The sequence below is a fragment of the Manis pentadactyla genome, chromosome 4, assembly GCF_030020395.1.
Source record: "Manis pentadactyla isolate mManPen7 chromosome 4, mManPen7.hap1, whole genome shotgun sequence".
Taxonomy (NCBI): Eukaryota; Metazoa; Chordata; class Mammalia; order Pholidota; family Manidae; genus Manis; species Manis pentadactyla.
Genome location: NC_080022.1, coordinates 24,765,454 through 24,908,992, shown reverse-complemented (window position 1 = coordinate 24,908,992; position 143,539 = coordinate 24,765,454). Strand labels below are relative to the sequence as shown.

The window sequence follows — 143,539 nt, the reverse complement described above, 5'->3', positions numbered from 1 at the left end:
ATCATTAATTATTTTGATTTTTCAGACTGCCCCTGATTTGGCCAGTGGGAGCCTCTTCAAGTTAGTTCCTGGGTCCTTCTGACGTGCCCTCATCATTCCTTTGAGCATTTCCTTACTGTCTGGTGTGTACCAATATGTGTATGTATACAGTCTGTGTTTCTGTACCAATATGTGCGTGAGTCCAGGAGTATGGCCTAGAGGACCCCAGAGGAAGTGTTGGGAACCACCTGGGGGCCCCTGTCTGAGGTCTTGCCAAGAATACTGGAGCAGGAGAGAGCAAACCTGAGATCTACTTTCAGTTCCCCATGGGCGTGAGTTTGCTGCCATTGTTCTGTCCAGTTATAATCACTGCCATATATAATACTTTACTGTTAATAGTATTTGATTAAATAGTACAGCAGATACAGATTTGGGGATGGGGCTGGTGCCACATGGCTCACAATGGTTCTCCTGAAGCTAACTCACTGTATCTGTGTTCCTTATGCCCCCAACCAACACACACCATTTGGAAAGCTACTCCTCCTGTTCACATCTGCTCAGACTGCCATAACAGAACACCACAGACTGGGTGGTTTAAACAGCAGAAATTAATTTTCTCATGTTCTAGAGGTGAGAGGTCCAACGTCAAGGTGCTGGAAGGGTTGGTTTCTGTAAAGGACTCTCTCCTGAGCTTGCAGACTGCACCTTCACAGTGTCTTCACATGGCCTTTTCTCTGGGCAAGGACATGGACACAGAGAGAAAATTCTGGCGTCTGTCTCTTCCTCTTCTTATAATGACCCCAGTCCTATGGGATTAGGGCCCCATCCTTATGACCTTGTTTAATCTTAATTATCTTCTTAAAGGCCTCTCTCAAATACAATGATATTGGGGGTTAGAATTTCAACATATGAAGTTAAGGGGGACACAATTTAGTTCCATGACACCTCCTTACATTCTGGCTGTATATATATATATATATATATATATATATATATATATATATATATATATATATATATATGACCCTGCCTTCCTGGCTGCATTGATTGGCTGAGGGACAAGCACCTGACCTAAGCTTGGCCAATCATATCCCTCACTCCCCTCAGCTATGAAGATTGGTTCAACCACAGGGCACATGCCTTATGTTGACTTTCCAAGGGAAGTCATTTTTCATTTAGAGTAGAGGTCCCAAACTTTTATTCTTAATAAAAGGCTGGATAGTAAATATTTTCACTTTGGAGTGGAAAGGGGCTATGGTCTCCCTCACAAATATCAATTCTGTGCTAAACTCTGCCCTTGCAGTTTAAAGCAGCCAAAGATGATACATAAAGGAATGGTCCTGGCTGGATTTAGCCTGTGGCAGGCAGGATTTTAGTGAGCCTGATCAACAGCATAGAATAATTGATAAAATGTAAGCTCTTAATGCAGCTCACCATTTAAATCCTGGTCTTATCACCTCTTAGCTATTCAATAAACTGTGTATTAATTAACATATTGGTGTCTCAGTCTCTGTAAAATATAGACAAAAAAGTAATTTTGTATTAATTGGGCTAGACAATGCTTGCTGCTATAATAAATCACCCCCCTATCTGAGTGGCTTAGCACAACAATAAGTGATTTCTTATGGGTCACTGTACTCCACTGTTGATGGTCAGAGGCAGGCACAGTTAGTCCCAGTTCTGTTCTGTGAAGCATTCAGAGACCCACCCTCATTCTACCATATAGTTCCACCATCTTTAATGCAGGGCGACAAGGTTGCCCTGTCCTCAGCCCACTGGCAGGTTAAAGAAAGAGAGAGCGCTGAGAAAGAGTATTTGCTCTTAACCACCTTGGACCACAGGTCATGTCTATTCACATTCCATTGGCAAGAACTAGTCATATGGCCCCCCTTAGATGCAAGGGGACTGGAAAATGTAGTTCACTTGTTGGTCCAAGAAGAGGAGATGGATTTGATGAGCATCCAGCCAGTTCCTGCCATGAACTATACATTATCATGAGGACTGAGTTAGTGAATACTGTAAAGACTTAGGACACCGGCTGGATCTTCTAAGCCCTCAAAAAATATTGCTATGATTATAACAGAAGCTGGAGGGAAAAGGGAGAGTGCTCTTTTCCTTTTTGGCAGTAGAGCTATAGTGATGCCCTCCCAGAGCAGCCTGCCACTATGGCTCCTATGAGTGGGGAAGCGTTAGCTTAAAGAAGAGATGCTAACTCACAAAAAGAGGAGACTAGGGGAGAGACAGGCCAGAGAGACAATCCTTTCTGATTGTTCTAAAGTACCTGCTGCGATCAAAACTGTCCTCTTTTCTTGATAGGTCTGCAATTAATAACACCAATAATAGTAGCTAACATTTATTGAGGTCCTATTACGTGCCAGATGCTTTGCTGAGCCCTAATAGACATTAACAGTTTTTAGACTCGAACCACAACCCATGGCAAGGTCATAAAATCATTTGAAGAAGTCGGTACCAATGTTTTTTAATAAACAAAATGGACTAGACTAAGTCAGAACCAGAACTAGACTAAACTACAACAGAAAATATCAGCATGTATCACACATAGTAAAGGCAAATATTGCTTTATGGACTTTGTTTTATATTGTGTGTATGCCGGGTCATGATATAAAGTAGCTTTCTTACTACTATGGGTTGTAGTCCCTGCCCTAATTCAGTGACCCTTCTCAGCAACCCAGTGAAGGAGGCATTATTATAAACAAATGGGGAAATGGTGACCGCACTCGTCATAGGCTGTACAGTTAGGAAGGGACACAGTCGCATCTGTACACCCACGGTTTGGCTCCTGTGTCCCATTCTAAAATCTACCCTAATAGCCTCTTAATGAATCAGTAAATTCCCTTGTCACTTGATATTCTTCAGGTTGGTTTCTGTGCTGTGCAAACCTAAAGTCCTACCCAAAGGGAGCACGGAGGAGAGCGTGGGGGCAGGGCATGGGCTGTGGAGCAAGGGGGCGAGGTCTTAGACGCGTCTCAGCCTGGACCTGCCCAGAGACCTTCAACAGAGCACCTCGCCTCCTGGGAATGAAGATGGCAACAATGTCTCCTTCAGAGACTTTTGCCAGGAAGAAGTGACATGACCTAGGGAAGCACCAATCCTGGGTCTTGCTGTAATGAGGGGTGTGCACGGGCAGACACAGCCCTGAGCAGAGCAGGGAGAGATTAAGCAGCCAGCCAGGGGAGCGGTGACCAGGCAGAGCAGGCGCCAAGGGGCCTCCAAGGCCAGACGAAGAGTGTGGATGGATTCCATCAGCCAGGCAGAGTCCTGTGAGGTTCCAGAGGGGCCAAGTGGGAAGTTCCCTAGTGTCCTAAGGCAGACACAGGCATTTCCTGTGAATTTAATTTGAAAAATACACAGCATGGTACCTCCATCACAGGTGGCTTAACAGAGGAAAATGGAGTCAAGTATCTCAAACCTGTGACTCAAGACTGGGAGGAAATGAGGAAGCCCAAATGTCTGACCTTGGCTGAGGCGTCCGCCTTTCCCAGGGCTGCACTGCAGGCTCCCTGCAGAGCAGGAAGCCAGGAGCCACTCCAGAGGGCAGGCAGCTGTGAGGCCTCCTCTGGGAAACCACCCTTTGATCTCCCCAGCAGCTGAGGGGTCCACTTCCTGCATCTCATAATGCCGCCCCGGAAGGAACCTCAGAGGTCAGGGAGCCCAACCCCATTGAACAGGCAGGGCCAGTGGAGTCCTGAGAGGTGCAGGCCTTGGTCAAGGTCACACAGGGAGCCAGTGGGCAAGTGGGGAGCAGCATCCGATCCAGCCACGGTGCTCACCCAGTGCTGTAGCAATGCTCTATGCACCTCCCGCTTCCTCTGCCTCTGTGGGAAGCATGCAGGAGGGCCTGCTCTTTCCGATCTCTCTGCTGTAGGGGTTCCATTTCCTGTCAAAGCTGAGTAAGTTCAAAGGCCCCTGGAGTGGTTGGGGAGGAGGGTCTGCACACACAGGGTAGGGAGTGGGTCTTTAAATCACAAAGACTACTTTGTCCTTTGAGATTTTAAGTGGACAGAAGCCAATTTCCTAACATCCTTTCTTCTGATGTGGCCCTTGGCAAAAATTATAACATGGGGCAGGAGTAAGGAAACTTAAGGTATTTGAGCCCCTACTATATGCTGGGCTCTGTGCCAGGCAAATCATTCATAGACATAACAGTCTTTCATGGTAGGGATTGGTTTCCTCATTTTACAGAGAGAATTGCAACTCAGTGAGGTGAAGTAACTTACTCGAGGTCACCCAGCTAGGATTTGAGCCAAAGCTTGTCTGATTCAAGAGCTTTCACAGTGTGTGGCTTCAGGCCACATCGATGCCCACGGGACCGTGTTCTGAGTAATCAGCGTTCCACCTCTGTATTAGTCAAGGTTCTGCAGAGGAACAGAAGTAATTTATTAGAAAGATAGATGATAGATGATAGATAGAAAGATAGATAGATAGATTGATTGATTGATTGATAGATTGATAGATAAGGTAGGTATTATAAGGAGTTGGCTCATTATGGGATTATGGGGGCTGAGAAGTGCCACAGTTTGCAGGAAAACAGGTATTATAGTTCCAGTCCCAACCCAAAGGTCTGAAATCCAGGAGAGCCAATGTGTCAGTCCCAGTCTGAGGGCAGGAGACCAAGGTTCCAGTTTGAGCGTTCAGACAGACAGCAAATTCACCTGGGGGGAAGGGGGCAACAACCTGCTTCACTCTGTCTACAATTCAAATGCTCATCTCTTCCAGAACCACCCACACAGACACACCCAGAAATAATGTTCAACTAGATATTTGGGCATCCTGTGGCCCAGACACAAAATTAACCATGACAACTGCTCCATTCATTTATTCAGCAAACACTTGCTGAATGTCTGGTAGGTGCCAAGTGCTTTGGGTACAGAGATAATAAAAATAGACAAGACTATTGAATATTTGCAATGTGCCAGGCACTATTCTAAGTATTTTTCATGAATGAACACATTTAATCCCCACAACAATCATGCAAGGTAGATTCTATTAAATATCCCCATCTCATGGGGAATGAAATTGAGGCAGAGAGAGAGGACAGATGTGCCATAGCCCCATAGGCTGGCAGTGACGGAGCTGGCACTCAAATTCTGGTGCCAGAGCCCATGCCTTTAACCTTGCACCACATTGCCATGTTAAACCTCCAGAAACTCAAAGTGTCGTGGAAACACAGACATAACTCCAGGCGATTATAATAACCTGTGAGAAGGGTGTGCAGGGGAAGGGCAGACCAAAGCCAGCATGGGTGATCAGTAAAGGCTTCTGAGAGGATGTGACAGCAGAGAGTGAAGAGTCAGTCAGAAAGGAAATAGCTTGTTCCAGGCAGAGGGTGCCACATGTGCAAAGGGCACAGGGCAACTAAAGGAAGCTCAGTACGGCAAGAGCATGGAGTGAGATAGGAAGTGTGGAATGATTAGATTGGAAGCTGAAGATATGGAAAGTCCCAAGCATCCCAAGGGCACTGCATGCCATAGTGATAAGTTTGGGTTTTATTCTGTGGCCAATGGAGAGCCTAGCCGTTTGGCCCTGGACAAGTCACTTTATCTGATTGCACTTCAATTTCCTTATCAGTAAATTGGGTGTAAAAGAACCTACTTTATATGCCTGTAGTTACTGAATGGAAGAAATTAGATAATTCATTTGTAGCAGGAACCTCACAAATGTTAGTTTCCAGTCTCCCCTCACCCCCAAATAAGGATCAAAATGCACACATACGGCCAAATTACTAGACAAATACCACAGGACCAGGAGCTCCCTGTGTGCCAGGCTTTGAGCAGCAAGGAACAGAAGCTCCAACTAAATATGGTTTAAGTCATATAGGCGTTCATTTTCTTACAGGACATGGGAGAGAGGTTCTAGAGTTTGAAAATTCAGTGGCTCACTGATTTCTTCAAAGATATTGGCAGTGTCTTACCTCATAGTCACAAAATGACTGCAGCAGTTCTTGTCATCATCCCCAGACATGACATGTTCAGTGAAGGAGGCATTTCCTCCTACACATCTTTAAAGGAAGAAACCTTTATTGGAAGCCTCCCCATCAGACTTCCCCTGAGGTCCCATTGTCCAGGATTACATCACATGATTTTTGATTAAACATACTGGCAAGGAAATATAATCACCGTGATTGGCTTGGGTCTATCATGATTCATACCCAGGACTGAGGATAGGTTTATTCCCTGAGTGCTTGGCCTCAAGGTGGCAGGACCCGAATAAAACAGGCCTTTCCAGCAAGTAAAAAGAGGAGATGGATTTGGCCAAACCATTAACATTATCTGTGACTCCAAGGACCTGGGTCCAAGCTCTAGGCAATAAAGATAATTCCATTCCTCACCTGCTTGGGTCCAGGTGCTGAGATCATTCTGTGACCCCTGAGGTCAGGACTGGCTGAGTCCAGTGCTCCAAGTTTTAAAAACTACCTCAATGGGGCTGAGGGAGCTGGGGTGTGTATACTGTGCCCCCTGAGTCTGGCTCAGTGCCTCTGGCAAAATCCATCATCCACTCATCAATCCGTAAGTATGAACTGGGCACCTACCTTGCGGTGGGGATGAACAAGGTGCAAAACTCAGTATGGGCCCTGCCTTTACAGAGCTTACTCCTTAGCTGGAGGGATAATCAAATAACCACCCAAGTGTGTGTAAAGTGAGCACCATAATCAGTCGTGGACTGACAGGTACTTTATGCTATGAGAAGAAATAACGGGAGGACCTAACCTGGGAGGGAAGTCAAGGACTCTGGATTCAGCTGGTGTCATTTCGCAAGCTCAGGCTCAGCCACCTACTGGCTGTGTGACTTTTAAAGGCAATTTGCTCAACGTCTCTATGCCTTGGTCTTCATTGAGAAACAGCAAAAACAGTGGTAACTGTACCCTGGGAAAACTAAGTGACATAATGGGGCATACTCAACCGTCATGCAATAACCAAGAAACATCATATCAAAAGTCCAATAGTATAGCACATTGGTTGAGACTTCTGGCTTGAGCCATATTGTTGTGTCTGAAGCCCAGCTCTGCCTCCTTCCAGCTCTGTGACATTGAGCAGTTGCCTTGGTTTACCCGTCAGTAAAATGGAGCCAATAACAGAGTTGTTGAAAAGATTAACCAGATCATGTATATAACTCTTAGCACAGGGCCTGACACACAGTGAGCTTAACAAATGTTAATGAAGGTTGTATATTATATGTTGTCGTTTTGAAATTATCATAAAAACAAATGGAGAAACATGGTTAGATTAGGGATTTGCAGACTGGGGATAGCAATCGTTTTTCTTGCTGATATTTTAATAATAAAGGTGTTTGTCATAGCAATATGGGTACAGCTATGAATGTTAAACATCCCTGAGCATCCCTGAGTTTGATTACATCTAGATTTTCCTCCAGAGCACTGGACTTCTTAATTCTGTCACCAGCAGGACCAGCAGTAACATACCTTGAGAAGCAACCATTGTCTGGATAAACAAAGCAAGACCCAGCCAGCAGCCCTGGGAGCCACAGATCCCAGCTGCTTGCAGCGTGCAGTGGCGTATAATCCATCGCAAGCTGCAGAATGCAAATTGTGTTCCCTAATTGATCCATCAAGCTCCACACTGTTCAGGTTATGAAAACTGGCACTGTGGGAGGAATGCCTGCGCATGCAAACACTTAGCACTCGGCCCCACAGAGTTTGGGGAACACCAACTATTGTTTTTAATATCACGTATCCTCCAGATGGTGGGAACATCGGACTCATGAAAGCTGGAGTGAGCCATCTCCAGCTCTGCTTTCTTTTCCCTTTATAAAACCACGAGGACTCAGGTTTTTGTGTTAAGTTATAACCACACCTACTCCATAGGATGGTGGTGAGGATTACATGAATTAGCACATGCAACGTGTTTGGAATGGTGCCTGGTACAACCTAAGCACTCAGAAACCACAAGAGCAGCAACAATAATAATAGTGAACACATTGAGCATTTACCAGGTTCATTTTCCAGATTTAATCCTTATACCCTACCAATAAGGTAGGTATTGATATCATTTCCAATTTACAGGTGAGGAAACTGAGTGATAGAAAGGCTGAATAACATTCTTGAAATTACACAGTGAATTTAATCATTAGCTGCTTTGCTTATAGGTTTTTTCAAAGTAGAACATTCATCTGAAGAGTCAGTAGAAGAACAGCTGTATGTAGAAAACATAACAGCCTGTGCATAGACAGGAGGACCTGGAGGAAAACGCTTCAAATGTAAACAGTGCTTATCTCTCAATGATAGTAGGAATATGGGGTGGGGTTTTTCTCCTCTTTTTCCATTGATCTGTGTCTTCTAAGTTTTCCATCAGCAATATGTACTACTTTTATATTAGGGAAATCATCAAAATTAATGTTTTAAATGGCTTTGGTGAGAGCCTAGATGGATGGGGACAGCAGAGCGAGGGACACTGGTTAATAGACAAGGGCAAGAGTCAAGGGGAGAGAAGGCGAGGTCTGAACCCAGGCCTTAACCCAGGGATTGTAAAGGAGGCAATGGGTACAGGCAAGAACAGAAATGACTTTGTGACTCATTGGACAAAGGTGAGGGATCCGATCCTTCATTCCTCAGATAACTGCTAAAGTGCCTACTAGTTTCTGGGAGCTGTTCTGGGAACCAGGGCTGCACAAGACAGATAAATCCCTAAGCCTCATGGAGCTTCCATTCAACTGAGAGAAGACATAATAAACAAGTCAACACAGGAGGAGTCAGGTGTTGAGTGTTATGGAGAAAGGCAAAGCCAGGTGCAGGAACAAAGAGTGCCAGGGTGGGGCAGAGGGCAGCAAAGGGAGTCTTCTCTGGAAGGAGATGAGAGGAGGGGCTCTGTGTGCATCTTGAGGAAAACCATTTCTTACACTGAGTACAGCACCCACAAAGGCTTTGTGACAAGAGTATCTTGGGTGTCATGGAAGAGCAAGGAGGCCAGGGTGGCTGGGAAGAGGCATAGAAGGAAACAGCAGTGGGGGATGAGATGAGAGAGGCAGGGGTCCCAGTGAAGTCAGCCCTTGGACTCTTACTCTGCGTGAGATGGGGAGCCAACGGAGATTCCAAGCAGGGGAGTGACAGGCTTCGCCTTTGTTTTAAAAGGATTGCTGAGACTGTGTGTGGAAAACTGACCTGGGCAAAGCTGGAAGTGGGGGGCCAGTTAGGTCGGCCTGTGCAATAACCCAAAAGAGAGATGATGGTGGCTTCAGGGTAATAGAGTCTCACTGGATTCCGAATGTTGTTTGAATAGCACCAACAGCAAGAGAAGTCAAGAATAATTCCAAAACCTGTGGCCCATGCAGCTGGAAGAAAGGAGTCGATATTTCCTGAGGAGGGGAAGGCTGCCTGAGAACCAGATTTGTGAAGACAAACCAGGAGTTGGCGTTGGATATGCTGAGTTTGAGATGCCTTTCAAGTGCCATGTGGAGAAGTCAAGTAGACAGGTGGACATGCTGGAAAGAAGTTCAGAGGAGGGGTCAGGGCTGGAGACAAAAATTTAGGAGTTATCAATATGCAGATGATATTTAAAGCCCAAGCACTGCATGAGAAGGTCCAGGAGTGAGTACAGAAAGACAGTGATTCCTGGGTTTTCAGGCCTGGGTTCCAGGAAGGACAGTCTTCCTTCTTCAGAGATGGAGCACATAAGTGCAGGAGCTGGTTTTGAAGGGAAGATGACGTGTTCACTCGTGGACACACTGAGTCTGAGGCGCTGTAGGATGTGACAGAGGGGCAGGACGTGACCTGGAAGGTAGTCCAGTCTAGAAGCCATGAGCTCAGGAGAGAGAGCTGGGCAAGAGACGGAGACAGTGGGTAACTGAGGTCCCGGCAAATCTATGCAAGAGAAATGCAAATCTATACAAACCTGAGCCCTTTTCCCAACTCCTAGAGTCGGGGCAAACAGGTGTCAGTACAGGTGTTCCAGGGATTAAAACAGGAATTTGAACCTGCAGGTGAAACCTGCAACCATACATTATGTGAGGGGCACGCCCTCAGAGAAGAACTGGGTGAGAGGAAAAGGAAGGCCCTGCCCTTCCCGGGTCTGAGCCCCTTCTGCCCCTCCGGCACACCGGCACAGGGGACTGGAGAGAGGGAGTCGGGTGAACAGAGTGGGCATCGTAGAGCCGGGAGCAGGAAAATTACTCTCTGGTTATCAATTGCAGCATAACAACCATCCCAACTTGGTAGTATAAAAACACATTTTTATTATGCTAACACATTCTGGGGTCAAGAATTTGGACAGGGCAGAGCAGGAATGGTTTATTCCTGCTCCCTGATGTCTAGGGCCTTGACTGGGGACACCCCTGAGTCTGGGGACTGGAATCATCTGGAGGCTCCACTCATATCTGGCTCCTGGCTTAATTGGCTGAAAACTGGGTTTAACTGGGAATGTCACCTGGAGGGCTTACATGGGGCTTCTCACAGCATGGCAGTTGGGTTCTGAAAGGGAATGTCCCAAGAACCATTGTCTAGGGAAAGCCAGGCAGAATCTTCTAAAAGATGTAGCCTCAGAAGTCACATGTTGTCCCTTCTGTCATACTCTACTCGTCAAAGCTGTCACAAACCCACTCAGATTCAAGGGGAGGGAACATAGACCCAGCTTCCCATAGGAGGACTTTTCAAATAATCTGCAGCCAATTTTTTTTTTTAGTAACAGTTTTACTGTTTCACATATCATATGATTCACTCATTTAAAATGTAGTTTTTCGTATATTCACAGAGTTGTGCAACCATCACCACAATCAATTTTAGAACATTTTCATCACCCCAAAAAGAAGCCCCATACCCTTTAGTCATCACTGTCTGCCCAACCCCTGACAAACACTGACCTTTCTGTCTCTATAGATTTGCTTTGCTTTTTCTAGACATTTCATATAAATGGAATCATGCATGTTTCTTTTGTGACTGGCTTCTTTTCTTTAACATATTGTTTTCCAGGATCATCCATATTGAAGCATGTGTCAGAACTTCAGTCCTTTTTATGACCGAGTAATATTTCATTGTATGGGTATATCATAGTTTGCTTATCCATTCAATTGATGAACATTTGGATTGCTTCTACCTTAAAAAGAAGTACAGAAAATGAAACCATCCCCCTTTTGCAAGATGTTTTTAAGTCTTCTTGTGCAACTGCTGACTGTGATAAAATGTGAAAGTGGAAAGCAAATTGATGTCAACATTGAGCTAACACTGGAGAAACCTTGCCTCTGGATGATTTCTTATGCAGTATAATAAATACCCTTATTCTTTAAGGCACTTGCAGTTGGATTTCCTGTAACTTGCAACTGAAAACATCCGTACTTAAACACAAACCAGTTTCTATCTATCTGTCTATCTCTCTCTCTCATCTACTTCCAGAGAGGTTTGGGCTTATCTTACAATAAAAGTCACAGGGGAAAATCAGAACAAGGGTAAACAAAGGAATTTATGAATGCAAGGAGACTTCTGTTTCCGACATCATGACATACTATATACCCCTAATGACCCTCCTGTTATAAACAGCTAGAGTTATTTTAAATATATATTTTGAAATGAATCAGTTACAGTGATCAGTTTACATTTATTTATGTCAAGGGAGACAAAAAATACAATTTTAAATGAATAAAGCATATAATATGTCAGAAAGTAATCATGTATAGAGAAAAAGAATTCAGGGAAGAGTTATCAGGAGTAAGTGGATTAAGGTTTTAAATAAAATGTTCAAGAATAGGCCTCATTGAAATGGTCATATTTGAGAAAGTGATGAGGACAATAGGCATAAGGATATCTAAGAGAAAGATGAACCAAGTAGAGGAAACAGCCAGCAAAGAGCCAATGGTGTGAAGAAACTTGGAATATACAAAATAACAAAAAAGCCAGTATGATTGGAACTAAATAAGTGAAGGAAGAGAAGATGAGGTCATAGTAGTAATGGATACAGAATTCTAGATTGATAGCTTTTTTTCTTTCAGCAATTTGAGATTATCATTCATTCCATTGTCTTCTGGTTTCCTTGGTTTCTGTGCAGAAGTCTGTTTCAGTCCTATCTTATATTAATTGGAGAGACTGTGTCTTTTTTATGCCTTTAATATTTCTCTTTGTTTTTGGTTTTCAGAAGTTTTGCTATTATGTGTCTGAATTCGGCTTTCTTTGTATTCATTCTATCTGGGGTTCATAGTGTTCATGCAGCCTATGACTTGATGTCTTTCTTTGATTTGGAAATTCTCAACCATCATCTCTTCAAATATTTCATCTGTCCTATTTTCTCTTTCTTTTCACTCTGAAATGCCAATTACACATAATATAGATATTTTCACTGTGTTTCATATGTCTTTTAAATTCTTCTCATACTTTTTCACCCTTTGGTCTCTCTTCACTTTGGCCTAGATGTTTTATTTTAGCCTATTTCCAGTCCACTAGTTCTCTCTTTAGCTGCATCTAATCTGGTGTCAAACCCACTTACTGAGTTCCCAATTTCAATTTTTCTATTTTTAAATTATAGAATTTATATTTAATAGTTGTAAGCTTTCAGTTCTTTGCTGAAATTCCCCATTTTTTCATTTACTTTGTTGAGCATATCAATACTATTATTGAAGTCTGAAAATGCAAAAAGCTGGATCTCCTGTGGGTCTCTTGATTTTTTCTTTTCCTTTCTTTTCTTTTTTTGATGAATTTATGTCTCTTTGTATGTTTGGTAACTTTTGATTAAATTTTGACATTGTGTATGAAAATGTAGATAATTTGAAGCTCTGGGTCATGTTCTCTTCCTCAAGAAAGGATATATTTTTACTTCTTACAGGTGGTAGTGGCATATCACCTTAATGTAATCAGGGGGTTAAGCTGATCTAAAGCTGGTCTTCAGTGTTAATGATGGCTAGTCTATTTCTGATTGACCCAAAATTATAAGCTGCGAAAAGCTCTATGAAAGAGGTAAATAGAGTGACAGAAGAGAGTAATTTGGGATGGGAGTGAGAGGTAGATGCTGCCTTAGCGAGGACAGATGCAATTTTCAAAGAGATGACAATTGAGGCCCAATCTGAATGATGAGAACCAAGAAGCCATGTGAATATGTAGATTATTTCAGACAGAGGAAGCAGCAAATACAAGTGCCCTGAGATAGAAATAAGCTTGACAGCTTTGCAGAATAGAAATAAGATAGGATGACATCACAAGGTAGATAAGAATTAGATATTAGAAGCCCTGGCAAAGAGTAAGATTTCATTCCAAGTATACTGGAAAATTGTTGAAGAGTTTTATGCAAAAGAGTGACTTGATCTGGTTCATTTATTTGAAAGAATACTCTGACTGCTATGTGGAGAAATAATTATGGGGAGGACAAAATTGAAGCAGAAAGACCTTGATAACACTACTTGCAGTAATCTGGGTGAGAGATGATGATGTCTTGGACTGGAGTGGCAGCTCAAATGAGGACAAATCGATGAATTTGAGGCATATTTTGAAGAATTTATAGGGCTTGTTGCTGGTATTGAGGGGCAGGCATGGTTTGAGCAATTGGGTGGATGGTGGAGCTATATACCAAGATGGAGAAGTATGGGGAAGGCATAGGTTGGAGGATAAAAGTTGAGTTCCATTTTGAAGCCATTTGCATGCTACGCAAGTAAAATTAATTCAATATATTTTGGTTATAAGTATCAAAATGGTTTAAACAAAAATGGAAAATTGTTGGCTAACTCTCTTGGGAAAGATAGCCTCAGGGATAGCTGGATCCAGGCACTCTGTCATCAGAACACATACACTGTCTCTCTTTCTTTCTGTCCTCCTCCCCACCTCTTTTTGTCCTCTCCCCTCCCCCTCCCCCGTCCTCCTCCTTTGTGGGATGATTTAAGCCTGGAGGGACTGCAGCCATGTGCTTCTCACTGAGAAAACTGCCTACACAGGAGAAAGCCAGCCAACCATCCACAGCCAGTGCTCCTATCACTGCATTCTACTGTCCCATCACTGATGCTGTGGGAGATTACCTATTTATCCCTCTAAGAACAAACTGGACACCCCTTTAGGGTAAGGACCAGGTCTTACTCCCTCTGAATCCTCAGCTTAGTGAAATGAAAAGTGAATCAGCTTTGGAGTCAGACACCTGAATTCCACTGGGCTCTGACATACAGTAGCTATGTGACCTTGATCAAGTCACTTAACCTCTCTGAGGCTTATTTTTCCTCATTTATAAACTAGTGACTAGAAATATATATTTGGGCAGGTTATGAGGATTAAATAAGATCTTGAAGAAAAATGACTTGTACAGTCAGGTACTCTGTGCTTTGATAAATGAGGATATAACAAAGGCTGTATCACCCCCTTGGGTTTGATCTCAGAGAAATGGGTGGGGAGGTGTGAAGCTGGAATGGAGCCTGGCAGTAGGGAGGAAAGCCAACATGGGGCAGGGGGCAGGGATGCCTGATGCTCACTGAGCAGTTTCCTTAGCCAGCCCCACCCCAAACCTGGCCTCAGCCCAAGACTGCATTGTGGAGGCCCTCCCCAGGTTCCCACCCACAGCCAGGACAGGCCCTAGCCTGTACCCCACTCCTCTGCCTGCAGCTGGGGTTTACTACAGCCACATACATTCCTGAAGGATTGATAAGATTCCAGAAGCCTCGCCCACCACCCACTGCCCACCATAGGCTAGAGAGGAGGGGAGCACCAGGACACCCCTCTCCACACAGAAGGGGCTGACTGCCAGCGACCACCCCCATGTTCACATGCCCTGTCCCTTTTCACAGAACCACAGACAGCACAGCATTAAGGATCCCAAAGAGCCTCCAGCACCTCCTTCAGCTGACCCTAGCCCTGCCATTCCGGGGGCACCCACCAAGCACCAACCAGCTTCATTCTTTTCCTCCCCGTGAAGCCCACATATTTAAAAAATGTGCTCAGCATCCTTTGACATTAGGGAAATTGTGCCTGGGGTGACCTAACAGTGGATGAATGGACCCATCGGCCTCTGGGCATCTTCACCTTGATTCTGGGTGCTGGGGACCCCAGGCAGCAAACCACTGGCCTTGGGTGCAGGACACAATCCACCATGACTGTTGGGGAAGCAGGGAGGGAGACAAGGAGGGGAGTCCTTAGCCTCTGGGGGCAAACAGGGCTTTTCCCTGACTTCCGAACTCCTCAGTGTGACCTGGAGCAAGTGGTTTAACCTCTCTGAGCTTCCATGACTTCATCTGTAGAATGGAGATTAACAGTAAAGTAAGGGAGATTAAATAAAATAATGCTTGTGAAGAGTTTAGCAAGAGGCTGGGCATATAGCAAGCAATCTAAAAATGAAGCTCTTATCACCATGATCATTAATGTAAACAAAGGAATCAAATCTATAATCCTGCCTTAGCCCGGGACCAGGTTGGTTATTGAAGAAAGCTCAGAAGCCCTTCCCCATTGTGGAATCCCAGGACCTCGCTACTGCTCACCTCCCAACCCTCCCTCCCACTGAAGCCCACAACCCGGGGGTCTGGCCCAGCCCTCTCCTTTTGCTCACTGCCCTCCCCAGCTGCTGGCTCTGATGATTCATCCCACCTCCAGGCTATAGTCATGCCCATCAGAAACCCATTTTTCCAGTTTCCCTTCCTAAGCCAGGGCCTCTTGGGCTCTGCCTTGGTCCTGGCATAAGGAAGGGGTAGGGGACCCTGCGTGGAAGAAATGGTCTCCCCCTTGTTCCCTGCTCCAGACTTGGGACCTAGGGAGAGTTGGGGAAGCAAGGGAGGGAGACTGGGGAGAGAACAAGGAAGGAGACAACCCTCTCTCTTAGCCTGAGTCAGATCTAGAGCAACTCTGCTTCCTGCATAGGGCTGGACTCCAATTCAAGGGGTGGGGTAGGGAGGATGGGGGAGGTCAGGCTCGAGCCATGATTTCCCACTGCTGGATGGGTCCTGGAAGTCTGTCTAGAACCTCAAACATAGCACAGGGCGTACAGAACCTCTCTGCTGTACTCCTTTGGCCAGCGGTCCATGCAGTTCCTCAGTCAGAAAACCTGGGAGCCCCCACTCCACCCCTCCTCTAGCCAGCGCACATCACAGTCGCCAGCTGCTGGCCTTTTCTGCCCATCTCCCACCGCTCCCTCCTACCCACAAGCCTTTCTGCATGCCCTGGTGTGGGTCCTCATCAGCTCTCCACCCCCTCAGTCTTTTCTCTTGCAATCCCCCTCCATACAGCCAGCCCAAGGGGGAGCTTCATTAGACACCAAAATGACACGCATAAAAGACGGGCTTGGAAAGGAGCAAGCCCAGCTGTGAGAGCCAGGCCAGTGCTTCTTTCTGGTCAGCCAATGAGTGAATGGAGGCCAGGGGTTGGAGAATGGGCTGAGTGGGCCCCAGCACAGAGCTCACAGTCACTGAGCACCTACAATGCCAGCCACACCATTCCTTCGTTCACTTCCCCTGTGAAGGGGTTATCACTGGATCCATTTTTACAGATGAGGAAACTGTAGGGAGGTCATGAAAACTGCACCCAACCTACAGCCAGGAGGTGACAGATTTGGACTTCGAACACCAGTCTCACTTCAGAACCCCATTCTCTTCACTGTTCAACTGTCTCTAGAGACCAGGTGAAAATAATTCTGTGTTGGGAGCCCTCAGTGGACCAAGGGGTTCCTTAGATGCTCTCTTGAAGGATCTTTGTGGGTGGGTGGGTGTCCAGCTCCTGGTAGGCCTGTGTCCTGCAGAAGGTGAATCTTGCCCACTGCTGCCCTCCATTGACCAGAGACAGAACTGCTGCAGTCTCTTGGGAATCTTGATTTCACAGGCGATCAAACTGCCCAACTCCAGGGGCCTTGAGAAATGAGGTGGTCTGAAATTACATCTCTAATATACAAAGAGTTTTTAAAAAGCAATAAACAAATAAACATTTCCAACAGAACAGTAGATGAGGGATATAAACAGGCCATTTCACAAAAGAAAATACCCAAATAGCAGATCAACCTCACAAAAACCAAAAAAAAAAAAAGAAAATATAAGCAATAAGATATGCTAACCCTTTAGATTAGAATTTTATAATACCCTCTCCTAGAGATAGTGTTGAGAAATGGGTACTCATATCATAGGTGAAAATGAGAATTGAAACTCACTTTTTAGAGGATAGTAGGGCAACGTACATGAAATATTTTAATGTTCACATTTTTGGTCCCATGATTCCAAAATTCTGGAAATTTAATCCTAAAAATGAAGAAGACTATATGTCCAAAAATGTTTGTCACAGCAGTGTTTATGATTTATTCATTTATAGAGGAAAGTAAGGAACCACTAAAAATAGAGGTAACTAGGGTTTATACATTTATGTAAATAGTATATTTGTATGTGAATCTGTAAACAAAATTAATTTTTAAATGACAAAGTAAATTTTTTTACATAAATATCCATGACATATCATTGAATGAGAAACTTATATTGCAACTCAGTTAAAATACTATGATCCCATTTACACAAACTGTGTGAAGACCAGTGCCAAAATCTTAACAGAGGCTACCTTGCTATAATAGGATTGCACCTGAATTTTATTTTCTCCTTTATACTTCTCTTATGGTTTAACTTTTTAACAATGAGCCCATATTACTTTGATAACGAGAACAAAAAAGCTGTTTTCATCTTGAGGAAGAAAAGCAATCGGAGGGTCTTGCTTCCCCAAGTGGTGGAGCCCAGTGGGGGGGGATGGCTGGAGACCCTATCGGGAGGGTATGCTAGTGGGCTGGAGCATTAAGGCAGTCACAGAGAGCTGGGCTGGGGCTGCTGGCCCATTGTGAAGTAGTCTGGAGCTAGTCCTGGGTGGCCAGAGGTGGGAGGGCTGCCCATCTAACACCCTCACTTTGAGGCAGGAGTGATGGGTTAGATGGTGGGGGCCACGTCACTGACGGCTTTGAATGAGGGCAATGGGAAACCACAGAAAGCTTTTCCAAGAGGGTCACCACATGGTCAGAGGAGTGGTTTTGAAGCACCCCTTGAAGGCAGGGGAGAGAATGAGTTACTGAGGCAGTACTGGAGGCAGAGAGAGTGGTGAGGAGGCCACCCACAAGCCCCTACAACTCAGCTTCCTGGTCGGCACCAGTGATGAGCCCTTCAGGACAAAGATAGTCCCAGGGGGCTGTGACTCCCAAGCTCAGAGAGGAGGAGACTGAGCTGAGGAGAACTGTTCTCATAGCAAATTGGTGGCATCATCTTGTCTGTGGGAACATGTTTAAAAACGACCTAACGTCTAACCTTCAGATTCGCCTCATGAAGTGAAAACCCTGAGGAAAGAGCCCTGGCCTCGGGTCTGAAGGCCTGGGTTCTGGCGCCTGACTCAGTGTGGGCCCACTGTGGAACCCTGGCAGAGTCCTTTGCCCTCTGAAACACCATCTAATTCACCACTCCTGCCTCAAAGTGAGGGTGTCAGATGAGCAGCCCTCCCAACCTCCACTTGCAGGCTCCTGCCCATCCCCTCCAGCCCCTTCCCTGAGGTCACATCCTATGTACTGACTGGCATGTCTTTTTGCCTCCCTATACACTTGCTCACGCAGCCTCTTCTAGCTATCACCACGGTCCTGCCTTCTCTGGGTAGGCACCTTCCGCTCATTCTTAAAAACCACCTTAAATAAATGTCCCTTTCTCCAGGAGGCCTTCCATGACTCCCATAGGAATTTTTAAAGGGACTTGTTAAGATTATTCCTACCTGCTTTCCTGTGACTTCAATTACTACATACTTAATCTTTGCTTCATTTTTCTTATTTCACATCTTCTTTCGAAAGGAGGTTTTAAAATTACCTCTTCTTTGTTCTCTCAGCTAGCTTGGAAGTTAAGTATATATAATGCACACTTAAGATCCAGAATTAAGTAAAAATCCCTCACCTTCTTTCTACCAATCAATAAAAAAATCAGGTGTTTTCCATCCGTCTTATAATAAGTATCATTATTACTGTGTAACCATTATTTTTTTAGATTCACCAACACATTTGCCAGTTTCTTTGTTCACCATTTCCTCCTGCTTCCCAGACTTATGGGGAAAATCCTTCTGGGTTTTTTTTCTAACAGCTTTATTGAGGTATAATCAGCATTTTTAAAACCACACATATTTAAAGTGAACAGTTTGGGTAAGTTTTGATATATAGACACACCTGTGAAATCATCACCACCAAGATAACAAACATCGCCCCCAAAAGTTTCCTTGTGACTCACTGTAATTTCTCCTTCCCTCCACTGCCCTCTACCCCACCCCATCCTCAGGCAACCACGGACAACCTTCCTGTCACTATAGATTCGTTTGATTTTCTAGGATTTTATATGAATGGAAGCATACACTAGGGACTCTTTTTTGTCTGTCTTCTTTCACTCAGCGTAATTATTACAAGATTCAGCTGTGTTGTTGGTATATAGAAATAGTTTATTCTTTTTGATATGCCACAATTTTGTTTATCCATTTACCTGTCGATTTGAGACACTTGAGTTATTTCCAGTTTGGGCTGTTATAAATAAAGCAGCAATGAACATTTATTGCACAAATCTTTATATAGCAAATGCTTTCATTTCTCTTCAATACCTACGGGTGGAATGGCTGGGTAGATGTATGTTTAACTTTTTAAGAAATTGATAAATTATTTTCCAAAATGTCAAATGTACATTTGACATTTCCATCAGCAATATAGGAAAGGTTTAGTTGTTTCACATCCTCACCAACACTTTGTGTAGTCTTAGATGTTGTAATAGGTGCACAGTAATATCTTATTGAGGTTTTAATTTGCATCTTAATTAATGATAACTAGCAATGTCAAACATCTTTTTATGTACTTATTTGACATCCATATATATTCTTTGGTGAAGCATGCAAATCTTTTGCCCATTTGCAGGGAGCTGTGTGATTTTTTATTATTGAGTTTTCAGAAATCTTTATATTCTGGATACAAGTTCTTTATTAGGTATGTGATTTGCAAATGTTTTCTCCCAGTCTGTGGCTTATCTTTTCATTTTTGTAACAGTTTCTGTCAAAAAATAGATTTTTCTTAATCTTGATGAAATCCAATTTAGCAAATTTTCTTATGTCCAATTTTTTATTTCACTGGTGTACCCAAGAAATCTTTGCCTAACCCAATGCCCACAAAGAATTTCTTCTATATTTTCTTCTAGAAGTTCTATAGCTTTATATTGTGCATTTAAGCTCATGATTCATTTTGAGTCTTATTTCTGTTTTTGTTTTTTGCCTATGGACATCTGACTGTTCCAGTATTATTTTTTGAAAAGATTATATTTCTCAATTGAACTGCTTTCACATCTTTCCAAAAATCAGTTGACTAAGTTCCGGACTAATTCACTGGAATCTCTATCTGTCCCATTGATCTATCTGTCTATCTTTAAACCAATACCACATTGTCTTGCTTGCTATAGCTTTATAACAAGTCTTGAAGTCAGAAAGTATAAGTCCTTCAACTTCTCTCTTCATTTTCGAAGTTGATTTTGCCATTTTAGGTCCTCAGTACTTTTGCACAAATTTTGAATTAGCTTGTCAGTTTCTACACATACATACAAAGCTGCTAGGATTTTCATTAGGATTCTGTTGAATCTATAGATGTATTTTTGGGAGAATTATCCTATCAATATTGAGTCCTCTAATCTAAGGGCAGGGTTTATCTTCCCATTCATTTAGGTCTTCTTTAATTCCTCTTAGCTATGCTTTGTAGTGTTCAGAGTGCAGGTCTCACGCATCTTTGATCAGATCCATCCCTAAGTATCTCATCTATTTTATGCTATTGCAAATTATTTTTTTATTTTAATTTTTGATTATTTGTTGCTGTATATAGAAATACAATTGATTCTTGGATATTAATCTTGTATCAAACCTTAATTCACTTATTAGTTCCAGGAGCACTGGCTCCAATACAATGTGGAATAAAGGGGCTGGGTGCATCCTGGCTTTGATTCTGACCTTAGGGGAAAGCATTCAGTCATTCTCCATGAAGTATGATATACATTGTAGATTTTTCAAAAATGGCCTTTATCGAGTGGAGGCACTTCCCTACTATTCTTAGTGCATTAAGAGTTTTAATCAAGAATGGATGTCAGCTTTTGTGAATTGTTCCTTCTGCATATATTAATATGGTCATATGGCTTTTCTTTCTCAGTCTATTAATATGGTGAATTATATTGATTACATTCCTTGTGTATTATCCTTTTGACCATGATGTAGTATCCTTTTTATATGCTGCTGAATTCAACTTGCTGGCCTCATACAATGAATTGGGTAGTACCCCCTCCTCTTTGATTTTTATGGAAGATTTTGTGTAGAAATTTGTATTATTTCTTTCTTATACCTTTGAAAGAGTTCTTTAGTAAAAACATCTGGTCCTAGAGCTTTCTTTGTGGAAAGAAACTACAAAAAAAAGAAACTTCTTTAAAACTACAAATTGAGTTTATTTAATATCTATTGAGTTAATCAGGTATTTCTTCTTGAGTGAACTCTGGTAGTTTGTATCTTTCAAGAAATTTGTCCATTTTATTTAAGTTATCAAATTTAGGTTGGCAAACTTTTCTTTCAGTACTTTAAGGATCTTTGAAGATCCACTGTTTTCTAACTTGCATGTTTTTAATACAATATCTGCTGTCATCATTGTCATCATTCTTTGTTCCTCTGTATGCAGTGTATCTTCCTCTGGCTGCTTTTAAGATTTTCTCTTTCTCACTTGTTTTAAGCACTTAGATTAAGATGTGCCTTAGTATATTTTTCTTTATGTTTCTTACATTTGTGGTTTATTAAGTGTCTTGGATCTGTGAGTTTATAGTTTTCATCAGATTTGGAAATTTTCCAGACACTTCTTCAAATGTTTTTCTGTTCCTCCCTCCCACCTCTCCCTCAGGGACTCCACATACACACACATATATTAGGCTGCTTTAAGTTATCCCACACATCACTTATGACAGTCTTTTTCCCTTCTATGTTTTATTTTGGATAGTTTCTACTGCTATATCTTCAAGTTCACCAATCTTTTCTTTTGCAACATCAAAACTGCCATTAATCCCATTCAGTATATTTTTCATCTCAAACCATTGTAATTTGCATCTCTAGAAGTTTGATTTGTGTCTCTTTTATATCTTCCATGACTCTATTTAACATGTTTAATCTTTCTTCTAACTTCTTGAATAAATGAAATTTGGTTATAATACCTGTTTTAATGTCTTTGTTTCCTAATTCTATCATGTGTTATTTGTGGGTCCATTCTGATTGCTTTTTCTCTTCCTTATATGTAGTATTTTCCTACTTCTTTACATGCCTGGTAATTGTTTACTAGATGACAGATATTGTGAATTTTACCTTGTTGGGTGCTGGATAATTTTTTGTATCCCTATAAATATTCCTTAGTTTTGTTCTGAATGTGGTTAAATTGCTTGAAAATAGTTTGATCCTTTCAGGTCTCACTTTTAAGCTTTTTTGGCAGGACCAGAGTAGCATCGAATCTATAGATCACTTCCCTGTTATTGAGGCAAAACCCTGTTGAGTACTCTACCCAATGCCCCAAGAATAATATTTTCCACTCTAGCTGGTTGGAATGGCACTCTTCCTGGAGATATATGTGAACTCTGGGAATTTTTCCATCTAATCCTCCTGGGAGAGTCTTTCCCCAGCCTTGGGTCATGTCCTCATATGCATGCATTGTTTGGGACTCAGTACTCCACAGTTCTCCCCTCTTGGGTACTTTGTCCTGCAAACTCTAGTTTCTTTGACCTCTTTGGACTCCCACCCCTGTCACCTAATCTCAGACAGACCTTCATCGTCTGCCTTGGTTTCCCCACCCTTCACTGTGCTCTGGAACTCTCTAGATGGTAGGCGAGCAATCGTTCATTTCCATTCTCTCACAGATCACGGCCCTTTATTGCCTGACATGCAATGCCTTGGAACCACTGTTTCATATATTTTGTCCAGTTTTTTAGTTCTTCCAGGTATAACAGGAGGGTAAGTCTGGTTCTCATTATTCCATGTTGGCTGGAAAAGAAGTCATTTCCTTCAGAGTTAAGTTTTCTTCTTGCTGAAGTTCATCCTTCATAAATTCTTTGAATAAAATCTGAGATAAGATTGCCTTATCTCTATATATATCTGAAATTTTCTTTATTTCGCATTCATCCTTAGATGCTGGCTCTCTGAATATAGGATTGTAATAGTTTTTCTGATCACTCGGAAGCTATTATTCCATTAGCATCTATTCTTACAGATGGAAATTGGCTTCAGGCAGAATGTCATTCATTTGTGGATAATCTGTTTCCTTTCTGGTAGCTTTTCAGATTTCCTTCTTTATTGTTTTCCAATTTCTCTTCAACATGTCTAGGAATGGACTTTTTAAATCTTACTCAGAACTAAGTGTTTTTCATTTTAGGGGCTCATTTTTCTTTATGTATGAAAAATTCTCTGCCATCATTTCTTCAAATACTGTCTCTTATCTACTTCCCCTTCTAGAACTACTATTAGGTAAATGTTGGAACTTCTCATTTTCTCTACTATGACTCTTAATTTATCTTTCATATTTTCCATTTCTCTATACTATTAGCTAATAGGTACTGAGCACTTACTATGTGCTGTTAGAGATGTAACCCATTGATAAGAACTATAAACTCATTTAATCCTAATAGCAACACCATGAGGTAGGTACTAGTATATCTCCATTTTATAGGTGAGAAAACTGAGCACAAAGAGCTTTAAAGACATTCCTGACACCTTATACTTAGTAAGTAGCAGAACTGAAATTTAATCCCAGGTTAGGTGGCTTCAGAGCCCATGCACTCCACTAATATTCCATACTGTTCCTCATAATTTCATTTTTCTGTGCTGTTTAGTGTGCTGTATTCTAGCTGGTTTCTTCAGATCAATTTGAGTTTATTAATTCTCCAGCCTGTTTCCAGTCTACTTTTCAAAACATCTATTGAGTTTGCTCTGTTTCTGTTTGGTTCTTTTTTCTTAAGTTCCTCTTCTTGCCTTAAGCCTCCTAATTGTATCTCTTTTTAAACTTTCTTACATTAAAGTCATTCAGATTATTCTATTTTCCCAATTTTTGGTGTGCACACCACGCGGATCTTGCTTCAATAAAAAAAAAAAAACGTCATTCAGCCACAAGGAGCACAGTTAGCTGACAACCGCAAGCTGTTAGTGCCTTCAGGATCTGCCTCGGCTTTTGAGTTGAGCCCATGTTTGTCCTTGGCAGTCCCCCCTAAGCAATGACTGATTATGAATGAGGTACTAGAGTCTTGCCATTTCTGCTCAACGTGGAATTCTCTAATGGGCACGATTTGCTCTGTAATTGCCCACTGGGTTAAACAAGACTGTTAGGTCTGTGTTGCATCTGAGGCTCTCCCTGCCCAGTCTTGCTTCCTCGCCTTCTGTCGTCCTTCACAGGCATCACTGCTGAATTAACCTTGTACTCCTAGCTCCATCCCTACATGTGTGTCCCTTCAGCATGTAAAATCATCTGGGTTGTTCCATCTCCTGACTTTATCTCCTAGAAGTCTTTCTCTTCTCATACTTTGTAATGTTTTTCTAGAGGGAGCAGTTTTCTACAGAAGTCCGATTTGCCTTAGTTTGTGGAGGAGCACCCTGGGTAGTTTCACAAGAAGTTCCATTAGTTTAACCCGTTCCAAGACTAATTTTATTTTCGTTTCTTGGCTAAGGTTTCCCCCAACCACCACCACCATTGTATATTGTTAATACACACTCAATCGTCGCACCCACACTAATGTGGGCTGTGATTACAATTACTCCCAGGTGGCCCTTTTCCACTTACAGCTTTTGAGCTCAGCCCTGTATTTTAAAATACATTTGTTATACTTTATACATCATTTCTATTTACAGGAGGAGATGAAAGGGGCTTCTGTCCTCACTATAGTTCTCCATACGCCAAAAGAAAATCCAAGAACATTAAATATACATATTCTGTTTACTGTGTTTCCATATGATTGGTTTCCTTGATCATCCAATGTTTTTAACTTCTTATTTTGAAGTAATTACAGTTTCTCAGGAAGTTTCAGAGAAGTCTCATGTACCCTTCACACTTTCCACCTATCAGGAATCTGTGTTTTAAGCAAGTAATCAGATGACTCAGATGTGAATGCAGATTGTTAGCCACCCTTTCCTTGGACCTTTCCTGCCAAGTGCCAGCTGCTAGCGTCCGCGCCTAACCAACAACTCTCAGAGCTGGTTCATAGACACCCCAGCTCCCTCAGCCCTCACGTGGGTTATTTGAGGCACATGTTTTGTACCACATCCTAGAGTTTCCCTGATGGATTAAGCCTTGATAACCAACTGTGGTGGCTGGATTAGAGAATCAACTCTTCTTGGCTGTCTTCCTTTCTTTTACTACTTCCCACTTCTCCACCAGTGTAACTGACACTTTCCAAATAAGCTAATTTAACTCAAGTCTATGTCATGGGATCTCCCAAACTAAATCAGCTTGTACTAGAAGTGGTGTTAAGAAATAGATCGTTAGGATAGAGTCCTAGAATTGGATCGCTTGCCAGTCAGTGGCAGCAAGATCCCATTGACGGTAGCCCCTGACACGTGGCAGAAGCCCCGTTATAAGAACTGCCACTCGGAGTGAATTGGGAGCTAGGCTACAAGTGTAAGGGGATCTAATGGTTTGTACCGCCTCTCCAGCCTTTGAGAGATGTGATGCGGAGGCAGTGGTAATTAAAAGAACTGGTGGAGTTTGTTGGCTGTTGTTAAGGACCACTGATGTGATGAAAGAAGAAAATGATAGCCTTAAACCAGCCAATTACCAATCTAGGGCATGGCATAAAAGCCAGAAAATCTTTACGACAGAATTTTTAAATCTAATTTCCTGTGGCTGGAAGAAAGATAGGACTGAAAACCATCCCATGACCCAGTGATGAGAGTGACAGAAGCATTCCAGCTCCCTTTGCTAGAGGATGGCAGGCTGCTCCTTGCCTAGAGACGGTGCAGAGGCCTCACCTAAGGCAGGTACCTTGCTAGCGGACACTTGCCTTTTTCAACACCTGCTCCTTCTTCCTCTTGTATCTTGCAGGCCAATCACTAGGGTTAAGTCTCAGCATGGCACCATTGAGGAAGTACTGCCTCTGCTTAGACAAACAGAATTTTTATAAGAAGAACTGCGAGATCTGGCTAATAGGCACCAGCAGAAATCTGGAGAACATGTGAATGGATTATGAGGGTGTTGAGTTGGGAGGGGAAGTGGAATTTAGGGCTAGATTAGGGAAGAGTTTGTTGATATGGAGACCCCCTCCTGGGCCTCTGGATTTCTTATTGTAACAAGGGTGCTTGGAGCTGGGATGGCTCCTTAAAACTTGGGAGAAAAGAATGATCTGGGTCCAATCAGGAGACAGACAGAAACCACAGCACTAATTTAAATAGAGAGATTCTCATGTAAAGCATTAAGTAGGTATAATGTTATTAGCTAGACGACTGAAAAGGTAAAAAGAGAGAGCACTAAGTTACCGCAAAGGTAGCCATTCCAGGAGCAGACGCCATGCCCGGGCTGGTGAAATAAAGCAAGAGGATGCAATTACTAAACTTGAAAAGCTTAGAGGAGAGATTCTAATAAACTGAAATTCAGACCTCTGAGGAGGGACCCCACAGTGCTGGAAACTGGTGCTACACTGCAAACTGGATTCAGCTGCTGCTACGGGAAGCACTGCTGATGCCAAGGTGAAGAAGCTTTGCTAGGGCGATGCTCCCAGGGACAAGAAGTCAATAGGGAGCGGCAAGTACCTCCTTCCTGCTCCAGCCTGGCCCACTCCCTCCTGCACTCGTCATTGGCAGGGCGTAACACAAAGCAACCGGCGATGCTGAAATGCGATTTTCTGAGTCCCGGCTCCAGCACTAAACAGCAGGTTATAGAAGGGTGAGTTCAGCGCTCAGACGCAGTAGCTTAACAACAACAGAAAGAACAGCTACAATAAGTGATGTAGAAATGCATGAACTGCCAGAACTAGTAGTAGTCAAGCAGTTCAGAGGGGTAGGCCCACCAGAAGAAATGTATTAACTAAAACCAGAAGACCCTCCAACTGATATGTTCCCAGTACGTTCCTTCCACTGAAGCAATAAGAAATGAGCTTGTGAAGGGGGTGCTGGCATCATGGGGCAGCTGGGTGGTCCTTTCTAAGGTAAGGGGGCAGTAGGGGAAGCTGCTGTGCAATGGGACCCCCTAGTGCTTCTTAATGGTGACAATAGGGTTTCAGCACAGCAGAGGCCAGGTGGATGGAGCATTTGCCAAAGGGCAGGGATCTGGGGAATAGCAAACAGACCTTGGAATTCCTAACGGCTAGATCGGTGGGCAACCAACAACGGTATGACCGACTAATGTAACCAAAACATACCAGAGCATGTGATCTGAAGGCTGATGTGAGCCATCACAATGGAAAATTGCTAGCCCTCACCCGTTTTCCACGCTTAAGCTAGTCCTTATGCCCAGAGTCCATGGTTCAAAGGAAGACTGGGACAGGACCACGTAATACCATGGTAAGTAAATGTAGGATTGAGTACCCCACTCTTTCCCCAAAGGGACTCATGGCCGTTTAACCACAGTAACTGTACACTGGAGAGTGAAGACTATCCGAATGTTTCTCTGGTTTTTGGATACAGGGTCTGAGCTAACATTGGTAGTCGGGCAACCAAAATGCCACTGTCACCCTCCTGTTAAAACAGGAATATATGGGCAGGATGACAAATGGAGCCTTGAACAAAGCCCGTCTCACAGTGTGTCCCCTGGGTCTGCAGACCCTCCTTTGATCATTTCCCCATCCCTGAATGCTTAATTAGGATGAATAAACAGCCATTGGAAGAAACATCACATTGGCTTCTTAATCTGTACAGAAAGATCCATAATGGTAGGAAGGCCAGTGGAAGCATCTGAAATTGCATACACACCCCCCAGACAAGATAGTCAATTAGAAGTACTTCCACCCTCTGTGGTGACTGGCAGAGATTAGCACTGCCCTCAAAGATTAAAAGATTTAAAGGATGCAGAAGAGGTTGTCCCCATGGTACTCCTATTTAATTCACCAGACTAACCACCGCAGAAATAAAAATCAAAGCAAAACAAACCAGACAGCTCATGGTTGGTGATGGGGTCCTACTACGGACGTAACTAAGCAGTAGCCCCGCCTGCAGTTTCTGAGCCAGATGTGGTGTCGTTACTAAAACAGACCAAGATAACCTCTGGCACGTGGTATGCAGCAGCTGTTCTGGCAAATGTGTTTTCCTTTTTTTTCCCCCCAGTCATTTTCAGGAAGGAAGATGGGAAGGAATCACATTGACTTGGAGTGACAGCAGTATACATTCATATTCTTGTCCCCGGGCTACCACGACTTGCTCACTCTGTCACCATGGAGTACCTTTCATCCCTCTGAACCTCTTGCTGGTTCTGAAGGAACCAGTTCTGAGGGTCACCATGTTGATGGGATCGTGTTAATCAGACCCAGGAGGGAGGAAATGCCAAGTGCTCTGGATGCCATATGCACAAGAGGCTGGGATCTGACGCAATAGTGAAAGTTTTAGGAGTTTAGTGATCTAGGGCATGCAGAGACATCCCCTCCAAAGTAATGCACAAGCAATTATACCGTGTGTCTCTTGGCCCCAAGAAAGAGTAAACCTCTGGAGTTTGGAGGCTGTGTATTTCTCATGTGGGAATACTGCTCCAATAAAAGTATTCATGGTAGTAAGGACACACATGGAGCCTTTTGTGAGCCCCAGTGGGAGGTTTCAGTGCAGATCCCTAGGAATCCAGAGTGAAGGTATGCTTTCTGCTGCAGGAAACTGTTCAATATTTGAAAACTAACACCTGATGTTCTACTGTGCTCTGAGACTGAGCAACCGACCACGGGAGACCGTGTGGCCAGAGCTTCCCACTGTCGGTTGTGTACTGTCAGACCTACCAAGGACAGAAAGGGGGCATTCGAGATCAGGCCTGCACAGGACCAGAGGTCCACAAATAAATTACACGAGCAGGCCAGACCCCATGTTATCAGCCCTATTTGCACTGGAGCCTCACCCTCTGCCTACACCCATTGACTCACAGAGGATTCCTATGACCAGCCGCAGAGGAGGAAAAGCTTGGGCCTGGTTTATAGACAGGTTAGCACAATAGGTTGGTAGGAAACACACACAAAAAATATGCTTTGTGGCACTACAGCCCCATGGGGGGTATCCTGCAGGGTAGTGGAAAGGGGAAATTCTCCCAGGAGGCAGAAGTGCACGTAGTACATTATGTCCTCAACTTGGTTGAGAAGGAGTGGCCTGAGGAAAGGATTCCTGTGCAGTGGTGAATGGTTCGGCTGATGAATCGGGACCCTGTAAAGGGCAAGGCTGGCAAACTGGAGTTAAGGAAGTCTGGGGAAGAAGCTGGTACATTGGCCTCTGAGGGAAGATTCCAGATGTATGGATCTCTGTCTCATTGTGTTATCTACCAGAGTGCCATGGCAGAGAAGGCATTGAACACCAGATAGATAAAATGATTCATTGAATTGAAATGAGCCATCCTCTCACCTCTGCTCCCTCAGTGGGCCATGAACCAAGCAGCCATGCTGGCAAGGATGGAGACCATGCATGGCCCAAGGCCAGGGCTCCCTCTCACCAAAGCTGATCTAGATATTATTACTCCTAAGTGTCCAGTCGGTCAGAGCAGACTCATGCCAAGCTCTTGATATGGTACCAACCCTAAGAAGAGCACCCAGCCACACTGGTGACAGGTTGATTACAATGAACCCAACCATCCCAGAAGAGCCATGATTCTTCTATGACTTTGTGGATTGACATAGGTTTGCCTTCTCAATCCACAACATCTATCTGGGGGTCAGAGTGTCTAGTTTATCACTGTGGGATTCCCCCATAACATGATCATGGAGAAAATGGGCACAAGACTGTATTATCCACTGATCCTACTACACACCGAGTTGATCAAAAGCTGCCATCCTGAGAAAATGTTGGAATAATCACTTACAAATATAACTAAGGTATCAGCTTGAAGACAGGGCTGAGATGCTGTCCTTAAGATGTATTTATATACCTTGGCCCAATAGCTATGATATATGTGTTGCATCCCTGATCAGTAGAATATACAAGTCTGGGAACCAAGGAAGTGACCCATCTCACCTTTATTTTCAGTGACCTGCTTGGTAGGTTTGTGCTTCCTAGCCCTAAACCCTTAGGCTCTATTAGACTAGAGTTCCTGATTCCCACAGAGTAGAGGAAGAATACTTCTACCAGAAAACACAGTAATGGCTTTACTAAAACTAAAATTATATCTGGTCCTGGCAACTTGACCTCCTCATGAGAGTAGACCCGCAAGCAAAGAAAGGAGTTACTGAACTGACAGGGGCAAGTGACCCCCACTGGCCAGGAGAAGGGCCTCTAGAGCAGGTGGTAGAGAAGGAAGATGAGGAGTATCAGCTCGTCGCAGGACCAGCCACTGCGGTGGTGACCACAGCTTATTCCACCAGCTCCCCTATTTCCTCTTTTGTCGTATTTTTTAAAATAAATTCTGACTGGCCACCACCTTGAAGTAGTAGTAGCAGGAGGTTAAACACTGTGGTGAGCAAGTTGATCTGAGCAGGGGTGGACTGTGCCTACGCTGTCCTTGCCCTGCCCTGAGCCCTCAAACCTGTCAGCGTGCACCGAGACTTACTATTCCAGCATTTGCATTATGGTCAGGGATCCTCTTCCCAGAGCTGCATAAAGCTGACGGCACACATCGCAGGTCACAGTGCCAGGGAACAGCCTCAGTGCTCAAAGATGGGCTGTACATGCCAGCTCCTTCGCCCTTCAGGCAGGGTCATTCTGAGGCATATGTTTCGCACCATTTCCTAAAGTTTCCTGGCAGAAGAGAGCTTCTTTGCCCCCTGTGCTCTGTACAGCCTTCTGGGGATGCCTTCCCTCCCGTGTCTCACTTTCCCACTTCCTTAATAGTGTTACTTACACTTCCCAAATAAACTATTTTCACTCCAGTCCTTATCTCAAGGTCAGCTCTTAGAAGAACTCATGCTAAGACACATGTGGTTCAAGGACCATGCTTTAAGAAGCAATGATTTAAGGAGTGAACTCATTTCTATTTTTAAAATGTCTCTTCCCTCTCCCTCTCCCTCTGCCTCTCTCCTACCTCCTCCTCTCCCTTGTGTGTGTGTGTGTGTGTGTATACACATGTGAATGTGCTCAAGCGTATATGACAGGTGAAAAGGTCTGCAAGGATATAAACCAAGTATTAACAATAGTTCTTTGTGGGTGGTGTAATCATGAATAGTTCAAATTTCCTTTTAATTTTTCTCTGTATTTTGTTTTTCTGCAGCAGCAACTGTGTATTAGCAGCTATCTTTAATTGGCAATTAGGAGATGATTAGTGAGTTCAGTGGAGTGGTGGGGCACAGAGCCAGGCTGCCACAGTTGATGAATGGCAGGGAAGAGGGTACAGACAATTCTTTCAGGAGGCTGGGCTAGAGCAAGGCAAGAAATGAGGTGGTAGCTAAAGGCGGGGGAGCTGTAGAGTGCTGTTTTAAGAGAAACTTGAGCAAGTTTATAGGCTGAGGGAAAATAACCAATGCCCAGGAAGGAGACAAAAATACAGAGAGGAGAGGGGAAACCTGAAGGAGCTGGGTCCCAGGGCAGGCCTGGGGGGAATTAGACGAGGGCCCAGGTGGAGGAATTAGGTGTGAACAGAAGGCACACTTCATCCTCAGACTACAGGGAAGGAGGGAAGGATGAATGGAGGTATATATGCATTGACTTCATCCATTTGTTTATTTTATACTTTGCCTCATTTCACAAAGGACTTGAGGTATTTCCATAGCTAAGTTGAAGGGGACTGGAATTTGACAAGTTCCCCCAGAGGGAGCTTTACTCTCTCCATGGAGTGGGAGGCAAGGTCCCCACTGAGAAAGGAATAGGGGTGTGTCCAAGGGACTTGAGGAGACAGGCAAAGGTTTGGAATGCTGGGGAAGGGACCGAGAAAGGGGGCGCAGACCACTGGATGGAGCTGAGGGTCCAGATTTGGCCCAGCTCCAAGCTGCTCAACTGTGGAATCTTCTCCAGCAGCTTGGGGTGGAGAAGCCTGTGCCTCTTACTTGTTCTGGCTTTAGGCAAATCTCTTTACCCCTCTGATCTGAAGTTTCGTCAATGGCAAATGGGCAGAAAAAACTCAAGGCAGGAGGGCTATTGTGAAGATTAAATAAAACAAGGGGCATTATGCCCCTAGCACAATGCCTAGCACACAGGAGTGGCTCCATCGATGCTCATTCCCTGCCCCACCCCTCCTCCCCTTTGAGCAGGACTGAGCTGCACTACCTGGATGGAAGGATGTGGGTGTTGTATTGTGGATGCTGTTAACCACACAATTCTAAATACTGTCGACTTATTATTACACTAGTTGTGTTCTACAAAGTTGCTGCAAAGACTGAAATAGGGAATACTGAACCATTGCCCTCTGAGGACATATAGTGTTAGGTATCCTGCGAGCCTCTGGCCATGTTTTCATCAACCAGTCAATACATAACTTCCTTTTTTACACATTTCTGTTTAAATACAATTTATTTAATATAAGCTGTTGGTTCACTAACACTGAACTCACAGCTAACAGCACTCTCACACCTAACAAAGCTCGTTAAAGACATGTATCTTCTCCCTGAGGCCCATCACAGGCTTCCTGCACTTAGCAACACCAGCCAGCACTTCAGTGTTATGCGTGGTCAAGGGAGGGGACACATTTAAACAGCAAAACCACCAACAGAAAGCACCAACAAGCAGGGGGGATCTCGCTCCCCAAATTCAAGCTCTACTACAAAGCCACAGTAATCAAGACAATTTAGTACTGGCACAAGAACAGACCCACAGACCAGTGGAACAGGAGTCCAGATATTAACCCAAACATATATATATAATCAATTAATATACCATAAAGGAGCCATGGATATACAATGGGGAAATGACAGCTTCTTCAACAGCTGGTGTTGGCAAAACTGGACAGCTACATGCAAGAGAATGAAACTGGATCACTGTCTAACTCCATACACAAAAGTAAATTCGAAATGCATCAAAGACCTGAATGTAAGTTATGAAACCATAAAACTCTTAGAAAAAAACATAGGCAAAAATCTCTCGGACATAAACATGAGCAACTTCTTCATGAACATATCTCCCCAGGCAAGGAAAACAAAAGCAAAAATGAACAAGTGGGACTATATCAAGCTGAAAAGCTTCTGTACAGCAAAGGACACCATCAATAGAACAAAAAGACATCCTATAGTATGTGATGACAGATCTGATAAAGGGTTGATATCCAAAATATATAAAGAGATCACACACCTCAACAAACAAAAAGCAAATAATCCAATTAAAAAATGGGCACAGAATCTGAACAGACAGTTCTCCAAGAAGAAATTCAGATGGCCAACAGACCCATGAAAAGATGCTCCACATCCCTAATCATCAGAGAAATGCAAATTAAAACCACAATGAGATATCATCTCACACCAGTTAGGATGGCCACCATCGAAAAGACAAGCAACAACAAATGTTGGCAAGGTTGTGGAGAAAGGGGAACCCTCCTACCCTGCTGGTGGGAATGTAAATTAGTTCAACCATTGTGGAAAGCAGTATGGAGGTTCCTCAAAAAACTCAAAATAGAAATACCATTTGACCCAGGAATTCCACTCCTAGGAATTTACCCTAAGAATGCAGCTGCCCAGTTTGAAAAAGACAGATGCACCCCTATGTTTATTCCAGCACTATTTACAATAGCCAAGAAATGGAAGCAACCTAAGTGTCCATCAGTAGATGAATGGATAAAGAAGATGTGGTACATATACACAATGGAATATTATTCAGCCATAAGAAGAAAACAAATCCTACCATTCACGACAACATGGATGGAGCTGGAGGGTATTAAGCTCAGTGAAGTAAGCCAGGAGGAAAAAGACAAGTGTCAAATGATTTCACTCATCTGTGGAGCATAAGAACAAAGGAAAAAACTGAAGGAACAAAACAGCAGCAGACTCACAGAACCTAAGAATGGACTAACAGTTACCAAAGGGAAAGGGACTGGTGAGGTTGGGTGGGAAGCAAGGGATAAAGGGAAAAAAGGGGCATTACTATTAGCACACATAGTGGGGGGGGGCATGGGGAGGGCTGTACAACACAAAGAAGACAAGTAGTGATTCTACAGCACTGTCCATGCTGATGGACAGTGACTGTAATGGGGTATGTGGGGGGGACTTGATGATGGGGGAGTCTAGTAAACATAATGTTGCTCATGTAATTGTAGATTAAAGATACCAAAATAAAAGAAAAAAGAAAAACAGAAAAAAGTTCCAGTAAAAAATTTAAAAAATAAAATACACACACACACACACACACAAAAAAAAAAAAAAAAAAAAAAAGAAAGCACCAACAAAAAACGTGGCCCCAAATAGATCACAAAAAGGACACTTGCTCACGGTATGAGAGATGAAACAAGAAAGCTGAGCATTGCCTTGTTCAGCCTCAGCTGGGAATGTGTGCACCAGAGCAAAGGGAAATTTCCCCACTCTGTGCATGCATGTGTTCACAGATGACCTTGAGAGCAACTCAAGTATCGATTTGGGGGTTACAACTAAATTTTAGGAGTAGGCAGATTTGCAAATATGGAATCCATGAATAATGAGAACTGACTGTGTCTTTATTTTTTCTGATTATAAAATTAAATATTAAACAAATAAATAAGTAAAAACAGAGCTATACATACAATGAAAAAGTTAAAGCTATGCCCCCTAACCCCAATCCTAGCTCATAGATAAACACAGTTAGAATTGCTCTAGGGGTCTAGAGATTTTTGCTATGCAAGTAATGTCTGTGCACAGATGCATGACTATGTATGTCTGTGTCTGTATGTATTTTGTTTAGGTCTTCCTTTTTTTTTTCAATATCTCTTGAATAGATTTCCCCCAAAAAAATACTGATGATATTTTTTACAGTATGAATGGAAGCAGATGGCATACACTGCAGTCAGGATCTCCAAACCTTAGGTCAAGACCTCTCAACCACATCAGGTTAGGGAAACAGATCCAGAAAGATGACTTGCCAAACTTAAATACAACCAACAGTCTGAGTGAGTGCAGGGCTCTGCATCTTAACTGAGATGGAGTAAGATCAGAAGAACAGCTCAAAGGGTAAAAACACTAAAGGCTAGAAAGGTCAAAGAGACTGAGACTCTCAGCCAGAGAAAACCATCTTCTTTACACTTGGGAAGATATTGGAGCAAGATAGTAAAAGGAACTCGGCTCCTGGAAGGATTTAGACAATAGCATAAAACACTACCCGAGCCCCTTCTAAGACAGCGGTACAATGCATGGAGTAGGCTAAACTGCAGCAAGAAAAACACCCCAAAAACAACAGCTCTTAGAAAATGGAAATTTATTTCTCACTCTCTAGTCCACGTTGGTGGGTGGCTCCCCTCCAAGTAGTCTTTCCGGAACCAGTTTCCTTCCATGTCTTTGCTATGCTAGCCCCTTTGAAGGACTATTGAAGCTGGGGCCCAGCACATCTATGTTCCAACTCAAAGCAGGAGGAAGTGGAACATGGAAGCACAAAAGCCCAATGCTTTAAGAATTATTTCTATTCACATGCTTGGAAAGGACTTAGTCGCAAAGCACACTCAGCCGCAAGAGCAGGTGAAAACTGCAGTCTCTACCACACCATTTCCCTGAGAACTGTATTGCCATAGAAAAGTAGGATGGGTTTTGGTGGACAACTAACAAATTTCATCACATCTCCTTTCTCTGAGCCTCAACATCTTCTTCTATAAAGTGGGGTAATAATATCTAGTAGTTAAGATTGTTATGAGGCTCAGACCTAATCAATTAAGTGAGAATGCTCAATAAAGTGAGAGAGTGCTCAGTAAACTGTGCTTGACTTATTTTGTTTTGTTTTGTTTTGATTTTTCATTGTTTTCCTTCTGGACTGCATGCTCCTTAGTAGGAAGGGGCCATAGTTCATTCCATCCCTTAGCACAAGTCCTGCCCAGAGTCAGTATCAGTAAATGCCTTAAGGACTATTTCTCATTTCATTCTCCTGCAAAGGACTTAGTTACAAAGCCACACTCAGCTGCAGGAGCAGCTGGGAAGTGGAGTCTCTAGCAGACCAGCCACTGTGTTGCTGTAGAAGAGGAGGGTTGATCACATGTTGAATAAATGAAGCCTATTTCTTCCATCATCAAGCTTGGTTTCATTGCACTACAAATGCTTCAATAATTTAGATCCTGCCCTCTTTACAATATATATATATATATAATATAGGGATGCATTTCATTTGGGATTCTTTTGGTTGCCAAGTGACAGCACACTGCTATTAAACTTGCTTAAGCAATAAAATGGACCATCTCATATAACCAACAGCCTAGGCTCTGTGTCAGAGCACCAGCATTTTCCCCAGGATTCTTGCAGCTTCAATCACATGTTGGCTGCATCCTCAGGCTGGCAGCAAGATGGCTGTTGCAATTCCAAGCGTCACCACCAAATACATCCACTCTCAGCAAAGGTGGCAGACTTTTTTTAAAGGGAGAGACCCTTTGGAAAAATTACTTCCCAACCATGGGCTTCCCCTCTGGTTTTTCAGGCCAGACCTGCATCACATGTCTGAGCCCAAACCATCACTGGCAAGAGAAACACAACCACCACGATGGACTTGGATCAAACGGGACTTAATTCTGGAGATGGGCTGGGGTCAGCCTTCCCTTGGTTACACGGGTAAGGGGGCCGGCCACCTGAACAAATCAGGCCTCTGACTCCAAAGGAAAAGTTAGGACTGGCTGTTGAATAAGCTACCAACTTGTTTCTGTCAGTGACGGAAACACAGGACCAGTTAATGATGATACAATGAAGGACAAGTAGCAGAGGAGTAAACTTTGTTTCATAAATCGTACCTCAATAAACTTTAACACCAGTGAAGACATTTCCGGAGGAGGCAGAAACTGGGAGCCATGCTCAATGCCTCTTTCTCTCTCAGCATCATATCCAATCCATTACAAATTCCAGAGTGTCTATACTTTCAATACCCTGGCCTTTTCTCCTTACCCACTGTCATGACCCCCGTTCAGGTCTCCTGCAGGCACTGTGACAAGTGACGCAGCTGGTGCCCAGTCTCTCTTCCTGCAATCCATATCTTTGCTGCTGTTACTCACCTTTACTGTGTGCCAAGCCGTGCACATATGCAGGCACATCAGAACGGGTCCCTACCTTCACTTTGCTCATGGTATAGTGAGCATTTACTTGACTCCTTATAACCCACATCGCCTCAGGTCATTCCCTTGCTTGAAAGCCCCAGGCCTTCAGGAAATCCTTTGCCATGACCCTCAACACCCTCCTCTACTTGCCTTCCCCACTACACCCTCTACTTGCCTTCCCCACTACACCCTCAACAGTACAGAACTACTTGCACTTCCCCCAAATGCATCCTCCCCTTTCACACCTCTATGCTTTTGCACAGGCTTGCTGACTCCTCTGCCTAGAAATCCCTTATTCCCTCTCCATCTGGCATACAAGACAAGGTGTCCTTTACTTTCTCCCTCTCTCCGGTTCCCCTCTCCTCCCACCCACACAAATAAATACAGCACTCCACAAACGTTTGCAGAATGGAAGCAACTTCTTGGGTCAGACATTAGCCAGGCCAGGGCTTTCCAGAGTTTTTCCCCAAGTATTAAGAAAGTGAAGAGGAAATGGGACCCTAGAGTTTGGGAGTGTGACGGTCTTGAACTTGCTCTAAGCAAGCAGGGCATTTCTCGAGTTTTATTTTTACATCTTATGCAAAAGTTTATTCTATGTACATTATATGACATATCCTTGTTTACATAAAAAATTCAATTTTTCCCAAATCTTCAAACTGATGATAAAGATGCTCCTTGTTTTTTCGTTATCCTCTTAAATGAACTGTTCTCCGCCCCGCTGCAGGGACCCTAAGCGAGACCTGGATGTTGTTCCATGTGCAGATCCTGAAGGAACAGCTGGGTTTCTCTCCCCAGGGATGAGAATGGTGGGCAGGGGAGGGGTCCTCCGGCTGGAGGTCTGGCCCCGCCCCTCCTCTCCCCCGCCCGCCGCGGGGGCGGAGTTGCTTGGGCCCCGCCCGCGGGGGCGGGGAGGGAGCCAAGGCCGCCGGCAGCTCGCGCTCGGCTGGTTCCGGGTTGAGAAGCGGCGCTCGGACTGGAGCAGTGGCTGCTGAAACAGCGCGGGTAAGGCCCACACCGGGCCGAGTGTTGGGGCAGGGACCCGGCAGCGGAGCATGCTTACACCCCTCCTCTCTTCTGCCAGGCACAGCCGCGATACGGCGCCTCCTGACTTCCCTCTCAGAATTCCCCATCCCCAGCTTCTCCCCCTCCCCCCATTGCACCCATCCCGGGATTTCGGCCCCCCTAAGGCCTCCACACCCCCACCCGGATCCCCTTCTCCGAGGACCCATCCCTTCACACTGCCCCTTCTCTACAGCCTCCTTGCCTGGAGCGCCTTCCCTCAGACACCCGCGGCCCCTCCCTCCAGCACCCATCGCTCCGGATCACCCACTACCTCGAGACCACCTTCCTGGGCTCGCATCCCGAGTAGTCTCTACCTCGCACCCTCTCCTCGCGTTGCCCCCCTGCAAGAGAGCCCCCTCTTCCCTCTCCTGAAGCTCCTACTCCAACCTCTCCCGGCCTGATTGCCGCACCCACCCCTCGGTGCTGCCCCCGACAGCGCCGCGCTCTCAGCCGCCCCCCGGCCCCTGCATCTCGAGCCCCACTCTCCGCTGCCCCCGGCTCCATGGCGTGCAGCCTCAAGGACGAGCTGCTCTGTTCCATCTGCCTGAGCATCTACCAGGACCCGGTGAGCCTGGGCTGCGAGCACTACTTCTGCCGCCGCTGCATCACCGAGCACTGGGTGCGGCAGGAGGCGCAGGGCGCCCGCGACTGCCCAGAGTGCCGGCGCACGTTCGCCGAGCCCGCGCTCGCGCCCAGCCTCAAGCTGGCCAACATCGTGGAGCGCTACAGCGCCTTCCCGCTGGATGCCATCCTCAACGCGCGCCGCGCCGCGCGACCCTGCCAGGCACACGACAAGGTCAAGCTCTTCTGCCTCACGGACCGCGCGCTGCTCTGCTTCTTCTGCGATGAGCCCGCGCTGCACGAGCAGCACCAGGTCACCGGCATCGACGATGCCTTCGAGGAGTTGCAGGTGAGCTGCCGGACCGGCCGGGGGCGGCCCCGGGGGCAGGGCCAGGGTTGGACCGTGGGCAGGGCCCGGTCAGGATTGTCACCGGGCGGGGGCGTTGGGAGGGTCAGGGCCCTATCAGAATTAGGATGGGGCGGGGTCTCGGCGAGGATGTCGGGGTGGAGTGTTGGGGGCGGAGCGTTGGGCCGTGTAACCAGCGGGGTCTGAGACCTGAACGTGGGCTGGGGTGATCACCACTGGAGTGGGACGGTGAGGACAAATGAAATAAGAGCTGGGCCAGGTACCGACCGGGGCAGGGTTGGGGACGCGGCTGAGTCAGAGTTGGGCAAGAGCAGTGCCACTCTTAGGGGTCGTGGGGGCTAGGCCTGGAGACAAGCCCCACATAAGAATGGTTCAGGACAGAGTTGGGGACAAAGACACAGATGTGGATGGGAACACAGTCAAGGCTAGACAGGGGGTGGGGCCGCCCTCCGAGGATGGGTCTGGACTGTAAGAGTACCTGAGAGGGCATGATGGGGCGGGGCTCAATCAGGTGTACATCAGGGCCTAGTGGGCAGGACTAGGGCTAGATTGCACTGAGCAGATTAGGATTAAAATTTTCTAAGAAAGGGTCTAAATTAAGGTCAACAAACTGCTGAGTGGGTAGGTTTAGGTGCCAAGGGCTAGGCAAAAGAGTGTAAGGGATTTATAGCTGGGATCAGGTCCAGATACTATAAGAACCATTTTGTTGACCCAGAGTAGAGGCCAGGTTAAGAGTAGCAACAGGACTTCAAGACTCAAGATTTGGAGAATAAGGTCCTGCTTTGAGAAAGGGTAGGGAGTGGACCTCCAGGAGTCTCCAGGGGCCTTTGATGACCTCCTTGGCTCTGTCACCCACAGCAGGACCTTTGAGGACTAAGTGAAAGAGTACACACAGGGTAACCTGAGCATAGTCAGCTATGGACTATAATTGGTCTCCCTTAAACCTTCTCATCTCCACTGACCAACTCCTATTCAACTCTCAAAGCCCTGCTCAAATGTCTTTTCTATGTAAGCCTTCCCCAAACTCCACTGGCCAAAAAAATAGCATTAGAGCTGCATTTCGCCAAATGTTCTCTGTTAATAAGTATGATGTTTTAAAAAATAGTGTTGCAAGATTAGCTATATTTGAGAAATACAATATATTCTCTATACCCTCCTTGGAAGATTCTTGGTGTACATTGGCATATTAAAGGCTTGGAGAAGAAACCTTGTAGCAAAGAAACCCATTTTGCTGTGATTAATAAAATGGTTCCCAAGCTTATTTGAGCCTGGAATCTTTTCCTCAAGCTACACCATTTAAATCCAGCAGCTCTGGGATACCAGTCTAGCTCACAGTTCCCCAATAGTAGGAACAATCTTTTATTCATCATATTTATAATCCCAGAGCTCAACACAAGGCTTGACCCAGAGTACAAATCAGCAAAGGTTGAATGAATAACCTACACTGACCATGGGCTGGCCCAGAATGTGGAGCTTTTGGAAGCAGAGGTTGTTGACTCAAACATTTTATGAAAAATGCAGTGGGCTAATTTGGAAGGTAGTGAGCTCTCTGGCCCTCAAGATGCTTAAGCAGGAGCTAAATAACTACTTTCCCTTATGTAGGGGGTTACCCCCCTCCTTATACACAAGTCTTGATGAGTCAGCCTGCACCTTGCAGATGCCCATGGAGGTGAGCATTGGCCTCAGGAGAAATGGTCTTATGTTTACCATCACCCCCTCCCTGTCCCTTTCACCCCTAAACCATGACTGACTCCCCTTCTGGTCTGGCTTATTGAGGATGGAGAGCAAGGGTTGAGGGTACTGGGAGCTTGCACAAGGCTGGCATTGGCCCTCCACGCCCAGAGCCCCTTGTGCCAAGCACTGTTATCCCCATCTCCCTGTTTGTTAAGTCACATAAACAGGGAGGAAAGAACCTTTGACTGGGCTCAAGTTGTGAGAGTTTAAAGGGACTCTCTCTGCAACCATGTGCCCAACCTCTTTGTTATACAGATGTGGACACTGAGGCCCAGAGAGGTGATGTGACTTACCCTCTGCCAGACAATGAGAGCCGGGCTAGAAAGCACACCTGACCCCGGCCAGATTCCTCCTCCCTTTCTGCTCACCCCCTCCTCTCCCTGTCTGACTTTTTAGATAGAGAGGCCTCTGCCTTCTGAGCCTTGGTTCCCTTATCTGCAATCAGATATTATTGGAAATCAGGATTATTTTGCAGTCTATTCCATGTCCTGGAGAATGCAGGAGAAATTGAAGATACACGTTTTCCAAACATTATTGAAACACTTTCATTCTTGGGTGAAAAGAATAACGGGACTGCCACTTACTCACTCTCTAGTATATGGTCCTGAACTGACACACTTGGGTTCCAAACCTTCTTTCAGCCCTGTCTGTGTAACTCAGCAAGTCACTTCATAGAAGCCTTTATGCTGTCTTCTGTAAACTGGGGTCAGAATGATTCTTTCCTACCAGGATTTTCATGAGGCTGACCTGAGATAAACCTGCTATGCGAGATGCCTGGTACATGGTAGGGGCTGGGTGAGCATGCACGGCCATCCTTTCTCCTTCTACCGGTGAGATCTGATGTGCCCAGCTAAGTGAATGCCCAGACCAACCTTTATTGCCTAAGAAGCAGTCCTGGCTTGAGTGCCTCCTTTGGTCTTGGCAAGAAGGTGGCAGAGAAACATGCCTCCCGACTGGAGAGGTAAGCTCCTGGGTAAAGTTCAAGCCACTCCCCACCCCTATGTGGCTCTCTCTCTCCTTGGGGGAAGGCAGGGCTCATTAACTATTTATGTACTGGGAATGAAGCTGAACCTGCCTGTCACACCTTCTCCCCTCCCAGCTGCTGGCGGTTCAGTCCCTAGGGCCCCGGGAGCCTGGGCTTGGGCCCTCTTCTGGAGAATAACAGACTCAGAGTTGGCAGGGCCTTGGAGATCTGGTGTAACCTTCGCTTGACAGATGGGGAAATGGCAGAGGTGGAGGGAGAGGGCCTTACCAAAGGCATCAAGGCCAGAGGAGGTTATGCCTGGACCCAGCTGGGTAGTCTCCTAGCCTAGCAGGTGACCTGGAGTTTTTACACGTTTATTACAAATCCTAAAGTCAGCAGAGCAGAAACGTTAAGAGCTCTGGTTTTGTATTCAGGCAGCTCCAGTCCTAGCTCTACCATTTTCTGGCTGTGTGACCTTAGGAAAGTCACTTACCATCTCTGAGCCCCAGTCTCTCATAGACAGCATGGGAGTAACAGGGTTGGGGTAAATAAGATGGCATTTACAAGAACTTAGTACTGCATCTGGCACATAGTGAGCCCTCAATAAATGACAGCTCTTGTATGTTACATCATGTTTTACACTATTGACATTTGGGGCCAAATAAGTCTTTGTTGTGCCAGGCCATCTGTACTTGTAAAATGTTTAGCAGCATTTCTGGCCTCTACCCACTAGATGCCAGTACCACCACCACCACACCCCAAGCTGTGACAACCAAAAATGTCTCCAGACTTCATCAAATGTCCCCTGGGATGAAAATCACCCCCCTGTTGAAAATGCTAGCCTAGAGAAAGAAGTCCTACTCAGTCCTCCAGTCTCAACTCAAATATCACCTCCTCCATGAAGCTGTACCTGACCTGCCGAGCAGAATTGCGTTGTACTCCAGGTTCCAGTACTGGCGTCAGATCCTGGCATCATCATGGATGAGCTGTGTGTCCTTGGTCAGGTCACTTCACTTCTCTAAGCCTCCACCTGCACATCTATAACATAGGGATAATATGACCTTCCTGGGAAGGATGTTATAAGGGTTAGAGGTGCTATGTCTAAAGTACCTGGTATGATGCCTGGCCCAGTCGTACACCACAATTTTTAAATATCTTTAGTTTTTCTGATTGTAAAATTAACATAATAAAAAGAGCGATATAATGTAAAAGTTAAAGTTCCCCCAGAATTCCACCCCATAGAAAACCATGGTTAGGATTGTTTTTTAGTTATACGGAATTTTTGTTGTGTAAATAGCATGTGAGCATGTGTGTATGCACATGCCTTCCCTTTTTTTTCATTGCTGAGCACTGGACCACAGAGCAAAGTTCGGGGAGGGAGCCCCATCTCAGAAGCTTTGGGGTTTCTCGGCCAATACTTATTGAGTCACACTAAGCACTTTTCCTGTGTGACTTCATTCAATCTTCAGAACAGCCTGCCAAGTGAGTACCGTGATTCACTCCTTTTACAGATAAGGAAATACAGGCTCAGAGGAATTCAGTGACTTGTTCAGTCACCCAGCTGGTAAATGGCAGGGACAGGATTATAAGCTAGTCTGCGTGGGCCACTCATAGCCTCCAAGCTGCTCCCAAAGGCGGGTCATTATCTCCCCCAACCCTGCCTGTCTTTGTATTTCAAGTACTCAGGACAGGGTCAGGCTAAGGACACAGTCTGTCTGTGCCAGCTGATGCACCGAGGGCAGGTGGCTAGATGTCATCTTGGACAGGCATGGCATTTGGCTCTCTGGCCATCTCAGCTTCCTAATCTCCAGAGAAGGGATCGGATTCAGTCCCAGCCACCCTCTCCAGGCCTCATGTGACCACTGGAGCCTCTCCCAAGTCCTCCTTCATGCCAAGGGAGATAGCAGCGGATCAGTCTTGGATGGGAGCCCTGACAAGCGGGGCACAGTGATCCAGAGATGCTGAGGCAGCCACACGGGGCAAGAGCAGGGTTAGGGGACTGGGTTTGAATCCTGCCTCTTGCTTTTTCCAGCTTTGCCTTCTCTGCATCCTTTCCCAATCTGTGAAATGGGAGTAAGAATGAGACTGTTCACTTAGTATGTGAAGGAGAGAGTGTTACTGCCTATTCATAGAGCCACTTTATTTTGTATAGTGGACAGGGAGGCAGCTAGGTTGTCTGTGTCCCAGGGAAGTAGCCTCTGCTGTTACTTCTTCCAGGAGAGGGCAGGATATATGTGCAAACAGCAGCCTCCATGGGGGCAAGGCTGGTCGGGAGTCAAACCCGCACGGCTGGGTGTTGGCACCTCCACTTCCCTCTTCACAGGTGTCTGCAGACAGCCAGGAATGCCCTGTTCCTCTAGGACACCTTGGCTATGTACAGACCACAGTGTAGAAATTAAGAACTGAAGGTGGGGGCCCCAGGATACTTTACACAAAGAAAAGGATCAGGTAGAGAGTGACAAGAGTAGACATAATAACTCCAAAAAAACACTAGCCCAAGTTTTGGGGGCACTAGCTGTGTGTCAGGTGCAGTCACAGGCACTGAGTCCTCACCACGGCCCTTTTCCCTTTGCCTACTCCTTGAGCTAGGTTCAGCACCATTCACAGATGAAGGCACTGAGGCTGGGAGGTTCAGTAGCTCGCCTGAGATCATACTGCAAGTAGAAGGCAGAGCTAAGATTCAGACTGAGGTCCGTCTGGCTGGGAACTCACCCTCCTTACCAATACCCTAACTGCCTCAGGGAGCATCTGAATAGGGCGGGGCCTCAGAAACCACACAGTCTCACTTTATAGGTGGGGAAACTGACTTGCCCGAGGCTGGTCAAGGGCCCAGCTCCGCAGACCCTTAGTCCAGTGGTCTTTTTACCGTATCATTTACCTTCTGGATCGTGAGCTCTTCTTGGATCCTTGGGGTGGGTGTGGAGGATTTAGAGGTGGGTTTCATCTTGGATTCAGGGATTCATTCGATAATTTCTTCAGTCGATATTCGTGCTGCAGCTGCTGAGGGCCAGACCCTGTGGTAGGCCCAGGAAAGAGCCCATTGAGCCCTGGCCCTGCTGTGGTTCTGGAGGACAGGTGTGTCCCAGGCTCCTCTGCTGTAACTGAGAATCGCCCAGGCCTCCCTGAGCTGACAGTTGAGCTGGGTCCTGAGGGCAGACAGAGGGCATTATGGACAGAGGGAGAAACACATCCACAGCCACCATCACTTGGGCGTAGAGTGCCAGGGGCCGGAGTTAGTGCTTCGGCCAGCACTCTCTCACTTATTACCTCACAGCAGCCCTATGAAGTGGGCCCCATTGACCTATTTTACAAATGAGGAAACTGAGGTTCAGACACTGTGTCTAAGGCCACACAACCAACAAGTGTCATCAAAGCTGGAATGCAGACTCAGTTTGTGGGAGTCTGATCCGGGTACCAGCATGGAGGTGAGCAGGTGGTTTGTTGTGGCTGGAGGGGAGGGTGTACAGGAAGAGGCGAGAATGGGAGGGTGAGGCTCAACCAGCACAGAGGGGCCTTGAATACACCACCCCCCACCCCAAGAAGCTTGGACTTGACCTGAAGATGCTGGGGAGCCAGGAACAAGTTTGAGCAGGCCAGCAGCGCCCAGCCAGGTCTGCGTTAAGGGGCAGAGCACAGGTTGGAGGGTGGGGAAAGCCTGGACAGCGGGGTTCAGCCAGGAGATGTTGCCAAAGACTGAGGCTCAGAGTGGATAGGGATTGGCAGGGCTCAAAGAGAAGCTACAGAACAGCGTGGGGTCTGCTGGGAGGAGCCAGAGCATCAGGGTTCTAGGTGTGAAGAGGGATCGGGGGAAAGGAGAAAGGAGAGTCAGTTGCCCATGTGAAGATTCTGGTGTCCTTGGGTCAGAGAGGGATGAGTGAGCCGTAGCAGCACAGAGAAGCAGGAGGGCCTGAGCACCTGCTATGTGCCAACAGCACCATGCTGCACCCTGTCATCAATGTCATCTCATTCAATCTTGCCACAGCCCCAGGAGTGGCTCTGCATCCCTGATTTACAAATTAGGCTCTGAGAGGAGAAGAAGTGGTCTGCCCAAGGTCATGCATCTGAGATTGCAGCGCAGGTTTTCCTGATGCCAGAGTCCATGCTGCCTCCACTGGGCAGCACAGCTTGGCAAGAGCAGTGAGAAGGGTCCCTCCCCAAAGCCAGCGGGGAGTGGCGTACGGCAGCAGCTTTGTCCTCAGGGCTGGGATAGGGGTGGCCTTGCAGGACAGGAGGTCTGGCTGTGGGAGCATGTGAGCCCTGGCTGGCTGTCCTGCCCCCCAGCTCCTGCCCCTTTCCTGGCCTCTCCAAACCTGTGGGAGCCCAGAGCCTCTCAGCTGACACATTTTCATAATTGTGTGCTCAGCTTTGCCCCAGCCCTGACTCTGCCCCTCCCCAGAGGAAGGGGCACAGAGCTGTGGCTCTGCCCTCTCAGGTGCCTTCCTGGTCCCCTCTACCTGCCCTGCCCCAATTCTGATGGCACCTACAGAGTCCAGATCCCCAGGCTGACCTTCAAGGCCTCCTCCACCCCCTGCCCTCACTCCACCTAGCCCCACTGGCCTTTGCAGCTTGGGACTCCACCCACCTGACACATACCTGACTCCCACCATCCCCAACTGCCCCCCACTTCCTGCACACACCAGGTGTGCCCCTGCCCACAGCCAACTAGTCTATCCACCTGGAAGGCTCTGGCCACACCCCGGAGACTTGAAGGAGCCCCACCTACCTACCCATCTTCCCTGTCCTTCCATCAGAAATGAACCCTCTCCTGGAAGCGTCCCCACCTCTGCGTCCCTATTTCACATATAATTGTACTTATTATGATTATAATGACAACAACTAAGAGTGAGCACATCCCCATGCATCCTGTCAGGCTGCACATTAAGTGATCTAATCGTCACAGCAACTGCAGAGCAGGTGCGGTCATTAGCTGCACTTTACAGATTTGGAAGCTGAGGTAGAGGGAGGGTGTCACAAACACAGCCAGGTGGAGGTGGCTGGATTGGCTCCTAGGCAGTCCCTCCACATTTATCCTGCTCTCCTGTGCAGTCTGCCTATTCACATTTCTGCCTCCACGACTAACTGAACTCCTTAAGGGCAACTGTGCAGCCCCAAAGGGGCTGACACTGGTGGCCGTGGGGACCCAGACACAACTGCTGTATTGAATGGAGTGGGACCAAAGTGGCCGAGTGGTTTCCATCACGGCTTTGGAGCCCCACCTCTGCCTCTAGCCAGCAAGCTGCCTCTCCTCTCTGAGCCTCTCTTTCCCTCACAGTGAGCTGCAGGTGATCGTGAGGTCATTGTGAGCTTGGGTGACATGACCCTGTGAAATTCAGTCCCAAACCACACCACCTCCAGACCTCCTGGTTCTGAGCCTCCGTCATCACCGGTTCCCTTCCTCCTGATTAGCTCTATCACTTACGAGTTTATCAGCTTCCTATTTCCTGTCTGACCTCTGCTGGAAGTAAATTTCCTGATTAGTTCTCCTTTGTCAAGTTGTGTGGTCCTGGACCAGTCAGTCCCTTTTGTTGGACCCCATTTTCCTGTTCTAGAAATCCAGAAGGTTGGACCAGATGGTTCTCAGGGCCGCTTCCTGCTCTGGCATGAGGGAGAAGGGAGGGGCCTGGCCACAGTGAAGAGTGCGGACACGGGGTAGTGACTGGGGAGCGTCATGTAGAACCCAGTGATCGCTCCGTCTCCCAACCTCCCAGTGAATGCCCATCTCTCCCCTATGAGGCTAAGTACTCTGTATCTCCCGAGGCTCATGGTATTATTATCCCCGTTTCACAGATGAGGGACTGGGCACAGACATGTTTGGGCACATGTCCAGTGTCACACTGCTAGTGGGTGGCAGAGCCAGCCTCCTAACCTAGGTTTGGTCCCAGGCCTGGCAGGGTACCCCATGGCGGGGGGAGACAGTGCTGTGCAGAGCCCAGGGCAGGAGTAGGAGGCAGACTGAGCTCTGTCTCCCCTTCCCTGTGGGCTCCAGTGTTTGGTTTTCATAAGTTAGTTGTTCCCTCAGGCTCTGGAGCCTACCTGGGCAGAGCTGCTTGCCTGTGGCCCCCTTTTCTCCTCCCACCCTTTCAGAAGTGAGCTCTGACCCAGCCTCTTCCCTGGGCAGATGCCTTCTGCAAACTCTTAGCGAGATCCCTGTGTGCCCAGCCCCGACCTGACTACTGAGAGTCTGAAAATCTCTCAGGCACAGCCCCTGCCCTAAAAGCCCATGACCTCATGGGGACAAATGACGAGTAATCTTGAAATTAAAATGCAGTGTGTGCCATAATGGTGCAAGCGAAAGGCATTGAACATAGAGTCTGAGGATGGTATGGAGGACTTGGGATATGGATTTTCAGTGGAGATGACCTTTGATTTAGGTCTTAAGAGATAAGTGTGAGTCTAATAAGTGGAGAAAAACGAGGGTGAGCGTTCCAGACAGAAGGAATAGCATGTGCGAGGGCCCGGAGGGGAGCGCTACAAGACGGTCAGTGTGTCTAGAGCAGTACTGTCCAGTAGAACCTTCTGGGATGATGGAAGTGACCCACATCCGCAGTGTCTGACAGTAGCCACTGGTCACATGTGGCTATGGAGAACTGCACAAGCCAGTGCAATTGGTGCAACTGAGGAACTGAATTGCCATTGTATTTGATTTTAATTCATTTTAATTTAAAGAGTGGCTAGTGGCTACCCTGGTGGACAGTGCAGGTCTAGACCAAGAGATGAGGCTAGGGAAGAAGTCTGGGGCCAGGAGTGAAGGGCCTCGAATGCCATGCTCAGGCTTTGTGCCTTTCTTCCCAGACACAGCAATCCTGCAGATCCTTTCCACAGATCTGTCCTGTAGCACAATCACTCCAGCTGCTCTGAGGGGCACTTGGAGAATACAGGGGCAGGGAGGAACCTGGGGTCACAGTCCAGAAAAGAAGTGACAAAAACTGAATGAACTGGGGCAGTAGGTGTACAGAAGGGAGAACAAATTCCAGGGCAAATTTGATTGGGTTGATGGCAGTGTCAGGGATGACTCCCAGATTTCTGGCTTGGATGGCAGTAGGAGGTGGGAGTACCCTTGACTGAGATAGGGAACATGGGAGGAGGAACAGGTTGGGGGTCCCCTAACACTATTCCAGCATTCACTGTGATGTTCATGTTCATGTCCTTGCCTTTCCCCCAATTCGTCTGCACCCTCCTGAGGCATCATGGGGGGGGCACTTGTCCCTCAGCCCTCTCCCTGTTGCTGATCCAGCACCACTGGGACCCAGGAAGCCTCAGCACATGTTTGTGGGATGGGTAAATGAGTGGCTGTTGCTCCTGGGGCCCAGGAGGAAGGGGCATGCCTGCTCTCCCTGTTCCCTAGCCCTGAAAGCGGGAAGGAATTTGTCCCAGTCCCTCAGGTGCCCTCAGCAATGTGAAGAATGTGGCCTGCAGGGCAGTTTTCTCAGGGAATCTGAAGAGCTGCCCCAAGGGTTGGTTCTTATGTGGACCCTGAGGACCACCAAGGGGGAGGATTGCAGTCCTCAGCCCATCTTCTCAAACACCTGCTTCTCAGCTGGACTATGTCCCAAGCTGGACAAACCCAAGTCCAGCAGGGAGGCCCAAGGTGCAGCCATTCTGCACTTGGGGGAATGAGAAATGCCTGCCGCAGCAACTCAGATACACATGAATCCATTAGGAATGACTTCTAGCTGTTAGTAATAGAGACCTGATGAAAGGAGCTGAAATTAGATGGGGGCATATTTCTCTCTCATGTACAAGTCCATAGGAAAGGACCTGGGCAGTGGTGTGCTAGAGCCAGCTTGCACCAATTCTTGAGAGTTGATTGTGCAAATCTCTCCCCAGCTTCATGTCCAGTGACCTCATGCTGATAGCTTGAAATCAACTTTAGTGGAAGCATTTACACCAGGGAAATTGGCAAACACTATAAACTGGGGCCTTTTTTTTTGGAGGGCCAGCTTCCTCGCACATCACTGAGTGCTGCGATGGTGTGATGGCGTGGCTCCCCCACCAGTCATCAGGCATCCAGGAGCCGTCTTCCTCCTACTCTCTGGTTTCAGCTTGTGACTTCCCTCTTTACAACTGCCAGTGGTCTGAGATGTCTCCAGAGTTCCAACCACTGTGTGTGTATCAGCTCTTGGCTCCCACAATGCAGGCTGTTCCCATTCTCCTATCTGACTCTTATTTTCATGGCTGGCTCCTCCTTATCCTTCAGCTGTCATCTCAGGTGTTACCTCCTCAGAGAAGCCTTCCCTGATCACCCTACTTAAACTTACCCTCTATTTCACACTGCTTTATTTTCTCTAAAGCACAGACCATAATCAGTGATTATCTGGCTCTTTTTTTATTTCCCTTGTTTGTTATCTATTTTCCCCACCAGACTAAAAGATCCCCATGGGCATGGACTGGGTCTGCCTTGTCCTCTGCTATATATCCCCAGTGTCTCAGTAGTGCCTGGTACATAGTGGTTGTTCAATAAATATTTGTGAAATGAATAAGGGATAGTAAGAACAGAATTTTGTCTTCAGCATTCTTCCCTTAGCATGTCATCACGACCATTTTTCTGTTACTAGCTAGTCTGTGAGATTAGCTGGACTTGATGTTTAGTGAGGGCCCTCCCTGTTCTGACAAGATGAATGAGTGTGTAGGAGGTGAGTGTGAACAGGAAGTCAGCTCCCTGGCATCACTCACAGCCCAGACTGAGTGGGGAACCCAGGTCCTGCTCAGAGGCTGTTGCCGTGGAAATTCATTCACGAAGCAAACGTCCTTGTGCCCCATCTCAGTGCCAGGCTGTTGATGTTTGTAGAGGACATAGGGCCCATACTGGTGAACTCGTGGGCTATGGTGGGGATGGAGGAGCGGCAGACAGGAGAACAACTAGCGATGAGACAGGCACTAAGCGAAATGCCCAGTAAGCAAAAACAGGTGGACTCAGTGCTGGGGGGTGTCCACCTGCACAATGCATTTATTCATTTGACAAAGAATCATCAAGACCCCACTGTGTGCTCGGCACTCTTCTAAGCGCTGAGTTCAGAACAGCAAAGAAGCCAGATAGGATTCCTGTCCTCTTGATGCTCACGTTCTAGTGGAGGAGACGAGCAATAAACACACAATCAAATAAATGAGCAAGATCATCAGAGACAGCCGATGGTGCAGGAAGACTGTGAAACAAGATGTGTGACAGAGTGTAAGGGATGGTACTGTACAAGCAACACCTGTCTGAGGAGTCAGCGTCAGAGTTGATACATTTATGACACAAAGGAATCATGGGGAGACAGTGAAGTGGACCAGCCAGAGGAAGCAGCAAGTGCAAAGTGGTGAGGCTGAAAGGAGCTCAGAGCGACGGGGGAACAGAAGGCCACGTTGGCTGGATGGACCTGGGGTGAGAAGGATGTGGAGACAGGGTGGGGCAAGGGTCTGGTGCAAAATTGAAACATGTGCCTAAAAACTTAGTAATCAAGATGAATAATATTTGATGCAATTTTTTAAAATAAAAATTCATGCAACCTATCCATGATGAACAAAATATTAAATTTTTAAACAAAGCAAGATCGCTATCAGTGTTAGACTATGCCATGCTGGAATCTGAGGCAAAGGAAAAATCAGTACTACTGATCCTGTCCTTATTTAAAATTGTAATATCTACCATGGATTTCTGTTGTTGTTCATGGGTATCACCACTGTAGATAAACATATCCTCTGGTGTTAAGGTCATGGTCACCAGAACCAGACTGCCTGAGTTCCAGTTCTGGCTTTATCCTCATTTGCTTAACTGTATGCTTTTGGTCCAGTTTCTTAACCTCCCTGTACCAATTTCTCACATTGGAAAATGGGGGTCATAACAGTGCTTACCTCGGGGTTATTAAGAGGACTAAATGACTTAATATAAGCAAAGGGCTAAAAACAGTGTGCCTAGCTCCCTGGAAGCACCCAGAGAATGTTGGCAGTGGGCAGTGGTACAGCCTTGGTTCCGCTGGGAGGATTCTAAACGAGGAGTCCCGACTGGCAAATCAGGTTGGGGCAGGACGTATGTGGAGGTGGATTGGAGACAGGGAGGCGGGAGCTCCTAGGACTGCCAGAGAGGAGGCTGTTGAAAAACTCCAGGTGAAAGATGGAAAAATTGTAACAGACTCTGAGATATTTAGGCTCTTGGTTGTTGAACTGCGACGGGTGGAGGGTGCTAGGCAAGATGGGGGCAGCGCTAGCATTGGTCAGGCCTGGTCCCTGCATCACCGAGGACCACCTAAGCTGGGTCTGGCCCGTCTCACCGTCCCGGCCTTGTGTGCTTCCAGAGGGAGCTGAAGGAGCAGCTTCAGGCCCTTCAGGACAGCGAGCGGGAGCACACGGAGGCGCTGCAGCTGCTCAAGCGACAGCTGGCAGAGACCAAGGTGAGCCTGTCGGGGGGCGGGGCTTAGATGGGCGGGGCCTCGTGGGGCAAGGGGTGGGGCCTCGGTCCTGCTGTTGGGGCGGGTCTTCGAGGGGCCAAACGTGACGTAGGAGAAGCTGGGCTGTCGGGGTAGAGCCCAGACTGGGGCTTCTGAGAAGGTAAATGGGGTGGGATATCCTCCATGAAGTGACTGAGGGCAAGGATTTGAGCTGGTGCCTGGGTTAAGGGTGGAGCCCTTTCTCTCTCCTTTGGACGGAAGTTGAGGTGGAACTAGGGACCTTTGGGGAAACCTGGGGTCCTGTAGGGCTAGGAGAATGTACCTGTCCTCTGTTTCCTCTCTCATTATTAAACATCCCCATTGCCAGAGGAGCCAACCCTCAGCATGTTCCCTGGAAGCCCTCCTGATTTGTGGCCCAGCCCTGGTGTTCTTTCCCCTCTTAAACTCAGACCATAGGGATATGGATTCAGAAAAGTAGAGCCAAACCCTGTAGTCTTTGGCTACAGTAGTTTGAAAAGAAAAGACCTTTTTCATGACCTATGAGGAAAACTGTAGATTCTGATCAAGCCAGTAAATTGCATACTTTTCTGGGCCACCAATCTTCCCATCTGTCCAGTGAGGACTCTGCCAGGCTCCTTCCAGCCCTGACGTTCTGCATCCTAGCACACTTCCAAGGGGCTCCCTCCAAGTTCCCTCCGTAGGGGACCCAGGCCCAGCTGCCAAGCTATAGGGTGATTTCAGTCGGGCTCCACTCATTAGCAGGGGTGCCACAGCCAGCAGCAGCTGGAGCAGAGCCTTCAGAATGCTCTAGGCCTCCAGAGGTCACCCTGCGGCTGGGAGAAGCCATGGAGATCCAGATCTGTGCCCCACAGCCTGGCCACCAACCCGTGTGGGGTCTCAGGGATGTCATGACAAACATTCGTTCAGAGAACATTCTAGAGTGCCTCTGGCAGGACCCTCAGCAGACAACAAATGAGAAACAGTCACGGGACTCTGGCCTGTTTGCCCCCCACAACCTCAGTCTCCCCATCTGTCTGGTCCTTCTGCACCTCTCAGGTGAATAGAAGCAAATGAAAGCCTCTATCTGGATCAGAAGGGAATATTATGGTCTGTTTCTTCCTCAGCATTCTCTTCTTCTCTCCACCCCATTGTTTTTCTCCACTGATCTCTTCCTCCCCTGCTTTCCTGTCCATCTGTCTACCTCTGGGGGGTCCTGTGGGGCCACCTCCCCCTCCAGTTCCCTCAGCCCTGCTTCCTGTCTGGACTGGGGTGTTTATACAAGAAATGCCTATGCAGGCTTTGGAGGTCATATTTCACCTGGTGCCTGGCTTGCTTTCCTACAGCGCCTGCCCCTCCAGTGGCCCGGCCTGAGGGCCTGTCTGATCTCCCTCCCCAGACCTAGTGTTTTCCTTGGTCGGCCCTGACCAAGTGACGTATTCTTGGCAGGGTTTTTCTGAAATGGCCCAGCTTCTCTGAGTCCTAGTGTATTGCCAGGGATGTGGTGGGCTGGGGTAGGGGCTGCTGTCCCAGCCACAGCACCAAAGGGATTGGAGTGGGGTGGGGGTGGCACTGCCATGGAAGTAACTAGAGTAAACAGGACATGCCAGTTGAGCTGAACCTTTCTCTGCGCTGGAAACTGCTATTCATTGTCTCCCAAATCCACAGTGTCACCTCCCTGACAGCTGGACTCCCCAGAGCCTAGCACAGTGCCTCCCACCCAATAAATAGCTGAAGAACAAATGAGTTGGGAGAAAACAGCTTTTGAGGTAGGAACTGTTATCTCCATTTTATCAGCAAGGAAACTGAAGCACAGAGAGGCTGAGGGACCACCCTGAGGCCCCACAGCTAGTAGGAGGCTAACTGGGAGCTTACTGTCCAATTCTGTCAGAGCCCAGTTAGTGCCCAGCCTAGCCTCTCACTGGCATGTCCTCAGCAAGATCTATAACTCGGTGGTCAGCAAGCCAGATAGGATCCATCAGGAGGGGTCATACTCACAGCATCTGGGATGACTGTAATTCTGATGTCCCACTTTGAGCTCCCTGCCTCTCCCACTTTTCCTACCCACCCACCCTAGAAAGGAGATAGTGTCTGCACCCACCTCTGCAGGACAGCTCCAGTCAAGACCCTCCTTAACCTCCTTCACCTCTTACATGGGTCCTGGCTGCCAGTCTTGTGCCTGGCCCTGCATGGGCACAGGGAGTGCAGACTGAGGAAAATGTCATTAACACCCAGGTGGGGTTCATCCACTAGCCTGAAGCCATGTAAAATGTGGGACAGTGAGTTAAAAGTAGTTACAAAATTCTCTGGAAGCTACTTAACTGCCTGAAAAAGTTAGGGAAAGTGTCGCAGAAGAGGTAGCTTTCAAACTGGGTCTTGCAGGCTAAGTAGGTGTTTGCCAGTTGAATAAAGGGTTTACTGGGGGCAGGGTCTGTTCTAGGCAGGTGGAATTACAATGCAACGGCACCGAAGGGGTGAGCTGAGATGAGAATTTTGCATTTTACTAGACATCAAGGAACCAAGAAAGGTTTGTTTGCAAGGGATCAGCTCTGACCCAGTTTGCACATTAGAAGAGTCACTCTGGCGGTGAGTTTGTTTGCAAAGACACAGACTTGACGTGTGGACCCAGTGAGTTGGAGCCTATGGCATCCCAGGGGTATGTGTGGAAGAGACAGGTAGAAAGATGAATGTCGCACTTGGGACATGCAAGATCATCGATAAGGACTTGTGAGCCAAACTCAAAGCAATAGGAGTCAAAGAGGAGGGAGGACACACAGAGTGTGGAAGGAGTGGCCTGGACAAGCCCTGAGGAACATCGGTGGCAGAGAGGGAGCAGCTGTAGAGCTGGGAGGCAAACCAGAACCGTCAGTTAGCAGAGGTGGCCAGGGGACCAAGCGCTGCTGCGGAGTGGTCGGGAGGAGCCAGCGGGGGGTGGCCCTGGGATATGGGGGGGTCTTACGAAGGCAGGGAAGACCATCTTCCCACCTGTGACCTGTTGCTGCAGGAGCCTCAGCCCACCCTGGGTGAGGGGCTGGGGAGGCCACAGGCAACCTGCTGTTCATCCCCAGCCTCTCCCCCAGCCTCTTTGTCTGCCTGCCTGGCGCTCTGGGTGGGCATGCGCAGGGAGCTTGGTCAGCTGCCAGCAGCTCTTCCTGCAGGCCAGCAGCCCAGCCACTGAAGGGGGGGAACCAGCCCTAATTGAGCCTTTGTTGAGCCTCCCACAGAGTCCTGGGCACTGAACACAGCGGGGTCTCTGACTCTGTGAACCCCCAGCCAGAATCCCACAAAGTAAAATTGCAGAGGCAGGCCCCACACATGGATGGGGCCTGGCTGCACTTCCACACCCCATGTTGTCCTGACTCCCTATTCCCGGGCTTGTTCCCTGTGCTGCCAGTGGACATCCTGCCCATTCTTCAGGCCCCAGTCCAGAAGCCATCTCTCAATGAAGACTTCTAGGACAAGCCTGTTAGAATTGATCTCTTTTAATAGCCAGGCTCTTTCTCTGCACCTGGAATAACGCCATGCACTTTGTGAAATTTGCCCATTCAATCTTCACCATAACCCTTAATGTAGTTGTGTTACCTATGCACAGATAAAAAGACTAAGGTTCAGAGATACTAAGCAGCTTGAGGCTGTCCCAGCTAGAGACCCAGAGCTATAGGATTCTTACCCAGGCTGCTAGGCACTGAAGCCTATGCCTTTCACCACTCAGCCCCCTCTTGGGTCTGGCAGTGCCCACAGGAGCAGAGAGAACCCTGCAAGACTACACTTCCCTTCTGTGATAATGGCTTTAGCCTCCAGCTCTTGTTCCTTGGCCAGGGGGTTTCAGGGCTGGCAAGACAGGGTGAGTGACTGCTAAGGTTTGCCCCACACTGCAGTTTATAAAGCTGCCTGACATCTCCTTGTGATCTTTGCCTGAGCCCATGAGTGATGTCTTTTTAAATAAAGACTTCACTGTATCCCAGACTGAACTCAGCAACTGCTCTCTGCCCGCCACCTCCCCTAGCTTCCCCAACCCTCCCACCCCCAAGGCAGAATCTGGGATCACCCTCATATCTTTCTCCCCTGTGCCCCTATACCCAGCCCATCACCGGGGCTAAAGAGGCTCCCTCCATGTGTCTTTCAAGCCGTGTCCCTCTGCTGCTTCTCTAGTTCAAGCCTCATTGTCTCGCCAGACCATTTCATTATGTTCCTAACAGGCACATAGAATTATTTGCTGTCCCTGGCCATGCCTGTCCTCTCATACCATCTTGCTTTTGCATGTGACATCCCCCCACGAAGTGGGCCCTTTCTCTCCCCTCCCTCTGGGCAAGGCTCTGGATTTCCTCCTCTGCCCAGGGACATAAGCCCTGATGACTGTCCCCACAGTCTTCCACCAAAAGCCTGCGGACCACCATCGGTGAAGCCTTCGAGCGACTGCACCGGCTTCTGCGAGAGCGGCAGAAAGCCATGCTGGAGGAGCTGGAGGCGGACACCGCCCGCACACTGACTGACATTGAGCAGAAAGTGCAGCGCTACAGCCAGCAGCTGCGCAAGGTGCAGGAGGGGACCCAGATCCTGCAGGAGCGGCTGGCCGAAACTGACCGGCACTCCTTCCTGGCTGGGGTGGCCTCGCTGTCTGAGCGGTAAGTGCCTGCCTGCTGGAGGCCCTCCTCAGCCCATGCACGGTGGTGGGAATGGAGGCAGACATGGTGGTTAACAGAGAACTCTTTCGTTCCCATCTTCATCAAACATTTACAGGACATCTGCTGTGTGCCACAGCCTGGGCTAAAGGCTTTATGTATTTATATTATATATACAATACTTGAAATTATATATTATTTGTGTTAAATCATTATATTGCAAATACATGTTATTTACAATAGCATTAATATTACATATAATAAATAATATTTATTATATTATAACCCTACTAGGCCCCTTGGATAATTACCACTGCCATCCCCATTTCACACATGTAGAAACTGAGGCCCAGAAAAGCTAGGTCAATGGCCAAGACTGCTCAGCCAGGATCCAAGCATGGGTCTCTCTCGTCCCACAGTACCTTTAATAATAGTAATGCTTAATTATTGATTTGTTGATGATCATTACTGATAGCCATTATGAGGTATTCGGTGTTTACCATAAGCCAAGCACTGTGCTAAGCATTTTCCATATGTTATGCCATGTAATCCTCACAGCAAGCCTGGAAGACGGGTGCTGTCATAGAATCCATTATAAAGATGAGGAAACTGAGGCCAGTAGCTAAAGGGGTAGGCAGTGGCACAAGCAGGCACTTGAATCTGGGCCCAGCAGACTTGATGCACATGACTTTGCCCTGAAGGTGGCTGTAGGGACCCCAGCATTGGGACAGAAATCCAGCCCTGAAGCAGCCTGCTCCTCTGCTCTCCTTCCAGGCTCAAAGGGAAAATCCATGAGACCAATCTGACCTATGAAGACTTCCCGACCTCCAAGTACACAGGCCCCCTGCAGTACACCATCTGGAAGTCCCTGTTCCAAGACATCCACCCAGGTAAGCCCTTTCCTGATGCTCACTAAGAGGGCCCAGGAAGAGGCAAGGGTTGTTATGGGCAGGAGCTGGGGACACATATCCCAGCCCAGCCCCCTGCCCTACGCACAGCCTGGGGGCCAAACGAAGGGATGGGAAGGGTGCCTTGCTAAGCACCTGCTGTGTTCCAGGACCTGTGCTAGGCATCTGTACAATCACTCAGCTCAGAGTGTCCTCATACAGCCATGAGGGGGGTTCTGTTAGTATACACATCGTCTAGATGAAGACAGAGGTGCTAGATCATTCATTCATCCACTCTCTGCATACGGTACATATCAAACACCTACCACATATCAGGCTCTATTCTAGGTGCTGGAAACACACACACAAAAAAATAGGCAAAAATCCTGCCCTCATGGATCTTACATCCTAGGGTGCAAGAGAGAAAGCAAACAAGAGTAAACAAGTAAAACCCATAGTTTCTTAGACAATGATAATAGGGAAGGGGGCTGGGTAAACTGAGGTAGGATAGAGATTTTAGATAGGGGATCCAGTCAGAAGACCTCACTGAAAGGAGACAGGGGAGTAAAGGCCTAAAGGAAGGAGAGTGAGCCATGTTGATATCTGGGGAAGAAACATTCCTGGCAGCGGGAATGGCAAGTGCAAAGGCCCTGCAGCAGGAGCAAGCCTGGCATGTTCAGGAACAGGAAGGAGGCTAGTGAGGCTGGAGTGGAATGAGAAGGAGAGTAGAGGTGAGGCAGTCAGGAGCAGCAGTGGTCAGACCGTGAGAGCCTGGAGGCCAGTGTGAGAACTTTACATTTCGTGCTGAGGAAGATGGGAGCTGCGGGAGGGCTTGGAGCAGTGCAGTGACATGAGCCTAAGTTTGTAAAGTGTCCCTCTGGCTGCTGGGCTGAGAACAGAATGATGTGGGTGAAGGGTAGGAGGCCACTGCAGCAATCCAGCTGAGAGATGACGCTGGCTTGGAGCAGGGCCTTGGCAGAAGAGGTGGTGAGAAGTGATCGGATTGAGGGCAGACTTTGAAGGGAGAGTAAACAGGATTTGCTGAGGAACTGGATCTCAGGAAGGAGAAAGAAAACAGGGAAGACAACACTGATTTTGGCCAAGGTGACTGGAAGGATGGAGTCATAAGCACGTAAGGTTCACAGTGCTGAGTAGATGTCCAAGAGCTGACATGGAGAAGGCAGTTGGAGCGACAAGTCTGCACTGCTGGAGAATGGTCAGGGCTGGCCACATCAACGTGTGGATGGGATTTAATGAGCCTGGATGAGATGGCCGGGGAAGTGAGGGTAGACAGGAGAGAGAGAGAGGGCCACACTAATATTCAGAGCCCTGGGGCCCTCCCGGAAGTTAGGAACAGGATGGAGACCCAGCCAAGGAGATAGAGGAGGAGCAGCCAGAGGCATGTGAGGGAGGTGGGTATGTCCTGGCAGCCAAGGGCAGAGAGTGCTTCCAGGAGGAGAGAGCGAGGAATGGTGACAACGGCTGCTCAGCCGAGTGGACGAGAACCCAGAACTGATGGTTCTGCAGGCCCAGCAACAGGTCTCTGGCAGCCCTGACAGGAGCTGCTTTTGTGGAGCAATAAGGCTACAGCCCCACTGGAGGAGAGAATGGGAGGAGAGGAAGTGAAGACAATGCTCTCAAGGAGTTTTACTTAAGGGAAAGAGGGAGATTGAGGCAGCAGCCATCTGTTTAAGACTTCTGTGGGGTGATGGGAAAGACCAGCAGAAGAGGGCAGAACTAAGGATGGAGGAGGGAAAGAGTTGCTAGCAGGCCAGCCAGGAGCAGCATCTGCTTCTCTCTCTGCTGGGAGCCCAGACGCCCCATCTTTGGGACCCAGAGAAGGCAGAATAAATGAGCCCTGTGAGGAAGGGCAGTGGTCGGAGCTCTTGGGAATTCTCTTCTGATGGCCTCACCTTTCCCAGTAAGAGGGAGCAAGGTCATCAGCTGGGATGAGAGGTGAGTGGATATAATAGGAGGTTTGCCAAGAGAGGGGACAGCCTGAACAAGTTTCTAGGTGAGTTAGTAAAGCCTGGGACTGGGAAACCAATGCCTTCCTGAAATCACACAACTCACATGGGCATCAGATTTAAGCCTGCTTAGTCTGGCAGGAAGCCTGTGTGCTCCTGAGTCAGGCATAATGTCCTTTAGAGGTGAGAGAGGATATGGAAGGGAATTCTTCCCAAGAGGTAGGCCCTGTTATTAGCATCATTTTTTCAAATGAGGAGCCTGAGGTACAAAGTTGTTAGGATCTTGACCATGGTCACAAGCTGTAAATGGTACAGCCATGATTTAAACCAGGTCTGTCAGACCCCAAAGCCTATGCCCTTACCTACTAAGCTACCCAGGCATTCTCTAGCCTCATACCAACCCAGGAAGCTTTCTGGGGAGACTGAGGCTCACCGATTTCCCAGGGTCAGTAATCAGAGCTCTTTCCACCTGTCCAGATTCAGTCTTACCATCTTACCAAACATTGGAAGTCCCTCAGGGTACTTTCAGGGGTCAGGGGAGACAGACTGGCAAACAGACCCCATGAGGAGGCAAAGGCTATGACAAGGGACTTACACAGCACTGTGGGGGCCCTGAGGGGCCCAGAGAAGCACCAAACAGGGAATGTTTGAATGAAGCAGGCTCCTCCACTCAGGGAAGGGTAGGTGCCTGGAGGTGCCTCTGGACAGCCCCGGTTTGGGGACCTGCATAGGCAAAGGCAGTGGGGAGGGGAGGGCATGAATGATCCCGGATGTTCAGGATTGGGCCTTCTGGCAGGGATGGATTGGGGCTGAGGACCATCACTAAGGGTGTGAATGCTGGACAGAGATGGGGTTCCCCTGTAGGTGACTGAGGCCTCATTTGATATATCATTACTAATTGCAAGAAGTGAAGGGACACTTCCTAGTACTCTTAAACCTGGATCTGTGCCCTTGCTGACAAAGGGGGCAGTAGCTGGGGAAGGGCCAATTTTCCAGCAGACCGGGTGGGGCTCTGGGCTGTCCTTCTGGGGTGGAGGCCTCTGTGTGCTCCCAGCCTTGGAGGGACCTCCACACTGGGACCCAGCAGGGTGAGAGTCATGCTTGGGCGAAGCAGCATAACTCAAGGAGACAGGAAGCACGTCCAAGGGTCCTGCTCCCCTCTCAGCCGCTGATCCAGGGAAGCCTCTCAGGCAGATGGTCTCAGGAGCTCTATTTGTCTCAGCTGCCACCTGCTGCATCCCTGTCACAGCTCAGAGAGGCAACCCAAGCATGTCAGCCTGACAGTCAAGGCCCTATCTGGCCTTGCCATTCTCCCCTCCACATCACACTCAGCCACACTGAACCATCTTCAGGTTTTAAGTGAGCCATTTTCTCCCTCTTGCACTTTTACACATGCTGTCCCTTTGCCTAGAGTCCTCTACACAAACTTCAATCTTTGATGACTAACTCCTACTTTCCTTCACATCTTAAACACCTCCTCTGGGAAGCCTTCCTGGATTTCCCAGGTAGCCTTGGCTTTCCTGGTCTCACTGTTTTGTCAGTGTCTGTGTGGTTGTCTCACTAAACCGTGAGTTCCGAGGGGCCAGGGATGCAGTGTGACTCATATATCCCCAGCAGTCAGGACAGTAAATGTTTGTTGAAGAATGACTCCTAGTTTCAGTTCTGCTATCACAATAGTGCCATGAAGTAGGTGTTCAATAAATATTTTTGAATGAAGGAACTTGCCATGCATCCTTGGACAAAGCACGTCTTCTGAGCCTCAGTTTCCTCCTCTGTAAAACAGGGATGCTGGTGTTCCCTTCTTGATTCCCTCACAAGTGATCAAGTGAATGTGGGACCTTGCTGACTGCCCCGGAGCAGTGTTTCTCAACCTCAGCACTATTGACATTGGGGCTGGATAATTCCTTGTTGTGCAGGGCTGTCCTGCATATGGTAGATGCTTAGCAGCATTCCTGGTCTCTACCCAGCTAGATGCCACACACACCTCCGACCTCAGTTGTGACAACCAAAAATGTCTCCAGATGTTGCCCAATGTCCCCTGTGAGGCAAGTCACCCCAGTTGAGAACCGCTGCCCCAGAGAAAGCTACCTGTGAGAGAGGGGCTGATGGAGCATTAGTGTGTGCCCTGAACATCCACCAAGGACAGGGCCCTGGGAGTTCAGAGAACAGTGACCTAGTTACCAAGCCACTGCCTTTGTCTGTGGGGCCTGTGAAGTCACTCTGGCCCTTCTGCCAGCACCAAGGCCCTTCACATCCAGATGGGAGGGGCAGATGCCCCTAAGGACCTAGCCCATGAATTCTAGCAGCTTCCTACTTGCCCCCTTTCTGGCTCAGGCTTCCTATTATGTCACTTGAGAACTCCATCCAGCACCTGTCACTCCCCTGCTCTGGAACCTCCACTCTCCACTCTGCCCTGCCCCCTGTCCTCCTCTTCAGCTGACACTGAAAACCTTCCTCCAACTGCCTGACCTGATTGTCCCAGCTCCCAGGCACAAACTCCCTCCCCAGCCAGGTGGCCATTGTCTTGAGGACACCAGACACTGCTCCCCTTGCTCCTGCCACCTCCCTTTTCTGGGCTGCCCTCTCCTCCCTGCTGCTTACCTGAATTCAATCATTTGGGGTTCCAGCATGTTCACTGCCTAGCTGTGTGACCCAGGGCAAACTGCTGCCCTCTCTGAGCCTGTTTCCTCATCTGTAAAACAGGGATGGGGAAAGTGAGTAGGTGTAAGAATTAAGTGAAACCACTTATTTGTAATAATAATCCTGGAACTTAGTAAGTTCTTGATACCTGTTTGTTATTATCATGATTCATCAAATGGTTCCTTAGTCTTGCAGAACAGGCTTTCTAGGGCCACTTAGAGGATAGAACATGACATGAAAAGACCTTATTTCCAGTTCCACCTCAAGTGGAAACTTGAGCAAGCCCCTTAACTCAGAGAAGTCTTCTTGGAGCCTCAGTTTCCTCTTCTGAAAAATGGGTACCATAATTTGTGCTTCTGGGGCTTCTGTGGTATTCCCATGAGCTACCTGTGAACATGTTTTTCAAATGCCAACACTGTGACGCTGATGGCCTAAGTAAGTGGGAGGCCTGAAGGACCAGATTTTTTAAAGGCTTGGCCAGAGGAAATTGCTGATGGTATCTCCTGTTCTAGAAGGCCCCTGAATGCTGGAAGCAACTGTTCTTGAAAACAAAAAAGCATAAGCCACTCACTGCCAGGTGATGGCACCGGGCAGTGCAGTTTCTCTGCAATTTGGGCCACTATAGTGTGTGGTTGATGATGGTCAGGAGACATTTCCTAGGGCCTCCATAGTCCCTGATCATTCCTGAATGCTTTTTGACCTTGGGTCTCAGAGAGGTTCATATGGACAGAGAACACACTTGGGGCCTCAGCACCTGCTTTTTGTTTTTATAAAACAATGTCACAAGTCCCAGAAAAGAGCTCTGGCCTGTAAAATAGTGAACTTCCAGGTACTGGGTTTGTTTCTCTGGGTCTGTCACCTTTCCTGAGACTAAAGGATGGGTGGAGGGATTTCCAGCCCCTACACAGGACTGGCTTCTTACAGAGAGAAAAAGTGTTGCCATTCCCCCCTTCTGGGTCTTTCTCTGGTCTGAAGGCTGTTACTCCTACCAGCCTGCGCCTCAGCGAGGTTAGAAGGAACCCTAGAAGACAAGTGCTGGATGGAGTTTTCAGGTGACTCTGTTTATGATAAGGTGGGGAGGGCTTGGAAACGGACCTCTGCCTCTTCGGGGTGTAAAAGCCGTGTATAGGTCAGACCACGCCCTCTGCCTAATAAGATCAAACTCTGCCTGCCAATCAGTCCTGCCTCCTGTTACCAGGCCCCGCCCCCTGTCCCGCCTCTACTTCCACCACTGCCCAATGAGCTGCAGGCCCCGCCCCTAGGCCTAATGTGGGCGGGCCCTGCACTCAACGGGTCCGTTGGCCTTCAAGCTCTAGCGTCCACGCCCCGGAGCTGGCTCTCAGTGCTGTCCGCTCATGCAGCTTGTCTCTGTGGCCCAGTCCCAGAACCACTAAGAGCCCCCTTGGCTGCCTCCTAAGATAGCCTCCCCACTCCAGAGGGGCACCGGAAGTGGCCCATATTATACTAGATACGCTTAAATCTGGGGCTGATAACCTCATGCCTGTGTGCCAGTCTCTCCCCCGTCCTTCTGTCCTGAGCCGCAGTTTCTGCCTGTTTTCATCTCCTCAAACCATCCTGGGCACCTCAGATATAAAGCCCAGATTCCCACATGGCCCTCAGAACTGCTGCTGCCCACTCCTCAGCACTGTACCTGCTCTGCCCCTCTGCTACAGACGTCCTAGGGTGTCCCACATTATATGGCCTGTAGGAGTGGTCCCATCTGTGTCTGATTAGATTCTTCTCTCCCTAGCTTCCCTACTACACACACTTCCTACTACATTAGGGTAGTTCAGTGACTGGCTGTTTCCTGTGGGGGCAGGTGCCATTATTGAGACATTTTATTTCTGTGTGTGTACGCAGCCCACAGAGGTGACTGAAGTAAGGGTAATGCTCCTGACAAGTGTAATCACGCCCCTCCTCCACCAGATAAGGAAAGCAGCAGAAAGCTGGACAAAGAAGTCCTTCCTTTGCCCTGAGGATCCGGGGCAGGACTCCTTGTCCCCACCTTTCCTAACTCCATCTTGTTCTGGCCTAGAAATGGCCTTGCAGGCTAAGGAGGGCCACTTCCAAGTTCCACCTACTCTGCCTGGGCATCAACTCCCTCAAGGAGGAAAGAGTAAACAGAGGGTTCAACAAGAGTTTATGAGACTCCGAGAGCCGGACCTGCTAAGCCAGTGTAGCCAGTCCAGAGCCAGATGACCCAGCCAGTGATGCCTGCCCCAAGAACATTACAAGCAAGGTCGGTTCGATTTGGTGAGCCTTTCTGGGAAATTTCCCATGCCAGGCCTTGCACTGGGCACTGGTGTACATAACCTCAAGTATATATATAGACACATATACACACATACACATATACACATGCACACACACATATACTCTGACTATAAGATGAAGGAAAATATAATAAAATATTATGTATGTCATATGCAGATGTTCACTCACAACTATACTGGAAAATACACTGGAAGTAGTTAGGTGCTCACACCATAGGTAAAAATCCCATTGTGTCTCCAGTGCCATCCAAAACAGGCAGGTTATATGGGTCGGTGACATTGTTCTTAGAAGAAGCATTTCCCAAAACGTGAACCATTCTCAGTGGAGTTTCAATCAAAATAAATTCAGTCTTCTCTTAATTTACACAGCATCCCAAAATACTCAAAGGTATATAAAACTACACAAAAATTATTTCATGTTTATATATTAAATGGGGTTAAGCTGTAGTTTCAGATCATTACAAAAAAGATTTTTCATCCACATGAATGCCCAATGGAACATATGAGAATTATTGGTGGGACAGCCCTGTGCATTTAATTCGGGGCATTTAGCATCCCTGGACCCCCATCTACTGAGAAAACCAAAACACCCCTATAGATTTCCAAGTCACCCCCTAGGGTGATTACCAGCAGCTGGATAATCTTCAAGCTCCCTCCTAGCCCTGAAATTCCCTAATTCTGGACCTCATTCTGGTTTATTCAACAAACTCTTGTTGAGCGCCCACTACATGCCTTGCCCCAGGCAGTTAACAAGCAGTCATAGCTCCTGCTCCTCTGCAAATAAACGTAAGTCTGAAAGAACCTTAGTCATCACCCTGCCATTTTACAGAGGAGGGAGCTGAGACCCAGACAGGACAGGCTTGTATTCAGCATCACACAGCTTCTTGGGGACCAACCAGAACCCGGCCCTCAGGGAGGCACCGCAGAGTGCAGTCTTCTCTCCACTCATCCTCCCTCCTTCCTCCATCCCCTGCAGTGCCAGCCGCCCTGACCCTGGACCCAGGCACTGCCCATCAGCGCCTGATCCTGTCTGACGACTGCACCATCGTGGCCTATGGCAACCTGCACCCACAGCCTCTGCAGGACTCGCCCAAGCGCTTTGACGTGGAGGTGTCAGTGCTGGGCTCCGAGGCCTTCAGCAGCGGCGTCCACTACTGGGAGGTGGTGGTGGCCGAGAAGACCCAGTGGGTGATCGGGCTGGCACACGAGGCCGCAAGCCGCAAAGGCAGCATCCAGATCCAACCCAGCCGCGGCTTTTACTGCATCGTGATGCATGACGGCAACCAGTACAGTGCCTGCACCGAGCCCTGGACGCGGCTCAACGTCCGCGGCAAGCTTGACAAGGTGGGCGTCTTCCTGGACTACGACCAAGGCCTGCTCATCTTCTATAACGCCGACGACATGTCCTGGCTCTATACCTTCCGCGAGAAGTTTCCCGGCAAGCTGTGCTCCTACTTCAGCCCCGGGCAGAGCCATGCAAACGGCAAGAACGTGCAGCCCTTGCGGATCAACACCGTCCGCATTTAGCGCGGCGGCGGAGGGAGACAGCAGGCGCTGGGCCACGGTCACCAGCAAGAGCCCTGCCCTGGGGAAGGGAGGCGGGGCTCCGGCCCAGCTTGGCAGCCCTGGGGTGCCGGGCGGTTGTTTACCCTGCAGCCTCCATTTCCGTCAGTAAAATGGAGGCTGTGCTCCATGATTCCTAAACTCTCTAACAGCATTGATGTTCTGTAACTCTGACCTTGACGGGAGTGCAGCTTTGGTCCAAGGATGTGACACAGCTACTCCTCAGGGCAGCCCATGCCCAACCCTTATCCCCATCCTCTCAGGGACAGGGGACTTCCTCCCTTTGTCTCCCTCCTGCCCGCACGCCCGATCTCAGGATGTGTCAGAGTGTTGCCAGCAGGTGGCAGCAGCGAAGATACACAGAACTCATGCTCCCAGGCCTGATGCCCTGACCCGGCTAGTGATGGGCCCTTTTACCCTTGACCCCAGCCCACAGTGGACACAGGCAGTAGCTGGTCCTAGGGTTGCCGAAGAACCACCCTCCTCTTCTACCTCCGAACCAAGAGCTTTACAGTTCCTGCTCTTCCCACTTAACCTGCAGGCAGAGATGGTGCTATGGCCTGCGGAAGGCACCCAGTAATTGAGCCCACGTTAGTCCCTGGGCCACCACCTTCCTGCCCACAGGTCTAATGACAGGATGATGGCACTCACCGAGCCCACTAGCCTAAAGGCAGCTGCGGGACAGCATCGCTGGATGATGGAGGTTCCTGGAGCTTGGGAAGGGGCCAGCCAGGCCTGTGACCAGACTAGGCTGTGAGGAGCCACTGTTTTAGCCCTAAGGACCTGAGCGGTGGGACATGCTGTTGGCTGGCACCTCTCATCAGACTTGGCATTCATCTCAGGATCATGTTGCAGAAAACAAGAGCTGCTTTTAGCTAGTTTAATTAGACAGGATTTATTACTAGACCCCCAGTGGCTTTATAAAACCATTGGAAGGGCTGGAGATGCAGACTATTCGCTGAATTTCCAGGAACAACTCCCAGACGACAGATTCATATGGTCTCTCCTGCCCAGGAATGCTTTGGGAAGCCACTGAATCAGGCAGCCGCTGACGACTGTTTCCTGTGCTACCATCCGAGCCAGCAAATGGACATCCCGAGACCTGCCTCTCTCCCACTCAGTTCAGTTCCCAAATCCAAATCGCTATAAGGGATTTTATTTGGGGAAACTTAGATGAGATCCAGAACCTTGGTTACAAGAGGTCCTGGGAAATGTAGTTTTCTCTGTAGCCTCAGCCACATCAAAAGGCCAACCAGAAGGAAGAAAGAATGGATGTTGAACATCCATCCATGGTTTTTGCCACAAGTCTTTGGCTTTGAAGCAGCAGAACCTCCGTGGCTGTGTGCATGCTCAGGGGCCGGAGCCAAGGGGTAGGCCTGCAGGACCAAGCAAAAATGTCTCTCCAGCCTTAGCTTTTCTTTCTAGTCCTGAGTCCTAGATTCTGAACTTGGGGTCTCTGCCCATACCCATCCCAAAGGAGCCAGACTAATTGAACTCAGCAGCTCCCATCTCACAATTGCTGCATACCAGGCCTCCCTTGGGCAGGAGGAATCCTCAGCTCTCACCCCATCCATTCATCTACCAGAATCTGGGCCACTCCAACAGTATTTTTATTTTAAATATTGCCCATTTTGTGAGTTATGATGAATTTGTATTAAATTAAAGTTACAGGGTGTCAGTGGTCAGTTCCATTTATTTTGACAAACAAAAAAGCCCATCTATTCTGTCCAAGGCAATGTACATACATTAGCATGGCTAATCCACAAAGCAACCCTAATAGGTAGATAGTATTATGTCCATTTTACATAGGTAGAAAAATGAGGTTCAGAGAAAGGACATGACTTACCTACAGTCCCGTATCCCAAAGTAGTAAGTGATGGGGGCTTGGATTAGAATAAAGCCAGCACTCACATCCCAACTTATTAGCCTGGAAGACTCAGTCTTTGCTTGGAGGAGGGGGTGGTGGTAGCCTTAGGAGCAGAGAGCTCATGAGACATTGGCAAGAGCCTGGTCTCTTGTATTTCACAGAACTGGCTTGAATCCAGGCTCCATCACCACATGACTTTATAAAGAGATGACTTAACCTCTCTGGTTCTGTTTTCCCACATGGAAAGTAGGGATAATAACACCATTCTAATGATTTATTGCTAAGCTACAAAGTACAGTGCACTTAGGGAGGCCCTGCCTCTCACTCCAGCTGCCTCTCAGAGTCAGTGCCTGGAACTGTGTGTTTTCTGAACCTCTGGGCTGGCTCTGACCACAAGAGGTCTATCTTCCTCCTTATGCCTTGTGTGGGGTGTGGGACCACCTAGGCCAGGTAAGTCCCCAGGTCCGCTGTGTAGAACGAGGTCCAGCCCACCACTGAATGATGGGGAAGCAGCCTGGAGTCGGGCAGGGCCCTGCATATGGACACACAGGTTGTCACAGTGTCAGTGGGAAGACCACAGGGGCCCCTGCAGTGGTGCAGTGCAGCAGCCTGTGAAACAGGAGTCTTGGGCCTAGTCTTAGTTCAGTGCTGACCCATTTTGTCTGAAGGTCCTTTCCTCAGTCTCCTTACCTGTAGAGTGAGGGAGGTTAGACTGGATACTCTTTGGGGCCCTAGATGGATCTTCATCTGTATATACCTGGAGGTGGGAAGAGAAGAGGGAATCACCCCAGTCACTGACCTGTTTGGGGTTCTAGGAACAGAGACATGAACAAGGATTGGGAGGGCTGTTGGCAGGGCCAAAAGAAAGGTCTCTGATTGGATGATAGAGAGCACCCCAGTTTCTAAAGTTAGGGAGAAATGATTCTGAGACTTGAGTATTCCCAAACCCACCCCACCCCACGCTCTCAGATCCCTGTGGCTCCCCCAAAGCCACTTGCCTCCGTCTTTGCTCAGTGGATCTGTCCTCTCGGGGAGAAGCACCCCTTCCATAGTCCTTCCTGCCCTTACCCCACTTAGCCTTGGTCCATGCTGGCCACTTCCCAGTCATCACTCAGTTTCCAAGTGCCTGGGAATAACAGTAGATGCCTAATTTGCACATCCAACTAGGGAATCTGGGAAATCAGGGCACCTCTGAGAGGTATGAAATATCCAGAGAACTCTTGAATGAATGAATCTGGGTTTGTCAGGTTCATACCAGGAACCCCACATTTAACACAGGTAAGCAAAGAGGGGAAGCAAAGGTAGCCCATCCTTGGGAGGAAGGAGGGATAAGCAAAGATCTTACTCAGGGCAGAAAAGAACTGATAGAACAACAGTAACCCTATTCAGATCTCTGTGTGTGGCCAGCAGGCAAAGTGGTGGTACTTTTTGCACATTATCGACATCAAGACAAGCCCATGAGGTTGGTATCATTATCTCAGCTTTTGTGCAGAGAAACATCATGTCCCAGGGGAACTGCTTCCCACAGCCATTACTCAGTAGAGCTGGAAATAGGACTCTGGCCCATCCAAAGGTAAGGTCAAACTGTAAATGCTTTTCAACTTTGAGGATGGTGTCAGTGACAGGCAACAGCCACCAGAACTGTGATCCATCTGGGATTCAAAGCAGGAGCCTAACCCAGGCTCCATACCATCGTGGAATTGTGCAATTGTGAGTCAAGCCTCAACTGTGAGCTGAGCCTCATGTGTCTCCCAGGGTTGGGGTGGACTCAAGAAAGTACTATGTGGCCCTAAGCAGGTCCCTTTCTCTCCCTGGGCCTCAGTTTTCCCATTTCTCTATTGGGGAGGGGTTAGGGATCTAGTTAATTGACTGCCAAGATCCTGGCTCTGATGGTCCAGGAAGCTGTAAGCCTAATGTCGGTCCCAGGACTTGGCCTGCTCAGCACCTAACAAGGTGATTAGCTCCGGGTCTTTCTCTCTAGGGAGGCAACAGGGACAGAAAACAACAGAGATAAGGTCTCTTGGCAGCACAGAGCTCAGCTCAGGAGCTCTGGGGATGGACCTTCCCTCCTGTAGAGAGGCTATTCCAGGAGGCTGACTGCTCACACCTGGGCGGCATTTTCAGCCTCCTCCCCTCCTGCCTGGGTGCTGGCTCAGTGCACCATCCCCAAACACTACACCAGGAGGTCAGCTGCAAAGAGTCTTGTCACAGGCTTAAATAAAGGGGGCTTGGAGAGGTGGGGTTGGGGGAGGGGTGGGGTGCTGGCCAAGGTGCTGAATTGTTGCCCACCAGCATGGTTATTTCTCCTCACTCTGAGGCATCCACAATACTACTCAGTCTCCCTGGAATCCTGAACCATATATGGGAAGAAGGAATAATAGGAACAGAGCAGGAACTCAGAGAAAGAAAGAAAGATTTATCAGGAGGCCTCCAAAAATAGCAAGAGGGGTGAGGACTTTTATTTTGACATGTGCTCATTTTCCTTTTATTTGAATGAAATTATGTGGCCCCTCACCCTACTGATACAGAATAGAACAGTCTTCTATCTTCTTCAAATTTTTGACAGTTCTATCATATTTCTATTACCAAATGTGCCCCATTCACCCTAGGAATTTGAAGTACAACGAAATTGACGCTTTGGCCCAGAGGGTTCCTACTCTGATGTCATGACAAGGGAGGGCCTTTCAAAAGGCTGGAACTAAAGGCACAAAACCTGGTGAGCTCCCCAAAGCTGTGGGCCTGGATGTGATGAAGTCTGAATGCTGGAGGAGCCTGGGGTTTCCTAGCATAATCCTGAGGCCCAGAGAGGGTTCGTTTCTAGCTCAAGGTCACAAAGCACATGGCAGAGCCAAGACCAGAACCCAGGTGTCCTGGGTCCCAGTTAGTACACAGGGGAGGGAGAATGACCAGCTGAGAGGGCCTCTGCCCAAGTCAAGAAACAGTACAAAAAGGGGGCAGGGCAAAAACAAGAAAAAAGTGGGGGGCAGGGCAGGGCTGAGGAGGGAGTTGCTCAGAGGAGGAGGCCCGCATGTCTAAGAATGTCAACAGGGGCGTATGTGCCCTTAGAGGTGTGGGCTCAGCTCCTTAGAGAGGAGGAGAGAACAAAAGGGTCCCAGAGTCGGGAAGTCCTCTGTGGAGCAGAGACAGCCCGACCAAGCATGCCAGTCAGCATCACAGGGCAGCTGCTGAGAGCACGGATCTCAACCCCATCATTTCACAGATAAGAAAATTGAGACTCAAATGGGAAGCCACCAGCCTTCGGGCTTATCCAGGCCCAACCCACATCTCCCAACTCGGAGCCTTCGGCCCTTTTCATGCAAACGTTAATCTCCCCCCACCCCCACCCACCCCCTGGGTACTGGTGCCTCCTCCCACCCCCAGGAACCAGGACCTGAGCAGAAGGGGAGTGGCCATGGCCCCCAGAACCAGGCACAAAGCGCTGGATGCCTTTCTCTGTCCTCCTCCCCAAGGAGAAAGGAAAATTGGCCTGGACCCTAACTGCTCCTCCTCCAAGGGCAGAGCCAGCTGGTGCCTTCCCACACCTGGTACCTCCCTTGCTGGCAACAGAGCCCAGAGCCAGCACCAGCCACAGCAGGGACAAAGCTGCCCACAGCTGCTGGAGCCACCAGACACCCCAGGCAAGTGAGGGTATCAGAAGTGACGGCCCAGGGGGGTTCCCTGATTCCACAGCACTAGCATCAGCCTTGGGGCCTCAAGTGGTTTGGGGGTTTTGGAATCTTTCTTCCTAGAGAAGCGGCTTTTGCCCCCCATGCCCTGTAGTCTGGACTCCTGGACCTGCTTCCTTTGCCCACAGCAAACCCCAGACTGAACCCCCTACCTCATCGAACTTCCAAGTCTACAAACAAGGAACGGGGTTCTGGGGCTCAGCAGCTTTGTTCCTGCTACTGTGAGGAGATGTAGGTAAGGCCCCCGAGAAGGTCCCCAAAAAGAAACAAAGATTGGCTGGAGGGGTGTGTGTATCCCCACAAGTGTAGGGCTGTAGGTCTGAGACTTGGACGACCTTTGCTAAACATGGAGTGGGCCCCAGCTCCATCCCTGATTCTCCAGTGACCCTGGACAGCTCCCTTCATTGCCACCTTCAGGGTGTCCATTCCTCATTGGGGCGCAAGAGAGATGGGTGGCCCTGGGTGATGCGGCAACCCCCGGTTCTAAGGTTGTAGCTCGAGGCAGCCTCTGGAGTTTGCCCAGCAGTGCCCATCCCCATCACCAGCTCCTTCCTCTGCCACACTCCTGAAACACCTCCTCTATCCCTTTCCTTTCTCCATCAAAATTTAGCCTCCCCGTGTGCCTCAGAATTACGGGTTTACGGAAGATGACTGGTTAGCCAGAGACGGGTAAGATTCCTCAAGGGAGGAACAACCTAAGACAGGCACAGTCACAGGGGGGCCATCAGGTGAGAAATTGGGGATCAACAGAGGTGAGGCTTAGAACCTCACTCCCCCTGTTCTGAGAGAAATCTTCTGCATATGTGGATGTTTTATTGCCCTTGTCTAGCTTGGATTAACACATAGTCTACAGGCACACACCTGATCATCTATATTTGCTCTCTTACAACACTAAACTATGTTTTCTACCTTTATCTTGTATCTACCTACCACTTCAGCATTTTATTAAAAATAATAATAATAAAGAGAGAAATGTGGTATCCACATATAAATCAAGTATAAAAATCAAATGAGTATTCATATTTGAACTGACTGTTTATAGTTCATAATGCATGAGCAAAACCGAAAGCTTCTGTGATGACTGCCCTTGTAATGTTCACCATGTAACTTATTCACTATGTAAGAATTTGTTCTCCATGTAAGAACTTGTTTGTTATGCTTCAGAAGATTGGAGACTGACGAAAATTAGGCTTGGGGTGGATTAATGATTGTGCATTGAGCATTGACCCCCTTATACAGAATTTTATTGTTGTTAACAACCATTTGATCAATAAATATGAGAGATGCTCTCACACACACACACACACACACACACAAATATATATATATACACACACACACTTCCAATTGTAAAATAAATAAGTAACCGGGATGTAATGTATAGCATAAGGAATATAGTCAAAATATTGTAACAACTTGGTATGGTGATAGCTGGTACCTAGAATTATCATGTATATAAATGTTGAATCACTGTGTTGTACACCTGAAACTAATGTAATACTGTGTGTCAACCACCCTTCAATAAAAAATAATTATCTAAAAAAAAAAGAATAAAATGGGTTTATGGTTTGAGATGCTGCCCCCTCCCTGACCTAGGCACATTTCTAACAGGAACCGAACCATGCTCAGAGCAGCTAATGGATTCAGGCACCACACCGAGCAGGGAACTTTAGGGGGGCTGGGAGAGGAGCTGGGTCTTCCTGTGACTCTGCATGGGCAGCAGCATGGGGCCATTGCTGTGTGGGCACAGATCCGTAGACATGACAGCAGCTCCCATATGCCAAGCCAAGCCAAGTCCTCCTCTTGGCCCAGCTTTCAGCCCTCACTCCCCCTCCCCCACACCCGGACACCAACAGTGACACAACACATTTTTTCTGTTTCCAGGGGCTTCCTGTTAATGTTTATATAATGTTAGTTGAGCACACTCAGAATACTAGGACACCAAATGGACGGCGTTAGCATATGTGGGTCCTTAAAACCACTGTGCCCCTGCCTAGAATGCCCTTGCCTGCCTCTTTCTTCCTGTTGAAATCTTACTCATCCTTTACATCCCACTCAAGGTGAAGCTGTCCCAGTCATTCAGAATGACTGTCCTAGCAGAACTCAGTGCTATGGGCGCCAGCCGCACTCCGGGTCTCCTGCTACCACTAGACCACGAGCATCTCAAGGCAGGGATCACATAGTTCTGCCTGCTGGGTGCAAAGAGGGTCTCGGGAAATGGTTGCTGGCTGGAACTGGCTAGTGTCAAAGCTGGAATCAGGAAACCAAGTTGGGGGATATCATAGAGACCAGAGGTAGCTCCTCCCAAAACACACCTGGATGGAAACTGAGCCCCCAGGGTGAGCCCCACTGACCATTCCCAGCCAGATTCTGCACAGGGAAAACCAAGGAGAGCTAGGAAAGACTAGCAACATGGTCTGATTGCTTGCCTTTTTAAAAAATTATGAAATAACTTATTTTTATCGTATAAAAATTCAAATAAATATAAGACCATAAAGCAAAAATTCCCCTCATCTGGCTCCCAGCAGCTGACAGCTATTAACACTTTGGTGTAAGTCCTTCCAGACAGTTTTGCTTATGCATAAACAAAATAGAATTTTCTCTTACAAAAATATGATCATGCTTCATTTTTCTATGTGTTCTGTGGAGTAAATTCCTACAAATGGAATTGCTGGTCAAAGCTTTGTTCATGTCTATAGCATCTTACTACACTGACAGACAGTGATTGCAATGGGGCAGATGAGGACTTAATAATATGGGTGAATGTTGAAACCACAATGTTGTTCATGTGAAACCCTCATAAGATTGTATATGAATGGTACTTTAATTTAAAAAATGTATTCCTAAAAAGTCTTGCTCATTTAAAATATGTTCTTTTCCTAAGTAAAATTATTTTTTCTTCTTATAATATGCTCATTGTAGAAAATGTGGAAAATACAGTCAAGACTCACAAAGTAAAAATTGCCCATCAGCCACTGTTCACAGGTAATCACTGATAGCGTTTTGGTGATAACATTTAGTCCTTTTTTACATGTGAGTATGTTTATTTACAAAAATGGGAACATACACTCATATTGTTCCATAGCCTGTTTTTTTCCCCCACTTAATAACAGATTGTATATATTCTTCCATATCGTTAAGTTGTCTTCTACAGCATCAGTTTAAACAGGACGTTTGATCTCAAGCCTCCCCTAGAAGCTGTTTCTCCTGACCCGCATTCTGAGTAGAGAGCCTGCTGCATCAGTTGGCTGGAACGAGATTGCCTCCTGGTATAACCTTGATCTGTCACCCTCCTTTCAGGAAGGGAATGACCTGGAAGACCTTGAGCACTTGCCACCTCCACCCCTCCTGAGCTGAGGCCCTGACACCCCACTGATGGGCACTGACACCCCCTGCAACTTCTCCACTGCTGCCCACCGGTGCAGTAAGTAGATGTCTACCCCTTTCCTCGGCCACTTTCCTGGACCCTGACCACGAGGCAGAAAAGGCCCCTGGACTCAGCTGGTGGAGTGGAGAAGTGCCACTTGCCCTTGTACTTCAGCCCGTTCTTGAGCCAGCTTTCCCTCATGTTGATGGGACTGGGGAAAGAACAAGGGAAAGGAGGCACCAGGAGCGGGGGCTGCGGAGGGGCCAAGCCACTTGAAAGTCTCTGGTTCCCGAAGCAAATACTGAACCTCCCAGCCCAAGCCTGTGCTCTGCCCCAGAAGTTTACTAGCCAGATAGTGTGGAATTAAGTGTGATCTCGGACAAGACATTTCTCTTCTCTGGGGAGATCTCAGTCTCCTCACCAATACAGCACGTGTTTCCTAAGGCACCTTTCTCGCTCTGGAATTCCCACGTTTCCAAATGCTCCTTTTTCTCTCCTGTCCCTGCACACCTTATAAGCTGTTGAATCTAATTATGCACCAGGCATTGCTTGAGGCATCATTAACATAATAATTACTATTAGCTGTCACCTCATATCATCCTCACAAGCCTGAGAAGAGGTACCACTTTTATCCCCATTTTACAGATGAGAAACTAAGTCTGGAGAGTTAAGATAACTTTCCAGTAAAGTGGCAGAGTTCACATTTGAACCCAGAGCTGTGTGACTCCCACACCCGTATTTTTTATTATCCTTGCATCCTCCTACAACTTTGTGCTGTGTATAGGGATCATTCTTTCCTTGCTATAGTTGAGGAAACTGACATCAACGAGGAGAAGTGAATTCCTCAAGGTCACACAGCAAGTTTGTGAGAGGGCTGTGTGGGTCCAGGCTTTGTGCCTCCCAGGTCACTGTCACCTCCTGCCCAGCACTGGCTAGCGTTCCAAGAGGAAAGCTGATGACCAAGAAGCAGCCCTTGGGCTGGAGTCAGATGCCCAGAACCCAGCAGGGCTGGGGCGGTCACGTGGGGAAGGCCGTGTTTGTACAGCCCAGCCTGGTCCGCCTTCCCCCAGCTCAGCCCAGAGGAGTGCTGACTTTGGGCAAGCCCCGAAGGAGGAAAAGGTGACATTACTTGTGGGCTTGGGGAAGGCTGAGCCCTCGCCTTCTCTAGTCTCCTCCAAGACAGCCCTGCTGTGCTTTCCACTCCCTCATTAAATCACTCACCCACAAAATCCCTACTGAGCGCCTACTAGGTGCTAGCACCAAGAGAAGCAACACGGAGGCATCCCAGGTCCCTCTCAAAGAGTGGACAGTGACCGAGGCCGGGCTAGGAGAAGGGGGTCTCACGGGAACTCAGAGAAGAGGAGCCTGCCGGGGAGGTGCTGCTGAAGCTGAGGCCTGCAAGACAAGTGAGAGTTGGGCAAGGTGTGCTGAGGAGAGGGAACAGCATGTGTGAGGCATAAGAGGCCAGAAATGAGATTATATGTTTGAGGGGCATTGTGAAGGAGGCAAAGGGGCAAGGTGATGAAGCTGGGGAGGAAAGCAGGGCCAGGTTGTGCCATGCTGTGACCCATGTGAAGGCAATGGGGAGCTATGACAGGTTTTAAGCGAAAAAGGAGTAAGATCATATTTGTATGGGATGGGGCAAAGCTAGAGGCATTGGGTTGGGTGAAAAAAAAAAAGTGAAAGCTGGAAGCGGTGAGTGTTCTCCTGGGAGTACAAGGGCCTGTTTCAGAGCTAAATGACTCAGCCTCACTCCCCTGTCTCAAGGGCCCCAGAGAGGACAGTCACAGCAAGCTGGCAGTTCTGTGGAACAGGATCTAGAGCCCCTACATTTTTTCTAGCACCAGCAGAGCCCTTAGAATTTGATTCTTGAGGTTTCCCAAACCACAGTATCCCTGGACAAAGGTGTCTGGGGACAGGGAGCTCACTAGCCCATCCCCCTACTGGACAATAATGATTAGGAGGTCTTTTCTTACTTGGGTCCCCTTGTGTCTCCCCTGGTCCTAGCTCTGTGCTCTAGGCCCCCCAGACAAGGCTGATCTCCTTTCCATAGGACAGCCTTCTAAAGACCCTTGTGGTTACTCCTTTTCCACAACACCTTCCTGTTCTTCAGCTAAGTAAACTGAGGCGGTAGTACTGGATTGCTCTGCTACCTTAGCTGACATGGATAAAGGGGAGTCAACCTGGGTTTGAATCTTGACCTTGCCCCTTCATGGAGACACTTCACCTCACTAGCCTCAGTTTTCCCATCTGGAAAATAGGAATAATAATATGTACACTTGCAGAGTTGCTGTGAGGACTAAATGAGTCAAACTAATATTAGTGCCTAATGAGAGTTAGAATTTATTGAGGAACTATCATAAGCCAGGTGTTGTCTTGCTGGGCTGGGCTACATGCCTGGCCCATAGTGAGTGTTTAATACATGCTTACTGGAAAGCACACAGATCGCATGAAGGCGTGGTGGCAGCATGCAGACCTGTGTTCAAGTCCTCCTTCTGCCCCTTATTAACTTTTTAACCTCAGACAAGCCAGTCTCTGCCTCTCAACTTTCCCGTCTGGTAAATGGGAACTTGTCAGGTTGATAAAACAAGACATATAAAACACCAGGTGTTATTGCATCAGTTCTCTCCCTTCTAGTCCACAAATGTGTAGGAAGCACTTTCTAATTGCCAAACACTGGCGGGAAACAACTATTGGTCACCTGCCCAACATCACTCAGTCTTTGCCTCCAAGCCTGTTCTTGTCCTGTACCATGCCTCCTCTAGACCTGGGACCCCAATATTGTGTGGCCTCAGTTACTAAGGGCAGGGGCACAGCCTGCACTCAAGGAACAGTCTGCCACCCCTGCCTGATGCCGTCACCTCCTTGGCCAGTCGTGGGTGGCTTGCCAGCTGCAGCGGTCATCGTCCCGGTCCTGCTCTCCTCATCCACTCTGCTGGTCATCAGCTACATCTTGTGGAAGACATGCCGCCAGTGGTCTCAGGCTATCCGTCCTAGCCTGCCGTCCCCATGAGGTAAGTCACACAGGGACCCCAAGGACAGGGAGCTTCCATTTCTTTTTTATTCTTAGTCTCCTTGAGCACAATACTCAGAAAAATCCTATAAGTCTGTATTGCTCAAAGGTGTGACATGTGACCCTTAAATCAAAAGGAGAAACTCTCCTTACTCTCTTGAGGCTACAAGATGTGCTGAGCTGGATAAAAGCTCATAGAGGCCACAAACATCCAGGCAAGGCTTGGATGGCATGACAACTGCCAGGGCCCTGAATCCCTGCTCAGCCTAGAGCCACCCCCTCCCTTATCTACTGACTGAGCTCTGGGATTCTGAGGGACAACAAACTGAGGAAGTGGGTCCCATGTAGCTAATACACAAAAGCCCAGGATTCTCACTGCTGCCTTAAGATCTCAGGACATCTGCTCTGTCTTCCAGCCACGGTTCATGGCTTCTCCCACTCATCCAATAACCCAGGTGTGTACCATGTAACAGGCATGCTGGGTGCTGGGTTTATAACAACAGACGAGACCCAGACTAGTAATATAGTGGTTTGAATAGAACAATGCCAACAGAGTATGAGAAGCACTTGGATGGAATTCAAGAGTCTGTGGGAGCATAGAGCAGAGGCCACTAACCAGCCAGGGGAAGAGGGTTAAGGAAAGCTTCCAAGAAAAGACATCTAAACCTAGACCTGAAGGATGACTAGGGGCTTGCTGGAAAGAAGGTAGGACAGGACAGTCCAGGCAGAGGGAACAGAAAGTACAACATAGGGGCTGGCAAACTTTGGCCCACTTCCTGGTTTTATAAATAAAGTTTTATTGAAACATAGTTATGTCCATTCACTTATGTATTATCTCTGCTTTTGCTCTACACAGCAGAGTAGAATAGTTCTGACAGAGATGCTATGGCTTGCAAAGCACAAAATATTTACTATCTGGCCCTTGACAGAAAAAGTTTTCTAACTCCTAGAGGTTAGAAAACTCATGCTGCTTTGTAGCAACATAGTGACTAGGGGATGAATTAGAAATGTGCAGTAGATAGCTTACAAAGAGTTCTTCTTCCCTTAGCCATAGTGGATTGACCCAGGAGTAGACACACCTGATTTAAGCTTATCTAATCAGATTCTCTCTCTTTCTAAGAATTTGAAATGTGGAATATAAGACTGGAGAATGGAGACAAGCTGAGGCCCCCAGAGTGATTAGTCAACAGTTCCTTTGATTCAGAAAGCCCTTGCAATCAATCCCTCAAAATTTTAATTTTCATTTCTTTTCAAGTCAGTTTCTGTTACTCTTAATGAAAAAAATTTCACTAAAATTAAGAGAGTGGAGAAAGATGAAGCTAGCAGGGAATACAGGTTTAGTCAACATGGTCCAATATAAGTATAATATGAGTCACATATGTAATTTTACATTTTTTAGTAGCCACATTTTAAAAAGTAAAAAGAAATCAGTAAAATTTATTTTAATGCCTTTTATTTCACCCAATATATACAAATAGTGTCATTTCAGTATGTGGTCAATATGTATGTAACAATTTTTAAATTGTTAATGAGATAGTTTAAATTTTCTTTTGACTATGCCTGTGAAATCTGGGGTGTATTTCACACTTACAGCATATCTCAAATCATACTAGCCACATTTCAAGTGCTCCACAGCACATGAGGCTGGTGGCTAACATAATGAACAGCACAGATTTAGACCCTCAGGGCCGTGCGGGACTGCTAAAGAGTCCTGACTTCATTTTGAAAGCAGTGAGCATCCCCTGAAGAGATTCAAGCCAGGAAGTAACATGATAAAAGTTTTCATTTTAGGAGGATCACTCTGACTTCCACTTAAAGAATGGATTGAACAAGAATTGATGCTGCAGCTGGGGAGATCAGCTGGGAGGAGTTGAAACAATCCAAAGGAGAGATGAGCGATCATGACAGATTTTGGCAGCAGCAGCTGGGATGGTGAAACACAGTTGAATTCAAGAGATGCTTAGGATGCAGAAGCAACATGCCACATCATCACTGCTGCCCACCCCAACACACGCACACAAAAGCTATTTCCCACTTACAAACCTTTGTGTATATCCTCCTGGATAACCCCACCCCAATATCTCCCCTTTTCTCTCTGGCAACCAAAGAAACAAATCCTCCCCAATCTTTAAGGCATAGTTCAGTAGTTAACACATGCAAAGTGGTCCACACTAGAAGGTCAATAAACAAATGTTTCTGTCCTCCCTCAAGAAAGTCTTCTCTGAATGCTGCTGCCAATATCAAACCCCCAATCCTGAACTATGAAAGCCAGGAATATAAGTGCCCCCCCAATCTAAGGTAGGCTGGATGTCCTGTCCTTGGAACTTGTTGGCAAATCTGAGAAGAGCAGTTTCAGCTGGATGGGTGAAGGTGGAGAGTTGTATTTAACTAGGGTTGTGGTTTTGCTAAAAGAATACAACAAATCAAAGAGAGGCAAGGGAGTTGAAGATGAAGGGAATGTTATAAAGATTGACCATGGAATTTAAGCTGCTGTGGGGATCTCTTAGTACTATTCATAAATATTCCAGTTCTCCAACCCCACCCCTCCACCTCACTTCTGGACGTTAACTAGAAAAGCACTTCCCTGTCCACTTGAGGTTGGGTATGGCCACGTGGCTAGTTCTGGCCAACTAGGTAACAGATCTTAGCTGGAACATTTAATTGCCAACAAAACCCTCCAGTGTTCTCTTTTGCCTTAGGCATAGCAACCAGAATTATTTGAGATAGTGGCTTTTCCATCAGTCTGGGTTTCTGACTACAATAAACAGAGCTCCTGTCAACTCACAATGTACAAGTTGTGTGAGCAAAAAAAAATAAATCATTATGGTGTTAAAGCTTAAAATGTAAGCCTGAAATTTTGGAATTATTTGTTGCTGCAGTACCACCTAGACAATCCTGACTGATGTAGCTGGAAGAAAGGGCATTACCAGAGAGAGAGAGAATGCAAAATGTAGGATTAATAGGTTTCAGTTCCTGGCACCTAAGGAATGAAGGAGTCAGAATAGGAGGGAGAATAACTGGAGAGACATGAGGTGTTGCCAGGAGAATTAAATTCATGACAAACTCTAGAGTATGACCATGGGAGTACCTGGCTGATGTGGAGAGAAGACAAGATCTTTGAAGTAAGAAATGAGAGGACAGAGTGTTGGAAGGATTATCTCTGTATGTACTGAAATCATCAAAGATTAAGACAGGCAATATGGAGAAAGTGACAGCCAGAAGCTAAAAATCTTACTGTTTTTCTGCCCACAACCAAGATATGAATGCCATGAAAGAAGGAAGGAACATTGTGCTCACTTTTGTGTCCCCAGTGCCTGGAACACAGTCTGGCACAAAGAATGTACTTAGCAAATATTTAGTAAATGAATGAATGAATGAAAAAGAGAGTAATACACCACACACTTCGACAAGTAAATCTAACTCAAAGAAGAGAGTTAGAACTAGTTCTTAATTCTTCAATTCTATTTTTCTGTAATATTTCTTCCCAGACCACAGTGGCCGTTTTATCTTTGTCTGACCTAGAGTCTACCTGTTGATTTAGTTGTCGCCAGAAATCTTAAGGAGCTGCTTTTTAAACTCATCCCCAGTGGCCTGCATGCTGGCAACTCTAGCTAATACCATTCCCCACATACAAACACTGGTGGTGTTCTCTCTTCTGCCTTCTCCCTCATTCCCACAAACAACTCCATTGCCAAATGTCCTCCTTTCTTCCCCAAATATATCTCAAATTTTCCCCTGCTCTTGACCCCCTCAGCCACTGCTCCAATTCAGTTTCTCATCCTCTCTTCCCTGGGCTACTATACTCTCTTCCTCATATGTTTTCTCTCATTGGTTTTAATCCCTCTACATCACTAGTTTACTGTTGCTGCATACAAATTACCTTAAAGTTTTGTTAAAACTTCAAGCCACAAACATTTATTATCTCACAGTTTCTGTGGGTCAGGAATCTGGGCACGGCTTAGCTGGGTACCTCTGGCTCAAAGTCTCTCACGCGGCTGCCATCAGGAGTTGACCAGGGCCATAGTCATCTCAAGGCTCACCTGGGGGAGGATCCACCTCCAAGCCCGCTCATATGGCTATTGGAAGTCTTCAGGTCCTTGCTGGCTATTGGTCAGAGACATCAGTTCTTTGACAAGTAGGTCTCTCCATAGGGCAGCTCACAATATGGCAGATATCTTCCATTAGAGCAAGTGAGCAAAAAGAAAGAGGGTACCCAAGACAGATGCCACAGTCTTTTTGTAATTTAAACTCAGAAATTATAATCCACTACTTCTAACATATTCTATTCATTAGAATGGGATCAATAAGCCCCAGTCCATACTCAAGAGGAATCATACCAGGGTGTGAATACTGGGGTTCAGGATCATTGGGGACATCTTAACACAGCCTTGACCCCTTTTCTCCCCTGCTCAGAAACTTCTGTTGACTTGCTGATCCTTCCAGGACATACCTTTCATAATATGCCCCAATGTCCACTTCATTCTCATTTTCCACACTCCAGTTCCCAAAAAAGGACTCTGAATTATCTGGAATGCTCCCCTCAACCTCCCCAGACTTTTCTACCTGGACACCTCTCATTCATCCATTAAGACCCACTGTCTCTGCCAAGTCTGTCCTAACCCTAGCAGGCAGTTACAATGATCCCTAATCAGACCTCCTTGGCCCCCTGTGCTGTCCACTAACATAGCACTTACACACCAAAGTCATAATTGTCTCCACGTGGATATATCACAAGGTCTCAAATTTAACATTCAGTAGTTCATTTGTGCTGATTTTTGTATCAATGGGATTTAGCAGATGGACCTTGGAGCCACACCATCTTGGTTGCTGATGTATAGAACAAGTTATAGAACCTTACCATCTTAACTGGCATTACTAAAATGCCCAGAGGGAAGCCATTTGGTCACAGAACCCTAAATCAAATAAACACATATGCTGCCATAAAGGCAATTATGGTCCCCACAGGCTTCCATTGAAGAGGCTGGGTATGAGAAGTTCCTCCAGAGCGGACAGAGATGCTTCCCAACATGCCTCCATTAGTTACCATCTGTTGTAGGCAAGTTACTTCTAAGCCTCAGTTTCCTAATTGGTAACGATAAATAACTTAAATGGTTGCTATGGTTACCACAGGCCTAGTGCTATTCTAAACGCTTTAAATACGTTTATTTAACCCTTAGAACAATGGTATGAAGTAAGTACTATTATTCTATTTTACAGATGCAGAGGCTGGGTCAGAGGGAGTAACGCGCCAGGAAACAGGTAGTAACTGACATTACCAGGATTCAACAACAGGCAGTGAGGGGTGGGAGTCTGTCACAACATCCACTTCACAGGCTTGTGCGGATTAAATGACAATGCGAGCGAACGGCGAGGGTAGGGCAACGCATACAATTCAGTACTCTTTAGTATTTTAAAATGCAAAACTCCTTGGCCTCCAGGTCAAGAATTCGTTCAAAGCCCCTGATTTTTTCCGTGAAATCCGCGGGCAGTCTCCTCTCCGGTGTGAAAAAAAGATGGGTGGGAAGGACACCAGAGACAAGGCCCCCAAGCTCCATACAACTCTCCGGTCCTTTTACTCTAGGAGCCTCCTCCTTTGTAAGTGGAAGCAGAGGTCGCTGGTGGACCGGAAGCCCACTTCCGAACTTACTTCGGGCCCTTCTAGCCGGGCACAAAGCTGACCACCCCTCCCTACGCCCCTTTCTCCCGGGCCTGGCCCCTTGGCCGTGGCTCCGTCCCCTCCACCGCCCTCGGCCAAAATTCAGTTTTCCATTGGTGAAAGCGGGGGCTGCGTTCTTCGTCTTTCAACCAATGGACTGCTGACTCTTCTGTTAGGTGAAGTCAGTCCCTCCTCCGGGCCAGCAGAGGGCGTAAGAGTCTGTGGCTCGAAATCTGAGAGGCTCTCTGATACGGACGTGACGTCATAATACCGGAAATCCGCGGCCTCCGAGACTGAGGGGGGTGTGGCGTGAAGTTCCGGCGGCGGGAGAAAAAGCGGCCGAAGTTTCGCAAGGTGATGGTAAAGGGTGTGTTTTCCACTTTTGACAGTCTCGGATGTTCAGATGAGAAAACTGAGCCGCTAGAGGGTGGCCGTGCGCATATTCACTAAGCGAGACCCTCTCCCGTGACCGGCCCGCTTCCCACACAATTCCGGAGCGGAGGGATGCCCCCCTGTGGGGTTTGACTCCGGCTGAGGGAGGATTCCCTGAGGCAAGTCGCAGGGAAACAGCACCATTCCACAAATGGGGAAAACGAAACCCAGAGACGGGGACTTCCTGGGGGAGATTGCCAGGTTTAATAAATAAGAGGCAGGACGCCAGTTAAAGTTGAATTTCAGGTAAACAACAAATGTTTCAGTATAAGAATATCCCAAATAATGCATGGAATATATGTTTACTAAAAGTTTATCTGTTTATCTGAATCCAGATTTAACTGGGCATCCTGTATTTTTTTCCGGCAGCCTTAGGCAGGGTGACCCAGCTGAGTGGAAGAACGGAAAGAGTTTTTGAGGCATCCTTATATGCCTCCCGCCTAAGGCTCACTATTGTGTCGACCTGCGCTGCTCCTAAGTGTAACCCTGAGGTGGCCTGCAGGGCCCCAAGCCTGCATCAGTCAGTGGTCGGACTTCTGCAGGATCTAGGCTGCCGTTAGGAGCTGAGAAGAAGGGACCAAATACCATCCCCCTCCATGGGATGCAGGTGTTCCCGGCCCCACAGACCAGTTTATTCAAACGACACTAGGCACCTACTCTGTGCCAAACATAAACTCAGGCTCTAGATGCCATTAGCAGTTAGGAGAAACACTCGCCTTTGTGGGACAAACATATTTGCAGAATACAAGTAGAAAAATTACAATACCTTGTGATCAACAGTTCTTTAATACGGGTAAATACAGGATACTGTGAAAGCTCAGAGAACAATACCTTACCAAGGCACAGAGTAAGAAAAAAGGGAGTGATACCCAAGCTGAGACCTGAAAGACTGTTTCACTCAACAGTTATTTGTTGAACATCTTCGTGCAGGGCAATGTTCTAGGCACTGGGGACACAGCAGTGAACAAAATTAATCTGTCCTGAAGAGCTTAATCTAAATAAAATGTATGTCAGTTGGTGAACTATGAGGGGGAAAAGTAGGGCTACCAAAAGATATGGAATACTGGGATGAGAATGTTGGAGTTTTAAAGAGGGTGGTCAGGAAGGCTTCACTGAGAAGGTGACATTTGAGCAAAGACCTCATCTGAATAAACTGGTACTGGGGCCGGGTACAGCTGAATCCCATGGAGGTGGGTGGTATTTGGCCCCTTCCTCTTGAAGTGGTAAGAAAAAGAGATGATGGAGCTATTTGGTATTTTAAGAAAATGTGCCTGGCATGTTAAAGGAACAGAAAGAAGGGAATGATGCACTTTGTCCAGTATGATCGCTTTCTAAGGGATTTTCAATCTTGACAGTGTGTTTCTTACCTTAAATATTGTCTTCAATTCTTGTAAAGTTCAACCATGTAATTGGGCAGGGGGTGGGGAGGGGAACGGTGCTGAGTAGGGTATTGAGAAAAGGCCTTCTTGACAAGAACATATAAGGTAAGCCCTTTTTAATGATAATGAGTCAGCCCTGGAAAAGCTGGAAGAAGCTGGCAGAGAGCAAAGCAAGGGTGAAAAAGACCCGAAGGCAGGAGAGAACTCAGTAAGTGTGAGGAACCGGTTAAGAGTCCAATAAGCTTGAGGTGAGATTGGAGAGGTGGGCAAAAGTCTCAGGCATTTTAGCTTTATTGGCATCACATGAGAATCAACTGAAAGTTTTCAGCAGAGGATTGACAAGATCAGATTTGTGTTTCAGAAAGATCCCTCTGGCTGCTTGGAAGTTATATCGGATAATTTTGCTGGTTAAATTTATGCAGGTTTGGCTGCTCATCCCAGAGGTGCTAGGAAGAGGGTTTAAAATGGAGCAAAGTGGGAACTCCTATCCTGTTTCCTCCCCCGTCTCTTTACAGCTGGAATGAGCTGGCTGGGGCAGGTGGTCATCTCCCCCATGAGCACAGGTGGACAGAGGTGACACCTTGTGTCCCTCAGCCCCCTGTCAGACTCCGTGGCTGGGTCTACCTTAACCAACCCATCAGGTCCCCTCCCTCTGCGCCCTTTGAATATACTACGTTAAATAATCTTCTCAAAGGTTCTGTCATGCTTCTCCTCCAGAAGCAGAAAGGGCTCCTACTGCCTGCAGAAATAAGATCAGACTCCTTGCTTTGTTGTCCAGGACACACTATGACCGCACTGCACTGTGATTTCCTTGAGGACTCATCTTTGCATCACCAGGGTCTACCACACATGACCACAGTAAGTGCTCAATAAATACTCAAAAAATTACCTTTCAGTATCCATTTATTGAGTACCTGATGATGTGCTAGGCTCTAGGCTGAGTGATATATGCCATTTTCAAATTTAATCCTCACAATACCCCTCTGAGGGTGTATATTTAGCAGCCACATTTGACAAATGAGTAAATGGATTCAGACAAGTTACGTGCTAGATTTATTCATTTGTCCATTTTACAGACACTTTTTTGAGCACCTGTGTCATAGGTGATAAGGTCATAGCAGTGAAAAAACTAAAGGTTCCTGCTGCCAAGAAGCTCACATTCTAGAGGATGCTACACAAATGTTATAATGTATGTCGAGTGGTGGTAGGTGCTGTGAAGAAAAAAAGACCAATTAAGAGAGAGGAGACTGGAAAATGCTGTTTTCTAAAGGGTGATCAGAGAAGTCCTTACTGGAAGAAAACATTTGAGTGGAACCTGAATGGGATGAGTAAGCCCCACAGATAACCTGGGAAGATCATTCCAGAGGAAGGGGACAGTAAATGCAACCCAGCAGGTATATGGAGTGTAAATGCATAAATACAGGTGTCAAAGCAGGCCCAGTATGGAGTATCTGAGGAACACAGTCCAGTGTGGCTGGGGAGAGAGGGATTCACAGGTAGTTAGATCAGGACAAACTTTATTCTTGGTGAAATGGGAATCACGGGAGTGACAGGATCTGGCTGCTGAGTGGAGTGGACTGTAAAGAAGAAGGCGGGAGCCAGCCCCAGGGTGACAGAGGATGGCGGCTTGGTCTGGGGCAGCAGCAGGTCTGTTAATCTCCCAGAGTGAGTGAGTGAGTGTGCTCACAGGAGGGGCTTCAGAAGGGCACAGGTGGGTTGGAGGTATTGAGAGCAGACTGTCCCTCAAGTGAGGTCCCAGAGCAGAATGGGTGGGTCTATGGGGGCCAACAAGAAAAATGACTTCTGAGACTCCAGAATGGTTCTCCAGAACGGCATGAGGGTTCTCTGCCAGTGCATTACTTAGGGAGGCACTCAAAGGAGGCAAGTGCCTGTGCAGTCCAGGCACCAGAAGACCTCTGTCAGATTCCCCTGTACAAGCCTGGAGGTCTCAACATTCTCCCCATGTTTAATGCCTTTTTCTTCTTTCTCTTCAGAAAAAGATGAATATAACAACAAAAGCAAATAACTGAAAAGAAATAACTTCATTGTTCTCAAGTAAATCACATCAAGTTCTGTGTGTATCTTTCTCAGAAAAGTAAATTACATTCTTGCAGCAAATGGAACGTTAAACACTTTAAAGGCTCCAGTGAGAAACCTGTTCAAATTCTGTGCCAGCTGCTGTCACTATAGTAGCCACAGAGGGCTCTCCCCAGTGAACCTGCCTCAGACAAGGTACTGAGTTACTCCTGGATCTCATTGCAGCCCCCTCTCATTTCAGCAGGGTGCCTGCTGCCTTTGGAAGCAGATGCCAGGTTCCAGCAGAAGACCCTGTTTCCCCATCAGCACCCCAAAAAAAAGCATGTGAGTCCAGATCTGCTTGGGCATTGAAACGGAAGAAGTCTCAGAATAGTGTCGTTGACAGCCTGGTAACATGTAAAACATGGATCAATGGATAACAAGGGGCAATAGTGTAACTCTTTCTGATTGCTTTTTGAGTTTCTTGGTGTCCTGAGCTTTCAGCCTGTTTATTGTCAAAGTATCGAAATCTAGGCCCCACCTGGAAAGGGGAAGACACCTCTGTTTTTGCAAACACCTAGTTCACTCAGAACATACTGCCTCATTAGATGACCTCAAAGCCACTTGTAGGACCCAGGCAGGACTGGCAGACTGAAACAACATGGCCAAATGTGATATTGTAACTTATAATAAATAAATATTTGGTCTTCCATTTTCATTCCTGACACAGAACTCCTAAAATCCTTGGAATTTCCTAAGTACTGAGAGTGATAAAGGTGTCTTTTGTTATGTCTCACCTACACCCCAAACCCTGCCCTGCCCCACCAACCTTCTGGGAGGGGAGAGAGTTGGAGATTGAGTCCAGTTACCAATGGCCAGTGATTTAATCAAGTGTGCCTGTATATTGAAGCCTCCATAAAACCGCAAAAGGACAGGGGTCAAAGAGCTTCCAGGTTGGCGAACACGCAGAGGTGCTGGAGAGAGGTGCACTAGCTTCCGTGCCCTTTCTCCACACCTTACCCTGTGCATCTCTTCCTTCTAGCTACTCCAGAGTTAGGCCTTTTATAGTAAACCTGTAATATAGTAAGTAAAATGTTTCTCTTGAGTTCTGTGAGCCATGATAGCAAATTAATTGAACCCAAGGAAGGGGTTGTTGGAACCTGCAATCTATAGTCGGTCAGTCAAAGCACAGGTGACAACCTTAACTTAGTGGTTAGTGTCTGAAGTTGGGGCGGTAGAGGGGGTGCTTAACCAGTGGGATCTGCTGCTATCTCCAGGTAGACAGTGTCAATTGAATTGAATTATAAGACACCCAGTTTTGATACTGGAGAATTGCTTGGTGTTATGGGGAAAGAAACACATGCTGTGCCAGGTTTACCCAGAGAGGAGCTCCAGTGAAGGCATAAAAACAGTTGCAGTGCAATAACCAGAAGAGGCAAATCCTTAGAGATGGAAAGTAGATGAGTGGTTTCCAGGCCCTGGGGGATGGGGAAAATGAGGAGTGGCTGCTAATGGATACAGGGTTTCTTTTTGAGGCAATGAACATGTTCTAGAATTAGATAGTGGTAATGGTTGTGCAAACTCTGTGAATACACTAAAAACCACTGAATTCTATACTTGGAAAGGGTGAATTTTAAGGACTGTGAATTGTATATCAATTTTTTTTAATTGCAGAAGAAAAATCTTACCGGTCTCCGGTAGCCACTGGAGAGCTCTAAAGTCTGAACTCCTTTGCTAAGCAGCCCACTCACACTGAAGTGGATAGCCTGGGACCTGAGCAGTGTGAAGGAGCCTTTGTCCCAGTGGAGAACTTCCAGTCTGAGGAGACGTAAATATCAGGTCCCATGGCAATACTCTGTGGCCAACCCAGTCCAAATAGTGATTGCCTGAATAAGCAAAGCCAACCATCACATACTTGCTTTGCTCTTACTGCCTTGAAGGCCTGCAAGGAGAGTTAAGATGCAGGTTCTTCTCAAAACCTTCAGACACCCATCTCTTTACCCTTTATCTTTGGTGTGAATTCCAAATCTGCAGTTGTCCCCATTTTGGGTCAGGCCTTAGGCTGAGTGTTGGGTTCACACAGAGGCCTCTCACCAGTTGTGAGCTGCAGCTCCAGGAGGGGAGGCAAACTCTGACCTCCACCTCACCCCATACAGCTCACCCTTCTTTATGACCAGGCATGGGGACCTGTGAACCTGAGACAGATGAAGTAGAGAAGCTGGGTGCCAGTGGGAGATGCCCACCTTGTAGCCAAGTCAGAAATGAAGCAGAGGGCATGGGATCATCAGTGTAAGGTGGGGAAGTCTCGTCCCCTGGCCTAGTCCAGGCTGCTTTGTGAATTGAACTACCAGATTCCACTAGAATATTAAAAAAACAAACACTAAATGTTTATTTGCTTCATATTTACAAAGGTGAGAGGAGACCAAGGAACACCCCGAGAACACCCCACACCTGGCTGACCAGGCCCCTTGCGCTGCAGAGAAGGCAGACACGGCTGGAAGGGACAGGATTTATGTTGCATACTTGAACTATAGCGAGTGTAAGACTGGTCCTATTTACAAGGCAGAAACACTACAGGGGAAGCATGGACGGCAGCACAGCAAGCACCAGAGTCCTGACCAGAGGGTACCCCTGCGTGCTGCCTTCCCCACCTCTCCCAGAGGCATCTCTGCGGCCCCGCTGGGGTTCTCTGGCAGGGGAAACGGGCCTGCTTACGTGATGCTTGCCGGGGTGAAGACAGGGCCCACACACAAGGTGTCAGTGATCTCCCAGCCACAAGACAGGGGCTTGCACATGCCCTCAGCATCCTCATCCTGTTCTGCAGGCAGTAGCTGCCCTTGAAGCGCTTCCCTGTAGGCAAGAGAGGGGTACTGGAGCAGCCAGCATGGGGCCCAAAGGCCAAGGGCTCCTGATCGCCCCTGCATCAGAAGATCTGGCCCCATCAGGCACAGGGTTCTCACCTGAGCCCCAGAGCCCAGTCTAGGACAGGAGCAGGCATGGCCTGCTGACCCATCCTCCCCCACTGCTCTCTTCTCCCCTGTCGTCCACCCCCACAGCAGGGGAAGGGAACCCTCATTTACTGAGCACTTACTGCATGCCAGACATCGTGCCCGGCACTGTATTTACATTATCTGATTGTATCCTCCCCAAAACCCTGTAAGGGCAGCATTATCATCCCCATTTTACTGATGAGGAAATTGAGACTCAGAAGTAACCTGCCAAATGTCACATATCTAGAAGGTGGCAGAACCAGGATTCAACTGGATTAACTCCAAAGCCCACATTCTTTATACCTCAAACTTAGGACTTAAAAAAGTAATCATCTCTTGCCCCCTTCAGAAAATCTTACAAACTCTTTCTCCTCCTGTCTACCTATATTGGTGAAGGGCTCCACCATCCCATCAATTGCTGTGGCCACATTGGGAATCATTTTCCCACTGCCACTGCCATCTCTAACTGGGGCGGCACAGTCACTTTGATCTGCTCTGGAGTTGCCAGCAGCTTCCCTCTGCTCTCAGGCCCTGCCCATTCCAGTCCCCCATCTGCCTGAAGGCCTCCCTCTTTGCTGAGGTGTGCAGTTCATCAGCAAGTCAGTAGTTGGTATCTGCACAGAGCCTGGCCAGGCTCTTCCCTTCCAGGTGGGAAGCTCTGAGCTAAGCACCCTCGAGCTCCTTATCTTTCAAAATACATTGATTCAGTTTCTTAAGATCCCTCAAAGCTCCCTACTACCCTCGGACTAAGTCCAGTCTGGGCCTCCAGGACCCTTCTTGATCCAGTCTTCCCCTGTGCTACTCCATCCAAACAGCTACTTGCAGTCCTTTGAATGAACTGGACTCAAACCCTCACACCGCTCAGCCCAGACCAGCGTCCTATCAGCTTATCTGTCCCTGGCTAACTCCTCCTTACCCGTCAGTTGGGGCCTCCTGAGGAGCACTCCTGACCACCCCTCAGCCTCCTTGCAACTGCTTCCACCCCCTGAAGCTACTCTCCAGCCCCAAACGGGGGACTTCACAGCTAACTGGATGGGTGACCTCAAGCAAGTGGCCTCTGATAACTGATTCCACAGAGTTGTGTGTGGGTAAAAGGAAGTCCTGCCTAACATAAGGCCTGACAACGGTTCAACCAACATGACTTTCTGTCTTGCGCACTGCTGGCCTCACTGGATTCCAACACTGGCCTGGCGACACAAGCAGGGCAAGTGTGATGCTCGTTTTCTAGATGGAAAGATGGAAGCTCACGAGCAAGCAAGTCTTTCCCAATTCACAGAGCAGCCACCCAACTGGTCAGCTCCATCCATATCTACCCTTGTCCTCCCTCAATCCACACAGTAACTAGAGTGATCTTTCTAAAATCCAAATCAGACCATGTCACTCCCCTGCTTCAAATCAATCCATGCTTCCCATTGCTCAAAGCCCTTTACTGTCGTTCAAGGCCTTTCCCAGATCCGGCCCTACTCCCTCCCAAGGTACACATGTAGTTTCTTGAATGGAGCATGCTTGCCCCTGTTCCTTCTACCTGGAACTCCCTTCCCCCTCTTGCTGGCTAACTCCCACCCGTCTACTAGGCTTTGATTTCCTCATTTCTTCCTCAGGAAAGTAAATCGGCTTCAGTGAGGGCTCTAAGCTTCCGCAGCCCACCCCCACCATCCAGTATTACCAGGAGTGCCTGTCTGCTTCTCTGTGTCTCCCAGAGGGCTCTAAGCAACTCAGGGAAGCTCAGTCTCATTCATGGCCAGAGCCAGGTGCCTTGCACAGGCCTCACTAGGAGTAAGCAGCTAAGACTGACTTGTCAAATTGGATTACACAGAAACAGGGTTTCCAGGTTTCCCTCATTACTCTGCCCTGCCTGCCACTGCTTCTCCCAACTCCATTCCCCAGCAAGACCCCCTTACCAGGCTACTCGGGACATGGCGTAGGTGATGCGGCAGGTCTGGGTCCCTCTGAGGAAGGAACCCATGCCCACGGTGTAGGCGCCCATATTCTCAAAGACCAGCCAGTCCCCTGTGTGTAGTTGTGGCAGCCACAGGCCCTCAGTTATACAGTCACAGCCATCAGCTACTGGGCCCCACAGGCTGCTGCTGTACTGGGGCCGCTCCATGGATGGTTTCTGCAGGAGAGAGGAATGGCCACATTCAGCTTTTTGGAGTTATAGTGTGCACAGCCTTAGTAGTCCCTCAAAAGCCTTCCATGGCTCCCATAACTGATAGAACAAAGACTTAATGGGATCCCAGCTTGGCATTTAAGGCCTTCCCACTTCTCTGCATTCATATTATCTCATACTTTAAAGCCACAGTGCCTGGTCTTAAATCATGGCTTAAACTGGCTTGCTTTGTGATCTTGGACAAGATGTTTAATCCCTCTGAGCCTCAATTTGCTCATTTGTAAAATGGGAATAATTATAGAACCTACCCTATAAGTAGGTACTATATGGGGGTGAGCTATCCTGTTGACCCCCATCTCTCCCATGCCTAGCAGTCTGGCATACAGTAGGTACTTTTTTGAGTAATATCTTTTAAATGAATGGATGAATGGGAAATATGTGAGGAGAAAGAGCAAGAAAGAAAGAAAGAAAAGATACGAATGAATAGAAGCCATCCAAAGGCCTAGAAGGATGCAGTGGAGACCAAAAAGACAAATGAGTATATGTAGGGGGGTTAGAACAGTGTGTGGCATGTGGCAAGAGCCAGTAAGTTAATCCTGTCATGATTGTTGTGGCTCTCACCTCTGCTTTGATCTTTACTTTGATATCTGCCACTTTCTAGTCCCTGGCTGCATCCACACCTCTGCAGTTTCCTTAGATCCAGCTTGTCTCTGGGCCCAGCCCCAGGGGTCCCTCTTCTATGAAGGCCTCCCAGATATCCTTATTCCTTGCCAGGACAAGTCACAGCAACCAGAAGTACACAGGTGAGTTATACCCACCCTCCCTCAGGCTCTCAGTCTGATGAGGAAGATGGGCATTGTGGGGAAAATGGAACTTCCCATGGCCAGGATCCTCACCTGACCCTAAACTGCTTGATGATGTAAGTAGCCCACTGCTAGGCTACCACTTCCACACCCTAGGCAATAAGCTGTTACTAACTGAGTCACTATATAAAGAGCTCTGCCCAGTTCTCTGGGTAGAGGCAGAGATTGGGGTGGATCACTGTCCTGCAGACTGCTGGATGTAGACGTGATTCTAGTGTTCGACCTACCACCGTGAGAATGAAGCCAGGTGTAAATCCTTTTACCCCAAGAATGTTCCATTGTCATTTCTTGGTCTCACCAAATCCATAGTGAACTTGGCCTAGGCTGAAACCCTCAGGCAAGACAGGCTTCAACAGGTAATCACAGGGTGATCTGTTAGAGGTCACAGGACCCCACGAAGTAGATATAATTCTTCCCATTTCAGGGAAAACTGAGTCTCTGAGAAGTGACGTGACTTGCCCAAAGCACAACTACCAATTACATAAAATTTTAAAAAATTTTTAAATCATTTCCAAATCCAGAAAAATAATCTGTAATGCAGACCATTTACAGACAACCAAAACACCAATTCATTTCATCACAGTGTAAGGATCCTGCCAAACAGGTCCCAGAGACGGAGTCATGATTGAAAGATGGACATGAGCAAGTCCTCACGGAGCCCAAGGAGGCCCCTCACTGCATCTTCCACTGTGCTCCCTGTGTTCCAGTTACTGCAGGTGCTGTGGGATACCCAGGTAAACCCTGCTTACCTCCCCCACCCCAGCCTTCTTCATACTGTTCCCTGAGACCCCAGACCTACCAACTCCTAACTTCCCTTTGGATTTCAGCTAAAATGGTCTCACGAAAGCTTTTCCTAAAGCTCCATGCTCTCCCAAGATTGGCTTTCATAGTATTTACCATAGTTTATAATTAGATATTTGTGAAATATATCTACGCAGGCCTGTCTTCCTGTCAGACTATCAATGCCATGAACCCAGATATCATGACTGTACAGTTCACCCCTATCTCTCCCATGCCTAGCAGTCTGGCATACAGTAGGTGCTTTTTTGAGTAATATTTAAGTGAATAAATGAATGAATGGGAGTTATGTAAGTGATGAGAAAGAACAAGAAAGAAAAAAAAAGAAGATATGAATTAATACAAGCCATCCAAAGTCCTAAAAGGATGCAGTAAAGACCAATAGAAGAAAAAAGAAAAGTTGTTTTAATACCTTAGCCAGCAGAAGTGAGTAAAATTGAGAAAGAAAAACCAGTTTCCATAAGCAGAAGTAATTTATATGTTTGACAAAAAGTTAAGCCATTAGTCTCCTTAATAAAGAAAAACATGCACATTATTAAAATCAAGAATTCAGCCTATCCCATGTTCGTTCATGTAACAAATACTTATAGAGCTATGTGCTAGGCTCTGAGGATGAACTGGGGATACAGCAGTGAACACAAAATGAAGTTCCTGTGCTTATGAAGCTTACATTCTAGGAAGGGGAGACAAACAAATGTGTCTTTGTTCATATAACTTAACATTCTTGTACAAATTTACTGTTAATGAGTAAAAGTAATTTCAGTTGTTCTGAATTATTTCCCTGAGCTCCATTTGCTAAAAAATATTAAGCTAACTTTAAAGATTGGTGGTGGGGAGATGCCATATAAATGCATCCACAAGAATCCTTCAGAAAATAGGTTTGAAACATTCTTCCACTATAAAATAAAAAGAAAAGATATCTTTGAGTTATAATAAGATAGTTATCTCACTTCTTATTGTATAAATAAAAAGTTGGTGTAAAAACATTTTAAAACTTCACAGGAAATAATGCAAAACTTTTGCTATTTAAAGGCTTTTTTATTTTTAAGAAACAAAAATGGAATCTGTAAAATAAATACTCCAATAGCCTGAGACCTATAGACCTACAGCTTACAGGTCTCAGCTGTGTATGCATCTGAAAACTGGAATGAACAAGCACCTGTAAAAATGTAAGATGCCCAGCCTCCCCTCAGAGAGAGAACAGGGGCTCCCAGCTTACAAACCACGCCAACCACTACTTCACACCTCATCTCAGAGGCAGCTCAATTCCCATTCTACAGATGAGAAAACTCAGAGAGGAAGCAACCTGCTCCAGGCTCTGGAGGGAGTATCAGATGAGTAGTCCCAGACAAGGGACCTCCTAGCTGCCCTGATGGGCTGCCTTCCTCAGAGAGGCCCAATATGCTAGCGGATCCATGGAAGAAGCAAGGTCAAACATTTAGGGCGGCCTGTAGCCCTGTTTGAGTCCATAAATAATTCCCCAACTTGTAATGAATAACCCAGTAATTCCTATACTACATAAAGTGTACAAAAATGTTTTTTAAAGGCAAAAATGGAAGGAACAAGGGCAGCATACAAAAAGGCAAAAAAGACACAAATGAAAAACAAAAAAAAGGCCAAAATTTCACTTGTGAACATACAGGCAAAAATCCAAAATGAAACCCTGACTAACCGTAGCCACACTCCTATTCAAAGAACCACCTTCAAGGATCAGATAATTTGTCTCAATGGGAGGCAGGACTGATGAGTAGGTCAATCACTTGATCACTGGCTTTGTCATAATTTAGCAAATATAGACCTATAATTCAAATTGAATTTTCCCAATACATGTCAACATGGCATTCAGTGGCCTGTAGCATGTATTCTTGATTAAAACTACAGACAAAACCCCACAAGGAAGAGAAACTATTAAAATAAGGAGGCAACTCTAACTTAATGGAGATACACTAGAATGGCTTCATTTCAGAACCAGAAGCAACCGTAGCAATTAAAGGTCAGCCCCCTTATTTTCCAGATGAATTAACAGAAAAAAGGCTCAGAGAGATTAAATAACTTGCCTAATGTTACTCAGCTAGTATAATGGCAGAGCCAGGACTTGAACCCATGTCTTCTGACAAAAAAGTCTGAAGCTTTCTGTCATCATGCCTTTTATATATCATGAGAAATGCTGGCATTAACTATTAGTGGGGAGAAAAGAAACAAGAAAGGTATAGTATATAGAAAATGAAGAAAGAAAATATCACATTGCAGATAACAAGTTTGCCCACCAGGAAAATCCAAAGGGGAAGGGGTTGTTACCAGGAAAGCAGTGAGTTTTCAGTGTGCAAGCCAGAGTCTCAGCTCAAAGACACGGGAGCATTTCACTCAACAGTAATGAAAGTATTAAGTTATCAAGTTCTTGGATGTACTTGGGCCACAATAATGTTTACTCAAAGAAAGTAATAAAACTTTAATGGAAAAAATAAAGTACAAGAATTCTATCCTCTTCTAGCTGGAAAGCTTAATAAAGCAAAAAGAGAATTTTCCCTAATTTAACAAATAGATTAAATAAATTACTACTAATTAAAGTCCCTGAGCTACTTTTCTAAATGTTAAAACAATATGATAAAAGAATAAATGTGAGCCTATCAAAGAACATTAACAATGACAGACTCAATTTTTTGTTAAATATTTAATTCATACAAAAGAATATTTTTATTGTATGTAAAAAAGAAAACAATAAAATGAATGTGTATCCAGCTCAAGAAATAGAAAATTTCCAGTACCTCTGAAACCCACTGTGTGTCCCACCCCAATGACATCCCCCATCCCTGACCCTTCCAGGGATAACCACTATCTTGAGTTTTGTTTTCCTTATTCTCTTGCTTTTCCTTGTTTTTCATGAACATATCTAAACAATATACTGTTTAGTTTTGTGCACTTTGAAATTCATGTAAATGGAATTATAAAGTATATAAGCTCTGCAATGTGCTGTTTTTGTTGTTGCAATTTACATTCTCAAGATTCATCCAACCCATGCATATAACCACAATTCACAGTATGCTGCACAACTCAGTGTATGGATACACTGTTACTTATCTGTTACATTACCAACAAACATTAAGGTTGTTTCCAGTGTTTTACATTATAAAAATTATTCTTGTGAATATTCTTATATATGTCCTCAAACACATGCCAGGAGTTTCTTCAAAGTATATACCTAGGAACTTGCTGGAAGGTAGGGTACACACATGTCTAACTTAACTGAATGTCAGCTTGCTTCCCAAAGAAATACCAAGTCCCACCTAGCAGCCTAAGAGATCCAACTACTTTATATTCTCACCAACACTTGATACTATGATGCTTTAAATTTTTTTCTAATCTAATTGGTAGAAAATGATGTCTTGTTTTCATTTTTATTTGCATTTCCTCAGTTACCAATGAGGCTGAGTACTTTCACTTTCTATTTGGTTTCCCTCTTCTGTGAACTGCCTATTAAAAATTTTTTGCCCATATTTCTGTTGCTTTCTGTTTCATGTTGCCCTTTTTCTTTTTTTCTCAAGATCCATATCCATCTCTATTTCTTATTTAAGGATCCTTAATATATTCTGTACTAATCCCTTGACAGTTATATATGTGTTTCAGTATTTTCTCCCAGTTTGTGATAGCCTCTTTCCTTTTCCTAACAGATGAAATGTAGACAAACTTCAGTCTTTTCCTTTTTTGATCTTTAAGATATTCTTCACAGTTCTCTGTTTTGATGTCAAACAGATATTCTCCCATATTTGTTTCTGGAATTTATGTTCATGTGTGGTGGGAGATATGGATCCAGTTTCATTCTTTGCATGGACAATCAAGTGTCCTAGCATCAAGTAGTTAAACAATACCCAATGATCTGTTTTGCAAGCCCTGTCAAAAATCAAGTTTCCAGATATGTATGGATCTTTTCTGTACTCTCAACTATGTCTTAATGATCTATTTTTTTATGCTGTGGTCCAAATAAAACTATTTTAATTACTTTTAATGTTAGAAATTATCTATTTCTATTATTTTAGTAGTTACTCTAGGCATTTACATTTTTACATGCATGCCGAACTTAAAGTCTAACATTAGTATATTTACCTTCCTCTCAAACAATTCAAAACCTTAGAACACCAGCTTGGTCACTTCACCTCTGTACTTTGTTGCTATCCAGTGTTTTATGTAATCTTATTGGTGGCAGAGGCTGCTAGTTGCCTGCCCCAGCAATTCCAACCCTCAGTTTTTGCTGGGCACATGGTCACCTAGAATAGAGACTGTATTTCCCAACTTCCCTTGCAGGTAGTTACAGCCATGGGACTATTTCACTAAGATCTTAGTCTGAATGAAATATCTTGTTCAAGTCATAATTTGGGATCTGCTACTCAACAGCTGAACCTAATCCTAAAATGTTAAACCTGTCTTTTAACCCCCCGGTTAAATGTTACTGATGTTGATGATAATCAGTGATTCTTTGGATTCACCCATAATTTTACCTATCATTGTTTACCATTCCTTCTTACAACTCAGACCATCCATCTGGAATCATTTTCTTTATGCCCGAAATATATCCTTTGGAACTTTTTTAGTGAAGATCTGTCTCTCAGTATTTGCTTGTCTGAAAATGCCTATATTTCATACTCATTCTTGAAAAACATTTGCTGGATATAAAATTCTGGGTTGATATATTAAAGCAGCTATGCCACTCTCTTCTACTTTCCATCGTTTTGGGCAAAAAATAAGCTGTAAGTCTAATTACCACTCTCTTACCAGGTATTCTTCTCCCTGTCTCATTTCTCTCACTAGTTTTAAGATCCTCTCTTTGTCTTTGGTATTCAGTTTTACTATGCTGCCCAAGTGTGGGATTCATTGGAGTTCCTGAATCTGAGAATAGGTGTTCCTCTCCCATCCTATTAACTCTCTCCCAGTTAGTAATTTTTTTGCCTCTCAGCCCCAGTCCGCCCCTCTTTGGCTTTGTGATGCTGGAGTTGGACCCTATAGACATTTATTCTTTGCCAGCTAGCTTGGTGTTAGACTCTGTCGATTGAGGTTGCTAGAAAGGGCACTTTCCCTCTTACAGCAGGCTTTTTTGTTCTGTGGCCACCTATGGCTCAGCATAGCATTCACCTCAGTGGACCTTCACAGTTCAGCCTTGGCCCACACCTTCTGGCAAGCCTCCCTCCACTCAGCAGCAGGCTGCTCCTATGATTCAGTTGTGACGGGTACCCTCTGACAAGTTTCTTTGGCACTAGTATTCTGCATGTCCCTGTGACAGTCACAGCCTCTCCTCCAAGATTTCAATCTCCACATTGGAGGGAGGAACCCTCCTCTAACTTGCTTCCTTGTCCACTCTCCAGCAGTTACTTACCAGGGGCAGTAACTACTTTTATCCCTTTTAGTAATTAGTCATTTTTAAAGTTGAGAAATCTTTATATTAAAATTTCCCTGTTCAATTACTGGTGTGGTTTCTCTACCTGATACACTCTTCGTGAAACTGTGATTAGACATTTTGTCTTCTCACTCCCCCACTTCCTTTGCCTTTCTTATTTGCTATCTGTCTCTTTGTGCTATATTTGCATAGTTTCTCCAGCACTATCTTCCATTCTCTAATGCTTTCTTCAACTATCTCTAATATACTGCTTCCCCTGTGCATAATTTCCATTTTCATATTTTTCTCTTCTAGAAGTTCTATTTAGTCCTTTTAAAAATCTGCTAGATCATATTTTTATGTTGCTTAGTGTCTGGTTGTATTTTCAATTTCTTATTTCTTTAAACACTGTAAAGATTATTTTATTTTTAGCATCTGATAATTCCAATATATGAAGTAATTGTAGGTCTGATTTTGCTGTCTGTTGCTTCTGTTGGTTCCCTATCATGGCAGTCTGTTTCTTTTATTTTTGTGATTTTTGACTGTGAGGTCAGGTACCTTGGAACTTGATTCATAAGAATTCTTAACAGCCTAGGTTGAAGATTCCTACTCCAGAGAGAATTTGTGTTTCCTCTACAAGATAAATAAATTCTAAGTTTGAGGTTTTTTCAGAGCACATAGTTAATGTGAATTTGGGCAACAAACCCAAGAAAAAACAGCTTATAGTTGCAAATTCTCAATTTTTTGCCCTCTTCCAACCACTACCAAGATAAAAAAGACAGATTTTCTTGCAGTCCTCCTCTACGAGAAAGGATTTTTTCTAGTTAACACTTACAATAATGATGATGTACTTTTGGGGGGGTCCCTAGCTTTATGTGAAAGATCCTGTCAGGTTCTCCACATTGACTGAGTCCTCAGGAACCCAGAGAGCTATCAGAGCTAGGGGTCAATGCTACAGAGATTCAGTATTCACTCCCAGAGAGAAAGCCAGTTTCAGAGTTAGGTTTTTCTCTCTGGGTTAAAATTCATTTAACACATATTAGAATAGTTACTGTTTAATGTGCTGGACACACTAGTGAACAAAATAGACAAAGATCCTTATCCTCATGGGGTTGACAGTCCACCAGGGGGTCGACAAACAGCAAAATAAGTTAGATGATATGTTAGGAGATAGTAAGTGCTACTGAATTTAAAAAAAATAGATCAGGAGGAGGATTAGGTTGCCATATTAAATATAGTATAAGGTGTCAGGGTAGGCCTCACTGAGAAGATGAAGATGTAAAGGAAGTAAAGGAGTGTGTGAACCAGTGTGGCACCTGGAAGAAAAGTGATCCAGGCAGAGAGAAAAGCTGGTGCAAAGGTGCTAAGGTAGGAACATGCCTGGGAGAGTTTAAGGAACTGCAAGGCAGCTAGTGTGACTGCAGTGGGTGAGCAAAAGGAAGAATGGTAAGGGAGGAGGTCAGAGAAGAGACAGCAACAGATCACAAAGGGCCTTGGAAGCCACTGTGAAGACTCTGGTGTTAATTTGAAGTGAGACAAGAGCCAGAGCAGCGTTTTAGGTAAAAGAGATGATTTGATGTACATTTCAAAAGGATTCCTCTGCCTGGTGGGGAATAAACTGGCTTTTACTCTAAATGAAGTAGGGATTCCTATTGTCACTTAATTTTTGACCTCTGAAGATTCCCTACTTTCTTGTAAGTTGGGATACAATTTTCTTAGTTGTCGGTGGGGAGACTTCCGAGTAAACTCCCACATTGCTAGAAATACAAAGTCACCCTACTAGGTCTCCAAGCAGCACAAAGCTGTTGTCAAAACAGAATGGATAGGCTGAACAAAGAAAAACTAAAAGAACAGGATAAAGACTAGAGATAGTTGAAATAAAAACTGCATGGCAAAGCAGAAATCAAAAAAGGGTTAGAAATCACTATTTAAGAATCTTGAAGACAAGAACCATCCAGAGCCACATACTTGGCAAATGTTATTGCAATACACTCCAGACAGAGGTGCACTTTTTTAACCATAAGTAACTAGAATAAAATACAATGACAAGAAAGCCTGATCTCAGCAGAAGAGGGATGGTTTCTTCATACAGAGGGGGTGACTGAACCTTGTCCCCTGAATTTTGTTTCCTAAGATTCTCAGAAACCTTCCACGGTACTTGCCCTCTCCTTCACTCTCCCCACACCAAACTATACCTGGCATTTATGAAGTGCTAATACACATGTATTATGTGTATTACACAATAAATATATATCATTTTAGACCACTCAGTGAACACTTAAGATGTTTATACATTAAAAAGTCCACCAAACATAGCAGTATTTTTAAAAAACCATGTCTCACAATATGTTTTTTAAATAACAATGTTCACTATGACACTAAAGTATGGAATCAAAATAAAATTATAACAATAGTCACCTTTGAATGGTGGGATTAGTGGATTATTTCATTTTTCTGTTTTTGCTAAATTTTGTCCAATGAACATTTTATTTCTATAATTGAAAAAAATATATGTAAAGTAAAGGTAATCCCTAATCCTCAGCACATGAAAAGCAGAAAGGGACAAATTTCCTTACCATTAATGACATACTTAACCAAGATAGATAACAGTATGTTGAAACTTCTATGAAAGAATAACAAAGATCACTAAATTAGAATAATAAACCAACAGAGTGAGAAAAATATGTATTTGTATCAATATTACATGAAATACACACATGCACATGCAAGCTCATCTTCATCTATAGGAAAAAACATCAAGACCTTTCAAATTAGGTGAACAGAGGATACAAAAAGACATCGACATCAAAGGGAAAACAAACAAACAAAAAAAGCTTTATCCTTGCCAAAGAAACAGAAATGGAAGAAATGCTGAGCTACACCATTTCAGATAAATTCTCCAACAAGAGAAGACTCCCAGCATGTGATGCAAGTAAACTTATTACAAGATGAGCGCAACTGGTAACAGTACGTGTTGGTCCAAGCTTTGAGGAAAACAATCTGGCAATATGTATCAGGAGGCCTAAAAATGCTCATAACCTGGTAATACTATTCCAGGGACTCACCATAAGAAAATATGTTTTTAAAGAGAATGCATTTTAAGCATGTAAATGGAGCCAGCTATGTAAAGAGACTAGCAAAGAGCCTTCTAGGCCAAAGGAATACTCATGGAAGCATTAGTAAGAACAACCAAGAATTAGCAATGCCCAATGATGGAGAGACATTTTATAAGGGGGCAGTCATTTTATAGGAAAATAGTTAAGAGTTTGTTCTCTGACAATACACAGGCAAAGATGACTAAGACATGAACCCTACCCTAAGGGAGCTCACAATCTACAGTTCAAAAATCCTACCCTTTATTAACTGTGACTTCAAGCAAGTTGCTTCACCTTCCTAAGCCTCAGTTATCTTGTAAAATTGGGCTGATAATAGCATATATCTTACAGGATTAATATGAAGATGAAAAAATAAATGCCATGTAAAGTGCTTAGTACGGCATCTGCTATAATAAGTGTACAATGACTTTAGCTGTCACCAGTGCATATATGTGAAGTTTGCACCACTGCATGTGTATCGTGAAAGAGGGAGCGACATTATGGACAAGTGAGCAGAGTTGTATTAAGGTAGAGGACTGAAGAGGGGTTATTTTCTTCAAATTTTAGGTTGCTTACATAATTTTTGAAAAATTGATTCAGTTCCAAAACAGGAGCAGAATCACAGAACCCAAGAATGGACTAATAGTTACCAAAGGGAAAGGGACTTTGGGTGGGAAGGGAGGGATAAGGGTGGGAGAAAAAGAAAGAGGGCATTACGATCAGCATGTATAGTGCGTGGGGGACACGGGGAGGGCTGCGCAACACAGAGAAGACAAGTAGTGATTTTACAGCATCTTACTACGCAGATGGACAGTGACTGTGAAGGGGTATGTGGGGGGGACTTGGTGAAGGGGGGAACCTAGTAAACATAATGTTCTTTCTGTAATTGTAGATTAATGATACCAAAAAAAAAATTGATTCAGTTCCAACACATACAAGCACTTACTGTGTGCCAGGTCCTATACTGGAAATAGAAATGAATAGTTTCTGCCTTAAAGGGACTCACAATATGTGGGCAAGCCATTCATGCATGATTCATTCAACAAATATTCATTGAGCATCTACCATATACCAGGAACAGTGCCAGGTGCTGGGAATTTATAGGGAACAAACTGGACAAGGTGGCTACCCTCATACAGCCTACATGCTAGCAGGGAAGACAAGACTATAAGCACATAAACAAAGCAAACAGGATAATTACAGATTCTGACAAGTACGAAAAAATAAGCAGGGTTACAAAATTGTCTGATGCTGAGAGGCAAGCCCACTTCAGAGAGTGTAGTCAGGAAAGGTTTCCCTGAAGAGGTGACATTTGAGCTGAGATAGCAGCAGAGAATAGGCAGTCATCTCAGGAGCAGGTGGAAGAGCATTTGGGCAGAGCGATTACAAAGGTCCCTAGGTATGAAATAATTCAGGTATTCCAGCAACAGAAAGGAGGCTGTGGGACTGGAGCAGGTGAGTGAGGGGTTTACTGGGGAGATATGTGACTAAAGAGATGGTTGGGAGCTTTGCTTAGCTATGGTGAAGAGCCTGGATTCTATCCTGAGAGTAATAGGAAGCCACAGGTTTGAGGAGAGGAGGGACATGATCTTTGGGGGTTTTTTTAAATCACTTATTCTTCAGTGTGGAAAATAGACAGGAAGGCAGGAGTGGAGGCCAGAAGACCAGTTAGTGATTACTACAGAAGACCAGAAGGGGTGATGGTAGCTTGCATTAGGGTGGTGGCAGAGAAGAAATTAGATGGATTCCAAATGCTTTTTGGAATTAGACTCAAGAATTGCAGGTAGACTACATGTAGGAAGAGAAGAAAAGCAAGAATCAAGAATAATGCCAAAGTCTCTTAGCTTGAACAGTTGGCTGACTGGTCATGCTATTTACTCAGAGAAGACTCAGAGAAGGAAGAAATTTTCGGTTGGAAATTAACAGTTCAGTTCTGAACAAGTTAATTTGAGAGGCTGTGAGACACCCAACATAAATATCAAGTGAATCTGGAGCTCAAAGGTACAGCCCAGGTTAGAGAGAGAAATTTGGGAATGAACATAGTGTAGAAGATATTTAAAGGCTCAGTCTGGAAGAGTTTACCTAGGAAATACATATAGACAGAGAAGAGCATCAGGGAGAGAGACCTAAGACAGTCAACATTTAGAGGAGGAGGAGTAAGAAAAGTGCCAGAGAAACAAGGTGGGCATGGCAGAGGAACAGGGAAAGCCCACAGTGACGTTACAGACGCCAAGAGCATGAAGTCGGATGAATGTCCTCTGCTACTCGAGACTGAAAGCCACTATTGGGCTAGCAACATGGAAGTGATTTTCAAGAGTGTCTTCTGTGGCATCATGGAACAGATACCATACTGGAGAGGTTGGAAGAGTGGGTAGAAGAGGAGGAGTAAGACCACTGAATGCAGACCACTTGGTGGAGAAGTTCAGACATGAAGAGCAGTAGCTGAGGGAAGGTTATAAAATCTCTAAAAGAAGAGAACATATGTACGTCCAATAAAAATACAAAGAGATATCCATCCAACTCCTTAGTGATTAGGAAAATGCCATTCAAGACATGAGATACCATTTATATCCATTCAACTGGGAAAATTCTTAAAGTCTGACAACACCAAGTGTTGGGGGGAAATGGAGGTCCACCCAGTCCCATAGACTGCTGCATTGCCAACTGGTACAACCACTTTGGAAAACAGACTGGCACTATCTCATGAAGCTGAACATTCACATGCCCCACGCTCAGCGATTCCACTCCTTGCTCATGTTATCATGAGACATGAACAAGAATATTCATAATGGCAGTGTTCACAGTAGCAAAAACCTAGAAACAACCCAAATGCCTTGAGAGGGGAATAGACAAACTGCAACATACTCCCTGGCAGAGGGTTATACAGTAGTCGAATGAATGAACTGTAGAGGTATACAGCAGTACTGATGAATCAGACTATGATGTTAAGTTTTCAAGCCCCCCAAAAAATTACATAATGACAACAATCTTTTTGTAAAGTAAAATAAATTATAAGTATACTTTAGGATTAGATTTCGATGTGATAACACTGTATGAAAGAAGACATACAAATGGTCAACACGTGTATGAAAAAATGCCCAACATCATTAATCATAAGAGAAAGGAAATCAAAACCACAGTGAGATCACCTCACACCTATTGGACTATTATCAAACATATAAAAGACAATAAGTGTTGGCAAAGTTGTGGAGAAATTAGAACCTTTGTGCACTGTTGGTGAGAATACAATATGGTGCAGCCACAATGGAAAACAGTAAGGAAGTTCCTCAAAAAATTAAAAATAGAACTACCATATATGATCTAGCAGTCTCACTTCTGGGTATTTATCCAAAAGAACTGAAATCAGGATCTCTAAGACATATTAATGTCCCATGTGTTCATTGCAGCACTCCTCACAACTGCCAAGGTGTAGGAACAACCTATATGTCCATTGATGGATGAATGGATGATAAAAAAAAAACTGGTACATACATACAAAGGAATACTATTCAGCCTTATCAAAGAAGGAAATCCTGCCATATGCAACAACATGGATGAACACTGACTAGATAATGGGGGAGACCATGGAATTACTCACTTTTTGGTTTGATGATGGTTTTCTTAAATCCTTATCTTTTAGCAATATATACTAAAATATTTTTGAAAAGAATTCTAGTAACATTTGGTCTGTAGTTTTTGTACTTTTTTCATGACACTGCTGTAGCGTATGTACTAATCACACACACATTTCTATCCAGCAGGACTGTGCTTCCAAGGCACAGACAATTCCTGCTCACCTGCTATCCTTGGCAGGCCTCAGCACAATGCTTTGCTGAATATTTGTTGAACTTTAAAAAAAGAAAAGAAACAAACCAAAAAGGGCCAAGCATGCTCCAGTGATAAGAACTAAACCTTGAACCAAGGATTATGTTTAATACAACTTCTATACTTGAGGCCCAAAATCAAAGTCCCTGGGAGCAAAGAGCAGGCAGGGGTGCAAAGCTGCCACACTAACTAATGGGGCAGAAGCTGCAGGTATCCCAGGCTAGGCTGGGTCCCTCTGACACACTCTCAGCACAGTTGTGGCTAACTTCTGTGTAGTCATCTACACAATGTCTCCACCACCAGGTTGTGGGCCCCACCCTGGATCTGGTGACATGGCCAGACTCGGATGTCAAGTGGTTGACAGCCCAAAGGAAGAAACCGCAGGGAAGACCACAAGGATGGTCAGTAAGGATGGTGCCTAAGTCAGGAATACCACCAGGAGATTAATCAGAGACCCTGGAGCCGGGTGTGGCAGTGGGCTGGGACCCCAACCCTGCTCATCTGAGGAGCCGATGAAGGGAATGGGGAGTGGGCCAGCGATGGCTGGTCCTTTCTTGGTGCAGTGGGAAGTGGTATACCACAAGAATGCAGGCAATGCTCATGCATCCCAGGAGAAAACTGAATTCCTGAACACATCAGGGAGGCTTACTCGGACAAGCAGAGGAAATCACACTGAACAATGCGACTTGTGGAATGAAGACCCATCAAGTCATGGGTGTGGGTGTCTGGGGGAGGTAGGAGGGGCTCCCTCTGGCTGCAGTAGATATGGGGCAGGAAGAGCTACATAGAGGAGCTGATACCGGGTTGGGTTTAAATAAATAGGTGAGATGGAAAGGGAGAGAACAAACCAAAACAGATTGAAAGCTCATGATTGTCTAGGTGCTGGTTAGGCACTTGAGTATCCTTCCAGGAGAGGGGCCTCACAACAAAGGCCTGGAGGTGTGAAAATATGACAGTGTGCCTGATTTTCCTTACCCTCTTACAGATGCCCATTAAAGCATGGAGACCCTGGGCTGGATTCTGCAGGCTGGGAGGAATGTTTGTCTTCTCCTATTCCCTTGTTAATCTCAAAAAACCCACTGAAGATGAACTGTTTCTTTTGACTTGTAGGAATCCACCCCAGAGCAGTGATCAGAGACTGGATGTCCAGATATACTCACATTGCTCAAAAACAGGAAACCAAATGGCCAAACGCTAGAGTTAGATTGGTTAAAATACTATGCAGTCATCAAAAAGCATGTTGTCAAAGATTAGTTAATGGTATGGAAAGAGCTATACCCCATATTAAGTGGAAAAAAACCCAGCTTACAAAACAATACAATCCCAACTTTAAGGGGAAAAAAAAGTATACTACATTTTTTGAAAGACTGAAAAGAAATCTAATCTTCAAAGAGCCTATGTCTATGTGGTGGGTTTATGGATGATAATTTTCTTCATCTTTGTTGTCTATTTTCTACAATGAATATGTTTAGCCTTTTAAAAATTAGATTAGAACACAAACAATGTTAAAAGCACACAATTGAAAACAGGCACACATGGGCTAGCTCACCTTCTGCAGGATTGGGGTAGGGCAGGTGCTGTCAAACAGGACTGAGTTGAAGATTCCATACACGCCCTCATCAAGGTGGTACACGATGGTCTTGGGGACAGAACCATTTTCCTCTGCAGGGAATGGAGGGGTCAGGAGCAGCACAAGCAATGTAGGGGAGTAGGAGCAGGGAGCTGGCTCAGTGGTGGGCTCAGCCATGATAGGTTACTGAAGCCAAAGGGCTAACCCCTCCTCAACCATGGGTGAGATCCTGCCTCCTCCCATGACATGAGGTTCACTGCCATGTTATACACACCCTTGCAGCTGAGCAACACAGGACACACTCATTGCCTCTATCTGAGCCCTCTGATACCCCAGCAAGGGTAGAGAAGCAGCCCACCCAAACTCAACACCTAATAAGGCTAATTAGGCCACTTGCTCAGAGGCCCAAGATGTGGCAGTGTATGGACTGGACTAGTTAGGACAATCCCCAGATTTATAAAGAAGGCCAGAGGAATGCCATCCCCCACTAACACACAAGACATTCTACATGGAGCCAACTGTCCCTCCATATGGATTCTCACTGGGGAAGAGCACACAGACCTCAGGCTCTACTGCCTGGGGATCCTGGAGTAGAGGGCAGAGCCCCAAGATCAGAGTCCCTGACATGTCTCACTCAAGGGGCTGCTGGGAGGACTGGTCTATCTGGAAGGGCAGGGAAGAGCACTGATATTGGCAGTGTGGGCAGAGGAACTTGAGTCAGCCCCGCCTGATCTCGAATCCCGGCACTGCCCGTTAGATGTGTGACCTTGGGCTAGTGACTCAACCTTTCCATACCTACATTCTGTTATCTGTAAAGTGGACTTGCAAATATAAGTTTCATTAATTATTTTCACTATGTCATGAGCAGTAGTGTAAGAGCCTGTGCTTTGGAGATGAGACAAACACAAGATCAAATGCAGGTTTTACCTCTTAACTAGCCACTAGCAATTCACTTGTATTCTCTCTTTCTCAATTTTCTCATCTGTACAATGGGGTTAATAAAGTTACCTATTCTCCCTAAGGTTATTTTGATCTCAATCTTCATAAAACGTGAACATGCATAGGAAAAAAATAAGTGTTTTGGCAGTGAAGAAACCCGATAGTAAGTTTCCCTAAAGCAAGGACCCATTCTCTGGATTCCCCCATACCCTAAAATCAGACCCTGCTCAGCCAGCCACTGTCCCTAGCTTTAGGAAAAAATAGGGCCCTGCTGCCCACCTGTTACCTACCCTCCCTGCCAGGCTGGTCCAGAAGAACCTCCTTCTTGGCAATGATGCTGACTGCCAAGGTCAAGGCTGAGGTCACATAGTAGCGCCCCAGCTTAGCAAGGATGTCCACACCACAGCCCTCTGGGAAGTAGAGGTCCAATGCTGAGTTGACCACAGAAGCAATCTGGTGGTAGGGAGGTGGGAAGACAATTACATGTTTGAAATGTGCAGTTCATGCTGAAGACTTGCTACAGTTGCAAGTCTATTTATTGAAAACCTTAATTTCAGAAAGGAAGACTTGGCAGCTGCTAAGGCCCCAGCTGGTAATTGCAGACAGCTGGCCAACAAGGTAAGTAGGAGCGAGCTGGGTCAAACCCTCGTGCTTGTGTAAATCACCCTCCTCAATGTCCCCACAATGGAAAGAACACTCTCAACATAACACTTGGTACTCAGATTCCAGAAGCCCAGATGTGGATCTTTCATAAACAACCAATCTGTTAAATGGCACATTTTTTACAGAAAATTCAGAAAACAGAGAAGGAAAAAGATCAAAATCACTCTTAATTCTGTCATCCAGATTAGAGCCATCATCATTAGCTTTTAGGAGTAGTTCCTTTAATTCTTTTTTATACACTTTTTATTATAAACATTATACAGTTGTGTAAGTTTTTATAACCTGTTCTACTCAATAGACTAAATGACCTCTCCAAGTGGGTGCGTTCATCATAAGAACATACCATAATTTAACCAATCCCCGAGTGTTAGATGGACCAGGGAAGTCCTCTGGACTTGTGTTACAAGTAATGCTACAATGCTCATTTTTGAGGCTAATTCTCTGCATCTGAGGTCATTATTTTCTTAGGGTCAGTTCTTTGATGTGGATGTTCCAGGATGAGGTTCTTACCAAGGAGAAGGCGACCCCTGGTGGTTTGAGTGGGGATTTTGATGACACATTTTTCTTGATCTTCCCTCATCACAGAAGGAGACAGATGGACTGGGAGTGAACAAAAGTTGGCTTTTCCCTTCCCTGCTCTCCCTATTTGATGTCCCATTAGCCCATCTGAGGGTGAATAGTGCATACCCAGACTTTCAGAAACCTTTATGACTTACTGCAAATATGACCTGGTTCAGCCTTGAATGTGTGCATAGGCTAGAGTCAGGCAGAGCTGAGTGTGCAGCCCACTGCCATAGACTCAGGAACTGATGTAACTTCCATGAGCCTCAGTTTTCTCAGCTGTAACCAGGGCTAATAACCAGATAATCCAGATGAAGCTCTATGCCCAGCATGCAGCACACAGGACCCACTCACAGGGGCCTTCCTAAGATCATTACAACCCACCCTGCCCCCACCCCCAACGAGCAACACTTCTCACCCCAGTTACCTCTTCGAATCTCACTTTGGCCCCTTCCAGTCCAGGAAAGCCGCCACCAAGGTCCAGGATGTGCATCCTGTGGCCCAGCTCAGCACCCATTTCAAACACAAGCCGGGCATCTGCGATGGACTGAGTGTAGACCTGAAGGTCAGGACAGCCGCTGCCAACATGAAAACTGGGAAAGGAGGAAGAGCTCCAGCTCACATGCGGGACCCCAGTGCCGCCCCCGGCCCCAAGCATGAGCTACCTTGGAAAGTACACTGGACACTGTGCCCATTTTACAAATATAATGCCTGAGGGCCTGAAAGGTTACATGGGTTGCTAAGGGCCATGTGGAGAGGGAGGAGAGGACAGCAGACTAGATCCAAGGTCCTTGGCACTTGGTGCCCCTCCCATCCCTCCATGCTGGCCCTGGAGGAGGACGCCTTCTGAGACGAGGGCCAGGGCCCCAGAGTTAACCAGATCTGGACGTACCTCTCAGTCAGCAGTGTGGCCTACCTGTGCTTTCATTTCCCCATCTAAAAGGCTGTGGGATAATGTACGTGAAGCTCCCAGCACAGTGCCCAGCATATCCTAAGCATAACTGAGAGCTATAGGGTTAGGTCATTATTATTACTTCTTCCATATCCTAGCCCTGCAGCAAAAGAGGGAGAGCAAAAGTTTGGTAAGAGCCGGGTCCCTCCTGGAACCTCCTGAGACAAGGCCTTCTGGGGTCTGTGGGGTTGGAGTAGCGAGACACTCCAAACCTTCCTTCTAAAAAGAGGGAACTCTCAAATGGCAGAACTCCAGGTGGAGGGACAGGTGCTCCTTGGAGGCCGAGGGAGGTCTCCTACAGAATTCATTGCTGGGAAAGAGGCGGTGGGCCTGGCGTGGGTGGGGATGGTAGGGCCTCCAGGCACTCACCTCACACCCACCACCTCCACGCAGCTCTTCTTGGCATTTTCAAGCAGGTGTCTGCAGGATTTCAGTGATGCTCCAAACCTGAGGCTCAGGCGGCTCAGGGAGTGGGAGTCATTGGCGGCAATGCACAAAACCATCCTGCGGAAACACACAGCACGCTTTGCCAGGGAGACTCTGCCTCCCCTACCCCAACCCCGTATTCTCTGAGTCAAGGGGTGCGAACCTGCATGGCTCAGAGCCACCCAACCCCATAGTCCCCCTGATCTCTTCCTCACCCTGCACAGCCAGTCGGCCTCCAGATACTGTTCTGTCCATTCCCTACACGTCCCTGGGCCCAGCCCTACCTGCCCTGTTCTCAACGTCACCAGTTCTCCCCCAAGGCAGCTCCACTTCCTCCAAGTCAGGCGCTACACCAGCCAGACTTTTCCACCTTTTCTTGTATGAAGGGAACCATTTCTCAAACACAGTCCAATACCATGTGAAAAAGTGCAAGCTGCTTTGGGTGAACCAAAGTGGCCAGCAGCTGGCCCGTCCCACTGAGAGGCCCCTCCCTGGCATCCCCAGGCTGTCACGTGGCCATGTGAGAGCCACGACCTGACCAAAACACCTAGCGTGGACCCCTCCTGAAGCCCATTTGCATCGGGTCCCTGCCCTGTGAACAGTATCATCCTCCGTCTCCCTCACCCCTGCACATGGGGTGTTCCCGTCACACCAAATTTCTCTTTAGGCAGCACATGCCCCCTGTGCCTTTCCCAACCTCCATGCATTTGCCAATGCGGTTCTCTCTGATACACTGTTCATGCCCTCCCAAAATTCTGTTCAATTCTCAGGGCCCACCCCGAGTGCCACCTCCTTGGTGAAGCTTTCCTGAACCCTGCCCCCCACCCACCCACACACACACACACACACACACTCTCTCTGTCTCTCAGCCCGGCAACTTTGACCATGGGCTTTGCTCTGCCTGCTGTAATCCATTATTTCTGCCTTTTTGCTGGTCAGGCCCTGGCATCCTGGGTCCAGTCCAGGAGTGCCTGCCTCACCTTCTTGTGGCTGTAGCCCAGTCCAGGTCCTCTGCTCTAACTCTATACCTCCCACCCACCCCAGCCTGCCCACACAAGTGGTTCTCAGCTTACTTGGCACTCGGGTGGCTCTTTGCCACCTTTGTCAGCTCCACCTCATTGTCAAAGCTCAGCAGCTGGACCCCATGCTTGGCAGCATACTTGATCTGTGCAATTTGCTTACAGGGGTTCGCGTAGATGATCTTACTGGCAGGGACACCAATACGCTGGACCAACTCCATCTCTGCCTGTGGGGTCCCAAAGGTGGTCGTGAGGAGGCACCAAGGCCTGCTGGGCCCACAAAGGCCAGGGAAGCACAAATGACGGGCTGTCATAGCTATGCATGGGGAGGTCCATGAGAAGTGGGCCTTGATTTTAGGCAACAGATATACAAAAATCAGAACCCACATCAGTTCACCATTCTTTGGCAGGCAGGGCTGCTGCATACAGATGTGCAGGTGGTACACTGCACAATCGGGGGGGTCCCATTCAGAAATAATACATGGTAGATTTGTATATTGATTACAACTTCCTGGCAGTAAACCATTTCATTCTAACAAAATCAGTGTATTTCTTATAACAATAAAGTGTCTTAAGGAAGGGGTATATTTTCTAATTCACACAAAGATAATGTATGGTCTCATGGCGGCAGCCTTGCCAACAAGCATCTGACACATTTTCCTGGCAGATTTAACTGTTTAGAGAATAGTACTTGATGTACTTGAAAGTTCACTAAACCCAGAGTCTTTTTAACATAGGTGATCCAATATCCAGAGGCCTGCTGTGTGCATGGCACTGTAGTGACTCCAGCAAGCCCCCTCCCCAAAAGGCCTCCTCTTCCTCATGTTTAGAATGCTGTTCCACCTGATCACTGCACTAATGATACAGACGATGATGATGATAAGGGTGAGAGCCACCATGGCCATTAAGCACCCACCACAGCAGGCACCAAATGAAATGCTTTACAGCAGGTGTTGGCAAACCTTCTCTACAAAGGGCCAGAGAGTAAATAGTTTAGGCCTGGTGGGCCATATATTTCAGTCACAACTACTCAACTGCCTTTGTAGCGCCAGAGCAGCCACAGACATTATGTAAGTGAATGAGCATGACTGTGATCCAATAAAACCTTACAAAATAAGGCAGTGACCTGGATTTGGCCCACCATCCATCCAAATCTAGTGACCTGGATTTGCCAACCCTTGCTTTCAATTATCTAACTTACTCTTTACAACAGCCCCATCAGATGGGTAGTGGCTCCGCTCTTCAGAGAAGGAAACCTGTGCTCAGAGAGGCCAGGTAGCATGTAGGAGGCAGCACTAGCTCTCATGCTCAAGTCTGACTCTCCGTGATTAAGGGAAGAAAGTCAAGAGGGAGCCAGTTTTGAAACACTGTAGGAGACACAGGACCATTTTAGCCATCCTGAATTTATAATAAGACTAATTTTAATTTAGTAGCTTTTCAGCATGAGGTACTTATGTGCACTATCTCAGGCAATGCCTCCAACAATCCTCAGAAATACTACCTGCCACTTTTTACAGAGGACAAAACTGAGTTCAGAGAAGTCCACCTGCCTGTAGTGACACAGCCAATAAATAGCCAAATGGGACACAAATGTCCAACTCCAGAGCCAGAACAACTGCCATCACAGCTGGCTTCTAAAGATCTGAGTGTGAGTGGACATGAAAATGTGTTTTTGCTCGCTATGTCACCTCATGCAACGAGGAGAAGAAGCAATGATAGCACTTTGGGGAGCTGCGGTTTAGCTTTGATTATAAATATTTATATAATAACTATTGTTATTCATTAAGGATCACCATATGCCAGTTATTGCATTAAGTATTTTTACATACATTCTCATTTAATCCTCCTCATAGTCTCAGGATATAAAAAACAGAGGCCCAGAGAGGTTAAGTGACTTGTCTAAAGTCACACAGCTTCTAAGCTGCACAGCTGGAATTCTAATCCAGACTGTCAGGCTTTAACACACCAGCTCTCAACCACAGTACTATAATGGAGAATTGAAAATTGATTCTTAGTTGACAAGTATTTCTTGACCACCTATTGAGATGCCAGGCTCCTTAACCATCGCTAATGCAAATAAATGGGAAGTAAAGCAGACAGGGTCTCTGAACCTATGGAGCTTTCAGGCTGGTGGGGCAGATAGACGGAAACAAATGAACACTGAATAATGATAGAATTACAAATGGATAAGAGCCGAGAAGAAAAAAATACAGGATATTAGAGAATGTGGGATGGGGACACCTGGGTGGGAAGGATGAAGGACAGCCTTTCTGAGGCTCAAGGATTTAATCTGAGCCCCAAAGAGGCCTCAGCCAGGCCCAGAGGGAAGGCAAGAATGGTTCTCATCGAGGAAGCAGACTGTGCAGAGTTTTTGAGGCAAGATTGTGCTTTGCTTGATCAAGAAACAGAGAATGCTGGCGTGGCCAGGCAGGTTGAGCACAGTAGGGGAAGAGGTTGGAGGAAGTGGGCAGAGCCAGTGGGGAAACCGAGAAGGCTGATGTGGACTTATTTATATTTTCACCTAAGGGATGGGAAATGGTCTGAAGGGTTTCAAAAAGGGAAATGACATGGTCAGATTTGTATTTTAAAAGCAAATTTAAAGGCATTTCACTCTGGCTACCATGTGAAATTGGTCTGAGGAAGGACCCGAGAGAATTCTGGGAGACTGGTCACAGTCACCCTGGGGGAGCCGAGAGGCTGCGCTAGAAAGTGGGGGAGATGTGTTTTGGAGCAGCGCTGGCAAGCTCACTGATGGATTGCACGTGGGGATGAGGGATGTCAGGGAGATTCCGCGTCCAGCAGGCCAAGGGGCCCTTCTCAAAGGGAAAACCATAAGTGCGTTTGAACACGTGGAGTTCCAGGCATCCTGTGGTATCAAGTCAGCAGCTGGGTATATAGGTCTGGACTGGAAATAAAAATGGGGCAGGTGATGGCATATTGACGGTATTTAAGGCCATGGGAGGAGATGAAGTTCCCTAAGAAGAGGGAGAGTTCACAAGAGAAGGACGCCTGAGACAGAATCCAGAGGAACTCTGACCATAGCAAACAGGAAAAGCCAGCGCATGTTTGCTGGACCCATGGACAGGGAAGAAGAGGTAGGACAATACATGCATTACAATGCCGTTCCCTTCAAAGCAAACCTGGTCTTGGAACTTGTGTCTGTGTGGAAGGAGGTGTCTCAACTGCCAGAGGCCCCCCGTGAGGGAGAGGCAGGCACAGAGCAGCATGTGCTTTCATCTGATATACTTCTGAACCTTTCAAAACTAGGAGTGTATGTTATTATTGACTATTCTAAAAAAGAATATATCAAAAATGGGGAGTTGCTTTTCAATGGGCATAGAACTTCAGTTCTGCAAGACTAGTTAAGTTCTAGAGAGCTGCTGGACAACATTGTAACTTGATTAACAGTAATGGATTGTGCAATTAAAAATCTGTTAAGAGTGTAGCTCTCATGTTAAGTGTTGTTAGCACACACACACACACACACACACACACACACACACACACACACACACACAAAGCCGCTGTGTGGAATGTTGAGAAGCCAGATACTAAGAGGACCAAGGACTGTCCCCAACAAGGTCTCAATGCATCAACATGGATAGATCTCCAAACCCTGCTGAACTGAAAGCTGTTGTCTGCAGTACCTACCACATGACTGTCTTTTTTATATTTTGTTACAAAAACTCTGAAGACATAAAGCTGTTGTCCTTTTTGTGTGTGTGAATGAATCAATGTATTATTTGAATAATTCAAGATGAACGTTGAAGGTAAAGTGCTCACTGGATCCTGGGGGTAAGAGGAGAGTTCTTGGAGCAGTGAGAATGGAGGTCAGGAAGCAATGGCTTAGGAGTGGGGGCCAAGGAGAAGGGACAGTGAGTGCAGACAGGCGATTATAGACAACTAGGTCTGGCCATGAAGAAAGAGCAAGAGATTGGTTTGGGGGGTGATGTGGTACCCAAGGAAGGCATTTTAAAATGGGAGGACACTGAAAGAAAGAGCATGAAAAGATGGTGGCAGGCAAGATGAATAAGGTCCTTGGGAAAGATGGGTGGGTGGGCCAGAGCCCCATGCAACGCATGCCTGTGCCCTTGACTCTGTCTGATGTGTCTGTATACCCAGCCCCAACTCACACCTAGCCCTAAATCAATGTCCACCAAGGAAGGCATGGGGCTGGTACGTATGGCCACCAGCTATAGCCAGCCAGGAAAGGGCAGCCTCCACCTTCCAAGAAAAGCTGTGTGCACAGAGCCACCTCTCAGCAAATGCACCCAAAGGCTTGATCCCACCTGCAGTCAGGGGCCCTTGGCCTCCCCCAGCCTTGGTGGTTAGCCAAGGGCAATCAGCAGCAGCCGAGTCCCGGCGCTGCCATCCCCTCCCAGAGGACCTTGGAAAAGACTGTTGCGATGGAGTCAGGGACCTCACTGCCATACTCAGGCGGCCACTCCTCAGTGTGTTGCTCAACCTGTGTCTCCTTTCCTTATACATAAATGCTGCTTCACAGGGCTGCTGTCAGAGTCACGGTAATAATAATTACCTCACAGAGTGTCTGCAAGAATAAAGTGAGATCATGTACAGAAAACGCCTGGCAACGTGCCTGGCAGGACAGAAGCACTCAGCAAACGGTGAATGCTTCCAATGTCCCCACAGACCTCAAGGTCTTTCTAAGCCATAACACCCCTCAACTCTGCCCCTCAAGGCTAGAGGTTGGCAGTGTCCCATCTCTGGGTTTCAGAAGCAGAGGACTCCAGTCAGTGGGGTTTCGTCCCTCTCTTCACCTCTACCAGGGGGCTGGAAAAGGATCTCCTTCTTTCTCACCCAGTATGCTGCAAGGGGAAGGCCTGGCTCCATGGCAATCTCTCTCCTGTGTGTCTCACAGGGCTTTATATGAGACCCACATGCAACCAGGTGTGCAAAGCAAGAGCTAATACAAAGGGGCTTTATGCATGTCAGGAGGGAGAGACTCATCTATCACCAAGGGCAGGGACATCTATCTCTGATCAAGGCTAACTTGCTTGCTCTGACCATCCCACATGGTACACACCTCTCCCACCTGGAATCCATCCAGTGCTGTCATGCTGTTCGGCCTAGTCCTTCTCCTCTCTCCTCCAAGATCCCTTTCAAGAATCCTCCTCACAACAGCCAGCCATATTGCTGACCAGGATTTAAGAGGGGTTCCCCTCAAAACAATCATTATTAACAATTAGAAAAGTTATAGTAATAACTATCACAAACCAATGCCCTCAGGCTTGCTCCCACCCCAGGGCCTTTGCACTTGCTGTTCTCACTGTCTTCAATGCTCTTACCCTAGTTACCCACCTGGCTTGACCCTTTACTTCCTTCAGGTCAGTATTCAAATTTCAGTGAGGTCTTCCCTGGCCAAACTACCTAAAAATACAATCCTCTCTGTCAACTCTACTTCCCTTTCCCACTTTAATTCTCTCCACAGCACTTAACATCTCAAATCCTATATATTTTCATTGTTTAACTTGCTTATTGTTTAGAAAGCCAGTTCCATGAAGGAAGGGCCTGGTTTTGTTTCATTTGTTTTCTTGACTTGCTAAGTCCCCGCCTAGAATGATACGTGGTCCCACAGTAGATGCTCAATAAACGTTTGCTGAATGAATAAATGTCTCCAAAGCTGTACTCTGAGGAAACTTAATAGCTTAAAGGCTTTTATCAAGTAAGAATAGAATGAAAATAGCAATTACCAGGTAAATTACCCTAAGCATTCAACACAAGGACAATAGAGTCTATCTTATTCAACCCCACTTAGCACAGTGACTAGCACCTTAAAGGAGTTCAGTGAATAGAGACTGATAGTAAATAAGCAAAGTAAATCTAAGGAGAGCAGGAGGGAATTAAGATAACAGCAGTAATCAAATTAGAAAGGGAATTAAGACAACATCATTAATTAAATTAGACAGTAACAAAACCCTAAAGGACTAGTTTAGAAAATGTACTGTCACACATTAAGATTATAAAAGAAAAAAAATAAAACCAACAATAAGAAGGTGTTTTTATTCTGTTTTGCTTTAATTAGAAGAATAGCTCTATGCCAAGAAGTTTGAAAATTTCCATTAAAAACATAACCCACCTACCAAGGGACACACAGGGTTCCAATTTGGAAGTTCAAGACTGGCAAATTTCATGCTTGTTTTTCCCTCCCTCATCCCACAGCCCTCCCCGCAAACGGGTGGCCCTTCCCAAAGCGCAGGGGCCAAGTGCAGGTCACTCCTACCTCCCCAGGGCCCACCCGCGGCAGCCCAGACCCGTGTGTGCCGAGTACGCAGTGAGGGACAGTGAGCCAGGAGGGGGCAGGGGCTCACCTTGTTGGCGCAGCTGAAGCCCAGCCCCAGCTCGGCCAGGACCTTCAGCACGCCCAGGCTGCTGTTGCATTTGACAGCGTAAAAGGGCCTGACGCGCGGCAGGCACTTCAGAAAGCAGAAGTGCTTCCTCACGATGGCCCCCAGGTCAGCCACGAAGAGGGCACCGACCTCACCCTGCACAACAAGAAGGGTGAATGTGAGACCCCACCCAGCCCCCTCCTTGTGTGTGCTGGCTGTGGTCCTCCTAAGAACCTGCCCCAAGCTCAGCTCTGACAGTGAAGCAGCCCTGCTCCAAAATTCTCTGGCGCTCCCAAGCCTCTAGGACAGAAGGCAAACTTTCCAGCTACAGACAGATCATTTTCCCACCTCCAAGCCTTTGTTCCCACCATGCTCTCCACACAAAATACCCTTCCCTGATTCATGTCTGGCAAATTCCTAAAGTACCTTCAAGTTTCAGCTCAAATGCCACCTTCCCCAAACCAATAAGGCAACTCAGCCTTTAGCGCTCCCACTGCATTTTGCACATTGCTGATACTCTGGAGAAGTATCAGAACTGTGTATACATCTGTCTTCTCCAGAAAAGTTAAACTCCTTGAAGGCCAAGGCTATTGCCTACATCCTAAAGCCCTGAGGCGGTCCCACTGCCATTGCAACCCATGCCTGTGGACAAATGGTCGTCACAGATACGCTGAGAGCCAATATGTATGAGGCTATGCGTGAGACCACATTATGTAAACCTTCCCTGGAACTCAACTTCCTTTTTATTCAATGTTTTACTAATGCTCACTTGGTGTCTGACATTATGCTAAGGGACAAGAGATAAACTGACAGGGCTCTAGCCCTGAAGAGGCTTGGTCACGGCAGAGAACAAACCCCTTAAGCAATTACCAGCCATTCAATAAATACTAGATGGGAGTTCCTACAAAATGTAGTGGGGGCCAAAGAGAAAGAAAATACAAAATCTGCATGGGGCAATTAAGATGACATTGATGAGTAATAAGGAATGGCTAGAAATAGGTAAGAGGGAGGCTGGGAGAAGGGGTTCCAGACAGAGAGGGAACAGCCTGGGCAAGGCATGATAAAATGATAAAAGAGCACACGGCATCATTGGGAAATAGAAGTAATTCAGCTCTGATGGAGCATAATGTGTTGTGGGAAAAACAGGAAATGGGGCTATAAAGGCTGAGCGGTTCTGCCTTGAGACTGTGCAGTGTGGTACTGCCAGGGAATTGTGATTTTGAGCAGGGCTGTGACAAAGTTGGAGGGGGCGGGGTGAGGCAGGGAGGAGGTTAAGGGGCCTTTAGAGAGATGAGGCCTGAACCATGAAGTAAGGTCCCAGAAGGGCACACTGGAGGGTGATTTAAGGAGGCTGAATGTACAGAGCTTGGCAAAGCCTAGATGTGGGGAGCAGAGTAAACTCCCAGGTTTCTGACTGAGAGGGCTGCTGGATGATGGTGGTGCTGTTCATTAAGTCAGGGAACACAAGCACCAAGAATCTGCGATAAAATGAGCCGTCTCTTGCAAACAGCAAGGACTGAATACCAAGTACGTGACAAGCTGAGGGTCCTTGGGGCCCTTTCCGAGCAGGCAGCTGGGCCTGCACAGGGAACAGGCACCCATCCCCACTCCCAGCCCCTCACCTTGGTGGCCTGTGAGGCCTCCTGAGTGAGCTCCTCCAGCAGGTCTCGGGTGCTGAAGCCCTCCTCCACCACCACAAAGTCGGATTCACTCAGGTAGCCAGCCATGCTGAGGAGGAGCCAAAGGGCTGGATGGAGCCGCTGGGGCCGCTGCCTCCGCCTTATGAAGTATGCAACACACTACGTGGGGAGAGTGAGGGGCCGCTGTTGGGTGGCCTCCGCTGCCCCCCTCACCAACTCAGGCCGGGGTGCCCAGTCCTGCCACCCCCACCCCCCGCACAAGCCTGGGGAGCTTAGATTAATTAGGAAGGGTGGGGATGATCAGGAACCCTAACTGCAACAAGGCACTCTATGCTCTCGGAGACTCAGTTTCCCCATCTGTAAAGTCGACGGATTATTCTGGAGATTCCTTCCAGTTCTGAAATTCAGGTTTTAGTAAAGAGGGAAAGAATGGGAGAGAAGGAACAGGAATGCTGAGAAACCCAGGTGGGTTAGTTCTCAGGGCGCCCCCAGTCCTGGCCACGCCCACGTAAAGAGGCTGCCAGTGGCCAGTCCAAGGAATCTCCACCCGAGAGCTGGAGCTCAAGTCCGCTCTCTGCGGCGTGACCTTGGGGACGCCCGTCCTCCTTCGGAGCCTCAGTTTCACCTTCTGTAAATGGGGGCTGGACTGGTCCTGACATGCTAGGATTCTAAGCATGCAAGCGGTGCCACAGGATGGGTGGGGGCCGCGGGGTCTCGGAAGAGAACTGAAGGCGTGAGCCCTCCCGAGTGTAGGGCCGAGGTCCCGCCCTCCACGCTCCCTTACCAAGCCCTTCAGGGGGCCAGAGCCAGGCCGCTGCTAGGGGGGGTCTCCGGTGACCTCGAAACTTGTGCAATACCCCGAGGAGTGGCAGTCGCGGGGCCGAGGCCCCTGCTGAGAGGAGGCAAGAAGGGCGGGGGGGGGAGATAGGTCAGCATTGGAACCGAGGGCACCCCCCCGAAGCTCTCTGAGCCACTCCCCCCACTCGCCTTAAAAAGCATTTACACGGCGTCGGCCCATAGGTCTCCCCAGCGAGTGAATCGGATCCTCCGCGTCTCGGCTCGCTCGCTCGCTCCCACCGGCTCGGGCCTCGCGGCCTGTGCCCCGCCCGCCCAGCGGCCACCAGCCCCCCACGCCCCGCCTGCCGCCAGCCGCCAATTTATATGAGCCCCGCCCAGTCCCCGCCCCCGGTTCCAGGGACCGCCTCCGCTCGGCCGCCCTCCGTAGCGCTGGCAACTGGGTGCCGCCATCCCATTGGTCCATTCTGACATAAAGCGTTCAGTTTCTGCCCGCCCGCGCCGCAAACCTGAGCCACGGTGCTCCCAGGTGAGCTCCCTTCGCGGCCACTTCTTGCGGGGAAATCGGATCCGCTGGGCCGCCACCTCGGAATCCCGAGCGTCTACGCGGTGGGACGCTTAGATCCTGGATATTGGAGCTTAGAGAGTGGGTAGGAAGCCAGGAGGTTTCTACTTGCTCTGGGAATCTTCTGTGACCACCTCAACTCGGTGGGGCGTCTCTCCTCTCTGGTGAAACTGCTCACTCATCCCCTCAAAGCCCAGGTCAGTGTCATCACCTTGTATTACTTTTCTGATAGAATCTTTTTTATTAAATTACCTCTTCTAGCATCTTCTCTGATTTCCTTCAACTCAAAACCCAGCTAGAATGTCTTCAGAGAGACCTGTGGCTTCCCTGGCTCAAGGCAATCTCTCCCATCATCGGTGGGGCAAACTCCTCCTCCTCACCTCGCAGAGGAAACGCGTCTCCTCCACGAAGTGTTCTCTGACTTCCTCAATTCAATGCATTTCTTCCCTACCTGACAAACTCCTCATCATCCATCAAAGTCCAGTACAATGTCACCTCCCCTGTTAAACCCCCCATGATTTTCCTAGACTGGAGGAAAAATGGAACTCATAGCATTTATACGTGTGCGGATTCCTCACTCATTTGGCTCTTGTTACCCAATGTGAGCTTTCTGTTGTTGCTTTACACTTCTTGTTTGGTTATACTTCCCAGTTAGTTTGAGAGCTCCCAAGGGCAGAAACTGAGTGCTGACTCCTCAGAGTACCCAGTGCCCAGCGTAAACACGAGGGCTCAAGAAGATTCATATCTATGGCACTCAAAATATAATTCGAAAGTTCATCTGGAGTGATAATTTTACAAGAACAGTCAAGACATTCTTTAAAAAGAAGAACGAGGGCTTCTATCAGCTATAAAAATATAAAGCCAGAGTCTTTAAAACAGAATGGTGCCAGTGCAGAAAGAGACAGTAGTAGAACAGAACAGTCTAGAACAGTCTCGTGCATACTGGATAATTCCATACACAATGAAGGCAGAATTTCAAATCAGTGGGGCCAAAGGACTTTTGGTCTAACATACATCTTCATGTTCCTTGTCAGGCTGCAGGCTTCTTAAAAACCAAAGGCACTTCTTGTTCTGCCTCATTGTCTTCCCAGGACACCCTGCACAACCCAATCCAAATTACACAGCACTAAACAGCTCAGCACACAGCTATAGAACAGTAACCATGGAGTCCGGAAGAGCCATTTTCTGCTCTCCACCCAGCCTGGCCACATGACGGCTGAATATTCTTGGTTGGGTCATCCTGCTTAGACCAGGATCACTTCTGCCTGGCTTGATTTCCCCCTGTGAATGGGAAGGGTTCAGACTGAGTGATTTCTCTGGGCCCTTCTTCGTGGAACATTCTTGCTTTCTATGCATAGGACCAGCCTGTCTGGAGGCAGTCAGCTTTACAGGAGAGTCATTTGCAGATCCATGCTTTGAGAGATTTGCAGTCATTTGCACCATAATGTGGAATGGTGTCTGAGGTCCTCCGGAAAACAAACATATACTGACTGGGAGGGGGTAGACCAGAACAACCGTGGCAGGACCTCAAAGGAAGCCCTCAAGGAAAGATGACAGTAAGAGGGGAAAGGGGTACCCAAACAAACTTTGGGCCCAAATTTTTTTAATTACTCTTTGAGCTGCCTGTATTTGAGTGCCATGTCTAAGTCTGCCTCACTAGCTCTTTTCATTACCTGGTATATATGCTTACTGAATGAATCAATAAGTCAGAAGGAATGAACCAGAATCTAATCTATCTGCTCGTCATCTGCCAAGGGTTAGTAGGCAAAGAAGAAAAATCTAGACTGGATACAGATAAGCTGTGGATTTATTTTTTTCTCTACTGAGTATGTGATGTCACTGCATCTCCATGACAACCCTATGTCATAGGGGCTATAACTATTCCCATTTTACAAATGAGGAATCTGAGACTCAGAGTTCAGTAACTTGCACAGTCACACTGCAAGTAAGGGTGGAGCCCAGATTTAGACCCATCTGTCCTGACTCTTAACCTACCAACCAGTGTCTGAGCATTCTGGCCCCAGCTCAACAAAAGTCACCCATCCATGGGCTGCTGGCATCCAGCCCAAAGCCTGGTGGCTCCTCTCCTGTCAGTCTCACATGCCACTCTTATCCATGGATGCTCTGGAGAGCCCTCAAGAATATGCTGCTAAAACAGGACAAAGAGCCTCCAATCTCTAGCCAGGATCAGACAATTTTAAACTATTCTTCCTAAACCAATCATAATCTTAGTTATGAATACTGCAGTAATAAAAATGCCTTGTGTGGGCACAGAGCTGGAGAGTTTGAAAAGTGCTTTCCTTGTTCATCATTTCATTCAGGCTTCCCAATACTTCATGGAATGGACATCAGTTAAATTTAGGTTTGGCTAAAGAAAACAGAAAAGTCAAAAATAACAGAGCTATGAACAGAAGTTTATTCTACTATGCATGTAGCATAACACTGGAGGTGGGCAGTCCAAGTCTGGTGTGGCAGCTCCACAAAGTCATCAGGAACCAGGGTGCCACCTCTCTTTCAACTCTTCAGCTCCGGGCTTCTATAGCCTCATGGTCCAAAATAGTTGCTGGAGCTCCAGTCACATTCTCAGGGCTAATATTTAACCAGTATATATGAGTGTTACCAAATTGTTCATGGTCATTGTCCTTTCTGGTCAGCGTTCATCTCAATACTGACAGTTAAGTGTTTTGGGCACCAACCCTGCACATTCCAGGGAGCAGGAAGTCTCCTTTTAAGCAGCCATCCCCAAATTCCATAAGTGTTAATTTCCTAAGACTGCTGTAACAAAATACCAAATACTAGGTGGCTTAAAACAACAAATATTTATTGTCTCACAGGTCTGGAGGCTAGAAGTCTAAAATCAAAGTGTCATCAGTGCCATGTTCTCTCTGATGTTTCTAGGGGAGAATCCTTCCTTGCTCCCTGTAGCTTCTGATGCTCCCTGGAAATCCTCGGTGTTTCTTGGTTTCTAGATGCATCACTCCAGTCACAGGGCTGCCTTCTCCCTTATGTCTAAACGTCATCTTCCTTGTGCATGTGTCCCCTTCGGTGTCCAAAATTGTATTACGGCCACCTGAATGACCTCATTGTAACTTGATTACCTGTGTAAAGACCCTGTTTCCAAATAAGGTCACATTCTATAGTACTGGGGGCTAGAACTTTAACATATCTTTTTGGGGGACACAATTCAACCCGTAACACCATCCAAAATGTACTTTCATATCATTGGCCAAAATACAGATACACAGTGCTAACTATCTGCAAGGGAGACAAGAGGTGTAGTTGGGTACATTGTTGTTTCCTCCCACCCCCAATAAAGACAGGATGATACTAAAGAAGGAAGGGAAACTGGATATTGTATGGAGACTGGCAGTCTCTGTCACAAGTAGGAAAGGTTATTTCCCCTTCCACAAATCAGTATACCAGTGCAGAACGATTAGGTTATTTACTCCATAGGGAGAGGTAGACAGAGAAGTAAGAAACATTTATTGAGCACCTACTGTATGACAGCAGCCATGCTGAATGTTTATAAACACATGATGGCACTTACTCTTTAGACAACCCTAAGAGATAGGAATTATTAGCCCCATTTTAGAGATGAGAAAATATGGGTTAAATCCTTTGTCTAAGGGTACACAGCTAGAGGTGGCAGAGCTGGAACTTACCTCTGATTTGACTGAGTTTATGAGAAAGGCCCCAGAAATGGGGCAGGAAGCCAGAACAGAGATTGCTGAGACCAGGCCAAGAGCAAATATCTGGGGACCTGAGAGGCTGGAACTCAGAGTCAGATACAAGACAAACTGGCAGAAAGGGCACCAAACAGAAGTTAGTGCTACAAACTCCCTGAAGGCTTCAGTGAGATGGCCAAGAACCAGAAGCTGAAAGCAGCCTTAGGCATTGTAAGGTCAGGGCTGTCTTCAAATTAGGGATGGAAACCTCTAACAGTAACCATCATTTACTGAGCATCTCCTAGGCTCCAGGCACTGTATTATATGCTTAATAACAATAATACAACGCATTGCCAGAGTATTGACTATCATGCAACTGTGTTGTAAGATAGATATATATAGATATATATAGATATATATATAACTTTAACGTCACAACTACCCTAACAGGCTTGTGCTGTTAAGATTATAGTGGAGGAAAACAAGCTAGAAAGGCTAATTAACCTGCTCAAGTCACACAGCTAGTGAGTGGCTCCACCACACTACAAGCATTTCCTCCATCCTCACAAGTCTGTGGAGTAGGAGTTACTACTCTCATTTCATGATGGGGGAATCTGAGGCCCAGAGAGGCCAAGTGACCTCCCTGAGATCACACAGATGGTACATAGCAGATCCTGGACTCAAAATTAAGGCTATGCACTGGCGAGGCACTTAAATTGGTGCAGCCCAGGTCATGGTGGAGCAGTCCCTGGACCCCAACCCTTGGGACCCTGAATTCTAGTTATGAGTGAGGTGTCTGTGTCTCCTGACACAGAGGCAGGCAGCCCAGGGGCCTGGTCTGTGCCTCAGAACCGAGCCCAAGAATGGGCACCAAGGAAGCAAAGCTCAAATCTGTTGACTGAATGTGAAATTGTAGTTGCAACCCTTCCCTAGACAGACAGGATGCTAAGATGCTGAATTTGGTAGTTTGGTTTCTTTATGTTTATTTTCACTCTCTTTTATGAGAGCTAAATAAAAATGTGACAAATAGTAATAGTGTATGACAATTAAGGAATTCACACACCTTCTCTCAAGCCAGACCTGAGTCATTTCTGACAAATGTAATGAGAAAACAACAACCACCAAAAAAAATAATAATGCTCAGTTGAAAATTCTTACTTTCTCCAGCTGCTGTCTCCAGAGCCACCTGGGAATGGAAGTGAAAAAGCTGTTGATGTTTCTGCTTTCTCCAACGGTTCTCAGAAGGGTGTGCATCAGAATCACCTGGAGACTAATTAAAACAGAGTTCCAGACCCACCCCCAAGATTATGCAGTAAGGCTGGCATGGGCCTGAGAAAATGCATTTCTGACAAATTTCTAGGTGACGCCGATGCTGCTCGCCCAGGAACCATGCTCGGAGGATCCCTGGCCTAAATGAACTCGAGTCCCAGTTGGCAAAAAGGTCAAGGCTGTGTATCCTTGAAGAAGGTATCAAGATTTTACCATGTCCCCTCTCTGGCAGAGCGGTAGGGTGGTGCAAAAACCAACCTGGGCTGAATGGCAGTACTGTCTCTAGATAATAAGTGAACAACTTTGGGGGTATATAAGCTACAATCCATTTCCTGGAGCAACCCTCACCACCCTCACCAGCTGGAGGACCTTGGTAAAATTACTCACTTTATGTAAGCCTCGCTTCAGTCATCTATGAAATGGGCATACTAAGAGTGCCTACTTCCTAGAATTGGTATAAGGAGTTCACGAGCATTAAAAGCTCTTGCCTAGTGTTTGGCACATACATTAGCAAATGCCTTCTAGGTAATAGCTATTAGTATTGTTTCGCTGAGCCAGAGGGATAGAAATCCAGAAATGTGTCAGAGGGATAGTGCTGGTGCAGGAGGAGGGAAGCAGCCCCACAGGAGGTTTCAGGACCTAAGCTGAGGACCACCCAGCAGGGGTCAGAGGCTCAGGAAGAGGGTTAGCACAGTGTGAGGGGGTGAGTGGTGGAATTCCATTCCATTGCCCTGTGGGATTTCATGGGGCAGAGGGCCGGTGTGCTGAGCACTGAGTCATGCAGGCCTGACCCAAGCAGGGCCTCTTCCTAAATTGTTGCAGTAACCACGTTCTCCTAAAAAACTGCTCACTCACCCCAAGGAAGAATGGAGCCAGACAGCCACGTCCATACCTCAGGGCCCTCTGCAACCCTGCCCCAGCGCTGCCTGAACTCACTTCATCCATATGCCTCCTGTTAATCCAAGACACAGAGACTGTGGTCAGGTGAGGGGCCAGAGCCAGGCTCAGTGGAATCCACTCCAGAGGAAACCAGAGAATGTTTGCCTCTGTCTCTGAGGCATCCAGCCACCCCTCATGTCTGTGAGAGACCCTGGGTCCTTTGGATAAGCCCCTTCACAGAGGCCACATAGCCAGTCCAAAAAGATGGACACCAGACCTCCTGCTGTTGAAGGGCACAGCATCACTTCCTCTGCATTCTGTTGGTTAAAGTGGGTCCCAGAGCTCTCCCAGATTCAATGTGGGATGACACTACACAACAGCATTAGTAGTGGGAGGCATGGTTCACTGGGGGCCATCTCTGGAAACTAGCTGCCCCAGCATCCACTGAATCTCTACATGTCCACTGTCCCTCTGTCTCAGTCAGGGTCATCATCTTTAGCCTGGAGGTCTGCAATAATTTCCTAAATTATCCCCTTACACTAGTCTTACCTCCTGCCAATCCAGCCCCACACTGCCACCAGTGTCATTAAAATGCAAATATCTCAAAATGCAAATTGTCAATCCCTATTTACAACCCTGCAATGACTTCCCTTTGCTCTTGGGATAAAGTCCCAGATGCTTAACAAAGCGTGTGAGGCCCTCAGGCAGGGGACCCACCTCCAGTTCCAACTCTGCCTGGCTCCTCACTTTCCCTGCCGCCACCTTCCAGGCCTTCCCACAGCTCCTTGAACCTGCCGTGCTCTTTCCTTTCCAGGGGCCTTCACGTTTGCTGTCCCTTTGCCTGGAACATCTTCCCTGCCTCTTCACCAGACCAACCGCTGCTCACCCTTCAGGTCTCTGCTTAAATGTCCTTTCCTCAGACAGGCTGTCCCCGATGCTTTGAATCAGTCAACACATGTTTTTGTTCCAAGTAGGAGAAAAATCCCCTTCAAACTGGTTCAAGCAGTTTGAATAAAAAGGGAGTTTATTGCCTCATGTAACTAAGACATCGGAGAATAAAAGTTCACACACAGACTTTGCTTCATGTCTCAGCTCTGCTGCCTTGGGGCTGGCTTCGTCCTCAGACGGACTCCCACCCCACCACCAGCCCTGGCCCCCAGGACTGTGTTTCCCTGTCGTTTGAGGTGCGCATCTCTGACTGACCAGGCCTGGGTCTCAAGCCACCCCCACCCCTAATGGGATGACAGAATCAGTATGGAAGGCGAGTCTAGAAGGGTTGTTTCCCCAAAGGAGAAATGGAGCATTGTTACCTGAAGAAGGGGGACGCATTCCAGGCAGGTAAAATAAACACCAATGTATTCCTTTTATGCCTTTGCTGGCACCTGAATGTGTCCTTTACATACCCAGGTGCCCTCTTGCCTCAGGAGCTTTGCTTTTATTTTAAAATCACCTAAAATCCTTTTTCAAAAAATATTTTATTTTGAAGTTTCATACAGAAAAATTTTTCAAATAATACATACCCTTAACCCAAATTCCCTAAACGTTAACATTTTAACACTCTTTGCCTTTACATTATTTTTCTTTCTACACATGTGTATTTATATATGTGTGCATACACATACATATTGTATATCCACCTAGATAATCTATTTTTTTCTGAACTGTTTGAGAGTAAGTTGCAGGCATAATCCCCTTATCATTAATACATCAGTGTGTATTTTGCCTGGAATGTGTCTCCTCCAGAGACCCATGCGGCTCACTGGGATATGCGGCACAGCCTCGCCACCTTCAAGTCCTTGCTCAAAGGAAACCTTGTCAAGGAGGCCTGTCAGAGCCCACCACTCCATACACACGGCTTCCCTTCTCAGACTTCTTACCCCTCTTTACCTTTTCTTCTTTTACAGCACCTTTCACTTTCTAGTATACTTTAGAATTTATGTGTTAAGTCTGTGTATTTTAAGCTTCATGATGACCCAGCTCTTGTGTTCACTGAAATATCCCAAGCTCCCCAAAGAGTATTTAGCACATAGCAGATGGTCAGTATATGCTTACTGAATGAAGGAAGGAAGGAATGGGGCAACCCAAGGTCTTGGCCACTGAGCCACAGGGTGCTTTTCATCAGGCCCTGCCGAGGGCCGGACTGGTTTGGGAGCTTTTCTATGATGTCCTCTGCTGCTGCCCAGGCTCTCAATGGACCATATGTGACACTGGTTTATGTGACCTTTGTGCTTGTTGGGATGAACCAAGGTAACACTGTGAAATCTCAGTGTTATTGTTACCTTTGCCTTCCTTTTGTCTCTCCTTCCCCTGCCCCAAAGCCACCCTTTACCCTAATGTGCTTCTCCCACAAGGCAACCATTCCCCTCCTGTGTGGCAGAGGCAGGGCTGTGTGGTACAGGGGCAGGAGCCCTTGGAAAACTGCCCCCAGTTCTCTCCTTGGTGACTCCCATGACCTCTGAGACTCTTGGTGGCTCAGCTATCACCCGCCAGCCTCCTAATATCCTCGCCTAGGGAATCTGGGTTGAGATCGTGGCCTTTTCTCAGACGAAAGAATGTGCGGTTTGCTCTCACAGGGAAGAGATGATGAGAAAAGTACTTTCAGGTCTGGGATAGCTGCTTCCTGCCTCTCAGTTTGCAAACTAAACAAATCTGAATGTAAATCTAAAGCTGCCACACCCTAGTACTTCTATGACCCTAGCAATTTGCTTCAGTGTCTGAGTCTTAGTGTTTTCCACTGTAAAATAGGTATGGTAATATTTTCTTCAGAAGGTTTTTGGGAGGGATAAATTAAAAGATACATGCAAAGCACTTTGCATATCACCTGACACACAGAAAGTGTTCCAGAAATAGTAACCAGTATTAGCTTCTGGGCTCTGAGTGGATTCCTGTAGGCACACATGGGCAGGGGTGGGAGGGGGTGCACTCCTGGAGTCCTGTTTGCACACCAGTTGAGGGCCTGGGCACTGTGTGTGACTGCTGCCAGGCTGGCTCCCTGGGCCGAGGTTGTGGCTGTTTTGGAGACACCAGTTCCTGATGTCCAGGCAGAGCTCCAGCCCCTCATCTCTCCATCTCAGAGCTGAGCCCAGAAGTCTGAGTCACAGAAAGCACTCGAGGTTCCTGGGAAAGCTATCTGGCCCAGGAGCACTTATCAGATGTTTCCCCCTACATGGTTAGTTTATTGAAATATTGTATTCATCATTTACAGCTGCAAAACAAATAACTCCCAAAACTGAATGGCTTAAAACAAACCTTAATTATTTCACACAGTTTCTGAGGGTCAGAAATCAGGAAGTGGCTTAGCTCTGTGAGCTGGTTCGGGGTCTCTCATGAGATTGTGGTCAAGCAGTCAGCCAAGGCTGCATTCAGTGGAAGCCATTCCCTGGGACTGAAGCATCCACTTGCTGTAAGCCCACTCAGAGCTGCTGGCAGGAGGCTTCAGCTCCTTGTCATGTACATCCATAAAGTCGCTCAGTGCATGGCCTCTTCCAAAGCAGGTGATCTGAGAAAAAAGAGTGAGAGAGAAACCAAGGTGACACAGTGGTGTGTCTTACAGCCTTATCGGCACTGACACACCATCCCTTCTGCCATGTCCTACTGGCCACCCAGACCAACCTGATGCAACACAGAGGGCAGGGTTCAAATGAGGGCACTCACCCCAGGAGGCAGGGGTCATTGGGGGCAATTTTGAACACGCCCATCATAGGCATAATTTACATATGAAATTCATAGATCATTGGCATACAGTTTTATCAGTTTTAACAATTGAATATATTCACGTGACCCACACTCCTATCAAGGTTAAAACATTTTCAACACCTCAGAAGAGTCCTCATTCTCAGACCATCCATCACCTCAGGCCACTTCCCAGTCAAGCCTCCCTCACCCCAAACAACTACTCATCTGATTTCTATCCACATACAATCCACAGTTTTGTCTGGTCTAGAACTTCATGAAAAAGGACCCATTCTGTCTGTACTGGGTCTGGCTTCTTTTGCTCTGCATGATGCCTTTCAGACTCATACCCACTGTTGCATGTATCAATGGTTCCTCCCACTTTTTTGTTGAGTTAGATGCTCTCTCCTTTGCGTGATTCTCACACTTACTTAATGTAACATCCGGCAGTTTCCTCCTCATATTTGTCCTTTTCCTAGGCTGTGATCTGCCCGAGGACAGAAGCTATAGCTCATCTATTTCTGAGTTCAATGCCTGGCAGGCAGGAGGTGCTGGGAACTGTCACATCCTGGGACTTGGAAGTGCAGCATGATGGGAAGTAGGGGCCGGCAGGCAGAGGCAGCAGGGCAGGCCAGACACTGACAGGAGACTGCTCACTGGGGCCTGAAATCACTCCAAGATCCACCATCCACAGGCCCCAGGAGTGCAGAGGGCTCTCCAATCAGACATTCCAAGAGAGAGGTTTCAGTCCCAACAAACACAGGGGGGCAGTGAGTCCAGGGCTGTCATCCTCTGGATAATGGAGTCATAATTCCCAGCTAGCAGGGTGAGTACAGGACTGGCCAAGGCGAAGTGCTAGGTGCACTGGCTGACAGAGAAAAGGTAGTGTGACTTGGTGGCTTGAGGTACCAGCCGGGACCTTCCCTGTTTACTAAGAAAAGTGGAATTAGCACCAGAATCTAAGCTGGAAACAAAAGGCATGAAGTGCTCTACCTTCCAAGCTCAGCGGACTGCTGCCTCCCCTCAGGGCTTGCTGGGAAGGGCCATTTCAGCAGAACCAGCACTACTGTCAGGGTTCTTCACTCGTGAAAAGAAGCCCCCTGCCCCTCTCTCCCTGAGAAGCAGAGCAGGGAGCAATGGATCCATTCCTGGCCCTGAGGCTGGCTCCGTGTGTCCAACTGTATTTTGTAAAGATGGCCAGCATAATGTCTCCCACCCCGCTGGCTCTTCCGCAATGTGACCTTATCAGTCTTGCAGCAAGAGAACCAGTCAGATCCCCTCCCCTGGAATCTGGGCTGGACTCACCTGGAACAATAGAATGTGGTAGAAATTACCCTGTATGACATCCGGAGCGAAACTGAAAGGAATCTTGCAACATTTTCCTTGTTCTCTTGGAAAGCTCACACTACAGACACTCCCCCTGAGACATTTCCTCTTGGAACCCAGTTCCTATGCTGCGAGAAGCCACGCCACGTGGACAGGCCACGTATAGTCCCTCCAGGGGACAGTGCCAGCTGAGCCTTCAAGGCATCCCAGCTCAGCGCCAGTCACCCAAATGAAGCAGCCTCCAGGTGATCCCAGCCTCCGACCATTGAAGTCTTCCCAGCTAAGGGCCCAGACATCCTAGAGCAGTGTATTAGTTATCTACTGCTGAGTGAGAAATCACCCCACATCTAACCCTTAAAATCACACACTTTTATCGATATGATAAAGTTTCTGACAATCAGGAATTCCAGAGAGGAAGATCTGGGTAGTTCTGAGTCAGGGTCTCTGCAAGCTGCAGTCAAGCTGTTGGCCAAGGCCTGCCTTCATCTAAGACTTCCTCAGGGGCAGGAGGCCCCACTTCCAAGCTCATTCACTGGCCATCGGCAGGAGGCCTCTCTGGATGGGCCTCTCCATATGTGTAATCTCACAGTATGGCAGCTGGCTTCCCCCAGAATGAGTGATCCAAAAGACAGAGGCAGAAACCACAATAGCGTATAACCTAGACTCATAGTGAAAACTATTTGGTCTATTCTATTGTCCACACGGGCCAACCCTGAGACAAAGTGGGATGGGATTACCCAAGGGCATGAATACCAGAAGGCAGGGGTCATTGGGCACCACCTCGGAGGCTACCTGCCGCAAGCAGAGCCCAGCCACCCACCTTCCCCTGTGCCCTGTCAAATTCCTGACCCACGGAATCCATGGGCGTGATTAAAATGGTGGCTGTTTATGACATGACATTTGGGGTGGTCTGTCGCACAACAGTAGATGGCTGGAACAGAGCCAAGAGAATTTGCTGATCCAGTTTGGGGTGCCACCAGAGGGCGTCTGACCTCCCATTCCCCGTGGCTGTCAGCTGAGCCGCTGACACTGAAATAGGGAAAGGGCATTAGAGAGCAAAGGCCAGGTGTGACCAGGTGACCTGGCCAGGAAGAGGAAGAAACATGGATTCTGCCCATGTCTGCGAGCTCCAGGAGTGGGGCTGCAGAGGGTACATGTGATGAGGGCAGCAGGCCAGCTGGGGCAAAAAGGTGAGCCTTGAAGGGCAGACCTGGGGCCACCAGCGGGGAAGAGCTATTTGGCTCAGAGCCCTTTATCACCGTGGCCAGTTGGGGGAACAATGTCCATAGATAATGAGCTGAGCAGCTGTGATGACAGGAACGCAGCCACCTCGGAAGCAGTAAAAAAGGGGTCAGTCAAGGGCCAGAAGGGGTCACCTAAAGCAACAAGTCCTTTTTTCCTTCTTGTGTTTCCCCAGAAGAGGGTGGGGAAGAAAGAGCAGACCATACCCACCTCCTCTCCCACCACAAGTCCTGCTTGCTGGGACTCTGAATTCAATATGACCTTTGAAAATGGAAAGATAAGAAAGGAAGGAAGGAAGAATGAAGGAAAGTGGGGGGCAGGGAGAGAGGGAGGGAGGAAGGAAGAATTTGGAAAGACCAGGTTAATTCCTGAAACAAGAGACTGCATTAATAACTAAAAATGGAGATGTAGCCCCTGCCACCTCCACCAGCCTAGTTTCTCAGCTGATCTCTTCCCCCTTCGAAGTTTAAATTCTATACTTTAGTTATACCAAACTACTTGTACCCCCTCTTGCACTAAACTGATTCATGCCTCCAGGCCTTTGCTCAAACTGTTCCCCCTGCCTGGAATGCCCTTCCCGCTTCTTTGCTGCCTCCATCCTGCTCATCCCTCAGGACTCAGTTCTGGAGTCGTGTCCTTTATAAAGTTATCCCAGAATCCTTTCCCCTACCCCAGATTAGGTTATTTGCCTCTGCTAAATCTTCCCTTAGAGCTTTGTGTCTATTACTCTCATGTTTGTTAGACTATAAGCTCCAGGAGAGCAATGACAGTCCCTGTCTTATTTACACTAAATGCCCACACCCTAGCATATCAGGATTGCTCAATATATGTGCATCAGATGAATGAATGACTAAATTAATCCACCAACCTCGCTCATCGCACCATATTATTACTCTCTGCTCACTCACTTGTCCATCATCATCTGAGCTCCCCAACGCAAGGACCACAGAGTGCTGACTGTCAGGCATAATAGGTGCTCAATAAATGTTCTTCTAGGAGCACTCCCAGGCCAGTGCCCACTGCTCTGCATTACCATTTTCCAACAGAACTTCTGGTTCATTCCACAAGGGTTTCTGATTCATTCTACAAGAGTTTCCTCATAGGCAGTGTCCAAAGTGCAGCATTTCCCAAGAAAGTATGTATCTGTTGCTGTTAACATTATAAGACTTTTCTCGCAATGCTGACAGACTTTACAGAAATCAGCATTTGGCCACAGTGACCTCAAAATCGTAGCTGAAAGGGTGTGGTTGTTCAGGCAGCTTGGGTTTAGCCAGTTCTTTAGAAAACCACATCTCAATGTTGTGGTTTAGGTGGCAAAGGGACCAGCGCATGTTACAGAAATCGAGAAGTGGGTACCAGGCCAGGTGAGATCATAAAGCCCAAGAAAGGCGCAGAAGAAGGAGTGTCTTCTGGCAGCTGGGAGAGGATTGGTCTGTGTAGGTAACTGGGGCTCAAGAGTCCATGGTAAGTGGTCTTGGCCCACTTAGCAAGAGTCTCCTGTCCAGCCTCTCTATTCTGACCCCATAAAGGATAGATCAGTTACGATAGGCTAGGTTTTGCTATAGTAAGAAATAACTGGGAAAATCTCAGTTATCTTAAAACAACAAAATTAATCCCTTGCTCATTTGAATCAACTAGGGGTCTCTGCTCAAATAGGCCCTGGACCATTGGAGGCTCCATCTCAACACAGGCTTCCATGACTACAGAGGCAGGGAAAAGAGAATATATGAACCCTGCTCTGGCTCTCAGAAGCTTTGGCCCCGATGAGGCATGCGTGTCACCTCTGCTCACATTTCACTGGCCCCAGCAAATCTGCTCTTGCCTAAGGTCAACAGGGCAGGGATTGGTAAGAGACAGACATTAAATATTTGTGAGCAATATTAATCTACGACAAAAGAAAATGCTATGTGGTGCGAGCTTCCACTAGCTGTATGATGTCAAGCAAGCCAATTAACCATGCTGGGACTCAGTTTTCCCAGCCACAAAATTGGGATAATAATAGTTCTGACATAGCAAGACTATTGTGATGATCAGAGAGATTGTATGCAGAGAGCTGGACACAGGGCCTGGTATAAATACTTGCTCAATAAATGGTAATTTTTTATATTAAATTATGGGGAGCCTTGACTGCCAAAAGGTAAGAGGGAAATGGAAGCCCTCATGGCCACTCCCTTCACTGAGGCTAGAACAGCAAGAACCCTGGAGCTACCATTTCCCTCCCTTGATTTTTCCCTCATACATGCAGCAGCTGGGAGCCAGGGCTGTTGCCTTGGCCTGAGAAGACTTGGGATTGCCTTTGGCCTTTGTGGGCACAAATAGGCAGAGCTGGCCAATGGCCCGTTTGGGTTCTTAACAGCCAGGGCCACTGTTGCCTATGAGGCAGGGCTGTGAATGGGCCAGCGAGGCTCTCTAGAGGTCAGTACAGAATTTTGAGGTTTCGGGGAGCACTCGGAGGCTGACTGAAGCCTGGTCCTATATGCCTAAGAAATTAATTCTAGTACATGTGTTTTGTACCAGTTACTCTACGTACCTGACAAGCAATCAGGCACATAACCAGCCCTTGCCTGAGAAATCAGGAGGAGCCAGCGCTCCTGAGAACGAGAAGTGGGAGCTTCTCACACCAGCAGAACCCTCCTTCCGTGGGGCAGCAGGGCTTACATCTCAGGGTGGAGCTTTGGAAGGCCTGAGCCACCTGTTCCTCCAGGTGGGAGCATGCACACTGCCTCTTGCTTAGTGGACTCCAAAGGATAACTTTCCATACCAGGGCCATTAAAGAGAGTTGACATTCTTTAATTCTGTGGGTATTTTTCAGTTAATCACATCACTATCCAATGGGACACCCAAGCCAGGCCAGAAGATTGTCTTCTGGAGCAATGCCCCTGGGGGCAGCTTGGAGGAGAAACTGCAGGCTGCAAGAGATCAGGAAGTGTCAACCATAATGCCGGGGAGAGGGTGTAACTCCCCGGGAAAACCCCGGGGCAAAATGCCTTTGAAACTGAAATCAGTCAAAGGGAGAAATGAAGTGGGAGAAACTGGTTTATTGCTTACAAGCAGTCATCTACTTCTGCTCACCAGTGTCTGCCACAACCTGGCTACAGAAGAATAGGCTTCACCCAACCTCTCTGGTCTAGATATTCCTTGTTTGCCCTTGTAATTGCCTGTTGATGTGGAGATGAACTACTTCTCTCCACCCCTTGGTAACACCTATTTATAGGGAGATGCATTAAGACCAGGTGAGAGATTCTAGAAATATTGCAATTTTACCTACAGAGGGGAAGGTGACCTGAGCTACTGGGTAACAGGAGGGATGCATGGAAGGTGACAGGATGGGTGGCCACTTGGATCTGGGGGAGAACAGGAGAAAAGGAAGAAGTCATGCTGGCTCCCAGCACTGATCTAGTAAAGCTTTTTAAAATTTGGCACCAAAAGTAACTTGACAACATCTGACCTGGACAACATTCTGATTTGAAAGATAGGAGACTCTATAATCTTTATGTGTCCCATACATATTACTGCAGAAATATTACTATATTTCATTACATGGGGCCTCCCTGGGACCATACTAAGCCGTGTTACACAGCACACTGTATACGTCCCATACCACCTTGTCCAAAGTCCAAAAGAATTCCATATTTTGAATTACGTCTGGTTTGGATGAGGGATGGACAGCAGGCCTGTAACAACAGCTGCACTAACCACTGTGCTGGGCTCCTCCCAGGGGCTGTGCAAGGACGGCCTTGTCCCCATTTGATTTCCAGTCCTCAGTCCACAGAGGTCCCTGCTCTGAGCGCCTTGTGCCCTCTTCAAGGCCTCTTCCAGTTCACTGGTTACGGTGCCCACTGCCAACTTACAATGAGCAGCAACACATTCTGCTGCCCCCTGCAGCACCCTGGGTCATGAGGGGCCCCGTGGGGGTGTCTCAGGTCCTTGCTCTGCACAGTGGGGCAAGGGTGGGGCCAGGAGAACTCGTGCTCTCTTGGGCCTGCTCCCAGAAAATGAAAGATCCCTTTCTGCCCTAGGATAGCCCCTGCCTGGCTGGGAGTCCCATCATTGCCCCTCCCCACACCACCCACCCTCAGGGCAGCACCCCCTTCTCAGGGACCCAGCTCAGCACTTGCTTTTCCCCGACTCTCTTCTTCCCTCTAAGCAAAGGTGTCTAGCTTTCAGCAGTGAGGAACTGACTGTGTCTGTTTTGTTTTGTTTTTTTCCCCCTAGGTCAGGACCTCATCTTTTAGGATTTTCAAACTAGATTCTTTCTCTTCTGTTCTTTGTCTTCTCTGGCATCACCCCTGGCATGAATGTGGAAAAACCGAGGTTGGTAATACTAAAAATCACATTTGGGTCCACTGATAAACCCACTGCCTCTTTCTTGAAGGCACCATGCCTTCCACTTGGTCACCCACTCATGTTACCAGCTTGCCTGTCTCCTTCCTTTCCCCAGACAGTCTCCAGAATAAGGGATCTCAACCCCACGTCACTCATCTCATTCCAATGCCCACCCCCACCTACAACTGAAACTGCTCCCTTGTTAAAGGTCATGATCAAACTCCCTGAGGCCAGTTCCAAGGGGTTTTCTCAGTTCTTATATTGGACTCCTTCACAAAGGCAGATTGTATTATTGTACAGGAATATTTGCTGTCCCTTCTACTGGGCCTTTCCCTGTGGGAGAAGGATATTCCTGATCCCAGTGGTTGCAGCTTGACCATGAGACCAGCTTTGGCAGTAAAATGTGAGCGCATGTGACCTGTGGTACCTCTGTGACCTGTGCCATTTCTGGGCAGAAGCTCTAAGGGCTACCATCATTGTCTTTTTCTGGTGCTGTACTGGTAAATGTTTAACAACAGGTTCTCTAGTGGGGAAAAAAGTACTTGGTGATTTCCATAGTATGAATACACCTACCATGACTGATTTCAAACTGCGAACATGCTGTCATAGCACAGAGTTTGGATGAGATACACACTGTCCACTCTGCCGAGCACAAGGCAACTCCAGCACACCATGTATCCTTTCCCTTTCCCCTAGGAACAGCAGTGTTCTAGAGAGCGGCTGCCCCTTCAGCCAGCATCCCAGATGTAGAACAGAACCATAGCTGACCTGAAGCTGACATGTAACCTTTCCTGCAAGCTGATATTTTGGGGGTATTTGTCACTGCAGCATAGCTTAGCTGAAGCTGACTAATGTGTTCCCTGAAACTCTTTCTTTGGCTTTCATAACACTCCTTCTAATCATTTCAATCAACAAATATTTATCAGTGCCCATGACATGTGAGAGACAATGGAGCATAGTAGTTAACAGTCAGACTAGAGAGCCAGACCACCTGAGTCTGTAGTCCAGCTCTATCATTTATAAGCCACAGCTCTGGACAAATTACTTAACCTCTCAATTCTTACATCTCTTCATCTATAAAATGGAACTAATAATAGCACCTACTTCATAAAGTTGTCATGAGGATTAAATGATTTACTCTATGTAAAACACTTAGCACAACACCTGGCACGGGGTAATCAATCATCAAACATTAGCTTTTGTTATTACCACCAGTTGCCAAGCCCCATGCTAGGTAGGGGCAGGAGATCCGGTCAGGGCACCCCTGCTCTTAGGGAGTTCATTCACAATCTGGGGCAGGCGACAGCTATAAAAGCAGAAAATCACAATAAATCATGACACGTGCAAGAAAAGAAGGGTATGCTGCAGGACTCAGAGCATCAGGACAACTAATGATATGTAAGGCTGTGTGTCAGGTGCTCGGTAAGGCTTCATAGGGAAGGGGATGTTTCAGCTGACTTCACAGGATGAGTAGGAGTTTTCCAGATGAAAAAGGTGTGTTTGGTAGAATGAAATTTCAGGCTTTCCTCTTAACTCTAATTATTCTCTGACTCCTGTGCTGGCCATCTCTTTCCCCTTGAGTGTTGGTTCCCCAGACTTAGTCTTCATTCTCTGTCTCTTCTCTGCCCCCTTTCCTAAGACAAACTCATCTGCCCCATAGTTTTGATGCAGGTGGTGGTAATAGTTAACATTTACAGCATGCTTACCATAAGTGAGGCACTGTACTCAATCTTTCACATGCATTATCTAATTCAATATTCACTGTGATCCTGTGAGGCAGGTATCATCCTCCTCACCTTGCAAAAAAGAAACTGAGGCCCTGACGGCTTAGGTAAATGGCAGCGTCACACAGGTACTTTCAGCAGCTGGCACCAGAATACCCAAATAAACATGGCTTGAACATTAGGGGTTTCTCTTCCATCACAAGAAGCCTAGAGGAAGGTGATATCCAGTCGTTTCATTCAGCAGCTCAGTGATGTCAGACTCTGGGTCAGCTTCTTTGAGTCTCTCAGCTCTCTGCTCATGGTCCCAGGATGGCTGTGAGAGTAAGCATTTCATCCTCCCTCAACACCCAAAGGCAGGCAGGAAGACCTTTCCCTCCTGGGCACCTGTCTTTTCTGGAAGGGAGAGCCTTCCCTAGAAGTCCCCAGGAAAATTCCCTGTAGGTGCCCTCTTCTTTCCTCCCTTGCCCTCCCAAGTTCTATGTCCAGCCAGGCTGACCCTCCCTCAGCTCAGTACCAGTCAGGACTCTTTGTGGCAAACCCAAACAGTGAAGGAATTTATTGACTAATGTAGGGTGCTCACAAATTCCAAACATGGATAGGAACCGAAAGCAAATAGACTAAGAACACAGACAAAGACATGGCGCCTGGAAAGCCTCACTGGCCACTCATTGCTGCAGGACCCTTCCTTCCAAGAACAGGTCCTGCTACTTTGCCTCCTTCCCTCAAAGGCCAAAGTCCTGGGCAGGACTGTCCCACTGGTCAGGCCTGGTCATGTGCTCGCTCCCCAGTTACGAGGAAGTCAGGCCAGATTCCACCCTTGCAGCTTCTGTAGGGTGAAACTTGGCTGTTTTCTCCATACCCTTTGTAGCATGGGATTTCTACAACATAAGAGAGGCATTCCTCTGCTGAGTACCACAGTTCCCCTCAACTTGCAATAGTCTTTCTTGCCTCCAGGCCTTTGCACACAGTTCCCTTTATCCCAGCCCTCTTTTCTAGGCAAATCCTAGGAATCCTTGAGATCTCATCTTTCTTAGATGTCACTTCTACTCAAATCTGGCTAGGTGCCCCTCCATTGGGTTCCCATTGCAGCCTCTATGTACTTTCCACAGCAGAGCCTTCATCACTGTACTGAAACCTTGCTTCTCTTCTCCCTACCTGAATGTAAGTCATGTGAAGATAGATTCCCTGCCCTCCTTATTCACTGCAGGATTCCTAGCACCAAGCACAATACTGGGCACATAATATATGCTTACTAAATATATGTCAATGAATCAAAGAATGAATGAGATGACTATTAAAGGCAGCCCCGTTTCCCCAGTCATCAGGCCCCAAGATTTGAATATTCTTATTTCCATCTGGTCTGGTGTCATGTCCCATTAATTCCACCTCCATAGTCCAGTCTCTTCTTACCTTTCTCCTGGACCTTGCGATAGCTCCCTGTGGTGGACATCTGTCATTTCTGCATGCCCAGCAGCTCTTCCCTCTCACTTTGGAAACTGTCATCATTTGCTTTTAGGGAACTACTTCTCCCATTCCTTGCAGTCTTAACAGAATTGTGAATCAAGGCACCCTGCACTGTTGCCAAGGAGTGAACATGAGATCTAAGCCAAGCCAGAACTTGGAATGTTGGGTAGAATGACACAGAAATAGAAAACAGTTCAGCTGAGTCATTCCAATCATTGCATCTATGGGAAGTTGTTTGTTGGGTTTTGGGGTAGCATCACCCAAGTTTAGAACCAAATGAGAGACTGCTACAGAAGTAGGGCAGAAGGAGATCAAAACATCAACTTTTTGACTGACAAAGTCATGGGAGATGTACTTTTAGGTATGATAGACAAGAGAGCTTACTTGCTAATATTGAACCCCAAAATTAATCTTCACCCGGTCTTGGGCAGTGCTGGAAAATCATAGTCTTTCCTGCGAGGGTCAGACCCTGGGAAACTTAAAACATGGAGAAAGAGAGCAAAATACATGGTCCCTGTGGGCAGGCAGACCTGGAAGAGAAAAAGAGGAAGAGATGAGTTGAGGTTCAATCATTTTCCCCTAAACTCATCATCAGGTAAGTCACTCCTCCTCCTCCTCTGGGGAGAAAAGATGGGTAGGGAGAAAAGATGGGTAAAGACATGAGACAAAAACCAGGAGTATTACTCTAAAAGAAGTCCCTCCACATGGAAAAAGCTGGAGGACAGAAGAAATGTTCCCCTCAGCACCGTCCCCTTGCTCCTGATACCTAAGTTACCCAAAGCTGCATTTGCCCCTATCCTTCCTGAGGCCAATAACTGCACAACTGCACCCTCCCAATTAATTTCTTTCTTGATCATGTAGCCAGAGTCTGTTTCTGCTGCTTGCAACCAAAGAACATGTATTAGTTTCCAAATGCTGCTGTCACAAATGACTACCCATTTGATGGCTTAGAACAACACAAATTTATTATCTTACAATTCCAGTCAGAAGTCCAAAATGGGTCCTCTGGGGCTAAAATCAAGTGTCAGCAGAAGGTGTGTTCCTTCGGGAGGCTCGAGGCAAGGAAATGTTTCCTTGCCTTTGCAGCTTCACAGGCTGGCACCATTCCTTGATTTGTGGCCCTCAGACGGCAACCAGACCACGCTGACCTCCGGTTTTGTTATCACATCTCCTCTGAGTCTCCTGCCTCCTTCTCGTCCTCCTGAGGACCTTTTGTGATTATACTGGGCCTATCCAGATAATCCAGGATAATCTTTCCATCTCGAAATCCTTAATTTAATCACATCAACAAACTCCCTTCTGCCACAAGTTCTGGGTATTAGGATGTGCACAATGTGGGCGGGCGGGGGGAGAGGGCATTATTCTGCCTACCACCAAACACTAACACAAATATTTCCTAGCTTGTCTTGCATTCGTCTCTCCTTTCCAGTCTGTCCTGCGTGTGATCTTTATAAAATGTGAATCTGGTCATGACTGTCCTACCTAAGAAAGTTTCTGATTCCCCAATGCCCACTGAATAAAGCCCATCTCACCTCTGATGATTTGCTCCTGACATTCTCTCAGTCTGAAATGTCCCCTCCCTAAAGCCAAATCCTCTGTATCCTTCAAGGTCCTTCTGTTTCACAGAAACCATTCCAGTAGCTGGAATCTAGCTGCCCTGTGAGCCCCATGTGCAGAAACAACCTGCCCTGTCCCCTGGCAGTGCTGGGCACCAGCATATCAGACAGACCCGAGCTCAAAACTGTTCAGCCACAGGCTAACCTCTGTGTGACTTAGTTTCCTCTACTTTAAAAAAATGCAGATAATAAAGTACTCACCTCTTATATAGTTTGTTATGAGAATTAAACAAGACAATGCATGTAAGGTGCTTAGCACAGGGCTGGCACACAGTACCCAATAACAGGT

The 143,539-nt window shown here is 46.8% G+C and overlaps 2 protein-coding genes and 1 long non-coding RNA gene across 13 annotated transcripts; 2 read left to right on the top strand and 1 right to left on the bottom strand.

The window, feature by feature from the left end:
• Window positions 1-37,877: 37,877 nt before the first annotated feature.
• TRIM62 (tripartite motif containing 62) lies at window positions 37,878-67,809 on the top strand. Of its 5 annotated transcripts, none has more exons than XM_036885306.2 (6): window positions 37,878-38,126; window positions 38,380-39,096; window positions 52,087-52,182; window positions 56,545-56,801; window positions 57,573-57,688; window positions 65,542-67,809. In XM_036885306.2, the coding sequence occupies exons 2-6, from the start codon at window positions 38,689-38,691 to the stop codon at window positions 66,090-66,092; spliced, it is 1,428 nt and encodes a 475-aa protein (XP_036741201.1). In that variant the 5' UTR covers window positions 37,878-38,126; window positions 38,380-38,688; the 3' UTR covers window positions 66,093-67,809. The 5 variants fall into 5 exon arrangements, with proteins under 5 accessions (XP_036741201.1, XP_057355947.1, XP_057355948.1 ...); XM_057499964.1 differs by having other exon boundaries at window positions 38,206-39,096; XM_057499965.1 differs by lacking the exons at window positions 37,878-38,126; window positions 38,380-39,096 and adding an exon at window positions 49,869-51,176.
• Window positions 67,810-69,087: 1,278 nt separating this feature from the next.
• AZIN2 (antizyme inhibitor 2) lies at window positions 69,088-121,827 on the bottom strand. Of its 7 annotated transcripts, none has more exons than XM_057499970.1 (11): window positions 121,711-121,827; window positions 121,492-121,599; window positions 120,690-120,866; window positions 119,050-119,223; window positions 112,775-112,947; window positions 111,645-111,779; window positions 110,751-110,916; window positions 109,390-109,552; window positions 108,140-108,252; window positions 92,436-92,650; window positions 89,912-90,394 (listed from the first exon to the last, which is right to left on the bottom strand). In XM_057499970.1, exons 3-11 carry the CDS (start codon window positions 120,792-120,794, stop codon window positions 90,256-90,258), a joined length of 1,383 nt encoding a protein of 460 aa, XP_057355953.1. In that variant the 5' UTR covers window positions 120,795-120,866; window positions 121,492-121,599; window positions 121,711-121,827; the 3' UTR covers window positions 89,912-90,255. The 7 variants fall into 7 exon arrangements, with proteins under 7 accessions (XP_036741087.2, XP_036741088.2, XP_057355953.1 ...); XM_057499968.1 differs by having other exon boundaries at window positions 120,690-120,846; window positions 121,711-121,826; XM_036885192.2 differs by lacking the exons at window positions 89,912-90,394; window positions 121,711-121,827 and adding an exon at window positions 69,088-69,121 and having other exon boundaries at window positions 120,690-120,846; window positions 121,492-121,688.
• On the top strand, window positions 71,378-90,053 carry LOC118912299 (uncharacterized). Its single transcript, XR_008996960.1, has 7 exons — window positions 71,378-71,637; window positions 74,986-75,105; window positions 77,922-78,062; window positions 83,894-84,084; window positions 85,951-86,386; window positions 87,643-87,760; window positions 89,956-90,053. It is a non-coding gene; the product is annotated as an uncharacterized LOC118912299 (long non-coding RNA).
• Window positions 121,828-143,539: the final 21,712 nt, after the last annotated feature.

What these genes read in the sequence shown, in the direction of transcription:
- TRIM62 (XM_036885306.2), top strand. Translation starts at nt 38,689, where the DNA reads ATGGCGTGCAGCCTCAAGGACGAGCTGCTCTGTTCCATCTGCCTGAGC. An exon ending in GACAGCTGGCAGAGACCAAG is followed by an intron (nt 52,183 to 56,544) that starts GTGAGCCTGTCG and finishes CTGTCCCCACAG; the next exon opens with TCTTCCACCAAAAGCCTGCG. An exon ending in GTGGCCTCGCTGTCTGAGCG is followed by an intron (nt 56,802 to 57,572) that starts GTAAGTGCCTGC and finishes CTCTCCTTCCAG; the next exon opens with GCTCAAAGGGAAAATCCATG.
- AZIN2 (XM_057499970.1), bottom strand. Translation starts at nt 120,794, where the DNA reads ATGGCTGGCTACCTGAGTGAATCCGACTTTGTGGTGGTGGAGGAGGGC. An exon ending in CCAAAGTGAGATTCGAAGAG is followed by an intron (nt 109,553 to 110,750) that starts GTAACTGGGGTG and finishes CCCTACCACCAG; the next exon opens with ATTGCTTCTGTGGTCAACTC. An exon ending in GCCATGTCCCGAGTAGCCTG is followed by an intron (nt 90,395 to 92,435) that starts GTAAGGGGGTCT and finishes TCTTGCCTACAG; the next exon opens with GGAAGCGCTTCAAGGGCAGC.